Raw genomic sequence first — 144,179 nt, forward strand, 5'->3', positions numbered from 1 at the left:
TGAAGTAGAAATGGGGCACAATCATGGTCCAGGTGGAGACCCACATTGGGGGCAGGTTGATTCCTCCTGTCCTGTTGCTGCACCACTACAAATGCAAAATATCTCATTTGGAAAGATTAGTCAGTTAGGATTATCATGCCTCCCTTCTGCCTGTCTCTCTCTCTCTCTCTCTCTCTCTCTCTCTCTCTCTCTCTCTCTCTCTTCCCTCTTTCAGTGCTCTGGATAGAACCCAGTTCACAAGAAGTTGGTGTCAGATACAGCCTGATACAACAGATTAATTATATTTATGTTAGGGGCTTACTTTTCCATGGTTCCTCACAGGCTAGTTTGGTGCTCGGGTTAAAAGTGCTTTCTTAAGTTGGCTGCAGTGGGTGCTGGCAGTTCAGCTCTCTGTCCTTATCCTTTCAACCAGAAAAACTGGTGTGAGTAGCTCAGTCCAGCCAGTTACCTGAGGGTCAGCCCGATTGGATGAGCAGAGACCTCTTGCTTATTTAAACCAATCATGATGTCAAAGCATTTTCCCTTGATGAATGGCTTAAACCAGTCAGGGATCCTCCCCGCAGCAGAGTTAAGGTCCATCTCATACAGTATGCTTGGAGTAAAGATATTTTCTCAAACAATATTTAGGTGTGCTTTATCAAGAAGGCAACATACCATAATATAGTAGTATTAGTAGTAAAACCACTTGTAATAGGAAGAACTAATGTCTACCTAAGAGTCTCCTTTGGGTGCTATCTGAAAATGGGTTTTCATTGCTAAAGACAAGGTTGGCAATGCTAGAGAAGACTGCTCTTAAGACCTTTCCTGTTCCACATTTCTTTTTCTGATTCTCCTTTTTTTCTTAAATAAAAAATAACTTCATTGAACTGATTTGCATACCACACACTTTACAACTTTAAAATATAGGATTCAATAGCTTTTAGCACACTGGCACAGTTGTAAACAATAACCACAACTATAACCACAATCAAACTTCAGTCATTTTTATTATCCCAGATCAAAATACTCTACTTATGAACTCCCAACCTCTGCCCTCTAAATCTAGGTAACCACTAAACTACTCTCCATAGATTTTCCTACTCTGGGAATTAATTAATTCAAAATAGACCAAGCTCATAAGAACAATAAAGACCTTAACATAGCCAAAGAAATGTAAACCCTCCAAAGTGAGCTGGGTCACATGGAGTTTCTATTTTTAGCTTTTGGAGGACTGTCCATAGTGAGAGTGGTTGTGTGAGTTCACATTTTCACCAGCAGTGGAGACAGGCTCCCTTTTCCCCACAGCCTTACCAGCATAATTGTTGGTTGATTTCATCATGGTAGTATTCTTTCTGGAGTAGGATGTAATCTTAATATCACAGTGTACTCACTGGCCAATTGTATTTCTTTATCTGAAATGTGTGTATTCATTTTAGAGGCTCATTTTTTGCCTGGGTCTTTAAATTTGGGGATTCTAATGTTTTCTTTTTATTTTTTGGTTCTGTATATATTCTAGATGGTAGGCTTTGTCTGAGGAGTAACTGCCAACATTTTTTCCTATACTTTGTTGATGGTTTCCTTTGATGTGCAAAAGCTTTTTAATTAATGAGATTCCATTTGTTATCCTGTAAATAATGTTGATAACAAGAAGACCCATTTTAAACGAGTTAAGCAAAAGGGGAAATGGCACATTGGTGCATGTGACAGAAAATTCCCAGGAAAAACCTGACTTTCATGTTACCAGCATCTGAGTCACTTTCTCATTGCTGGGACAGAATACCCAACACAAAGGATTAAAGGAGAAGAGCTATATTTTGGCTCCTATTTTTAGTCCATAGTCTGTTAGCTTCAAAGCAGAAGGGCATCACAGAGAAAAAAGAGCTTTATGTCATGGCAGACAGGAAGCATAGGGAGAAGAGAGCAGCTGAGGCAGGGAGACAGGCCTCCAGGTCAACCTCAGCGACCTGCCTGTTTATTTAGACCATCTCCTCTCCTTCCATGTATTTCGTTATAGGCTCCTCTGACTCAAGACTTTCAAAAGCCTCACCTATGAGTGCCCAAGGCTTTGAAAGGCTGTTATGGCTTGGGATTTTCGAACATGGCGGACAGACAACAGCAGCTACTGAAGGCTCTCTAAAGGCTCGGCTCAGAGGCCAGGAATGATGCGGACTAAGGAGATACGAACCAGTAGAGATATGCTCTGCTGACTCAGGAACGAACTGGGCTGAGAGAATCCAACTTAGAATACAGTCCTGGCGCTAAAATAGGAACAGAAAAATCTCAGTGTGGAGGCTCGACCCCGCGCCATTGGAAACCGCGGTTTGGATTTCCCGCCGCCCGGCGGCTGGCTGCCTCCACAGCGGCTCGGCAAGGAGAGACGCGCAGAAGCTCGGGAACGGGAGTCTGTGAACAGAGTCGGAAACAGGACGGACAAGGAGGAAAACTGACTGGTGGCGAGGTGAGCGAGAAACTGACTCCCTACCACAGTTTGACTCCAGCGGAGGTTTTTCTGGGCTCGGGCAGTCCTGTAAGAGCAGGGCGCGGTGGCAACTGCAGCTGCACATTCCCCTCTCGGACGGGATTGGTGAAAGGTGCCTGGCCTGAGTGACGCTGCTGGCGGACTCCCTAGGCTGGCCTAACCCAGATCCCAGAGACTGACGGTGGCCTGGAGGAGCGACCGCCTCCCGCATAGGCTGCCTCCTCCGCAACTCCCTGGGGCGCAGCGGTGGGCGGGAACAACTAGCCAGCGCAATTTGATCAGGCTGTGGCTGACAGACAGGGAAGCCGGGCCTCCTGTGTAAGATTGCATTTTATAAGGAACAGAAAATTTGGGGAAGGGAAGCAACAAAAAAGGCTCCTCGGCCCCCAATCCTGAGAATCAGGCAATAGTGGACACTGCACCAATATACATTAAGCGCCATTTAGAGAGCCTCATAGACCAATTCAGGAATGAAGTTATCAATGACCTGAAGCTAGAAGTATGCAGAATAGTTAGAGAAATGCTAAGCACCACCCCAGGAAAAAGCAGATGGTGGAATGGAAGAACAGAAAAAGAGGGGAGAATTGCTTGATGGAGAAAACAGAGAAAGCATTGAGTATGTGAAGCAGGTGCAAAGGGACTATCAAGAAATTAAGAAGTCTACCCAAGACTGGCATAACAGCTTGAAAGAAACTAAGGACAGACTATCTGAATTGGAGGGCAGACTTGAAACATGGGAGAATGAAATGAAAAACTTCTTAAAAATAACAAAGAAACACACAGCAATAATACAAAGACAAGAAGATGATAAGAGGAGCCATAACTTAAGGATTAAGAACATAAAAGAAGAAGTAGGGACACAAACAAGTGAACTACAAAAGCTACTCACAGAAATAATCCAGGAGAATTTTCCTAATTTAGCAAAAGGTAAAGATACTCAAAGGTATGAGGCATACAGGACCCCAGCTACCTACAACCCTAACAGAGAAACACCCAGGCATATAATAATAAAAATTCCAGAAATTCAATACAAGAACAGAATATTAAAAGCTGTAAGAGACAAGAAACAGATCACTTACAAGGGAATACCCATCAGAATTACAGCAGATTTCTCTTCACAAACCATCAAATCACGAAGAGCATGGGGAGAAATAATTCAAGCTTTGAAAGATAATAATCTCTAGCCAAGATTGAGATATCCTGCACAACTGTCCCTGGAAATTGATGGAAAAACGAGGTGCTTCCAGGATAAAGAGGAACTGGGGGAATTTGCAACCACCAATTCAACCCTACAGAAAGTATTGCAGGATATTCTAAAAAAAGAAAAATACAAAGAACCCAGAAATAGTGGCGGGGAGGCCACAACGAATGGAGCAGAGAACAAAATGAAGAAGACAAACTGACAGCTACTGACAGAAAAAGAGCTCAACAGAAATGAGACAGAGAAGATTGGATGATAGGAACAGCTTTTTTTGGAGAAAATGACATCTTAATAGGTAATGCTGATTTAGTACCATCTTGTTTTGAAGTCTCATCTAGCTTTTGTTCTTCTGTCTCCAATGGTCTAAACAGGTTGTATCTTATTGGATTTTGTTATGTACGATAGTATAAGCAAAAACCTTTTAAAGACAAGGAGATTATACAGAGACCATTGTTCATTTTCTGTTAGTCGATTCTAAATACTCTATAATGCTGTCATTCTCTTAAATGGTTGTACATTGTTTTGATATACTTAATGCTACAGTATATGAAGTTGTACTCAAGGACTTCAGGGAGGGAGTCAATATGGTAACTATCTTTGGGTCAGGATTATTTGGTGGTGAAACACTATTCTGCTTAAATGGTTATGTTTTGATCTGCCCTGTTTCGCTGTTATGCCCTCTTTTTTTTCTCAATCTCCACTCCATTATTTACTTTTTTATTTTTATCCACTTAATTAAAGGGAAAAATATAGCAGGATATAATATAGTAACCCACTTTGACTTTCTATTATCTCGATTTGAAGCCCTGTATTACTCTCACCATCTTGTTTTTGACTGAGGTTCCTCTATTCTGTTTTGCTGGATAGTATCAGGTTCGAAAGTTTAGGCATCAGCTGGGACGATAATGAGATTCATTATAACGCCCATTCTCGTTGACTTTTATCTACTTTTGAAGACCTACAATATCTCCAATGTTTTGGTTTTGTCGGTTTTATTCTTTACGGTTTTGTTCAATTGTATTACAAATAATGATATAGGCAATTCTATTAGAAATAGTGGAGGCATTATGGTAACCATTGTTGATCACCTTGTATTATGTTTTTATATTATCTATTATGTCCACCCTTTTGACTTGACCGATTCTGTTCTGTTATGTCACATTTGGTTTTACTCTCTTCCAAAAAAGCAATAAGAACCGTGGGAGCAATGAAACCCAAAATGTGTAATAGTCACTGTACAAAAGAGAGGAAAAGAAAGTGCTCTAAACTATATAACTGCATGTATATTTAAATGTATAAGATAGAAAATGATATCACAGAGTTTTATTGGATCATTGAACAGAACTGTTTGCAGTATCATTGTTGGAATGTCCACTCTACAAGCTTTAATTTTTGTGACTTGAACAATTATTTCTAAGATGGCAATATGTAATCCATTAACTAGTGATTTCCTACTGCGCATTTTTTTATTCTGTAAATCTGTATAACTGGTACCCCTTCACTGTTTTTTTTTCTTTCTTTTCTTTTCTCCTTAAATAAAAAAAAAAAAAAAAAAAAAAAAGAAAGGCTGTTATGGCTTGTACCCAGATATCTCCCCAAAACCTCATGTACTCATAGGGATGCTTTTTGGAGGTAGTTTGATCTAGGGTATGTAAATATGGATTAAGAGTATGTGATAAATATTCTACTGATTGGTTTATTATAGTTCTGGGTGAGAATAAAGGGAAGCTCCAACCTGGGCAGCACCAGGAGGCACCAAAAAGTAGGTTTGTAGTTTGTATGAAAGGGAAAGGATAAGACAGCTGCTTCCTGCTTCCTGCTTCCTGCTTCCTGCCTGTGGGCTGCTTCTCCTCCGCCATGTTCCTCTGCCTTGGAGCCAGTCAGTTATGGACTGAAACCTCTACAAATTGTGAGCTAAAATAACCCTTTCCTGCTTTAACCTGTGGGTGTCAGATTTTTGTCCCAGCAACAAGAAAGTAACTAAAGCAGAGAGACATATAGATGTAAACCAGAACAACCAGAAATGAGTTTCTCTCCATTTCTGGTTTTATAATTAGCTAACTTCATCCTTGGACCTCATCAGGAGGTTTTTGCATGACCCAAGAGAATATCCTTAATGCAAGGTCAACAACAACAATAACAACAAAATAATAAATACTTCTGCCCTATAGTTTATACATAAATTTTGGGATAAACTCTGATTTGAACAATGTGGGTTACTGAAACAGTCATGGCTGTAACATCTCTTAGTCTGCTGACTGATCAGGGTAAACACATAAACTACTTCTGGTCAGTTGACAAACTGCATTCTTGGGCCACCAGGAATCGATGTTTTTTAATGTTTTATATATATTCATTTATATTTTATGTATAGTCATATATTTATAGATTCATATATTTTATCTATATTAATATATAAAATGTTACTGTATATTCATTTAAAATTGTTTATTAATTAATTTTTGCTATTATGTTGACTCCTTATGAGATATATGAGATTAAAATCTTTCTCTCATCCCATACTTGTGCATTCTCTGTTTCCTTTGCTGTGCAGAACCAGCCTCTCATTTGATGCAGTCATACTTGTTCTCGCTTTTGAAATACTTTTTTTTTGTACTGGGAATTGAACTCAGGACCTTGTGTTTGTCAGATAGATGTTGTGCTGCTAAGCTACATTCCCAGGCCCTTGCTTTCATTTTTGTTGTTTTATCTGGGAAATCATTGACAAGGCCTATATGAAGGGAAATTTTACCAACACCTATAACTTAAAGGAGGATTTACATTTAAGTTTTTTTTGCAGAATTTCTTTTCAAAAAATTTTATTTTAAAGAGGAAAAACAGATAATCAAACAATGAAAACAAGTTTCAAACTGGGCTATAGGACAGTTACAATACTTGATACATTGCGTATTGGTGTCTTGTAGTACTTATTGAGAGTACAGGACATAGGCGTGATATCTTGTCTGAGCAATGTTAGCATAAAACATTCTTTTAAGCAATAAATGGAAGCAGGTTGCGTAACTGCCTTAACCATCTTGTATGTACATATATTTTTTCCTTCTACCCATTCTTTCTTCTCCCTATCACAGTTTGCATTTTCTTTTGAAGTTTACAAATATCTATTGTACATTTTTATTTCAAAGAGAAACAGAAAAAAAACCCCAGAAAAATCAAGACGCAAACAAACCTTAAAAACAGCAAAAGCAAACAAAAAGTAAAAAACAATAGCTATGTAGATTTTCAAAACAGGATAATAGGAATTTAGCAAATGGTTGTTATTCTGCATATCGTTATCTTCAAAATAGTTGCTTAGGTTACAAGATACAGAAATAAAACAAAACAGTAAGACAGAACAAAACACTGGATTTTAAAAACAAGACAAAGAAATCCCCCACATTTGCCACAATGCACACTGCCATCCTCCAAATAGATCCCCTGACCACCAGTCCCAGGCCTGCAAAGTCAAACAACGTAGGCATCAACCTATCCCTTTCACCTCAGTTGCTATCATCTCACCCCAAGTCCTCCAAATCAGCCAGTTGCTAATGGGCTGGAAGGGTGGGGACAGGCTCTTGTGGTTTCCTAACCCATGCACTGGCTGGCTCCTTGGAAAATGTGTGCTTTTTCTCTTGCTGTGTCTCCTCCTGATCCTATGCTGGAACCTGATTCACAGGAAGGTGTGCTTTGTCCCACATTTAAGTGTTTAATCCATTTCAGTGATTGTTTTGGTTTGGGTATAAAATAAGGTTCAGGCTCACTGCTTTGCATGTGATATCTAGTTTTCCCAGCTAGTATTATTCAAAAAGACTATCTGGCCTCATTGTGTGCTTTGTCACCTTTTTTGAAGATCACCTGACTGTATCTTCGTGGATATATTTCTAGGATCTCTACTGTGCTCCATGGGTCTCAGTCTGTATGCTAGTACCTCCTGGTTTAAATTGCTGTATTTGGGAATCAGTATGTGTGATTGTGATGGCCAAGGTGGGGTGTTAACTTGACTGGGTTTGGGGTCTGCCTGGAGACTGGTGGAGAGTACTTCTGGATGTCTGGGTGGTCCCTGGAGGCATGGCTTAGTGTCTTGGCCTCTTTTTCTGGTACAGTTTCCTTGCTCTGTGAGCTAAGAAGCTTTGTTCCAGACACTTTTCTGCCATGGAGTTTCTGCCTTGGAGCCAGCTGACCATGGACGGAAACCCCTGAAGCTATGAGTTTAACTTAATCTTCTCCTTCTTTAAGTGGTGGTCATCAGGTATTGTGCTCCACAATAAGAACTCTGATTAATACAGAAAATCGTATTAGAAGAGATCTGTGCTTAGCCTTATGCATGTTAGGAAGGCACGGGGCACTGAGCTACTGCCTCAGCCTTTCTACTTCTCCTGGCCAGGATCTTTAGTAATATACTACATTAAAAGTAATGAGAGTGGGCATGTTTGCTTTCTTCCTGATCCGAGAGGAAGAACTTTGTTTTTCACTGTTAAGTATGACATTAGCTGTGGGCTTTTCAGGTATGGCCTTTCCTATGGTGATGTGGTTTTCCTTGATTGCTAACTTGTTGAGAGTTTTTATCATGACAAAGTGTTGAACACTGTGAAATCTCTGTTAAGATGTTCATATGCTTTTCATTCTATCTCCTGTTAATGCTTATACCATATCAATTGATTTTCCTATATTGACCCAACTGTCCTTGCATCCCGGGGAGAATCTCACTCAATTATGATACAAATTATACTTTTTTTTTGTCTTTTTCTTTTTTGTCGGTACCGGGGATCGAACTCACAACCACACACTTGCAAGGCAGGCGCATATGCCACTGAGCTAAATCCCCAGCTCCACAAACTATACTTTTAATGTACAGCTGAATTTAACCAGCCTTATATTGATTATTTTATGCATATATTCATCAGGCATTTTTTCTTGTGTCTTTGGCTGTAGTATTAGAGTAAACATAAAGTCAAAATAAATTTGAAGTTTTTCCCCCTCCTGCACAGTTTTTTGAGTCTGAGAATTGACATTAATTATTCTGAAAGTGTTTGATGGAATTTACCAATGAAGCCAGTTGGTCTTGGGCTTTTCTTTCTTGGGAGAATTTCTGATTCAACCTTAATACTAGTTATAGGCATGTTTAGACTTTTGTCTCTTCATGGTTCAGTCTTGGCTGAATCCTGTTTCTAAGAATTTATCCATTTCTTGTACTTTACCCCATTTGTTGATGTAAGTATTGGTCTTGGTAAATCACTTTGACTTTACTATTTGTCACTACTATTTGATCTCTTATAAAGGCTGATGTAGTCATATTCCCCTTTCTTTAAAACATTTATTTTTTGTTTTTTAAAACTTTATTTAAAGAAAGACTAAACAAAACAGAAAATGGGTAGAAATAATACATATATTCAAAGAAAAAATAAACAGTAAGAAATCACTAGTTGATGTTTACATACTGTCCTCTTACAAATAGTTGTTCAAGATACAAAAGTGGAACATATAAAGTGGGAATTCAAACAGCGAGACTGCAACCAGTTCTGTTCAACTATCCAACAAAAACTTAGAAATATGGTTATCAAATCTGTACACTTAAACATACATGCAGTTATCCATATCTTCAATTATGTTGAAATTGAACAAACCCTAGCAGGCTAATATCACTCTGAACAAAGAATAATACTATTGCTGGGTTTCACATTATGACACTCCAGGATCAGCACTGGGTACTTTACTGTCTCTTTTTCTTCAAAGTATTTGTTCATTTCATCATATGTCATAAGATCAGTTCTCATAAACTGTTTATAGATTCTACACATGTGTGAGTCTTAACATGTATTTCTATCCTTTCTATGTTAGAGGGAGAAACAAAACAAAGCAAGACAAAATAAAACATATTCCTATAAACACATGAAATGAAAAAGACATATAAGACCATTGTACAAGGAGTTCTACCATAGTTCCTGTGTTGTCTCCTGTGTTGTCTCCATCTTCAATGGAATTGGCTATATCATCAGACATAGTATAATTGAATATATCAGTACATAACAGTATTAATAAAAACACAACTTTGTACATAGTATAAAACTTCAAAAACAGGCAGTTATCAAACCAGAATTGTATCGTAGAATTTTTTCATCTTCAGTGTAGTTGCCTGTATTCTCAGACTTAATACTATCAATCACATCAGTTTTGAATAAAATCTGTCGATACCAAACAGCAATCAAACAAACCAGATTGAACTAAGATCAGTCATGATAAAACAGTGTAAGTCATATAGGGCTCCAGATTAAGTTAATAGGAATTTAAAGATGATTACTGTGCTATATCCTGATGTTTTGAGGATAGCTGTCTGTGCCCTCAAATCTAATGCAAGTAGACAAACTGGGACAGAATAAAATCTATCTAAGCAGAGTGGTGTGAGTAATGTGGGTTTTAAATCCTGATACACTATTAACAATATCTTCTGCCATCTTTTTTAAGACTCTCCCTCCCCTTTCACTTCCCCAGGGTACACTGTGCATTTTTGGGTCTGACCAAGACCTTTGGTTTTAAATTGGGGGGAGGGGCAACCTGCTATTTACCTAAGTGGTTCCAAACCTTCTCTTTCCTGGACTTGATCTCTAATTGTATTCCAATAGCCTGTCTTTCCAGCCTATCCAAAAATATTGGTCTAGTTGCCCCTATTACTCTCTGGTTCTCTATCACATAGAGCATTGTTTTCTCATATTTGATTTTCATTCCATGTACTCTTTTTCATGTTAATTATATTTCCTTTAAATAGCATCTCAGTGGACGTTACTTCCTGATCTACTCCACATGTGGTTCTTTTTTTTTTTAATTTAGTGTATCAAGACCATCTATATTAGAGATTATAACCAACCTTCTCTGCCTCATTTCTGTTATGCTCTTTTTTTGCCATCAGTTGTTTGCTTATCTTCTTCATTCTTCATTCTGTTTCCTGCCCCATTCATTGAGGCTTCTCTGCCACTGTTTCTGGAATCCTAGTACTTTTCTCTCTCTCTAGAATGCTCTGCAGTATTCTCTGTAGAGTTGGATTGGTGGATGCAAATTTCACAAGTTCTTCTTTGGTCTTGGAAGCATCTTGTTTCTCCATTAATTTATAGAGACAATTTAGCAGGGTATATCAATTTGGGATGGAGGCTATTTTCTTTCAGGGCTTGGAATATTTTGCTCCAGGTTCTTCTTGACTTGATGGTTTGTGTCGAGAAGTCTGCCATTATTCTGATGGGCCTTATTTTATAGATTATCTATTTCTTGTCTCTAACAGCTTTTAATATTCTGTTCTTATATTGAATTTCTGGGATCATGATTATTATATGTTTGGGTGTAGCTCTGTTTTGGTTGTAGGTGGCTGGAGTTCTGTATGCCTCATACATTTGACTATCATTTCCTTTTCCTATATTTGGAAAGTTTCCCTTAATTATTTTTGTGAATAACCTTTGTAGTTCCTTTGTTTGCACTCCTGCTTCTTCATTCACATTCTTTATTCTCAGGTTATAGATCCTTTTGTCGTCTTCTAGCCTTTGTATTGTTACTGCTTGTTTCCTTGTTATTTTTAAAAAGTTTTTCCTTTCATAATCCCACATTGCAAAACTGTCCCTCAGTTTGGATAATGTATCCTTAGTTTCTTTCAAGCTGATTTGCCATCTTTCCATAGAGTTTTTAATTTCCTGGTAATCTCTTTGAATCTGCTTCGTGTATTCTATATTTTGTTTATATTCTTTATCAAATGGTTCCCTCCTTTGTTTGAGTTCCTCCCTTCTTCTGTCTGTGTCTGCTTGAGGGGTGCTTAGCATCTCTTTTATTAATCTTCTTATATCTTGCTTTACTTGGCTAAATATTTTCCTTTTGAACTCATCCCAAATGAGAGAGATCCCAAAGATATCTCTTTATGTCTACTGCTGCCATGTCTGATATTGCATGTTTGCTGTTCTCATTCTCCTTTGAATTTACCTGTCCTGGTTCAATGTCCTCAGGGTTGGGACCTGCGGACTTTATGTTGTTGCTTCCTCTTCCCATCTTTTTTGTTTCTTCCAGGAGGCCCCAGTTTCTTTCTTTGTTGATCACAATTCTCTGAAGCACGCTCTGAAGCTTCCCATTGCAGTGTTCTAGTGAGTTGCAAACAGCCTCCCCTCCAGATCAATGAAGTTGCTGAAGCCTTCACTGTATTACTGTGCACCACCTCCCCTCCGAGTCAGCCAAACTTCTGAGGTCTTCACTGCAATAGTGTGGGCTACTGCCGTAGGGAACTGATTTCGGATAACCTATTGGGCCTCAGCCAGGTCCTGTGACCTAGGCCTAGCTCACTCCACCAATCGCATTCAGGAAGGGAACAATTGACTGAAGTCACTGCTGCCCCTTGTACTTTTTATTTTTATTTTTTACCGGTACCAGGGATTGAACTCACGACCGCCTACTCACAAGGCAGGTGCTTATGCCACTGAGCTAAATCCCTAGCCCCTGCCCCTTGTACTTGCCAGTCCTTCCCAGTCCCAGAATGTCATCCACCAGAGCCCCCATTTTTGGGGAAGGGCACCACTCCTGTCACCCACTCCAGGTCGATGCAGGCTCCCTGCCAGCTCAGCTCTCTGTTTGGCTGGCTGACCCCAGACCTCAGTGTGACTGTGCCTCCAGTGAGTCAAAGTGGCAGGACCTCGGGTGGCTTGGCAAGTTGCCCGCTGTGGCAGGAGCACTGAACCTTTAGCCATTCCAATAATAGCACTGGGACTGTATATTTGATTGGTTCTTCTCACTTTAGTTTCTTCTTGGGATGAAAGAATTCATCTCCCTCTGTTTGGGACTCCCCACACTGTATTATGTTGAATTCTAAGTTGACTATCCCAGAGAGCCTCTGTAGCCTGTTATTTGTGCACCATCTTTGCTCGATCCTCCAACATTTGTTTTTTTGACTCATTAATTGGAATAAAATAATCTGTATTACTTTTAGCACCATAAGCGAAAGTATATTTTGAATAAAGACCCAGCCATGAAAGTAAAATTATGTGTTAGTAGAAGATATATGACAGCATATTTTGTGGTTATTGAGTGAGAAAGATATTTAAACAAATTGAGGATTCATTTTTAATAAAGTATATCATGTGCAAAGTTTGCAGACAGAAGAAAGATTGGGAGAAGGTATTTGCAATGTCTAAAATTGACAGTGGGGTATTTTCTAGAATATACAATGAATTCCTACAATTTTCAAGAACACTTTAGAAACACTGGAAAGAGAAACAGTCAAAAAATACAAAAAAGAAGTTTATAGGAAAGGAAACATGAAAGCTCAACAAGTATAGGAAAATACATTACTGATCAGAGACGTGCAATTAAAATAATGCTTTACCAATTTCGTATCATGAGAGAAGAAGAAGCCTGAAGGCTGGGAGTCCAGTTTTGATGGTCATTAGGAATCAAATACAGTATACCTAATGAGCAGAGCTATATTGATAGATGCCTTTCAGCAGAGAAGGCAGGAAGTACTGGTTAAGTTGAGTATTTACCTTGTGATTTATGAAGTCTGACTTGTGGTATATTTCTATACGCCCAGAATGAAATTTAAAATCCTGAAGAGGACATATCTGATCTTTCTTTGCCCTATTGCTTGGGATATAGTCTATTTCTAATCAAGGTTCAGTCAGAACAGAAAAACCACATGCAAATTCAAGTGGAGAAGTGGGCTATAATGAACTATCAGTGGTAACAGGGGATTAGGGTACCGTACTATTTATTGTGAATGAGAAGTAGAGAATTCCAATGAATATGGAGTGGCAGATGGAAGGAGTAGTCATTCTCTAACCACTGAGGCCCACTCCTTGCTGGAGAAGAGGTGGCAGGAAGTCACTGTGGTGTTATGCCAGTGGAACTTGCTGGAGATTTAGCCTTCAACGCTTGCAGAAATTTCACCCTCTTAAGTGCTGAGAAAATCTGCTCTTGAGGAGGTATCTTACTGGAAATACTCTGATGCAAATCTGCAGGAAGGGAGGATGCTAGGGAATGGTGCTGGGTGGTCCTGAGTGCTGTGGACAGCAGACCCTGGGTGCAGCAACAGCTACAAGCTCTGCAAAATCCAGAGAAATGTGACTGTGAAACTCCCTGACCGGAGCAGTGGGCCAGTGTGTGTGTGTGTGTGTGTGTGTGTGTGTGTGTGTGCGCGCGTGAGTGGTGGCTCAGGCTGGTGGCTGCTGTGGGTTCCAGGATGCAGACACGGGAGAAGATGTTTGTGTTCAGTAGCTGAAGAGATATCACACCAGAGCCAGGAAAGAAAACTCTTCTCAAGATGTTTTCTGCTCCATCTTCTGCTATTGGCAAAGCCTAACGCTGCTGGCTGGCAGAAGGAAAGTGTTGAAAGCGCTCAGGTGTGTTTTTGCAGATCAGGCAATATGGATGCACGTGGAGCCGAGAGGTAATGTGTGGATGTCTGGAACAGCAAAGAGGGGAGGCAGTCTGAGTTTTATTATAGTGGAAGAGGGCTGGTAAAAAATTGAGGATTTTCTGGAGCAACAGACTACACACACATCTGTCATCCATCTAACTACCTATTATCTATCATCCATCTGTCTGTCTGTCCATCCATCCATTGAATAGAACTTAAAATCATGTGTTGAGTGAAAAAAGCAAGAGGCACAATGAGACCTAGACTGTGATACTGTGTCGTAAACACGCACAGCAGCGTGACAAGGTTATTTTTTCTTTTCTTTTTGAGAGAGGGTCTGGCTTGGTAGTTCACGTTGGCCTCAAACTCACTCCATAGTCCAGGCTTGCCTCAGACTCACAGTAATCTGCCTACCTCAACCTCCTGAGTGTTTGGATTACAAGTATGATAGTATGTTTCTGAATATGTTCCAACAGAAGAAGCTCCATTATATCAATGTTTAAAATGTTTGCTACTTGAAGTAGATGAATGGGAGTGTAGAACAGAAACAAAAGTAGAGATAAACTCAAAGAAGAGAGAGTTTTATAGACAATACGATAGTATGACAAGAAATAAAAATTTGCTCTTGTGTGTAGAATCTAAAATTTAAAAACTGTTCTAAATGTTCAAGGCATATTCTTGTTGCTCAACAAGTAATGCTCAATTTACCTTGACTTTTTGTTTGAGGAAAAAAAGAAAACATTACCAAAGTAGTGGTGTAGATCATCATAAAAATGAAAATAACAAAAATGGCATTAAAATGGAAATTAAATTCTGTTTTAGTAATAAAACTTTTAGAATGCAAAGGTTTGTTAAAAAGGGACTGTAGGGGAAAAAGTCTAATAAAGGAGTGACAATTTCTTGAATGCTGACCCACAAGTACACAAATGAAGTAACTAATAGTCATACAATGTGAATTACTTGTCACAAAGTAAGTAGTCCAAGTAAGACTTCTGTGACAAAAATAACGTGTCAGTAGACTGACAGGTTACGATAGCACACACTTAATACACATAGTTTCCTAGAAAAAAATTCATAGTATTGGAATTAGAGGTCAAGCAATCCTTGGTACTGTTAAATCAAATCTTTCAATATTTTGGGAAAACTCCTTGCCATTCTTAGTAAATATTCCTGGATTGAAATTCAACTTTAAACTGTCAAGATACAGAAAGAGTCTATATTTAACTTAAACTTGATGGTAAGCCAGATGTAAATGTTCACCAAGCTTTCCTTCAACTCTAACATGCAAAGTCTAGTTGAATTCTTCATCTTTTCTACAGGGTCAACAACAGCCTTCTGATTGTTTTTGGGGGTCCTCATACAACTGTGAATTAGGTTTTGTCAGTGTTGGCCTCAGTTATATTTTCCAGTCAAGGCTGAATGGGATTGCACTGGAGAAGTGTTACTAGCAAGCTACAACTTCTCTACTGGGCTTGTGATTCAGACATTTAATACCACTGCAGCCCATGAGGCTGGAACTTTACATTTAAGTCCAGAGGGGCCTGGGGAAGTAGGTTATCAGGTCTAAATGGCTTGAGGTCAAAGATTGTCTTCCTTTTTTATCTGTGCTTACTAAATCGAATACAGCTGTGTATAAGTGCTCTATGCATATGGAAATCAATTCTGTTCTCATGGAATCCACTAGAAATATATATATATATATATATATATATATATATATATATATATATATGAATATAATAACAGTAAACAATGTTACAGATTATTGCCCAGAACCATACGTTGGATCTGTCATATTTCTTGTATATATTGCTAGTGTTAGGTATTCTACAGTCAAGGTGATGTTTTCTGTTGGACTCCATGGTCTAAGCTCAGAGCACACAATTTTATTTTCACTATGTAACCAAACTTTTATGAATCCTATTTGTGTCCATACCAAGTTGGTGATCAAATAGATATTCACTAGGTGACCCATTTTGGTAAGGAATAGGTACTCATCAAGGGAAGATATGAGATGCTAAATGCCCAGGATATCACTCTCTGAGTTTAGGAGAATTACTGAATTACTGAATTTACAGAATTACTGAAATTACTCACCATTGTATAATTCTGAAGGGACAACATCTTATGGACCTCTACTAGAGTTGCAAAGAAGTATCACTGGATATAGGGACTTATTATATAGTTTTAAATTGTTTCAGGTGGATGGGATAAATCCTTAAATGGCAGTTTGGGGATGTACAGTGACCCTTCCTGTCTTCAACATGGAGCCTCTGAGGAAGACATTACAGAACATTAACCAAGATGATGAAAGCACTCACCTGGTTTCTGATTCCGTGAATGATTTCTGTTTCCCCTGGAGTCTGCTCATCAAGATGCCTGAATCGTGCAAACATCTGTGAACTCTAGGCCCAGCACGGGCTCCCCTCTGCTTGTGTGTGGTGTTTACATCCTCTTTTGGGGGAGGCTTTGCCTGTGTGTGTGTAAGTCCTCTTCCTTTATTTGACTATGTGAAGCTTCTCTTCCTGCCTCTGTCAGTATTCATGGTGCCTACAGTTCTGCCAATTACAAATGCTTTTAATTAAGTCACATGCAGATAGAGGCTCAGTCAACATGCAAATATTTGACGGTAGTTAATACAGTAAATAATTAGCCATGTAACGTGGTCCTCAGCTCTCGTGATTTTCCAGAAACAATGAAGTGATCACTTGAGAGGGAGAACTAGAGTAGCAAACTGTCGGGAGCCAGTGGAGGGGGATTTAGGCAGGAAGAATGATGAAGTTTCCTGTCTGGGAGTCTTGGGTTGTGCTGGGTGCTTTGCCGAGTGTCACAGAAGGGGAACTTGGACAGTGAAGGCTCATCCAAAGGCTCCGTTGGGCATAGAAAGCGGGAGAGAAGGGAAAGTCCACCACCCAAAGGTGAACCAAGTGCTAAAAGTCAACTTTATGTGATGACTTTTCTTAAGTTTGGTTCCTTCTCTGTTTCACAGGTTGGTGTGTATACATTTTGCCTGCAACATAGAAACATATGTGTATTGAACTAAGCACTTTTTGTGTGGACACATTCATTTTCTTCCAAAGACAGCCTCCTGGTTGGTATGCCTAGGTATGTGCCTCTGTGTAAGACTTGAGATGTGGGAACACTGCTCCTTTGTGTTGTGGAAGAAAAAGGGATTTCTGTGTGCTTGTTACCTGTGTCCTTGTACAAGGCTGCCCTAAGAAAGGAAGCCTCAGGGCTCATCCTTATAAAATGCGGTGTGGCAAGAAGTGTTGCAACATTAAGTAATGCATCTTGAATAAATGAAATCAAAGAAAACAGAGAGCCAAGCTACAGTACCATGGGGCAAGCTGGTGAAACAATGTAAATAAAGGGGTAAGTTTAAGCAAAAACCACCAGGGTTGCTCAGCTAGGTGCAAGGATAGGCTACTGCAACAATATACCGAGCTACTAGGATAATAGATCTATTTACCTAAACAGGGCAGCGCCAATTTGTCAAGGCATTGATTTTAAAAATGCGTTCCCTCCAAAGAAAGCAATTCTACTTCTGCACAGCAGGTGGCAGCATTGGTGGCCGCAATCCCTTGGCAGCAGGCATGGCTGGCTGCGTTTTTGTGATGAATGTGCCCAGGCAGAACGCTTGTTTGCATTACAGGGACTGTAGCTTTTTAGAATTTCATTAAGAAGAGAAAGCCCTCTCTTATTGCTAATACAATCACTTTACATTTCCCGTATGTCTCGGGAGCAGGAAAGTACTGTAGCGGTGTTAAAAGTGCCTGGGTGGTTATTTTAAACACAGAAGCTGGAGTTTGTTAAATTTTTGCCCACAGTGAAAACAGATCTAGTGCTTTTAATTATGTTTACAGAAAACTAGTGGCAAATCTCGAGGAGGTTATTCTCTGGGTTTATGCGTTGGGTTAGGTGTAGCCGTAACTTAGTTTTCAGCAGAATAAATGTTATTTTGTATATTTTATTTTCTTGGCTTTGCATGTTTGTTGAGTAATGTCTTCTCAAATAACTAATAATAGTTGATAAGTTCCTACCATGTTGAGCTTTGCATAAAACATGTAAGTTCTTAGATTATGAACTTGAAAGCAGCAGTTATGCGTAAATTATGATATTGTCCTGTTACTGATAGAAAACATCTATAAATAATGACATACATTGAGTGCTTACCATGTGCTGGCTACTTTTCCAGATATTTTTTCTTTGGTATCAGGAATTAAGCTCAGAGCCAGACACTGTGCCATTGAGCTATATCCCCGGCCTCAAACTCTTCCAAATACTTTATGTGCATTTTACACATGCAGTTCTCATCACAACATTCTTAGCAATGTAAGGCACAGAGCTATGAAATGATTTCTATAAAATTTTCAGCCTTGGTGAGATGGCATTCCAGCCTCCCTGCACTAGTAAGACTGAGGCAGGAGGGTGGCAAGTTGGAGGCCAGCATGGGCTGGTCTGGATTACCTGATGAGATCCTAACTGGACACACCGAACCAAAAAGCGGAAGTAAAAGCAGCCTCCCCCTGCACTCTGAGGGCTCACCCAGCTGTAGCAGTGCAAGGTCTGGGGCTGGAGCTAACCCAGCCTCAGTTGGACTGAATCGTCTTTTGCTGCAGCACAAGGCCCACGCCATGGTTTGGGGTCTGTCTGCCTGGCTTGCGCTGAGTTCTCATGGGGAAGCCACGTGTCCATGGGCCGTGTATTGCAGGACGTCCAGGTTGCTCCTACTTGGGAGGCCGAGGCCCTCTTCAGACACTTCTGGACTTCTGGGCTCAGCCTCTGCACCCTGAGATGCTGAAATGCTGTGTCTATGTTTGTGGGCCTGGGAGTCCTGCTGCATGTCCTGCGACACCTGGGCAGAAACAGTGCCCACTGAGCTCTGGCAGGAGCACAGCTCTGTGCATGAGGAACCTGCTTCAGGGTGCAGCAGTTGGCTGACTGGCTGGGTGTGCTGTGGTGGTGAGCGATTCAGGCAGGTGCCACCCATCTGGCCCTTCTCCTCAGGGACCACCTGTTTCTGCTTGGAGAGGGACACATCCAGTGAGCTCTGTCCTGACGGCAGCTGCAGCCTGTCCAGACCTCTCTACCAGTCCCTGCTCCCAGCCCTAGAGAACCGGTCTCTGACTCTGTCTGCACCTGACCTTCAGACCCTCTCCCCTGTGGTAAGCGCTGCGCACCAGCCTGTTCCCAGCCCCAGCCTTTGCCCACATGCTCCTCCCCAGCTCAGAAGCCCCTCTGGCTACCCAGGCCCACTGTTGGAGGTGGTGATGCTTGTCACCTCTCTCCCTGTCTTAGTCACTTTTCCCGTGACTGGGGCAAATGCCAGACACTGGCACTTAAGGAGGAGAGGTTTATTTCGGCTCTCATTGTTAATTCATAATCGGTCAGCTCCCTGGCAGGAAGGCATGCTGGATGGGCTCTTGTGACAGCCAGGAAACGGGGACTGAAGGAGGTAGTCTGAGAGGGACATCCATGGTCCAGGTTGAGCTCCAGTGACCAGCCTCACATGTGACCAGGCCCCACCTCCCAGCAACAAGTCAGCAGCAGTGTACCCTGAATCACTCACCATCCAAGCCCTGAGGCTCACGGGGATATCTCCATCCAGCCATGCTGCCCGACTCAGCATGTGCTGTATCTGTTTACCCCCTGCCCAATGAATTCTGCCCCTTCCAACTGCTCTGCACCATCTGCCTTGGCCACGTCAAGGGAGGTCTGCAAATGTGTGCCTGGACCCTGTGTGGCTGTGAGACTGATCTTTGGAGTCACAGCTGTGGTCATTCCCACCAGTGGCTCTGCTCTGCCTTCAGGCTAAGACCAAAATGTGGCAAAACAAAGGTCCTCTGGCTTCTTGCCTTCCCCTCTCTTTTCTGAGGTTCCTGTAATCCAGCCTTAGGAAACTAGTTACCAGTTGCTGGGCGGGAGGGGGGGGGGAGAAATTTGTGCAAGAAAACAAGCAAATAACAGTTTGCCACTATGTAATAAATTTAGTTTAGAAATTTTATTTGAGACTGTTAGCACATTAGGATCATGTTTGTGGAACCAGCAATCAAAGCATCATATTTGCTTATATTTTCTATGTTCCTAACAAAGTAACTCATGCAGATATATATATATCCTTCATTTGAAATGCCAAAGCTTCTAAGGAGAGTTACTGATAAGCAATTTTCAAATGGAGCAGAAAAATATCAATATAGGCAAAATGTGCTGATTTGTTAATGCCCTCTAGTTGGTAAAATTTTGCCATAAACATGGCACCTTAGGGAGAAAGAGTCTTAGATTTTGAAACCCAGAGTCTGGGTTGAAATAGTAACCCTGATCTGTGATCTCGTGTTAGTCACTCCACATACTCGAGCCACCGTGTGCTTATCTTCAGTGAGAGTGACCATCCCAGTATCTCCTAAACCTTTTGAATGACTGAATGCAACAGGTCACTTAGGGATATTAATGACTTTAATTACAAAACTGTGATCAGTATTCTTAATGTTTTACAATGGTATAGGAAATTATATAAAAATGTGTGCTTCATTTCAGTGTAGAGCAGACTATTTTCACTTGTGAAATTCCATGAAGCGAGAAGGCATTTTTATTTAGTATTTTGATTGAAACTGGGGGTCGAAGCCAGGACTTAAACATGCTAGGCAAGTGCTCTCGGTCTCAGTCTATGAGCTATGATTCTGAGAATTTTTAGTCAGCACGGATGGACCACCGAGGAGAAAGGGGGTTTTGCTGAGATTTTTATGAGGTCTTCACAGACTCTGAAATATCTGTAACTGTGCCAGTCCCCCTAATTTCTTTGTGAAGATGGGAGCCGCATGTGGTATTTCCATTTCCTCTGTTTAAAGCCATCGCCGGACTGTCATTTCAGCAACATCTTAACAAATGAAAATCCTCCTCTGAGTCAATAGTAATTATAGGAATTTATCACAATTGCCAATCAAGGTGTTCTGAAGAGACTCATCTTTCTTGTTAAATTAGCTTTCACCGCACGCAAACACTGAGTTATCTTTAGGAAATCAATTGCAGGGAAATTACAGCTTTCATCGAGTGATATAACCTTGCCAACCATCTTGTTATACATAATTCCTCTTCCAAGAAACTCAGCTGGGCTCACATGACTTACTTTTCAAGACTGTATTTCAGTGAAGTAAACAGGGAAGAGTCAACTTCGGAAAGCCAAGAAGGAAGCGGGGGTGAGGGGGGGGACGGGGACCTTGGACAAGTCTTAAGACACCTGCAGCCAATTAGACGGTCACCTCTGGAAGAGGTCAGCAGGCCGGGGTTTGTTGTTTCAGAGACTTTGATCCCGTGGATTTGAGGGTAAAGTCACTGGCAGAGGATGCTTCTAGCTATTATTTCCATACTGACACTAGGAGAAACTTGATTTGTGGGATACTTTGAGTAATCCCAAGGTCTTTAATGGAGCAATATATATATATATATAATTTTTTTTTTGAGAATTCTTGGTGGTTCAGACTGAGCAGGGGTCACTCGTGGAGCAGCGGGAGAAAGGCTATTTTAGCATGTCATCTGTGCTGCGGGTTCCTGCATCAGGTGACGGCTCACAGATGCTATCACACGATGGTAATTAATATGCAGTTAACCCAGAATCACTGAAGAACTGCCATGTAGTTTTTAAATAAACTAGACTTAGCAATTTTTATATTTATCAGCTGTGCTCATTGTGTGCTTTCCTCCTAGAATATTTGCGAATGTGGTAGGTGAAACCAGCTGTTACGAAAACTGAACAGAGCCCCAAATTTTGCTTTTTCATGGTCTGCTGGAGCGGACTCTGTGTGTGAAGAGGATTCGCCTCAGGAGGCTGTTAGCAGGATTGGCAGCAGGGTCTCTTTCAAGTTTATATTTCAAGTATGGTGTTAAGCACTTCTGCCTTAAGTTATCTTGTTGGGTCCTCGCCTGACCCTTCTAGAATCAGACTATTATTTATTTTTATTTTCCAGATCAGGAAACTGAGGCCATTGCTTGAGGTCATAAAGCTTGGCCTTGGCCAAGGAGGATTTGACCCCAGACAGTGGACTCCCGAGCCAGTATCTGGTGCTCCTTTCCCCACTGTGCTCTCTAAGAAAAGCTTGAGGGCTCTGCAGGGAGCCAGTGCACCATATGCCACGGAATGCTTGTTATAACTGTCTGTTGAGCATCAGGAACAGCATCTCTTGGGCTTCTATTTAGTAGGAGGCTGAATGCAGGTTCTGGGTATGGACAAATTATAAAGGGTGCACTCCTTTCGACTTTTGCAAGCAGCGATTCATGTGATTGTGTCACTCTCATAGACGGTTCAAGCTGCTTTGGTGAGGGTACCTAGGCTAACTGGCTTCTAAATAGCAGAAACTTACTTGTCACAGTTCTTGGGAGCTGACGAGACAGGTGCTGATATTCGTGGGTTTGAAGGGCTCTCTTCCCACTGTGTTTTCGTGTGCCAGAAGGGCACAACTCTGGTCTCTCCCACCCCCTTCTGAGCGGTACCCTTCCAACCTAGTCTGTCATATGGGCATGAAGTTCCAACATCTGGATTCGGGGAATGGACACAAATATTCAGACTACAGCAGCCACTTAACATCTCTAGCCTCCACTGCTTCATTTTCTTTTTAAACAGATAAAACTGTATCAGAGGAAGGCTATCATCTCTTCCCGAGACCAGATTTATAATTCTATGGAATTAATCATTTGAGACACATCCTGGAGTTATCTCTTCCATAGTGTCAGGACCCTAAAGCATAGTGGTAAAGCTGTGAGTTCTGGCTGTAAGCTGGGCTGGACCCCTGCTGATATTATTAAAAGAGTCTCTCAGGGCAGAAAAAGGTGCTAGGGGAGGAAGCTGGGGCTCCTAAAAATAAACAAAAAAGAAACACGCAGCAGTAGCATCTGGAAGGGGAAGTCAGGACGCAGGGGAGGCCAGCTCTGGTCAACGGTCAGAAACAGTGGAAATCATAAGAGAGAGCTGCTGAATAGCTCGCCAAAGGAAAAAACCACTGATTGAAACCTAAAAGGAGATCTAGTCTGAAAGTTAGATGAAGCCCAGTGAAGTTTGTTAGTATCTACAGAGGTTTTGTAAGAAAATACCATAAAATACCCTGCCTCCATACCTGGACATTTGATGTGCAGTTCCGAGGCAGGTTTCTGTGATGTTCAGATGCAGGACAGGCAGGTAGGCACAGGATGGCTTCCTGTGCTCAGGTAAAGCCACTCCTAGCTCTGCAGCGTTTGATTGGAATTGGAACAAAGGGCTGCTAGGAGCCGGCTCAGCTCCTTGGCAATGCTTCCGTGGAGAAGTCTCAGCGGTTGGACCTGGTGCTGAACTTCAGCTCCCTGCCCCAGCCGGGCACCCTGGTGCACACACAGGCTGCACGAGCACACATAGTACCTCCTCTTTGGGAACAGGGCAATGCCATGATGCTGCAGAACCAAAGGCTTCAGCTGAAGGGAACGGGCCATGGAGCTACAGGGTTAAGTGTCTCATCTGTGGCCTGCTGAGTGCACAGCGAAACTGAGATGTCTTTCTGCTTCTGTTTCCCGTTATAGGCTGAGGCTTCTGATGTATGTCAGGGGCGCTAATGTGTGTTGCTTCTTTGGGTTGATAGACTGGAGAGACAGGGAGAGGGCATAAAATCAACCTGCCATTCCTACTTTCTCTCCTTGATCTAGTTATGAGCTTAGCTGCTGAAATGGTTTATGGCCCAGCCTGTCTAGGAGGCTGATGGGAAAGGCTGGCACTGAGAAATAATGCCCTTGCGCTAATTCAGTGCGTTCAAGGAAATCAAAACAAAGGTTGCCAGTGTCTGGGAGTCAGAATGGAAGAGCAGAGCCTTGGAAGCATCAGCCTTTGAATTAGAGCCCAAGGCCAGACACGATTTCCTGATTCTTCTCATGCCTTCAGTGTCTATAGAAGGCAGCATCTCTTTACCCTGAAGGGGCCTTGGAGCACCCTCCAGTTGTTCTATGCAAACCTCTGTCATTGCTGGAAGCAAATGCTGCCCTGTGAACCCCCAGAGCCTCAAGGTACGGTCTCAAAGCGCCTTAGAAACTGGTGGGAAACAGGGGTGTGGGTAAGTGTTTAGACAAGAAGCTGTGAGATAAACATGGAAGAAGGACTCAGAACACTTTTCATCTTGTTCTCATTTGTTATCTTAAAAATAATAGAACAACACACAATGAAATAAAAAAGAAAAATGTGACCCGGAGCCACCCATCTGTGTGCGGCAGCTATTTTCACTTTGGCATATTGACTTTCCATCTTTGTTCTTGTATCTGTGTGTTTACACAGCTATAAATCACAGGTGCGACTTACAGTGTATTAAGTGAAGGAAGCAGAATGCTAAATTCCTCCCCATCTTTCTTCTTTCACATTTTCTTGCCTCTCAATTTTAATGGCTAGATAATACTCATCTACTACAATAATTCAAAACCTTACCCTTTCACCTTGTCTGCCCTTATATTTTTCATAACTTCACTGTGAGTGGAATGGGAGGGAGAGAAGCTTAGAGTGTGGAGACTTCATGAGAGGAGATTTCCTGGGGTGATATGAATACAAGGGTCTTGCCTACCACAATTTCACTTTGTATCCTTGTTGGGAGTAATTTTATTTATTTGTTGATTGATTGTGGTGCTGCAGATCACACCCAGGGCCTCACACCCATGAGCAATCATCCTGGCCTACACTCCAGGCCCATAATAAGTAAATTTCAGCAATGAACACTCCTGTAGAGGATATAGAAAGCCTCTTCAGGATTTCCTGAGATCTGCACCACAGCTGCATGGTAGACCAAACTCTTATCTTTCTTATAGATGAGGAAACACAGCCACACAAAAGTAAGTGGCAACTCCAGAACTTAAAGTCAGTTTTTACTTTTTACTCCTCTTCTAGGAAACTCTTACTCTTCAGAGGCCAGTTCAAAAGTCCTGGCTTCTTGGAAATGTTTATTATCAGTTTCCTTCTAAATCCCATCTTTATAGAATGAAAACTTTCCTTTGTTGCTTTTTGAAAAATGTAGTAAGAGATGCATAACATGCCATTGACCATCTTGATGGTTTTAAGTGTACAGTTCAGTGGTTCTAAGCACATCCTCTTGTTGTATAACTGTTCTTTTTTAGAACACTTTTATCATCACAATACTGTCTCTATTTTCTCCTCCTTTCAGCCCCTAGTAACCTCTGTTCAACTCTCTGTTTTTATGAATTTGGCTGAATATGTAAAATCATGCAATATTTGTCCTTATGTAGCTGTGTACTGCCTTCAAGTTCATCCTTGTAGTATAGTTCAGATGTTTTTCCATCTAGCACTGAAATAATATTCCAGTGTGCATCAGATTTAGTTTATTCACTTACCTGTTGATGGACACCTGGGTTGTTTCCACTCTTGGCTGTGAGTCATAATAATTCTTCCTGAACACAGTGATACTTCAGTTATTGAATGACTTCAAGGTTGAACTTTCTACTACTCAAACAGCAAGGTTTGAAAAAGTATCTGTTTAGGTCTTCTATCTTTGCTTCATAGCTGAATCAAAAATCCAACTTGAAAAAACCTGTCATGAGCTGAGAGTAAGTCACGTAGCATGTCTTGCTGTGGGCACAAAGAGGAGATGCTTTAGGCTAAGCACAGCTTACCCAGACAACACACAGCGCTTGTGTTTGTGATTAAAACATTCACCACAGTATTTTTTGTGCTTTACTTGCATGAGATTTCATCACGGCTCCAAAAATTGTTAGTGATAACAGCTGTAAAACTGAGAGAAAAGTTATGAGAACCATGATAGAGTTAAAGGAAGAACTCATTGTGAAATTTGTTAAAGTCCTGGAAAAATGAATTTATAAGTGTAATATTTGGACCCCAAAATCAATTATTTGGTTTTCTGTTATCTCTTTGGGACAAATATGTTTAGCTATCAAACTTTCAGTGTTCAAATATGAATTTGGAACAAACTGAGTTCACAACCAAAGTATTGCTGTATTAGCATAGAAATATTTGAGTTACTGTTGTCATTGTCTTGGGTCTGTACCAGCAAGTGGAATTTCTGGATGATATGGTAAATTTATGTTTAACTTTATGAAGTTTTCGAACTGTTTCCCACAGTGAATGTATCATTTTATATGCCAATCAGCATTATATCAAGGTTTCAACCTCTCCACATCCTTGCTAACGTTCGTTTTTGTGTTATCTGTCCTAATGAGTATCATGTGGCACCTTCATTGTCTTCTAAATACCAATTAAACATGATTCCATTGCCTGGTTCATGTCTAAGACCATGCTATGGGGTCTTTTAGTCAGCTTTCTTCATTATAACAAAATATTCAGAGCAATTAACTCACAAAACAAAAGGTTTCTTAGTTCCCTGTTTTGGAAATTCCAGGCTATCAGGGATCTGGCCACGATCCCCAATCTGTCAAACAAGTGTGCAGTGAAGGCTTAAATAAATGAGACAAGTAGTATGATTTTAGGGCTCCAGGAGGATCAAAACACTCTAGCAGAGTTCGAGACTCTGGGGGCTGAGACAGAGAGCTCCTCCGGGCAGCCCATATTTATTAGATTTTCAAACAAAGAGTGGGGTTACTGAGGAAAGCCAGGAGCTGATCAAGACCTTGGGAGTCACTTCAGAGTTTTCCAAGTAGTAAATTATGACAATTTAGGAGAGCTGTCATATCTCCATAATGATATTTATGGTAGGAGTGAGAAGCCTGCAGCTTCAGTCTCTATCTACTTAATTGGGTTTGGAGCCAGGTATCCTCAGCTGTGGCCTTATCCTGCCCTTTGAGGTGTTTCTGGCATTACAGGCCACTACAGGTCTCAGCCAGGACCAGTGATTCATAGACGTTTATTTACTATGAACCCATAGCCCATCTCCCCACAAGGGACCTAGCCTAGGACAGACTCACAGATAAACACAGAAAGTGAGTTAGTTAATTTTAAATCCTGCTCAGAGCCGCTTCCTAGTGATCTCCAACACGAAGCTGTGACGGAATGGCTCCATTCCTTTGGGGTTCTGATGAGGCAGCACTTAGGACAGGGCAAACTGCTCAGCCAATGATCCAGGAAACAAAACAAAAGAAAACAAAACAGAACAGAAGAAAAGATAGAGTCCCACATTCCCATTCAGGGAACAGCACCTGGGGCAGGAGATTAGGGCATGGCAAAATGACTGACCAAGACCTTGTGACCTGTCCACTGCAGAGATTCAGGACAGCCCTGCAACTCAATGCCAGTCAGAGAGTGCTGTCTTCAATTCTTCTGGCACAAGAGCAAATAGCTCTTCACTTGTTGTATATTGCTCATCACCCTCCTTTTCTAGAACACTTTCCTTCTAGAATGAAATAGGATGGCTTAAATCGGATGTCAAAATGGGGACATAAAAGATGATGGGCACTGACTTCTCTCTTTCCTTCATTCCTTCCTTCTTCCTTCCTTCCTTCCTTCCTTCCTTCCTTCCTTCCTTCCTTCCTTCCCTCCTTCCTTTCCTTTCTTCCTTTCTTTCCCAGTAGCTGCTTCATGTACAGAGCACATTTCTTTTCCACTTTAATTGGCTCACAATCACTCTGCAGCACAATTCTTTTTTCTTCATTTCTTACCCTTAATAAATGTAGGGCCAGGGATTTAGCTCAGCGGTGTAAGTGCCTGCCTGGCAAGCATGAGATCATGAGTTCATTCCCTGGTACCAAAACAAAAAGAAAAGAAAAGAAAACCTAAATGTAAAACCCCAGCACTTCATTTCCTAGGCTCTTTCCACAGGAGCCTAGAAAGGACCCTTAGGAAGACTCCACTGTACCTTGGTACTCTGCCAACATACCCAGTGACTGAGGGATCTCTTACAATATCCAACTTCCCAAATGTTCCACTATCTCTGAGGAGCACTGTTCTGAGGGCCAAGCCTTCTTTAGCACAGGTGTTTTTGAAGGATATTTAACATCTGAACCATACTATGTGATATTTTGTCACAGCAGCAATAGACAGCTAACACAGATACAAAAATAAAAATTGCCAAAATGGTACCGCTAAAACTCATGTTCTTTCCATGATATTGTTTCATCATTTTAACGTATTCCCAGGTCCAGCACTATCCTATACAAAGTTAAATGAGAAAAAGAAATATATGCACTTTTTCATTTGGAAATAACCTTGTTTACAAAAATAGATCTTATTCAAAAAGAATCAAAAAGCACATAAAAACACACAGAAAGTAAAAGCCCCTAGAAATTCCTTAATCTGAAATTCAGCACAAATACAGTTTTACAAATAATCCATCAAGAGAATTTGCTTTGCATGTGTGTATGATAAATATTTATACTTTTGTATGTATTCCTGCAATTGCTCTTTGGACTAGACAATTTTTCATAGATATCAGTTTGTAAGTACAGATCAACACCATTATTTTAGATGATGGAGTAATATTCTATCATATGGATGTTTCATAATTTATTTAGGTGATACTTATGAATGGACACCAATGCTGTTTCCAATACTAAACTCTTATAAACAAAACTGTGATTAATATCATTCTATCCTGCCTTTCTTGTTTGAAAATTCCATTAAATTAATTCCTGGGAATGGAGATTTTCAAAGCGCATGAATAAATTATATTTTTATATATTTTGAAGGAGCTGCCTTCCTGAATGGGTTCATAACATTCAGTCTCAACAATACTGTATAAATGCGTAAGTGTTCCCATCAACTGCTGAACATTAGGTTTAGTTTGTCGTCTTGATCTTTGTCTACCTGATAAACACAAATACATAATAACTTAGTGTGCTTTTGTTTTGATTTTTAGTTACTGTTGCAACTGAGTACTTAAACATGTTGGGGACTGTGTGTTGTTGGGAGACTGACAAGGAGTGGTGTGAGAGAATAGGCTGTGTTAGATTAACCGTTTCATTTGCCAGGTGTGGTGTTGCATAAGTTATTCAAGTAATAAACCTCATGTTTTCCATTTATCAAGTGGGTATAACACTATTTACTTCTTCAAGCTTTGAGTTCGATGAGAAATTTTTGCTAAAGCTTTTAGCCCAAGGCTGGCATACAGTAGTGTTATATAAATATTAGTGACTAGTGAGATCTTTATTTTTCTTTTTGATTTCTAAAAGCTTGTCTTTTTAATTAACGCTATTTATTCTTTAATCTTTACATTGAGAAATAAACATGTGAGCATAATTGAAACTGATGGAAATGGAGAGAGAAGACGTGAACGACCACCTAAAATACAGCGACTTAAAAAAATTCTTTATAAACCGACTATGTGTGTTAAGCTCCGACCTCCTTCTAAATCCGGCAGGTTTGTCTGGAGAAGCTGTGGAGAACGTCCCAGAGGCCCAGCTGAACTCGGCTGCTCTGATCTCTGCACTGTCATTTGCACCTTGGCTGAGGTTGTCCTGAGTTCTCGAGGACTGGATTCCGCTTGGGAGTGTTTAGCTTATTACACAGACAGAAGGGTAGACCTGTCGACAATTTCGGCCCCGGAGAATTGCAGCCAGCGCTGCCTTTGCTAGGAAGGCCCTTCCTAATGTCCCTACTCAATGATGCAGAGCATCGGCAGGCCTTGCTGGTTGTGGCCCTCGCGGACTCCAGGAGGCAGGCGGCTGCAAACGGCAGGGGTTGGGGGAGGAGCCTCGCCCGCAGGCCCCGCCCCTGGCCGCTGGGGGGCGGAGCCTGAGGTGGGCCTGGGCCTCCTGCGACCCCGGGAGGGGGCTGCGGCCCTGCAGAGCTCGCAGCTTCTGCAGACGGACAGGGGCACGGCTCTGTTTCCGTCCTCTCCCTGGCTGGCTGCGGCCTCGCCCGTCTGCTGCTGGCCACGGAGTGATTCTTGATTCATTTAACAGCTACTAATAAGGCTTATTGTTTCCCGGGAAACCGCTCCTTCCGGTCCCCTCGGCGCACAGTGGGTCCTTCTTCACCGCATTCGGCGGGTCGATGCCCACGTGCGCGGAGGGCCTCCGAGGTCTCGCGTGTGCACATGTTAAACGCGGACTCAGGGCTCCGAGCTTGCCAAGCTGCGCTTCGGTTTTTGGACAGGGGAGGAGCTCGGTGCGGAGGAGGGAGGCGCCCTGTGTTCAAGCTTTGCAGCACGGACCTAAGCTCTGGGCTTGTTTGTGTACTGGGCCTGACTTCTGTCTGGGTCTGCAGTGTTAAAAACCACTGACCAGAAGTCTGAGTTTCTCTCTTCTAACAGATCCGTTATTTTTTGTTTAAAAAGCCCCAGTGCCTCGATGGCGTTGAGCGGTTTTACAAGGTGGTCTGGCCGTCTCTAGACTCTTCTGCAAGGGGGCTGGATTCTGTTTTAAGTGCATGTGGGTTGGGTGGGGAAGGTGCATGGTCAGGAAAAGGAGAAGAGGAAGCCCAAGTGGGCTCTGGAGGAGACCACAAGATTCACGGCCAGTTAGCCCTAGGGCTGGGGATGCAGCTGGGGTGGGGGGAGGCGGTTCTTAGCATGCTCTAAGCCCTGGATTTGATCCCCAGAACTGCAGAGAGATAGCTTGGGGTGGGGAAGAAAACAAGACTCATTTTCTAGAGATGAGATGGCTTTAGAATGAGAGCCTGCAGGGCAGTGTGCAATGCTGTAGGACATTGGACTATGGTGCTTTGTTTGTTCTCTTTTTTTCATTAAAAATAAAACAAAACCAAACTCACTATCTTTTTCATGCACGGGGCCCTATAGGTTTGTAAAAGGGGATGTCGTGATCTACCATTTTTTCTCTTTGAAAATGCTGACTTCTTTCCACTGGGTCCTAAGCCACCTGACCGGTCAGGATGGCCACTGAGGATGTGGTGGCCTTGTGTGCATGTCTGATATGGGATGTCCACTTCCTGCATAGGCCTGTGTATTGCAGTGTGAAAGTGTTTTAGAGTACTTGTGGTTTGTCTGTGAGTTACTGATTTGCCAAATACAACGCTAAACCACGCAGGGAGAGAAAACTTTCCTAAGGATGGATGTGTTATAGCTTTGAAAAGCAGACTGGAGCTGAATAAAACAGCAAGAAGGAGCTAAAATGGTGATTACTTCCCTCACACCCAGTAAGTGAGTTGGCAGCATGAGCCTCTGCCGTTGGCACACCTGATTGATTGATTTAACATTACAGCTTCCCCCAAACGTGGAGGAGCTATAATTGTTGCTGGAGGTGGCTGTCAGCTTCACGCTGAGTGAGTGACTGGTGTCTGAGAGACCCCTGGGGGGCTCCTGCTGGCACAGTGGGAGAGGGCTCCCTTCCGCTGCACTGTGCTGTGTTGCCTGGGTGACCCCTGGGTGGGCAGATAGCTTAAGGGATTTGGGGGTTATTATTGTGTGAGCAACACACACACACACACACACACCCATTGGTTGGGATTTTTGTTCTATATTTACCTTTATTATCAAGCACCTGGGCTTAGGGACATGCTGACAGGGAAGCTTGGCTGAGCCTCTGACCATGGCAAGGTGCCTTCTTGGCTGTCTCTATTGTGTGACATGTCCTTTTCCTTTGTTTTCAGTGAACCCAGGGCCTGGTGCATGCTGCACTCCTGTTCTAATACTAGCTACAGGCCAGCATCTACAGTTTGGCACTTTTCAAATTGGCTTACTGTATGGGGATTAAGGGTAAAGAGAACATTTGTTTCACTATCTATGTACTTGGGCAGAGTCCCAGGGAGCAAAGTGTGTCCCACACAAAGCACACGTCTTTCAGGGCACCTTCAGAGCATCTCTTAGGATAGGCAGGGACAGAAGAATCAAGGAATCTTCTTCGCTTGTGGCCCACAAGGCAAATAATGAGCATCCGAGGCCAGTGACCTCTCCATCCCTTTAAACTGCTGCCTGGTATTTCATTACTTTGGCCTTGGTTTAGGGTTTTGGCTCTCATATACCCCTGGGAAATGAAGTGTTTTTCCACTTCCCTTCACTTCCTTACACCCCTCTGCGAGTTGGTTACCATGATCTGGGAGGGAGAGTGCTTGACAGGAGAGGGTTAAATGGGAGGAAACAAGCATTGCTTTCCACATTCTGATGAGGTCATTCACAACTGGATTGGATGCACCTTCTGGGAATTAAACGGTTGTCCTTTTTGGGCAGTGGCAAAGGAGGCTGGGAGGGAATGGACCAGGGGACTCTCATATGGGCAGTGGGTCACTAAAGATACATGCTTCCTTTAATCTGTATTTCCTTGGATTTGTCTGTTCATTGCATTGGGGAAACTGAGGGCTTAGGAAATGCTTCTGATCTGCTGGGTGCTGGTCTCCGTTAGTCCAACCCTGACCGTCCTATTTGAAATAAAATTTCCTACTGTACACTCTCTACTATGCTACTTCTTTGTATTCTGTGTGTGGAGTGTGTTACCTTTTGCTATGCTGTGTAACTTACCTAGTTGGAGTGCTGATTTTTGACTCTGTGTTCCTCCACCACGCGTCCCTGTTTTGCTCAATGAGATCCCAAACCCCCAAGGAGGTGGAGGTGGCCACAGAACAGGCTCTCAGCATGGGTTCCGAACTGGCTTTTTGATAGATTTGCCCTCTTACTTAGCCTTGCCTTAAAAAACTCCTCTGACTGTGCATGTAGCCTTCTAAACTCAATCTGTGTTCTCAGATGATTCCTGAATCTTCAAGATACATGCAGATTTTCCACTAACTCTTTCAGAAAAACATACCTGTTCTGCATTCTCTTTTCTTAGGACTCTGCTTTTAAGTAGATAATATAATTTATTTATCTATGCTAAGATGGGTTACTCATATTTTTTCCAACGTACTCAGTGGCAGTGGGGGTCAGTGGCAGAGAGCTTAGAGGGAAGAACTTGTATCTTCCGGATTAGTAGAGGAAAGAACTTCTATTTCTCCGATCAGTACCATAGGTAGAGTAGCCCTGCCTGTCTCAGAATAGCAGTCAAGAATCCTGGTTTTACCTTATTATGTTATTTCAAGCTGTATTTTCTGTTATTTTGTTATGTATGTTATGTATGTATGTTATGGTAAACAGGTATAATGTTATTTTCTGTGACATATGATAGTATATTAGTATTGCATGTGATGTGTTCATATAATGTTATTTTTTCTATTCTTGACTTAGCCAAATGTTAGTTATGCTTCTGTATACACTGCTTCATTTTAACCATTGTGACATTTTGGTTGAGAAGACACTATTTTTGTCTCATAGTAGTATCACGAAACCTAGAAAAGCCATTCCACCCATGCAAATTTGCACAGCTAGCCTGTGACCACAAGCACATTAAGGATTAGCGTTCATACCTTTTGAGTCAGAATGTAACACTTTAAAAATACACAGATAGAATAAAAACTTCATTTATAAAGCAATTGTAGGCTCACAAAAAAAAAAAAAAAAAATGGAGAGCAAAGCACCAAGCATTTCCATAGTCCCTGGGCATGCACAGTTCCCCCATGGTGGCCGGCCCCCACCGGGTGGTAGTTAGTTACAGCTGATAAACCGATGGTGACACATCACATCGTTATCGCCCCAAGTCCACCGTTTATACTCGGGCTCCAGGTGGCACACGCTGGATGGGTTTTGACAAATGTGTAGTGACGTGGATCCATCATCACAGTGCTGCACTAAGCGCTTTCGCCAAACTGAAAACTCTCTGCTTGGAGCATTCATCCTCTCCTCTCCTCAACCCCAAGCGACTGATGAGTTTTTAAAAAGTCTCCGTAGTTTTGGCTTTGCCCGCGTGTCACATAGTCAGAATGAAAAAGTAGGCAGTCTTTTTCAGATTGACTATTTTCACTTAGTAATGTATATTTAATGTTCTTTTAAATACAGTAGATTCCTCATGGGTTCAAAAAAAAAAAAAATGACCCTCTGTTGCCCAGAGTCTGACTGCGTGATTCACACGTGCCTGACTTTGTCATTCTAATGCATTCATATAATAGATATTTATAAGAAGCCTAATTACAGCTGATGCTGCACAGGCACTCTTTCCCTCTGTTGTGACTTCCCAGTCCTCAACCTATTGCAAAGGCAGGACCCTGCCCACAGCAACAGGAGTCTGAGCTGGTGGCTTCTTTCAAACTAATGAGGGGTAAGTGGTGAGATAAACAAGATAGGGAAGGAGAAGCCAGGATGAAGGAAGGAGGAGAAGGAGACAGAGGCATGGTGACCTCTGATTACCAAAGCTGTTTCTTAAACGCCTTTTTGTGAGAGTGCCTGCTATCTCTGGTCTGCATGCCACCTTCTCTCCTCCTAATTAAAGTCAGCAGGGTAGGACAGAGGAAAACAGTTTTAAAGCCAGGGTAGGACAGGGAGAAAGCAACAGCCTTCTCTCTTTTCAGGGAAACTCTGAGCTTGCTCTAGGTGAAGCTGGTCTGAAGAATGTGCTTGGGAAATTAAAATTTGGGGTGGTCAAAGACATCATTAGGACTGACTGCTTTCCATTTTCTGGGGTCCTTGGGACCACAGCACAGGGCACTGCAAGAAAGAAGCCATAAAGAGGGGAACTGAGATTTGTCAGGTTGCCATTCTGAATCTGCATGATATTTGATTATTTTTTATTGCTGTTGTTATTATTTGGGTTTGAGATAGGGTCTTCCTATGCAGTTCAAGCTGGCTTTGAACTCACTATGCAGCCCAGGCTGGCTTTGAATTCACAGCAATCCTCCTGCCTCTGCTGGGATTATGGGCATGTGCCACCACGCCCTGCTTCTTGCCTTCATTATTACTGGAGTCTCAATGAGAGTAAAGAGCTATTCATAAATGACAGCATTTGTCATTATTCTCCTTCCTGTAATCTGCTAGAAAAGTGGTTCTCAGATTTTGATAAGCGTCAAGATCACCTACAGATTGATTAAAAAAACACACACATTGATGGGTACAATCTCAGTTTCTGATTCAGTAAAACTAGGGGAAAGTGCTCAAGAATATTCACTGATGACAGGTTCTCAGGTGGTGCTGAGCCTGCTAATCTGCAGCCACGCTTTAATAACTGTTGCTCTAAACATCAGTCACGGTCACATTTCCTCATGTATACATCTTTAGAATCATCCATCACTGGGTTTTCCTGACTGGGATTATCCCACAGCATATAGAGCCAAAGGTACTCAGGCTGCACAGGACAGTTGCAGCTCAGGATATTATGATCCCTGGTCCTACATTTCCCAGGCAGTGATGCTTCTACCCAGAGGATCCTGGGGGAAGGGGCTGAGCTCCTGTTGACCATTGCTGGATTGGGCAAGGAGGTTGGGGCTTAAGCCATTTCCCCCATTGTAGAGAGGAAAGATGCTGCATGGTTTTAGTATCAGTTAAGCCTGATTTATTTATAAATAGCTGCACTCCATGTATTATAATGACTCTGAACGTTTTATTTAATTATTTAAATCATTTGCACTTTGGTTTACTATTTACAAAGTTTATTTGCTTCACAAATATTTATTCACCCCACAGCATCTTTCTAGCTTCAAGGAATGCAGTGGGAAAGAGGACCCCTTTCTGCTTCACAGAATTTATATTTTGTTGACCTGGGATTAAAATCAACTTCTTCTAGAACAAAGAAAATTACAGTAATTTAGGATTAATTGGGATTGTAATCCGAGAAAAGACAGATAATCTTGAAAATGTGTCCTGTGGTTTTTAAAAACATGGCAGGTATATTTATGGCTGCAAACTGCAAGAGGATGGCAATTATATTGCTTGTTTAAAGGGAATTATGATGGTTGTGGGAAAAATTTAAGGCAACTTGTGAAGAAGGGCTTGGTGTGGTCTCCGAGGCCTCTGGGTGGCTTGAAGGATGGAATTGGTTGTATAGAAGGCCAGGAGAGGTTAATAGTATTTTAAAGTTAACTCCCCCGGATGGGTATATCAGGTCACAGGTCCAGCGATGGACAGACTGAGCCCTAGCTTCACCTGAGCCCTTTGTATTCCATTCCATTTTATTTTATCACATATTTCACTTTAGACGGATCTCACTGAGTTACCCAGGCAGAGCTGATGCTTGAAAGCCTTAGCGTCTGTGACCACAGTCCAGCCTGACTTTTTCCTTGACAATTCCACTGTAGCCGTAAGAGAGAGAATGGTTAGGCAGACTATGCCTGAGTAACCTGGTAGTTAGCATTCTAATTTCAGCTAGAAATAAGAGCAGTAGAAAAAACAGATGAGGAGAAACACAGCTTTTCTGTAGATCTGTTTGATAGGTGAAATAATGAAAGTATAGGATCTCTCCCAATGAGGAGCCTGTTCAGCATCTCTAGCTTGTTGCTTTTCTTCTGAGACATGAGTGGCCAGTTCTCTGGGCAGGTTTTGCTGTATGTCTGAGTCTTGGGGTAGATCAGCTTGTGGGAGGAGCTTTCCCATGAGAGCTCAGAACACACCTAGGGAAAGCAAGCTCCGAAGCTTGCAGCACACCTGGACTTGGGTTCTTCTCACCTGCTTTAAGCGCTAGAAGGCAATTCCTTCATAGAACAGGAACCCAGCTGGAGCACCTGGGGCCTCAGCCTCTGTCTTGCTTAGCTGGCTAGTTTTGAGTATCCACTTGGTTGGTTGAGAGATGCAGGGCCCACTGTGGGTGTGTCTAGGAGGGTCCCTCGGGCATGACCTCAGGGACTGTTATACCATCTCTGTCCCTTTCCCTCTGACTGTTCCCCTGCTCTCTGCTTCTGGATGCTCCTTGAGTTGAGCACCTTTCTTCCTCCATGTCTTTCTGCCATGATGTTCCTGGCTTGGAGTTGCAGCCATCCATGGATTGAAAGCTTTGAAACTGTGAGCCGGAATGAACTTGTTCTCCTTTAAATTGTGCATGTCAAGTATAATATAGGCAGCAAAATGTGAGCGAGAGGAAGAAGGCCACATCTTAAAACAAAAAGAGCGAACTGGACCTGGGAAGTGTCCAGAGCAGCATTTAGCAGTCTAGACCATGATGTCTATTAGAAGACATGTTGTCCAGGTTCCTCTAAAATTGCTTGGTTGATGGAAAGGCGTAACAGGGAGCTTCTGTGTTTTCTCTGCTTAGGTTTGTAAGAGGGCATGTTCACCAGGAGGGGTTTGTAATGGTTTAAATCTAAAATGTTTCCTCAAAGTTTCATGTGTTTGGAGCTGGGGTTTTGGAAGGGAGACTGGATCATAAAGATTATAACTGTACCGTGGATTAATCCACTGTGGATTCAATCTTGATGACATTGATGGGGTTGCTAGAAACTTAGGAGGTGAGGCCTGGTCATGGGTGTGACCTTGAGGAGTGCATTTTGTCCTTGAGTCCTTCTTGGGCTCTCTTTGTCTTCTGGTCAGCTATGATACCCCCCCTGCCCCCACTGAATCTCGACCACGACGCTCCGCCTCCCCACACACCCCGAAACAGCAGAGACAAGTGACCACGGATTGCCAAAATAAAGCTTTTCTCTTTCAGGTTTCTCTTCTAACTATTTAGTTACATTGCTGAGAAGGGCCCCTGGGTTAACAAAGTCAAGAAAGCTTATTGGATGCCTCTTAGTTATGTGCTCACCTTTCTTTTTGAGGATTGAAATCGTTTTGTTCTCAGTTTTTCACTGAGGCAGGGATGACTTTCAGTGTTCTAGAAGTTTTCTTACCTGCTACCTTTGCTTTCTCCAGGCCTCACCCTGCTCACAGATGCACAGAGAACCTTACACCACTTATGTCCCTTCGGCATCAGACACTCTTGAAAGGGACTTAAGACTATCTCACCACCATTCATGCGATTTTTAAGTTAATGGATTTGTCTTTTCTTTCTGAGCTGTCTATAGATCTCATCTCTCAGGTGTAAATGATGCATAATTAGACTCTTTACTTCTAGCAGGTTTTGATGGAGGGAATAAGGCAAAAGCATGAGACTGGGGAGGGGAGGAAAGCAATTTTGTACTTTGCATCCTTGTATAGGGAAAGGACATGGGGTTAGCTGCAGACAGGTCTCAGGTTGGATTCTAGCAACTTCACTTAGACTTGGGCAAATTATTTAACCTTTCTTTGTCATCCGTGAAATGAAAATACTACTATTGATAGCACTTGTTTTATGAGGGTGATGTGGAGGAACGAATGATTCCCACTTGGATGCATCTGCTGTATGAACACTTTTTTTTTTTTCAGTACCAGGGATTGAACTCACAACCTTGCACTCACCAGGCAAGCACTTGAACCTCTGAGGTAAATTCCCAGGCTAAACATTTCTTCCTTAGTGTCTCTCAGCATCTGCTTCTCACCTCTCAGACATCCCTCTCTGTGGATCTCTTGCTCCCTTTTCTCAGGTGAGAAATGTTTTCTGCTCTCTGGGCTTCCTATTTCAGGACAGAAAGGTTTAATATATGCTGACTTACACTGAGGTTTGTGACACAGTGAGTCGCCTGCTGCCTTTCCCAAGGGTGTTGTATTTTAAAGGGGAACTGTTTCACAGAGGAGGCAATCTTAATACATAAGTGGGACTTGGAGGCATCTATGGCTAAACTTGTAGGAAGTGACACGGAGGTGGTGGTGGTGGGGATTTCTGGTGTTGGTCAAAGCATCCCTGGAAATTCCCTACTGATTTTCACCCTTGGATCTTAGGAACTGGGTATTTGTTTATCTTCATAATTTGTACAACCCTGGAGAGGTAAGAACAGGACTCCTGTCTTTCTACAGAAGGAGATAAATAAGCAAAACCTTTCTGGGCCTTAACAGGATTATATGAGTTTCTGCCCTGGATCATCTGGTGGTGGCAGCAGTAGGTGTGTGTGTGTGTGTGTGTGTGTGTGTGTGTGTGTCTGTGTGTGTCTGTGTGCTTTTTGCTTGTTTTATTAGTGGTGGAAATGGGGGATTATGGGCCATAGGTGATGTGGTTGGGCTGTGGCAGGTGGGGAAGCCCCTGCAGAGACAGCACATGGGCCAGGCTTACAGGGAAGGCAGCAGTTCAGCAGGTTGGAAAGGTGTTTCAGGTGGAGTGGAGAGCGTGAACAAAGGTTCTTATCAAGGAAACACTCACCTGCGGGGTGGCGGGGAGCACCGAAGCATGCACAGGATAGCTGCTGGCCTCTGGCCTTGGGCTCTGCTTCCTACCCTGTCCCTTTAAATGACTCTTGAACAGCTGAAACCATACAATTCATTGCCTTAAAGGGCAAACTCAGTGCCCTCCCTTTACCAGACTGCTGCATTTTTCAAGTTCTGGGTCCCAAATAACCAAGGAATGGTGATGCTCGCTGTCCACACTTGACTTTTTGAGAGGCAAATGTACCTGTTTGGTCCTCTGCTGGTTTAACCTCTGTGATTGTTTTGCCCATTTGCTATAAATGACTATCTCTAGCACTTGATTAATTATGTGATTACAGCACCCTGTGACAAGGAGAAAATTAAAAATCTATGCTGCATTTTCTAGAACACTTTATTGCTCTATGCAAAAGAGGGCAAATGCAATTTAGCTGAGGGCAGTGAACACGAGCTGCTTCCTTCCCCTCATTACAGCCCCTCCCTCATCTTCCCCTGGAGAAAAGCTGTGATCACCGCCACCGTTCACTAAAGCAAGGAAGAGAGCAGGTGTGGAAGAAAAGTAAATTCCTGTTATCCCTGTTGATGCCGAACCACAACACCCACAGAGGAGGAGCTGCAGCCAGAAGTTTCCCCCCACTTTCATCAAGGACCAGTAAGTTGTGGGTTTCAGGTCAGTGCATTACACAGCCTCGGCTTTGGGTATAGCGCTTGGTCTTTGTTTCTTTATTTCAACCTGTTGTGGTTGTGCTTTGTCTTAGAAACCCAAGAAACAGATGGGGCAAAGTGCTGCTATTGTGGACTGAGTACCATTCTTGGAACCAACTGGCCCAAGTTCACCTCTCAGCTCTGCCCCTGGCTTCTGAGGAGGGGCGGTTGTCTAAGCTTTAGTTCCTTCAGTTATAATACAGGGATTTTGAAGCACCCTTTCTGCTCATGCTTAACACTTCTGAAATCAGGATGCCTTTATGCAGCACTGTGTTTTAGCACCTGTCAATGTTTAATTGACCTCACTTTTTCATTTTTAGTGTTCTGTAAAGAAATATTGGGTCTTAGAATTGGCATTTTTGGACTTGGGGAAACATGCCAGACTTCTTGTAGAGATTGGAGGAGGGCACATATGCAACTCATATGAGTCTCGATAATATTGTTAAACCTTCTAAGGTGTGAATTCTAACCTTGGTTCTCTTGTATCATTTGGACCAGTGATGCAAACTTGATCCTTTGCTAGGAAAGAGAACCATCTCTAGAATTGAATGATCAGAAGACAGCCCAGAACTGAGGACTAAACAAGCCTTTGATGTTAGCATTATCTGCAGCAGCCCTGTTCTCTCAGGCAAATATTTGCAGATGCAAAGATGCATGGGAGAATACAACCTGGTTACTCATGGAGTTTGTGTTGGTGGATGGCAGTGATGCCTGTGGTACTTTAAGTAATTTACAAATGGTAGAAATGTGTTTCGCCTAGTTGGAGAGGCTAGAAAGCCCAAGGCCATTGCAACACCAGCTTCTCTATCTGATGAGGGCCTGGCCCTTGCTTCCTTGATGGCACTTTGAGGTGTGCAGGATGGAAAAGAGCAAATCCACTCCCTCAAGTCTTTTGATGAAGACCCTAAACTTACCCACAAGGCCCTCACCCTCATGACTTCATCACCTCTTGAAGCCCCATTTGTTAATATTATAAATTTAGTATTAAAACACGAGCTTAAGGGGCACATTCAGATATTGCCACATGAACACAATAATATCACTATAATGCAGAGCAGGACACATGTGGTCAGTGAGGTGTAAACCCCCCCGCCCCCCCAGGAATAGAAGGGATTTCAGCAGTTTCAGGAAATAGCTTGAAGACCTAGAGACTTGAATTATGGCTGGAGTTTCACACAGGCAGAAATAAAGACACAGACAGTGGTGCACTGTAGAAAGCACGGGTCATTTTGCCCAGGTGACCCACGATCTCCATGGACTCCAGAGTGTTTGGGGGCTGGGAGCATGTGAAGGTGCGGGGGAACCTCGGGGCTGAAGAGGGGCACACGGGAACCACGTCGGGGGCCACACATTTGCCTGTCTGCTCAACCCTAGCGGGTAGCGAGGCTCCCCTAGGCCTTCTCGTCTCTTCTTTCTGGCTTCTAGGTGTGACTCATGTATGTGTTCTGTCTCTCCCACGTATGTCACAACTTAGTTCCTTCTAGTCTCTCTCTCTTTTTTTTTGTTGTCCTAAATTTTTTGAAAGAAATCCTAACTTTTATACTCATCTGAATGTTATTTTTTTGACTTTTCTTACCACATTTGAGTGCATCATGATTGCATTTAACTGGGGAATTGGTACACAACACATTTCAGTTCCCTTCTTTTTCCCCCTCCTCCCACTTGCTTTTACTTTCCAAGCATCAGATTCATTTATTCATCTCATAAGATGTTATCAGGCTAATTATCGTATATACAGATTGAAGACTAGACTAACAGGCCAAAGGATATATAAAACATGTAAGTCGCGTGTACCAAATCAAGGTACACTTTCCAATATATTGTCCCCAGTGGATTATACCTCTGCTTCTTCTCTTTTTTTCTATTATCTGTTTTATATATAAGGGAAACCATGTGATACCTAAGCTTGTGTGTCTGAGTTATTTAACATTATTCTCTCAAAGTGCATCAGTTTCCCTACAAATGACTCGTTTATCCTTGTCATGGCAGAGTAATAGTTCATTGTGTATAAATGCCACATTTTTATAAATCCATTTATCTGTTGATGGACCTATAGGCTGTTTCCAGGATTTAGCTATTAAGAATTGCACTGCTGTCAACATGGGAACACACATTTTATGCCATGATGTCTTTAACTCTTTGGGGAAGATATGTAGAATGGGAATAGCTGGATCAAACGGAATTTCTATGTGTAGTTTTTTGAAGAGTCTTCATATTGAGTTCCATAGTGATTATACCACTTCACAGTTCCATCAATAATTGAAAAGTGTTCCTTTTCCCCAACAGCTTCACCAGCATTTGTTATTGGTTGATTTCTTGATGGCAGCCATTCTTTGTTGAGTGAGATGGAATGTCAGTATTGCCTTAATTTGTATTCCTTGAATGGCCAACAATGTGGAACTTTTTTTCATATATTCACTGGGTATTTGTACTTAATCTGAGAAGTATCTATTCATTTCAGATGCCTGTTTTTGAACCGGGCCTTTAACTTTGAGGAGTTTAAGTTTTTGAGTTCTTAATATATTCTAGATATTATTCCTGTGTCTGAGGAGCAGCTGGCCAATGCTTTTCCCTTTCTGTAGGCTCTTCTCCACTCTGTTCATGGTTTCCTTTGCTGTGCAGAAGCTTTTTAATTCGACGTGATTCCCATTTGTTGGTTCTTGGTATTACCTCTTGTGCAACTGGGGTTTTGTTCAGAAAGCCTTTTCCTACATTCATGCCTTCAGGAGCCTTACCTAATTTGTGTGCTGGCAGATTTAGTGTTTTTGTTCCAATGTTACATCTTTGACTCACTTTTCTTCTGGAGCAGCCGGGGGAGGGTTAATTGTGGAGTGCTTGGGTGCCATCCCATGGAGTCTGGCTTCATCTGATAACCAAGGGTATGAGGCATTACAAATCTGTGAGGACGGGAATAACCCAGGATTAAACTGGGTACAATGGGAGATGAATTAGAAAGGGAAGAGACTTGATAGAAAAGGCCAGTTAAGAAATAAACTTTCATGTGCGAGGCCACCTGACTCTTCCTAAAATATCAGGTGCTTTCTGGCCTGTCCTTTGTTTCCTGGATAAGGAGGAGTATTTGGATGCCTCTTTACATAGCCTGGGCATAATACCACGAGGGCCATGCTCATGTCCACATGTCCTTATTCGCTTACTAACTTGCCCTTCCTTCTCTGCACTGTATCTCAGGACTGTGAGTGTGTTAAAGCAGAGCCTCTGTCTTGCTTAGCTTTTCATCTTAGAGCTCGGTAGGGTGGAAGGCACACAGCAAGCACTTCATCTGTTTGTGGCATGAATAAATATGGGCAGTAAATCCTTTTAAGTGTTTTTAGAAGACTGTTATCCTGAGTCATTTCAGGCCGGCTCCTGGGCAGAAACCTTTCTATCATGGAACCCAAGAAATGGAGCCTTTGGTGAGCTCTGAGGCTGAGGGAGAGAAAAACCAATGGTGAGGCGAAAGATGGCGGTTCTTTATTTTGATTTGTTCTCCAGACTTCTCACCTATTATTATAGAATATTTTAAGGTCATAAATGTAAAAACGATGTTTAGATCATTTCTAGGAATACCAAACAGGTATCTGCAGCTATAATTCAGTGTGTTTTATTTTGGGGAATGAGAAATTCTGTTTTCATTTCATCTGTTGTTAAACTCTGAAGATTGCCAATTAGCCCTTGACCTCACTGGAAGCCTTAGTAAATCCTTAAACTTTGTGGTTCTTGAAAAAACAAAACAAAAAGCCCTATTATTTTTCTGCGATTTCGTATCTCTATTATAGTCTGCTTTATATTGTGGTTATTTGGTGGTGCGGGTGTTTTTTTTCAGCTAGTTGGGAACTCTTTGAGCAGGGACTGTGTTTATTTCTCAGCATGGTGTCGGGTACAGAGAAGGGGCTTAATGAACGTTAGTGGTATAGAATTTGTTATAATTGTAAATTACAACATAGAGAAGGAGATGTTTAACTTTTTCTTAGTCCTCCTGGGCACCACTGTTAATATCATATTTTCCTTCCTTCTTTCTGAGCTGAAGGTATTTGCACATTGCCTTTAGAATTTAATTTTGCTGTGTGTCTGCGTGACTATGTTGTCTGTCTCTCCAAAGGTATAGCTGTATCTTCTGTAAAATCCTGCTCTTCAGGAGCTGGACAGTATGCATGGGATGACAATGGGCCTTTTAAAGACCTCCATTGGTATCTACCATGGTGCGAATGTAGTTCGGCTCCTCTGAAGCTCATGTTGGAGTTTGTCAACATTGTGGCAATGCTGGGGGGTGGGATCTTATGAGGACATTAAGTGAGTGCTGTTGAGGGCTGAATGCGTTCTATAGTAGATTAGTGAGGCCACCTTCTTTTGCCCTTTTCTTTTCATGGATACCCTTCATAAGTTGAAGCAGCATGAGGCTTAGCAGGAACATGTTGGACTTCTCAACCTTCAGGATCACAGTCAAATAAAACTTCTTTCCTTTGTAAACTACCTGCTCTTATACATTTTGTTATAGCAACAAGTGGTGTCTTTGTGAGACTTCTGCATCATGTTCTAGCTTCAGGGATATGGAACGAGAAGGTTTTCCTGTGTCACTACCAGCAAGGTTTTCTATGGAGATTTCCTACGACAGAACTATGTTTGGAACAACTGGAACAGTGAGAAATTTTCTTGAAGAGAGAATATTGCATTGACTATGTCTGGCCTTGGACGGATCTCGACTTGCGCAGATATATTTAACCCTCGCATGGGGGTTAAATGTGTCAGGACCCAGCAGGAATGCTGGCTGTGACAGTTGTAAGTGCTCTGCAGGGACCAGGAGGAGTCCTTGGAGCCACATCACTGGCACACCTCTCCTCCAAGGTCTGGTTCTCTGGACTCAGGCTCTGTCCCACGGTCACATGTCCCTCCCTGCTGCTGTGAAATCAGGAGGAAGGTAGCAAGCTGCAAATGGCAAAGTCACTTTCTGAACAGCAGCTCAGACACACAGGCAGGTGCTGTCGTTAAAAGGTTCTTTTCGGCTGTCAGACTATGATCAGGAAAGCAAGACTGAGGTGTCCAGACAGACGTTCAAGTTATTTTATTTCAGAAATCTTTAGTTCGTTTTTGAGATTTGATTAAAATTGCATACTTCATAGAGCTAATTAACAAAATCATAGTGTCGATGTTATGGGTGGAGCCCAGCAGAGGAGACAGCGGGATTCCAGGGGCGGCTTCAGAGTGAGGCCGGGGGACAGACGGTGCAGTCACCAGAGTCACAGAGGTGCCCCTACTGTGAGCAGCAAGCCCTGTGAGCCAGCCCGAAGCCAGAATCTTCAAATGGTGGCTCAGGAAAGGGACTTCAAACAGCAGTCTGCAGGGTGGCAGAGAGTGAATTCGAATTCGGAGAAAGTGATGCTGGGTATAATTGCCACAGAACAAAGCTATTCTAAAGAATGGCACCTTTAAAGTGTTAACACATTCCTGAGCCTGTCAAGATGAGTCACTGTAAACATTTTAAAGTAAATGGGTCTTGTTAATGATGGAGAAAGTGAGTACTGTTGGATAAACTACATCAGTGACAGAGATGGAAGAGAGACTTTTCCAGGCTGGGCTGGGTAGGCACAAGGGGTACCAGCCTTGCCAAGTGAAAGTTTTATGCTTTCTTGGGTGTTCTCTAACCTGGGCCACAGAAAGGGAGGACATTAGGCATGAAGTTTCCAACATAGAGGTAAAAACTCAATTTTTTTTCTTATTGTTAACGGGACTTCTAGGGCAGTGTAAGTTGGCTGGGTACATTTCTGTGTGGGACAGTAGAATGGTGGCTGCATCTTCTTGGAGGAGGGCAGAGAGCCCCTTCGGCAGAGTGTTAGTCAGCTCTGACCCTGTTCAGCAAGGTGGCTGTGGTACCCAGTTGTGAGTTTAGGTGGTGGGTAGACTTGAGTGGGTCTCAGCCTAGAGTTCACTGCCTGTGGACCTGGGCAAGTATTTAATATCTTTATGCCTTTTGGAGCATCACATCTTTATATGAAGTGGAGAAAATTGAAGTACAGAAAATTGACTTTTTCTGTAGAGAAAAATAGTGCGATGTTTGATACAGCAACTGTCTATAGGCTACCGAGGGAGGGACATCTGTTCTAGTTAGTAAAGTTTATTGGAACACGGCCACATCTGATCATTTCACACGGCCTTTGTCGGCTTTCACACTACCTGGGAAGAGCCACTGAGTAGTGTGATGGGCACTGTGCTCCCCATAGAGCCTGAAGCATTGACTCTCTGGCCTTTTACAGAAGAGTTGCCCAGCTCTTCTTAGAGGCATACACATAAGTCCAGGAGGAACAAGACCACAAAAACAGTGAGAAAGAGAATTTGCAGTGGCTTCTAAAGCCATCATGTGTGAAGATGGCACTAAGTAAAGGATGGTGGCTCACAATCTGAATTTGTCCTGAACTTGTTATGTTAGGAAAGCAGTGTGGTTGTAGTTTTTGCACTGTGACACCTGTCTTGTCCACGGAGTTATGTGCCTGGCTGCCAGACAGCAGTCTTCAGTGCTCCAGGTCTGATCCCTTTCCACCAAAGATGTTGACTGCTCAAAGCCCTCCTTTTTGTCCTTGGGCTTTCCACCCAGGCCTCCCTGATGATGGAGCAGTCGTGTTCTGGGCTTTTCCTAATCAGGAGGGTGCGGAAGGGGTCCCCAGAGCAGGGGACTGAAGACTGTGGTATTGTGTAGGTCCTTTTGATTAGGATGTTCCTGTGATCCCTCCTCCTGAGGGTGTTCTGCAGTTTCTTAGGAAGTCAGTGTGCTTCCTGACTGATCATGGGTCTGAGCTCAGTCAGGGGAGTTATCAGAAGATGCCTTGAGTCTGAAGCCTCCAGAGGCAGGACAGGTTTTTGTGGTATAATTGGAAGGATTCACACACACCTGCCTACTGAAACAACCTGTTCTCTGTGTGGGGACCAAAGCCTGGGGGTGATGCTTGACACATGTCACCATAAAGAGTCCTGAGGAAGGAGCTTGTGTTTTAATGGTAGCCTGTACCTGGGAGGGCAAGCACATTTAAAGGACTGGAGTGTTAGGATCACAAAGTGACAGGTCATGTAGGGCCATAGAAATCATCCAACCTCCTCTTCATGATGGAGCACAGAAGTCAGACTCATCCAGAGTCGTGCAGCAAGTCACAGTCCACTGTTCTGCCTTGAGGGAGATGAGGTAGAGGCTCTGCTTCAATGGGGCCCTAGACCCCTGGGGTGCCTTAAAGTTTTGTTAGGCAATTTTGATTGGTTTTCCACATTTTGAGAAGCCAAATACTTATATTTATGTGTGTTCAGGCCAAATAGATTAACTAAAATGTCCAGTCTTGTTTTGGCTGGAACTGTGTTAACCTAACGTGTTACCAGGTGCTATTTCACAAAAATCTGTTAACCAGAGATTTCAAGTTGCATATGTGTATGAATATGTGTTGCATATGTGTATGAGTTTGTTGTATAAACATGTATGATATAGTATGTTTATACTTTAAATGGAGGACTAATTCAATTTATATTTAATTGAATTCAGTTTGATAAAAAATCTTCAAAGTATGGCATCCATAAGAGGTTGCCTAAAAAGAAGGATTGCTGGCATAGAAATAATTGGAAAGCACTGATTCAGTTCAAGCAGGCCAGGTTTGGCTTGCTGCTTGTTTTTTAAATAAAATCTTATGTGAACACAGATTCTCTATGTTGTCTATACTGCTTTTTCGCTGTGATGGTAGAGTTGGGGAGCTGTGACACCACCCGCAGAGTCTGGTGTTTACTCTGGCTCAATGCTCAACAGGTCCATTTCTTCTGATTTGGTCTCTCAGTCTTGCTTCACTATCCCGACAGGCAGGACGCCCTGCCAGGGTCACTGGGAGTCTGAGCTGAAGCCTCCCCTCTGATTCCTTGCATACTTCCCTACCCTGGGCCATGTGACCCTCCCTGCACACACCGTGCAGCATTCTGCTTCCTTCACCATCATGCCTTGTGTCAAGAGGAAATGGGTCTGACAAAGAGTAAGTGAGAGAGCAAAAGGTCTGGAACAGGGAAGACTTTGGGGTAAAAAAGGGTCGTTCATGGTGGTCAACTTGGGTGGGGCTCAGAAAGAGAGGGAGTTGAGCATTAGGAGTGGCCAGCTTTTTCCACTTGGCCTTTTTATTTTTGGCAGCAGTTGGCTAGGGCACCTGTCATGGCACTGGCTTTCCTGGAGCATCCTGATGTGCCAGGTGCCTGCTGCATCCTCATGGGTGTATGTCATCAGTCCTTACAACAAACATGTAGGGTGTGGGTGTTTTTATTCCTAAGGATGATGGGACTGAGGCACAGAGACATTAGGACACGTAGCCACTGCCACAAAACTGGAGTTTGTACCATGAAGAGAAACTCTAGAGATAGCCTCATTATATAGATATAGATATATAGATATAGATATAGATATTTAGATATATAGATATATATGGCTTCAATTCTGATGCTGGGACTGCTCTTGTGGGGAAAAGCACCTTTTTCCTTCTTGAGAGAGCAGAATTTATGCTCATGTAGCCCCTAATTCCATTCCCATGACTCAGTACAGAGACCTTTCCATGCCTTGTTACGGGGCTAGGATGTTCACCCTGGATACCCAGAGAAAGAAGTGCAATTGACAGATCAGTGGTACTGACCTCCTGGTCCAAAGCCCTTCTCTACAGCAGGACCAACTGCTTAAAGGTGTAGAGAGACTAAGGTTAAGTTTTACAGAAGGAACTTCTATAACTGAGTATGAGTTATAGCTTGTTAAGAAGTAAATGTAATTAGAAATTAAATTATTTTCTTAGAATAAGAATTTAGGACTAAAAACATCTTTTGGGGGCCACATTATGGTAGACATATAGGAAGTTGTAAAAAAGGAAAAGAAAAAAAGAAAAGAATGCACAGAGAAGATCTATTTCCTCATAAGGGTTATAGCATGCATTACTATGGCACAATGTCAAAGGAAGCTGACCTTAGTACGATCCACAGAGCTTGTTCAATTCACACTACAGTGACACGCACCCATTTCTGTGCATATGCCACTGTATAGTTCTACACAGTCCATCTCATGTGTCCCTCTGTGTAACCACAAGCACGACGAAAAGGTGGGGCTGTTCCATCATTGGGAGGCTGCCTTGGGTTGTCCTTAATAGCCATCACCAATCTCTCCCCAAGCCCTCATTGTAACTTCTGACATCTGTTTTCGAGCTCTGTGATAGTGTCATTTTAAGAACGCTATGCAAATACAATTATATAGTATTTAACCTTTTGAAATTGACTTTTTTTTCCACTTGGCATAATGCCCTTGAGATGCATCCAAGCTGTTTTATGTATCAACAGTTCATTCTCTTTTATTGCTAGTAGTATTCTATGGTGTGGATCATTGTTTAATTATGCACCTGTTTTAGGACATTTTCCAGTTTTTAGCATCACTAAAGCTTTTGGAGACATTAATGTGCAGAGAGCTGTGTGCATGCAAGTTTTCATCTCTGTGGGGTAAATGTGCAGGAGTGCAACAGTATGTCACTAGGAAGAACACGCTCAGTTTTATATGAAACTGTTGCACTATTTTCCAGAGTGGCTGCACCAGGTTACCCTCAATGTATAAGTTTGTGAGTGAGACCCACATGTTCTACCTCCATTCGCATCTAGTGTTATCACTATTTTTCACGTTAGCATTTTAGATAGATGTACAGCTATACATAATTTGCTTTTTTCTACTGGGCAATAATTTTGGATGTGGTTTCATGTGCTTATTTGTTTCAGTGAAATGTCTATTCATGCACTTTCTTATTTTGTAATTAGATTTTGTTTGTATAAATTGTTGAACTTTGAGAATTTTTTTACAGATTTATGTGTGAGATCTTCACTGAATATGTCATTCTCAATATTTTCTCCCATTCCATAGATTTTGTCATCCTCTTCTCAGTTTCTCTTGAGAGTACAGATTTTTTTTTAATTTTAACGAGACTTCATTGATTACTTTCTCATTTTATGAATTGTGCCTTTCGTATCTCAAGTGGACTGTTCTTTTAAAAGAGGGTAGGAGTTGGCTTGAACTAGTGTTATGGGATAACTTCTGAGTTAACGCAGATCACTAAGAGGTGAAGTGGCCCTGTCATTCTCCTTACATAAAGGGAGGCCTGCTGCCTTGTTTTAGCATCAAGTCACCAGGGGACTTCCAGGTCAAGCCCTTGACATGCCATTAGCGCCCCAGGAAAGGAGGCAGAGACAGGGCGTCAGTTATGTGAGTACAGAATAAGAGGCAAGAGCTAGCTCTGGGAATTAATGAGCTGCTTTCCTCCAGCCTATTCAAATAATGCAGCTCATTTCATGTGAGATAAATTGCAGGACCTTGTCACCCTGGCTCCCAGAGGAGGACACTTCTGTGATTCATAGTGCTTGCCCCCCAAGCCTCACATGGGTGAGGGTCCCTGCCTGAGTGATGGATGACATGTGGCCCTGTTGGCTGACCTCGCTGCAGGCTGCTTCTTGGGAGCAGGGAAGAGGAGAGACTCAAATGAAGCCGCTGCCCCCAGGCCAGGTCTGAAACAGGCCACTGCAGAGCAGGCTTCTTGGCAACCACTATGAGGGTGAATCAACACCTCTATTCAGTGTTGTGTGGGGCTGCGCGTTGGTGTTCAGCCTCCCTGCACTTAGCATTGGTCATTGCCGGGGTGGCTGTGTTGGCTGACTCTGTGGTGTTGAGAGGGAGTATATGTGGGGGACTGTGTTGCAAGTGAGAAGAGAATTTCCAGTAAGAGAAATAGTGGGGTTTGCCAGAAACAGTCTGTTGCACAATCTTCTGGGGACAGAGGGTAACCAGGTCATGCATCTGGTGCTCTGAACTATGGAGGTCAGTAGGAAGGAACAAGAAAGCAACTTTTTAAATGTTTATTTTCTACCTCTTTTAACCTATTCACCGCAGTTTTCTTGTCACTAGATAAAAACCTAGGCATTCCCCTTGAATTTTCTGGTCATTCTTAGACATATAAAATTAAACAACTAAATTACAAACACAGCTTACATTACATGCATAAAATATCTACTTTTAAAAATAACCGTAAGCCAATTCTAATTCACAGTTAAAACTTCTCCTTGTTGATGTCCAGTTGTTTTGTTGAGCAGTGCTGTGTTGTTTGCATTTTCCTGTTCTGATTTGCTTTGCTTCATTCTGTTTTCTTTTTAAAATAAAAAAATTCAAAAAAAAGAAACAAACAAATAAACAAACAAACAAAAAACTTCTCCTCCCCTTTCCAGACCTGGCCAAGAGCAGAGGAAAAACAGTTGCTCAGCTTCTTCTGTGTTTGCCCTCTTACCAGCCATTATTTCTGACCCTCCACATTGGACACAAAAAGGCAGATAGAGAGGAGCAGCAAGCAGATGTTACTTAGGGACACCAGGGGAAGCTGGGTTCAAGGTCTCCCAACTTGGCAGATATTAAAAATGAATATCTCTCTCTCTCTCTTTCTCTCTCTCTCTCTCTCCTTCCCTAGCTAGTGAGATCTCTCACTAGCTGCTCCCTTCCTACAGCCAAAGGCAACACTGTACCTGACTTGTGTTTTCCCCAAAGCCCTCGGGAGCTTCACAGCAGCCTCAGCTACCGTCTTTCTAGAACAGTGACTCACAATGAGGGTGATTGTGTTTTCCAGGAGACATTTGGCAATATCTAGGGATATTTTCGTTGTCATAACTGGGAAATTCTATTGGCATCTAGTAGATGGAGTCCGCAGATGCTACCCAGAGTCCTGTAATGCATTGCACAGGGCAGAGCCTTACAACCAAAAGGTCTCTATTTTAAATTGCCAATAATTCTAAAGCTGAACAACTCAACTTTAGAGACTGAAAAAGTCCCATGTATCTTTGGCCCTATGGAATTTCAGGTGGGATCACTTCCCCATATCCTTCAGCTCATTTATTAACACCTTGCCAGGACATCTTTTGTCCCTGTCCCTCAAACTGCACATTCCCCAGTAGTCCCGCTGTAAGCTTGTTTTGGTTTTGGGGTACAACTCTCTCCAGAGAAATGATGCATAATTTTTTTTCCTCCTCTACTTTCATTCCCTTGGTATGAGTGATGAGTTTAGGAATAACCTGTTTATTAGAGAATTTATCACTTATTTTTTGCCACAATAATTCTGTGTAACACAAACACAAAATCTCCACTGTATCTGGTCCACGTGTTTATTGCTTGTGTTCATGGGATTGACTGGTTTGGGTGCTATGGGTCTGAGACTGGTCACATGTTTGGGAGTCAACTGGCCATTCTTGTTCTAGGATGGGCTTGGCTGGAGTGATTGGTCCATGTGTCTTTCATTTTCTATGAGGCTTGTTTGGGAAGTGATGGAGGAGCAGGAGGATGAGCAAGTTTATTTATGCAAGTGATCTGTAAGTCTCTACATTTGCTAATATCCCATTCACCAAAGCAAGACCCAAGGCTGAGTCCAGAATTAGGATGGGAGGGGATTATCTGCCAGAAAAGGGGTGAAAACTTGGGGTCACTGATGCAAGAAATCTGTCCCACTTTCTCTGAAATTTGTATAAGATGCTGCTTAAGAATGTGGTGTCTCTTCAATTCAAGGCTCAGCTGAAGCATAAACAGGAAGATGCTCACATTCACATATGATAAGCAGGTAGATGTTTATTTGCTACATCGTTGGCAGGGCACGTATGTGTTATCTTCATTGTAAGAATATAAAGAACGTACATAAACAACTGAGTGGATGGATGGATCAATGGGATGGAGCACAGCAGGAAGAACAGGAAATCGCTGGACCAGGGTCTGTTTTCACAACCTCAGGAAGCATAATTTGTATCTCCATAGCCAACCTCACACCTCAAAGTCATGAGCTGTCAGGAAATCTTTCTGGAAAACAAAAGAAACTTCTGAGATATAGTATCGTACAAGAAGTGTTAGGAGGGTTATTCTCTTTAATTAATACAGGCACTAGGGCTGAAAATTTATCAAGACACTACAGAATTTTCTCACCCCAATCTGTCTTTTTGTTTTTCTTTTTTTGTTATGAACAAAGGCAAAGGTTAGATATTTATTGAGAGTTAATTGTGTAAAAGGTACTGATATAAGTGTCTTACAAGTTTTATTTATTTTTTATAAATCAGAGAGGCACGCACAATTATTTTGCTGTTTAGGAAACTGAGGCTCAGAGAAAGGTTAAATAATTTGTCTAAAGTGACAGAGCTGGTAACTAGCAAAAATTAAAGAAAAGAATTTCTTGTTTTTATTACTACATTATTCTGCCACATATCCGAACTTTGAGTTTGGAAGAAAATAATGTCGGGCCAGTTTGTTTTTACCTCTCTCCCTGCATTTTCTTAGAGGAACTGGTTGATTCTCTTAAAGCACTATGAAAGTTAGATCCCATTAAATATCAGCCCTTCACCCCATACCTGTATTGCTCAGAGATGTGCTTTCTTTGCCCCCCTTGGGCCACTTAATTACATTCTCTCTTCTTTAGGAGGAAAGCTGACATGTAATTATTTTCATGATTAACACTCCTGTGCAGCTAATTGTAATTATGCCTTATAATCACAGTTATGATCGTCAATTACTCATTTCAGCCTCATTTGAATGTTTTTCTTTATCCCAGCTTTGCAAAGTTGATGGAGCTAATGTGCTGCTTCTGCACACACACACACACACACACGCACACACACACACACACACACACACACACACACACACACACACACACCAGGTTCTAAATCAGGCAGGGTATTAGTTTGGTCTTTGTTCTTGTCCCAGTTCCTGTGGTATCTCACTGGCCATGGTCCATTTTGTTACTACTTGTGATTTCTGGATGGCTTAGTTAATGTCTCCTCATCACCTGGGTAGTGAAAAGCACAGGATTCCTGTGCTAAAGGTTGAGGGTTTTTGAATACATGACACTTGAGGCTGGACAGATGGATTGACAGCAGTTTCCTAGGCACATGTAATCACAGACTTGGGGAGAGGGATGTTGCATTCTGTATGGCCACACAATGATGACACTTGGGACAGCCACAGACTGTGGGAGATGGACTTTGCAGCATCAAAGAGGGGGAGGAGCACTGGTTCCTATGGAAGGAGATGCCTGGTTGTTTAAATTATTCAGAGAACTAGACCTTACACTCCGGGATGAGCAAGCATTGTGCTGGTTCCTGGGATTAAGAGAATTGTTCGGTGAAGAAGCCTTAGCCACAGGAGCACAGTAGAGAGAGGACTGGCCATTAGACCACTGGAGGATCTCAGCAGATGTCAAGGCAGTGCGCAGCACAGGGCCTGATCTCAGGCGTGACACTGCGCTGCTCTTACCTGGGAGTTGGGACAAGAATGCTATAAAATCAGGAGGTGATCAACACAGGCCTTGAGGTCAGATTGTGTAGGCTGGAGGTCTGGCCCTAATACTTACCAACTCTTCCATCTTGGGAAGCTTACTTTACAGTCCTGTGCCTTTATTTTCCCGTATGTGAATGAAAAAGTTCAGCAACTATTTTCAAAAGCCACTGTGAACATCCATCTTGTTCTAAAGCACTTAGCTCAGTGCCTGGTCCCCTGCGTTGCTTGAAACGTTTGTCATTTTAAGTCTTTTCTGATTCTGATCTTTGCATTCTCCAGTGCCTCCTGGACAATGACATCCACTCCATTTCCTTCCTTTCTAAAATGCTGGAAGAAAATGGCTTGATCTAATATAGATCTATGTTGAAAACTCTAGTCTAGGTACCAGCCTATCTGACTCTCCATGAGGAAGATCCCAGTGTGGTAGATGGACCTACGGCAGCCTCCCTGCCAGGCTGAGGACCCTGTACTTAGACAGTAAGTGCTTCAGTCCACCCACGGTGCCTCGAGTGTGCTCTGTCCTGGGCTGCAGCCTCACCATTTCTAGTCCGTATGTCCTCCAGGAGTTCTCTGCACACTGATCCACAGAGACCCTGATGTTGCCCTTTCCTGTGGGTATAACTACTTAGCTCAGAGAGGCCTCTTTACTTTCCCTGGCTACCAAAAGCTCTGGATTCATTAACTTGTACTGTCATTCAGGTTCTAGGTAGTAACTTCCCATGAAATATTCCTTTCTCAGTAAGACATGATGTCACCTTTCCTAAACACCTTTATTGATGGTTTGTTCCAGTTTTAAACACTTGCCTGTCATTGCAGCATCTCATCTGGCTGATTATATTTGCATAACTACAAAACTCATCTACCCATTAGAGGTGGGAGTCTGATTTGCAGCGGGCACCTGCTGCACATTGCTGAATCCCCTGCCTGTGATGCCACGTCCGCACTCCAGAACTTGTGGGACAGTGTACATGGTGTCAAGAAGGAGCCGTGCCCACTGCTGCAGACAGGCAAAGACTCCTGGTCCCTTTTGGCTCAGGTGCTGATGCTCTCTGTGGCTCTTTCTCTGGTAGAAAGAAGCTGGCTCTGGGCTTCATTGTAATTTCCAGTTTCAAATCAGAGAGTCACGCGAAAAAAGCGTTGATCCTCAAGAGTGACATGGCAAAGAAAATTGTCCTCTGGGAAAGCTGAGAGGAGGCAGAGAACCTGGCACTCATGGGATAGCTTTGAACTAGATGCATCCTGTGATTGTAGTCATTACCACCCCGACGTTGTATGTCTGGGTCCCACACACAGTCTTGTAGATTGTAGGAGGCATTGTCCAGGATGCAGGCGTGAGATGAGGCGGGCATGTGGAAAGGTTCCTAGGGACTGTTTGAGGGTTTTGTACCTGTGGGCAAGAGAAGGCAGCATGTATGGGAAGGTCTGCAGCAGGGATGGCCCTGAAGACATGTTCCAGGTTGGCAGAGGGGCCGTGGCTTCCAGAATCAGCATTTGGCAGTCACAGGATGAGCTGTTTGAAGGAAGTGCCATAGAAACTGAGGCAATGAGTGCCTTCCTGGGGGTGGGAGTTGAATGGTGCAGCCCAGCATCCCCCATGGACACCTTTCTGTTCTTCATTCAACACCCGCCTCTTCTCTGAAAATCTCTCCTTTCAGTGGCAGGCTTCACTGGCCTCCTTTCCCTGGATGAATGGGCCAGGAGTAGATCCTGCGTCCAAGTCAGGTCATTCAGCTGCTTTCTCCCAGGACCTTTTGCACCACAGCCAGTTGGCTGTTGGAGTGATGACCATCATTTTATGCCATGTGCATGGAGATGTTAACAGATTCAGTCCAGAGAGAGGCATTGTTACGATAGCTCATGGGATCTCAAGGAGGTGAAGTGACAAGCTGTCTGAATTCCTGAGAGTTTAGTATTTCCTGATCTTCTTTGTGAGGTCAAACTGCACTTTGTGAGGTAAGATGATGCTTGGATCATGGAAATGAAGCCTGAGGATCTATTTGTGGTTCCTGGCTCCTTTCTGTCTAGCATGGTTCTACTTCTCTGCTTCTTAGCCACCATAGCATTTTTGGTCCCCTGGGCCCTCCTGTCATGACGTTTCAGCACTGTTCAGTGTCCTTGAGTTTTGTAAAATAGCTTGGTGTCTTCTTCTTCATGTTAGAAGGGCTTCTGTTACTTTTAAATAAAAAGCAATGACTAAGGCCATTGTTGGTAAAGCTGAGGTTTAGAGAGGGTGTGGAACTTACTCAGAACCACATGACAAACTGATGGCAGTACAATATTTTTTTCCTCGGATGAAATTTTTTTCTGTAAAAATTGCTATAAATTAAAAGTTAACTAAAATATAGTCCAAGTTTTAAAATCATTATATTCATTCATATTTGTGCTTTCTTTGAAGGGTTGAAAGTACATCTGCATTTCATCACTCCATTGTATCTGATCAGTAGAACAATCTCATGTATGCAGGGAGAACAGAGATCATCCTTTCCGTTTTTCAAACAAGAAAACTAAAGTTTGTGCCATGGTCAAAATCCAAAAGAGAGGGAAAGGCTATATTTTGCAGGTGGGTTTTTGATGTTTAAACACCCAGGTTGGGCCTCAGTATTCTCTTTTTTTGGGACAGTGGAGCTGGCTGCAAAGGGTCAAAAGCTGAAAGGCTCTGTTAGGGATTGGGCTGTGTGGAGTCAGAGGAGGAAGAACTTTCCAGCAGAAGAACCATGCGATGCTGAGGACTTGAAGGACGAAGAATTTAGGAGGAATGCAAGTTTAAACTTTGTAAAAATGAGGGACAAACACTACATCCTGGACTAGAGAGTCCCCTGGCTCTTGTAGGTACACAAATGTAAAAGACATGGATGTAAAAGAAGGGAGACTCCCAGGTTAGTGCCATTCTCTGTCCTTTGGGTCAGCAGGGTACTTCGGAGTCAGATTAAAGCACCAGAGGCAGAGGTTACTCAGAGGTATCTTGAGACACGCAATTATTGCCTGGTTCTGTATCAATTTTCCAGCTGCACAGCAAATTCCTTTTCAAAATAAGGTCAGGTATAAATAAGTCATAAACAAATAAGGGAAGGAGGAATGCCTCAGGCTACTGTAAAGTTTAATGTACTCACTCGCACTTCCCTGACTCTGAGCAATTTCATCTTGGGAATCTTGAAAGCAGATCTAATGTGAACTGTGGACACTTTGAATCCGGTAAGTTGTAAGTTTAAGACAGATGTAGAACTGCATTTTTCCTCTCTGAAAGATGTCTACCAGTTTAGTCCATCATTGCTTATTCTTGTCAATATTTGAGAGTTTAGTGCTGGAGTTCTGTTAATTGTGTTAAAAATTACTGTGTGTGGACATTCTTTGTCCTTGGTTAAGAAACCTTTACTTGTATCTCCTTGTTGGAGATTTTGGTGGGCAGAGGCTTTGTTGTTAACTGGCAAGACTGAGGCCATTTTAATCTAGTATTGCCACATCTACTTTATTCTCAGTTGGTCACAGTGGTGGATGAGAAAGCCATGGTTATTCAGAAAGGCAAATGAATTTTTTCCTTCTAGGAAATGCTGCAGAATCTGATACATATATTTTTGAGCAGGTAATAGATATGCATCTTGAAGAGGGATAACACTGAGGTGGTACCATGCCTGTGAATGTGTGTTCATATGTGTGTATGTGTGTGCTTGAGTTTATGGATAGAGGCGTATATATGGTGGCTATAGTTCAATTCCCAACACTTAATCTTGATAGTATTAACTTGATTGGTTTTGGGATCCACCAAGGGGATTGGTGGAGCACACTTCTAGATGTGTCTGCTTGGATGATGGAAATGTAGCCTGGGGTTTCATTTGTGATCCCTTGCTCCTTTCTGTCTACTATGGTTCCCCTTCTCTGCTTCCTGGCCACCATGAACCAAGCATTTTTGGTCTCCTGGACCCTCCTGCCACAATATTCTGCTTGGAACCTGCTGACAGTGAACCGAGTCCTCTGAGACTGCAGCAGCAAATAGCAACACAGAGATGTCACCCAGGATTTGGAGACAGACTTATTAACATTGACAGACCTGACCAGGAATCATTCCCAAGTGTTAGGTCTGATCTCTAGGGTTTATATGGGATTTGCAAGCGAGAAGTACAGATGCAGAGTATTTGGTGGTTATTGGTTGGTTACATTTTATCTTCTAATTAGTGATTGGCCTAAGGGAAAATTGTATCATATAGGCAAGTTCAAATTCCAGGCAAGGTTGGAGATATGGGAAACACTTAGTTGAGGTCTTATATTGGCTCAGGGTGATGTGGGTTAGATAAAGGAAGGATGCATTTGGCACTGGAAAGCAAAGCTCTTTAGGAAAGCAGCTAGTTGCAGGCATAGGACCTCAGAAGTAAAAAATTTAACTCTCTATTCTCTTCAAGACCACAAGCCAAATTAATTTATTTCCCTTTAAGTTGTGGGTGTTGGTTATTTTGTGTCAGGATTGGGAAAGCTGACTGATGCAAATACCTACTTAGGAAAATTATTCTTTTTACATGAAGTAAAGACAATATAAAAATTTTGTGGTCCTAGAGTTTACTCTAACTTGGATTTAGCTCATGTTTCTCATCATCTCATGTTCAATAGTGGACACTGGAGACAGAGCTAGGGCTGCAAAAAGTATTCTTTTACCTATTCTTAAGAAGTTAGTGTTCTTTCAAGTGAATAAATAAAGAGCAAATTTCCAACCAGTGGTTATTTATTAATAAAGCTTACAGTACAATATTTGTCTTGAGCACTAATGTGAACTAGATGTCCTTAACTTAGGCTCTTCATTTCTTTGAAATGTTTCATGTTCTTACTAATCTTGCTGAATCAAGAGGATTCTGAATAACCTAATACCAGTTAATGAAATTGAAAACATAAAAAATTTACCAACAAAGAAAAGCCCAGGTTCTGCTGGATTCACTGCTAACTTCTTCAAGAAATTTAGACAAGATTTAATGCTAGTACTCCTCAGACTCTAATGAAATTGAAAGGGAAGCCATTCTCTCTAACTCATTCCTGGAGACAAGTGTTACGCTGATATCAAAACCAGAAAAAGACCCAACTGAAAAAAGAGACTTATAATCTCCCTAATGAACATAGATGCAAAAATCCTCAATAAAATACAAGCAAACAGAATGCAACAGATCATAAAGAAGATTTCATATCATGGCCAAGTGGGATTTATTAAAGAAATTCAAGGATGCTTTAACATATGCAATAAATGTAGTGGACCATATCAACAGAACCAAAAATCACAGGACCATCTCAATAGGTCAGAAAAAGCTTTTGATGAAGTTCAATAATCATTCATGATTAAAACCCTACAGAAAATTGAAATAGATTGTCTCTACTTCAATTTGATGAAAGCTATCTATGATAAATCAACAGCTTATATCATACTAAATGGACAAAAACTGAACCCTTTCATTCTAAAATCAGAAACAAGACAAGAGTGTCCATTATCACCACTCCTGTTCAATATAATTCTGGGAATCTTAGCCACTGCAATTAGACAAGAGAGAAATAAAAAGAATAGGGATAGGAAAGTAAGAAGTCAAATCATCATTGCTTGCAGATGACATGATGCTCTACATAGAGGATCTTAAATATTCTGCCAAAAGACTTCTATAATTAATAACCAAAGTCAGTAGTGTGGCTGGATACAAAGTCAGTATTCAAAAATCAATAGCCTTCCTACACAAACAACAAACTCATGGAGAGAGAAATTAGGGACACTACACCCTTCACAGTAACCCCCATCTCCAAAATGAATTACTTAGGAATCAACCTAACAAAGGAAATAAAAGATCTATACGATGAAAATTACAGCACTCTGAAAGAATAAATTGAAGAGAGTATCAGAAAAATGGAAAGCTATCACTTTCTCTTGGATAGGAAGAACCAACATTGTGAAAATGGCCATACTGCCAAAACTATTACACAGATTTAATGCAATTCAGAACAAAATACCATTAGCTTACCTCACAGAACTGTAAAAAGCATTCCCAAAATTCATTTGGAAACAGATGAGACCTAGAATAGCAAAGGCAACCCTGGGTAAGAAAGGCAAGACAGGCGGCATCACAATTCCTAACTTGAAACTATGCTACAAAGCTACTGTGATAAAATCAGCATGGTACTGACAGTAAAACAAAACTGAGGATCAATGGAAAAGACTAGAAGATGCAGATACAGCTGCAAACACAATCAGCCAATGTGTCTTTGACAAAAAGGCCAAACTTGTCCATGGAAAGAAAGATAGCCTATTTAATAAATGGTGCTAGAAAAACTGCATTTCGCATGCCAAAGACTTAATCTAGACCCACATATGTCACCATGCACTAAACTAAAGATGAAGTGGATCAAAGATCTAAATATTAAAAGAGGAACACTAAGTCTTCTGGAGTAAAAAGTAGGTAGAAATCTTGAAGACATAGGGATAGGCAGAAAGTTCATAAACAAAAACCAAGCTGCATAGAAGTACTTCACAGAATCAACAACTGGAATCTCATCTTATTAAAAAGTTTTTGCACATCAAAGGAAACCATCAACAGAGTGAAAAGAAAACCCAGAGTGGGAAAAGAATTTAGCCAGCTGTCCCTCGTAGTACTTCTATTAATGGTAGCCCTTGCTGATTCACTATCATTTTGTTTTGAAGTCCTACCATGCTTTTGTTCTTCTGTTTGATTGATTCTATCCTGCTGTGTTTTATTTGACTCTATTACGTGTGATGATACAGACCAATTTTTTGAGGAAAATGAGATAGTACAGCAGCCATTGTTCATTTCCTGTTATTTTGTTTTGAAGTCCTGTAATGATTTCATTCTTTTGAATGGTTTTATCCTATTTTGTTATGTTTGATATTACTGTGTGTGAAGATATGCTCAACTATTTTGAAGAAAAGAGACATTATGGTAGCTATTGTTGACATCAGGTTGTCTTGTTGTGAAGTGCTGTGTTGCTTGCATTGTCCTGTTCAAATGTGCTTTGTTCTGTTTTCTTTTATTTTATTCTCTTTAAAATAAAATAAAAAAGTATTTCTATCCAGAACATATAAAGAATTGAAAAAATTAGGCTCCCCAAATTCAAAGACCCAATCCAAAAATGATCATCTGAGATGAATGTACACTTCTGAGGTGAAGAAATACAAATGGAAAATAAATGTATGTTCAACATCATTGGTCATCTGAGAAATTCAAATTAAAAAACATCACTGAGATTCCATCTCATGCCAGAAAGAATGGCTACCATCAAGAAATCAACCAGATTTAGGGAATGGTGATGCTGACTTGCTTTCTTTCAGGACCAGTGTTTGCACTAGGTTTGGCTGCCTCTTTGCCAAGTATTTTCTTAAGCTCTACCATCCTGGTATAGTTGGATCTGAAACTGTAAGTTAGAGTTGGAAGGCACAATAAAGGATTGTTTTGACAAATATGAAAACCCAGGCTCAGTACCTGAAGTGATCTGGTTAATAGATACTGACTGTGTTGAAATTAGAACCTAGAGCTGTAACAATCTCCGTAAAGGACTTTTCCATCCTGGTGATTCTGTGGCTTTCAATGCTTAACTGTTCAACCCGTTATACTCACCAAACAACAATAAGCCATTCACAGAATCTTTAAAGTCCTGTTTAATATTCTTCCCTAAATTATTCCCAAACACTGGGGAAGGAGGTTGGTTCCTTGATTTCACATGTAGTATTAAAATTTAACTAATTGCTCAGGCAATGCTTAGGGAAATGATTTGATTGGTGGTTTTTAAATGCTTTAGGAAAATGCCCTGATTTTGGAATTCAACCATCTAATATTTATTAGTGTAGATTTGGGGACAGCAGACACATAGTGAACTTACCCTTGAGACCCCTATTCATTTCTACTCAGGTGATAAATTAGAAAGTGTGCTTACTGAATGATCATTTATTGGCTTCTGCCACCTCAGTGTGCTGAGTGTTTGGACAATAGAAAATAAGGCTTTTGCAAAATGATTGAAGGGAATTGTGAGCATAAAGGAGAAAGTTTGAGAATTAATTTCATAATATTCTGAGTGTGTGAAAGAAGATAGAAATGGATTCCTTGAAATTGAATACCTAGATTTTGATTGCCTTTGCTGTCTTTCAGAATTTGGAAACGTGGACATAGTTTTTCAAGGGGTTTATGGAAAGATTCCCTCTTCTGGAGATTTTTAAAAAGAAGAAGAATTGTTGTTAGCTTAGGAACTCAACTTCCTGTGGATACCAGGATGACATAATTGTTGTCATAGTGGGCTTCAGTAAGTAATAGATTTTCTTCCCATTATGTTAATCTAGTGATAAACTCATTGACACTGACCTTTTAAGATATTCTCATGTCCTGTTTCCCTAATAAATTTATTTATTGCCTCTTTGTAACTATTAATTTTTCTTTTTTCTCATTGTTCACCCTTTAAGCCAATTTTCAATTTGTAATATAACCAGTTACCAAATTCTGTGAGGTTGTAAATATCAAGCAGCTATTATAAACATTAGCAGGACTAGGGAACCTCTCCTGGTCTACAGATTCTTTATGAGGCTAATCACTCTTTATTAATCAACAAATAGGCAACATGATAGAAAGAAGGTCCTGTATCTCAAATTCATTTCAATAAAAAGAATGATTCTCCTATGAGGAAGGTGGATTACTCAGAATTTAATTCTGTTGCTCTACCTCAGTCGACACTATTCATTAATAATTCTTGAATTACATCAACCCTCAATGTGCCAGTTAAATTGCAATCTGGTTGCAAGCTCTAAAAGGCATGGGTGATTCTACCCCCATGGCACTTCTGGCGATTTCAACTCCTGCAGCTTTTCTCTTGAATCCTCTTTGCTCGCTTTTTGCAGCTTCCCTTGGATCATCCACATTTCTGCCTTTTCCAAACTTCTGGGGTCTCCATTGCACCTTTGTCTTCATCTTTACATCTTCACAAATTGCCCTCTCAGGGGTACACTGCTTGGCCAGCCAGGCCCTTTGCAATCGAGGTGGAAGCCGTCTTATGCTCAGAATTTGTGCATTTTCCTTGCACCTAAAATCAGCACCTTGTGGATGCCACCAAGGTTTGCTGCTAGCTGGAGCAGTAGCCAGGCTTTTCTCTCTCTTGGCTGTAGGGGTCAGTTGCCTGGATCGCAGGGCTGTTTACCTGATTGTGAGGAAAAGCTTCTCTACATTGCCATCATTCTGGAACTTCATGTGGCCTCTGTCACCATTCTGGAACCTCATGTGGCCTCAGTCACCATTCTGGAGCATGGTGCTCTGTGGCTTTTCCCTCTGAGCAAATTCTTTCACCTTTGCAGTGAGGCTGCAAAGGGTGAGGACTGCTTCCTGGGATGCCCTGAGGTCATCTTTCTTATTGCTCTGTTTCTCCTCATCAATCAAAATCTCAACTCTGCCATTACAATCCACAGCCTTCCTGGCATTTTCCTTCTGGTCAAACTCACAGTATTGCAAATTATCCTGCTGGGCTCTTTGCTCTTAATTTTCAAAGTAGATCTGGTCAGAAGTTCTCTAAAGTAACTATGCTATCATCCCAAAAAATAGACTGCACTAAAATTCTTCTGCCATCCAGGTAATATCTCTAAATACAAACAAGAAGACCAAATTTCAGCCAAAACACAATATACTACCTGGACTCCAGCAGACATTGCAGTGTTTCCCAACAGTAGCCTCCCAAGCTTCATCTTAATTGGCAGCATTTCCATCAGTACTCCGATCTTCCAGGTTCCAACCAGGGTCTCCAAAATAGTACAGCATACAGGGGCTGTCTCTTTGGCCAGTCTTTCAAAAACTTTTCAAATTAATTTCAAGAGCCTTAAGTCACATGGTCAGGCAACGTAACAGCAATGACCCCACTCCTCTGGTACCAATTTCTGTCTTCGTTACTTTTTACTCATTGCTGAGACAAAATACCTGAAATACCAAGTTGGGAAAGGAAAGATTTATTTCTTACAGTTTTTTGGAGGTTTCAGTCCACACTCAGTTGGCTCCAAAGCAGAGGGGCATGGCTGGGCTGGAGTTCATGGCGGCCACCAACAGCAAGCAGGAACCAGCAAAGAGCAAGACACACCTTCTTCTTGCCCTTACATCACATCCTGGCTCCACCCCTATGTGGGTGGAGCACTGACACCATCAATCCAAGCACTAGACAATGAGCCATCACAAATGCACAATGCAAACTCATGAGGCCTGGGGGCCACAGACATAAACCATGACAAGTATTTTGCTCAGCAAAAGGAAAACTGACTAATACACACTATGAAAAATTAAAAAGTGATGGAGTGTATCTGTCCTTCATTTGAAGATAGTTTGTAAACTTATAAAAGCATAGAAGAGAAAAAAATTATTATAACAATAATTCCACCATCCAACAATATCCAACAGTAAAGGTAGGTATAAATCTATCTTCATTATATTCTCATTTCTGGGACAAAACACTTGACACCTGACATGAAAGGAGGAAAGGTTTGTCTTAGCTCATAGTTTGTAGAAGTTTCAGTCCATAATTGGCTGGCTCCAAGGCAAAGCGGCATAGCAGAGGGACGTCACAAAAGAGAGAGTCCATAGCATGGCAGACAGAAAACAACAAAGCAGTGAAGCGTCAGCAGCTAAGCAAGCCTCCCTTCCCCTTCTATCCCACCCAGCCTACAAGCCTCTTGTGTGGTGCCACCCATACTCAGGTTGGGGCTTCCGTGTGGGGTAAATCCATTCAACCTGGCCCAGAAATATGCTAATTCCAGTCAGTGGACTAACTAGTACCAAAACCTTTAATCCCAGTGTCACACTCTCTAGATCCAACCAGCTCAGGAAAGGTCCACCTCTGAGCTCATCAGTCTTCAGGAGAACATCTAGGTACAAGCCAGCACATCCTCACTGTATTCTCATACACTATAGATATAGATAGAAGGGAATAATTTTATCAAATAAGAATGATCGATATGTTGCTTTCAGCACAAAGTATAAATTTTAGTTTTATATAAAATTAAGTGAAAATGAAACATGAAATTTATAAGGCTTCTTAAACTTATAAATATTTATTACTTCAAGAGTTGCAGTGGTACCTCAGTTCATGAATGCTTTCACTTGCAAACAGTTTGGTTCACTAACAAGCATTTAGCAAAGTTTTGTTTTTGTTTGCAAACTGCATCAGGTGACAAACATGACTGCACCCATCTTTGTCACACGAAAACAAAGTGGCTCTCTTTTCTAAAATCATAAAACAAATTAAGTTCCTGAGCCACTGTATTTGTTTTTAAAGAATCATTCACGGTCATGAGAAAAAAAAAAAAAAACTATGGACAATTTAAGAAATTGAAATCCTGTGTGTTGTATAAATCCATGTTTCGATTTTTTTGACAGAAAAGTGACTCTGACATGGAAATGAAAAAATTAGCAGTCTGATCATTTCTTTCACCTCCTCTCCTCTCCACTTTTAACTACCACGTTTACCATGTCAATATTTATACCATTTACATTCTGCTCTGTAAACATGATTTTCACAATTGTTTAGTTCAAGTCCATATTTAACAACTTTCATATTCTAAAGATTGCAACACATTTCTCAAGGACATCCCTTCCATTACCCTGCTTCAGAGTTTGTCTTTCTGTAGCTGACCCCTCCCCAGGTCCTACACACACCCCCAGCTTCTTTTTACTCTTGTGGGCTGGACTTAATGTTGCTCATCCCAAAAGGCATCTCCTGTCTTGCATTATTCCATGTTCTACCTTTATTGAAATATTTACTGAATTAACTTTCTGAGAAATATCCTATTTTATGAAAATAGTTTCTTTAAAGAGTACTTGTGGGGCTGGGAATGAGGCTCAGTGATAGAATACTTGTCTAGCACACATGAGACCCTGGGTTCCCTTCCCAGTGTCTGTATGTGCGCGTGCGCCCACACACACACACACACACACACACACACACACACACACACACACACACACAGACAGTTGTGCACTGTTCCATTTGATAAAATCTGATGATTAATGACAAATACAGGTTTAGATATGAAAACCTTGGCACAATTGTTTGAGGAGATATTTTATAGTTTAAGGACAACTATTGTTTTCTTTAAAACACATTACTTATATATAGTTTGAAAATACAAACAAAAAGGAAATAATGTTTCTTAGAATTCAATCCCCCTAGGATAAAAATGGTTAAAGTCTTAACAATTAGGTTATTTTATATTCTTAAAATCTCTATTTTGTTTACAAAAAATAGAAATGTGATTAAAGCACAATATTGTTTAAAAACCTGGTTTTTAAAAACAGTCTGTTGGAAGATATTTTCATTTATTATTTTAAATAAGCATAGCTTTCAAACCTAATTTGGAAAGTGCCAGAATTGGGAATGATCTGAAATAACATTACCATCAAAGAGTACAATATTTTTTTAAGGTGGGTCCACAAACTTTAAGTTGTTAAGTTTATTAAACACACGCATGTGCACACGCACATGCACACACACACACACACACACACTTAAATCATAGAACACATAGATGCGTCAGTATCTTGTTTAATTTTCTTTTTCAGAACAAGAATTTTGAAAGCTAATGATGGGCATAGGGATAGTGATAGGTTTTCTGACTCAAAGTATTTTTTTTTATTAGAATGCAAGCAACTCTTCCCATGCCATGAATAGTGATTTTATATTATGGCAAAACAGTCCTGATATTTCCCAAAGCTTCCAGACATCTTAAATGCAAAGTGATAGCTAGGAAAGCTATCTGTATTCCATCTGTATCAGTTCCCTCATTGTGTAGTGAAAGTCTAAATTAGTGGCATAAAGATAGATTTTCATGTAAATTAATTTCACTGACCATTTGTAATCTTTCATTGGGCTACAGACAATGGTGGATGAGGACCTCTGGAGTTGTTCTAAGGTCTGCTGCTAGAGGAGCTTTTGCCAAATGACCAGAGCCACATCAGAGGTACAGCCACTGCAGCTCAGATTAACTCCCTGGGGGAAGTGAAGAGTTGGGAAGGAAATGAGCGAAAGCCTAAACCGGTTTCCTAGGGCTGCCATAGCAACGTGCTCCAAAATGGGTGGTGAAAAGGAACTAAAATTGATGTTTTCACAGTCCTGCAGGCTGGGAGGCTCAGACCAAAGTGTCAGGAAGGCCACAGTGTGATTCCTTGTTTCTTCCTAAGTTCGGATGGTGACGGTCAGTGGCACAGCTCAAATCTCTGCCTGTGTCTTTGCTCGTTGTTTCTCCTTTGTATTCTCACGGTGCCTTTTTATTTGTTTACTTTTCTTTTTGCTATGCTGAGGATTGAACCCAGGGCCTCATACATACCAGGCAAGGGTTCTGTCACTGAGCTGCAGCCCCAGCTCCACACAGTTTATCTGCAGTGCCCCTATTTCCAATTAGATCACATTCGAAGATACTGGAGGTAAACAGGTGAACATATCTTGTTGGGTGACACAACTTAACCTATAACAAGTAGCTCTTAGTTACTAGCTGTTATGTAAGGATTCATAAACTAACAGCAAATGTCACAGAAACCAACAGTAGACACTTCTTTTCTTTCCAAATCTACACTTTCTTGTTGACAGTGGCAAAAAGGGCAAAGGAAATGATATTGTTTTTGGTTTTTGAGAGATAATGACTCCCTGTAAGGTCTAGTTGTCAGAGGCAGTTTAAAAGCAATAGCTGCAATGCCTATCATTAGTATATCATTTACAGCTCACAAAATGTACCGCTTTGATTTTGACAGCATTCCTGCAAAATGGATAATGCAGGATTACCACATCCCCAGTTTAGAAAAGTGGAATCTGATGAAAGCATGTTACACAGGCCTCCTGACATCAGAATACTGCTATACCATCCATAGTTCTTCAGGGATATGAAAGTGCCTTCTGCAGCTCCCTGTTTTCTACCAAGCAAGTATTTAAGCAGCATCATGGTGGGGGGGGGGTGCGCATGGGAAAGCAATGGAATCAGAAGGCCATCAGTTCTTAGGAATGACGGGCACATTCTCCTCAGCTTTGCATGTGCATAGGTGCTTGCAGATGGCTTGGTGTTTTCTATTCTGTCAGTAGACTTAAGAGGAAGCCTATACTTCTTTTCAAGGCTTTCTCTTCATGTGTGAGGAATTATATACAAAACACAGTCTATACAGGCTATCTTAGCCCATTTGCATTGCTCTAACAAATTCCTTATACTGATAAATGTTTAAACAACATGAATCTATTGCTTGTAGTTCTGGAGGCTGGCGAATCCAAGATCAAGGCCCTGGATTCAGAGTTGTAGGAGTGCTTCGTTGTTTAAGGATGATACCTTCTTGTGGTGGCCTCACATGGCAGAACAGGAGGATTAATGAATTCCCTCAGGCCTCTATAACAAGGCACTAATCGCACTCACAAGGACAGACTATTTTTGATTTGATCATCTCCTAAGGGACTCATCCCTTATCATATTGAAACTTTGACTTCTGCATATGAATTTTTTGGGGGACGCCAACACAGGCAAAAGAGAATATTATGAAGACAGAGTATCATTAAAAGGCAGAGACAATTTGGGTCTTTTTTAAAATCCAAAGATGGCTTCTGATTCTCACTCCTGTTTTTTTTTTTTTAATTTTGAAAGTAGTAAAAATGCAACAGCACAAGACAGAACAAAGTGAATCGAGACAATGCAGTGAAATTGGTACAGGATTTCACAGTAGGATACTGGGGGGTCAGTAGTAACATGTACTATGGTATACCTCTTTAACTTCACAATAGTTGTCCAGTCAGTTAGGTACAGTAAAATCAAACCAAAAATAGAACATTATAAAACCAATTAAGAATACTGAATAGAGCAAAAGGAACATAACAAAACAGTGAAAACAACCTATGCCTTCGAACAGAAGACAGAAGGAAATCCCCCATATCTGCTAAACTGCATATGGTCATCCTCCCTAGAAATGCTGAAATATCTATCCCCAGTAGCTATGGGGGAGGAGGCAGGTGGGGGAAGGGTGCTTGATTTTCAGCCCACGTGGCAGTTGGCTCACAGGTAATGGTTCTTCTCCAGGTCCACGCTGCAGATGCTTAGCAAGAGGGCGGGTGAATAAGCTGCCTGAGTCTCTCCATGGTCGGATCCCGGGAGCTCCGTTCTCCTCCTGGCCCTCACCGTGGTGCTTACCAAGTTTCCTGTTTTTTAATAGATTTATTTTAATACCAATAGAGCTGAAGTATGAATCCAGATGGCCCAAAGACGTGTCTGCTGGACACACTTCAACCCTTCCCATGCCCCATTGCTCACTTTCTATCCCCGTAAGTATGCTTTTCCTGCAAATACACATTTCTATTCCTTCTTAACCTGCCGTAGCCAATCTAGGTGGCTGTAACAGAATGCCACAGACCATGTGGGCCATGAACAGCAGAAGTTTGTTTCTCACAGTTTGAGAGATTCCTAAGTCCACATCCAAGGAGGGAATTCCAGGTCTGGTGAGGGATTTCTTCTTGTTTCCTAGATGGCTGTCTTCACCTTGCACCCCTGTGCAGAGGTGAAGATGAGGGATCTTCCTGGAGCCTCCTTTTTAAGGGTACTAATTTCATCTAAGAAGTGAAACTCTCAGGACATCATCACCTTCTAAAGCCCTGCTTTCTAATACTGTTATTGTGGAGGCTATGGCTTTGTTTTAGTTCCCTTGTGCTGTTATAACAAAATACCATACACCAGACAACTTGTGCTCAGATACGTTGGTTGTTCACAATTGTAGACGTTGGGAAGTCCAAGATCAAGGCACTGAAAGTTTTGATATTTTGTGAGGACCAGTTTGTGTTTTCAAGATGACATCTTGAGTTACAGAAGGAAAGTGCAGGGTGGTAACTCCCTTCAGCTCTTTTTCAAGGTCATTATTTGCACAATTAAAGGCTCCATCCACTTGACTTCAGCACTGACTTAGTTACTTTCAAGGTCATTATTTGCACTATTAAAGGCTCCATCCACTTGACTTCATCACTGACTTAGTTACTTTTTACTTGTTGCTGAGACAAAATACCTGATGCACCAAGTTGGGAAGGAAAAGCTTTATTTCTTACAGTGTTTAGAGGTTTTAGTCCATACTCAGTTGGCTCCAAGGCAGGGTGGTATGGTGGGCCGTAGTTCATGGCAGCTGCAAACAGCAAGGCAGAAACCAGCAAGAGAGCAAGACACACCTTCTTCCTGCCATTACATCACATCCTGGCTCCTCCTGTAGGCCAGTGTAGCACTCACATCCCCAATCCAAGCCCTAGACAATGAACCAATCACAAATACATAATGCAAATGCATGAAGCTTGGGGGCCACCCACATAAACCATAACAATCACCAACCCTAACCCTAACCTTCCTAAATATTCTCCCCTTTTTGAGGGGTACTTGTGGATGAAAAGGTCACACTTCTCAATATTATGACATTGGTAATTAAATTTTTACATGAACTTTGGGAGTCATATTCAGAGCATAGCAGAGTTAAATGCATGAATTTTGGGGAGAGATAACTATTTCGAACATAGCACCCCACCATGTCTTACACAAAAGACACTACATTTTACAATTCTCTGGGCCTTGCAGTTTTTATTCAATAATGCACCTTGAAAGGATAAAGAGCTTCTTTATCCGATATTCCTGTGCATAATATTATTTTAGGACAGAACCATCAATTATTTAATTAGCTGCTCATTGAAAGGCATTTGAGATTTTTCAAGTTGTTATCATTTAAAATGCTAAGAAACAACTATACCCACACCATTTAGTTCATGCACAAGTATATTTAAAAGAAATTCCTAAGAAGGAGACTGTCAGGTCAAAAGATAGATGCTTTTGCTATTTTGATAATTGTGTTAGTCAGCTTTCTGCTACAGTATGAACATGTATGTGTATGTGTTTTAATTTTTTATTTTTAAGAGAATAAAACCAAACAGAACACAATAAAGCCAATAAAAAACAGTGAAAGTGATACAGGACTTCAAAAGAAGACAATGGGAAATCAACAATGGCTACCATAATATGTCTTGTTATCTTCAAAATAGCTGCTCAATCCATCAGTTGTAATGAAATCAAACCAAACAAAACAGAATCAAGCCAATCAAAACAAAACAATGAAAATGACATGGTACTTTAAAACAAAATAATAGGAAATTAACAATGGCTACCACCTTCCTTTTTAGATGTTTCTTCCCCTTTCACTTTCACAATATCTTTTGTACATTTTGGATCCCACTAACTCCTTCAGTTTTTTTTTTTTTTTTTTTTTTTTTTTTTTTTTTTTGTGTGTGTGTGTTTTTGAGACAGGGTCTTTTTATGCCATTCAGGCTGGCCTAAAGCTCATTTTGTAGCCTAAGCTGGTCTCAAACTCTCAGTGATCCTTTTGCCTCAGCCTCCTGAGTGCTGGGAGTACAGATATGCACTATCATACCTGGATTTATGCTATTACCTCTGTAAATAGTCTCTTAATGTTATTTGTGTTGACTCTTGATTTTTTGCTGATACCTATCATTCTTAGATTATTTTTTTTGGTATCATCTTACAGCCATTGAATTGCTAATTCCTGGTGGCTTGTTATTTTTAAGAGATCTTCATTTTCACAATTGCTAGCTGTCATTCTGTCCTCAAGGTCTGAAAGTCTGTCTTCCATTTCTTTTAAGTGGTTTTGCCAGCTCTCAATGGAGTTTTTAATTTACTGGATCTTTCTTTTGATTTTGTATTTCATGTATTTCAATTCTTCTCTATATTATTCATTCAAGGTTTCTCTCATTCCCTTGTGATCCTATTTTTTTGCCTTTTTCAGATACAATCAGCAATGCTTTTATTATGTTTGTCATTTCTTCTTTTACTTGAGATATTTTTTCTGATCTGATTTCTTTCACAGTTTCATGAAGTAGTTTCTTTACTTCAGTGCCCTCAACCCTGAAATTTCAGGTATGCAACTTCTGCTTTCTTCCATTTTCATGTCTCCTGGGCTTGTTCTGATGGGCTAGAGGCCAGAGATTGCCTTTTGCTCCTTTGTCTTGATATTTTCCTGAGTTCTTCTGGACAAGTGGGTTGCAGTGCCCCAGGCATTTCCCAGGCTGACTACCTATCCACCGTGTACGGGCTGGCTCAGGCACCTTGGTTTCTCTTAACCTGCATTCCCTAGGAGGTGGTGGGGTACAAGGTGGGCTTCTCCAGACACTAATGGTTTTTGCAGGGTGTGGCTCGCTGGTTCTCCTAGCTTACACTAGCTACCCATGTATAAGGGTCCTGGCCAAGATCCCCAATCTCCCAAATGAGTGTTTGGAAAAGGCTTAAATAAATGAGACAAATGGTCTGATTTTAGGGCTCCAGGAGGATCAAAAACCTCTATCAGAGTTGAGAATCTAGGGACTAAGACAAGAAATGTCTCTGGACAGTCTGTATTTACTTAGCTTTCAATCAATGAAGGGGTTAGAGTGGAAAATACAGGAAACTGAGCAGGATCTTGGGAGGGGTTCAAGGACTTTCCCAAGTAATAGACTATGTTAATTTAGGAGAAGTATGTTAGTTAATTTAGGAGAAAGTCTCCAGGTTGACTTTCACTACAGACATGAAATGCCTGCAGCTACAGACTCTAACTTATTAATTGGGGTTGGAACCAAGTGTCCTCCGCTGTGGCCTTATCTTGCCTTTTGAGTCGTCTCTTTGTTATTATGTTGGCCGTGCCCTGGCCATGCCACAGTCCTGCACATGTGTTCAATTTCCAGCTTCAACAGCTCCCAGCACCCATGGGAGAGTCCTGATGGCAGCCTGTGTGCATGCAGCAGCAGGTTGGCTGCTTCTCCCCACCTGGGCTGGCTCCCTGTGGGAGAGTCCCCATGTGTTTTATATATTGGAGAAAAGGAAAAGGATTTATGTATTAATCATCAAGGTCATGACTCCTCCTCATATTATATACAAAAAATTAGCTGAAAATGAATCTAAAATTATAAAACATTTAACAGAAAATATAGGAGTTTTGTAAATTTAGATTAGGCTGTGGTTTCTTGGATATGATACTCAAATTACAAGCAACAAAAGAAATAAACTGGATGTTACCAAAATTTAAAACATTTGTGTGGCATATGACAGCATCAAAATAGTGAAAAGTCAGACCACAGGATGGGAAATTACTTGCAAATTACATATCTGATGTGGAATTGTATTGAGAATATATAAAAATTCTTACTACTCAATAGTACAAAACAAACAGTAAAAATAACCCAGTAAAAAATGTGTTGAGGATTTGAATAAACATTCTCCTAAAGAAGACAAATGAATAACCAATAAACACTTTAAAATGATGCTCAACACTATTAATTATTAGGGAAATGTAAATCAAGTTTGAAATATGATATCACTTCACACCTAGTAGGAAGGTAAAAATAAAAATGACAGGTAAGAATTGTTGGTAAGGATGTATAGAAACTGGGACCCTTCTAACATTATTAATGGGAATATAAAGTGGTACAGTCATTTTGTAAAACAGATTGGCGGTTCTTTAAAACGTTAAACATACAAGCACCATATGATCTAGTAATTCCACTCCTGGGCGTGTATTCCCAGAGAAATGAAAACATGTAGATGTAAAAACTCATACATGTCTATAGCATCATTATTCATCATTGCCAAAAATGTAAGCCACCTGAATGTCTGTTAACTGAAGGATGGAAAGGGAAAAGACAAAAAAAAAAAAAAAAAAAAAAGTGAATATCTATAAAATAGTATGTTATTTGTTAGTAAAAACAATGAAATATTGATATATACTATAAGGTGGATGAACCTTGAAAACATACGCTGAGTGAAATGAACACAAAAAACTACATATTTTCTGACTCTACTTACATAAAAAGTCCACAGAAGTAAATCTAAGGAGGCAGAAACTATTGGTGGTAGCCAGGGCTGGAGGGAGGGGAGAGAAAAGGAGTAACAGGTTATGGGGCTTCTTTTTGGGGAGATAAAAATATTCTAAGCTAGATTGTGACGATGTTTGTACAACTCTGTAAGTGATACCAAAAGTCATGGAATGGTACACTTTTTTGGTTCTAGGGGTCAAACCCAGGGATTTTCATATTCTAAGCGTGCACTGTACAACTGAGTTATACCCCAGCCTAACTGTATAGTCTTACAGGGTAAATTTTATGGTAAATGAAATATATCTTATTAAGCGCTAGTAAAATTAATGGTTAAGGTCCTGGGACCTAAGTAGGCTAGGTGGGGTGCTAATCCTCTCAGTGAAGTCCCCCCAAACCACAGGGAAGCAGTGTTAACTTAGCCTTTGAGATATATTATAAGATCTCATTATGTTGCTTACAGACTCATGCCCCAAATTATCCTGAAGACTTTGCAGTACTAAATTTAGAAAAATGAATTCAAAACCTGAATTGGGAAAAATCCTCAGCAAGGAAGGTGTTCTGGTGATTGAGCCCCTCCGACGTGATAGGTGGAATGTAGAGCCGGTGCAGATGGAGTGATTAGGAAGAGAAGCCATCACAACAGAACTGCAGAGTTCATTACTGTGGGTGTCTTTGCTGATTATTCTGAGGAAAGGGGTGAGCATCTGTCTCTCAGTCCAAATGAAGATGGACACAGGGTAGCTGCCTAAAGGTGACAGCATTCCAGCTGGCTAGCCCAATTTAAAGAACCTGGAGTGTAGACTTAATCAGCAGCAAATACAGTCATCCATGCTCTCTGTTGCTCATCCAGGTCACCCTGAAGAGGCCACCAGCTGGTGTTTTGGGGACTGAGCTGATGAGATATTATTATCTGCCTGTCTTCATTTTTAAAAATAAAAAGAAATTTAAATGAATGCATGCAGCAATCCTTGTTTTTAGCTCTCAGATTGCATATGGAGATTGGCAACTTTTTCCAGGCTAGGGGGATGGAGAGCCATGCGTTCACAGGGCATCTGCTTGCTCTTTCGGGTAGGGGGACGGCGTCCAGTGCGAGCACCCCTCCTTTCTATTCCCAGCATCCTTCCCATCTCCTGTGCTGTCTTTGAAATTTTCTGTGATGCTTTTCTCTAGCTTTATGTTCTGTCAATGTTACTTTAATAAGTATGGTCCAATTTCTTCCTCAAATATGAATTTGAAGCTTGCTTCCTTGAAGAACAATCCACAGAGACTATTTTGAACCATAGGAGAAAGTACAAAATCTTTTCATTGGATTCAGATTTCTCATCAGGCAACAAAACTGACTACTTTCACTTCCTGCCATACATCTATCCTGAGCTTCTGACGTATTTAAAGATTGTTTGTATCTGACTTCCTTTACCTTCAGTACTTTTATTCATCCTTGAAGGCTCAGCTCAAATGTAACTCTTCTAGGAAGGCTTTGCTGATTCTTCCGTGCAGGATTAAATGCACCCTCTGTGGCAGTCTGACCACACTGTGCTGTCTTCTCTGCCTAAAATCCTTTGTATGCCAAGCTGTGGGCCCTAGGACAGGCTCTTAGTCCACTAGCTATTCTCAGTTCCTAGCACAGTGTTTGCCTATAGCAGATTCTCTTTCTCCATATACAATGTTTGTGTGCATTTATATACACATACATATATTTTTTTTTTAATGAAGAAGATAGGCTATAAATGTGGAAAAAATATATAGGCTAAAATGATGCAATTCAGATTGAGGAAGAGTACAAGTGGGAATTTGTGCTTTTTTTTTTCTTCACTTTGCACCCAAAATGACAGCACCATGAAGGAAGGCACTGAGAAATGCCAGAATTGCCCAGGGCCTTTGTGATTTGAAAACGGTGCCCTTACCAGGAAATTAAACCAAGCTCATTATCTCATTAACTTTTGACTGGAGAGGGAATATTATGCTGAAATTGTATTATCTTTCCAATATGATTGGGATTTTGAAAGATGCTTTGTTTTCTTTGCAAGAAATTCCGCCAATACAAATGAGTATCCATAGAGAGGAATTCCATTTAAAAAGATCCTTACAGGCAGGAACCATGTGTGTCTAAATTGCTTTGTGTGCAAGATAAATCCCAATGGTTGATAAAGGTATCCCTACACTAAGATTAAATCTCACCACAGACATATTGGAGTAGTTAAAAATTTTAACTGTTCTACACAATAATTGTGCTTGATCAACCTTTTTTCCTTCTCCCAAGAGATCCTTTGAAATGCAGATAACAGTCCCAGCAAGCTTATTAACAACCACCATTTTTAATGCCCTTCAACTTCTAAAGGGCTATTACAAATTCTGTGTTTGATCAGATTGTGTACATTGTTTTTCAAAGATAAGAGAAAATATATTAAGATTTTTAAGCTGCCTACTGATCAGACAAGGACTTGAGTTACAAACTAGAAGACATCTATATTCTTGAAAGAAATTATTTCATTTCTAAAGGTGGAAAGTGTCTAACATAGAGAGGGAAGGAAAGGTTTAAAGTCAGGGATATTGGTTACGGCAAAATCTTCTACCACTTTGCTTAAATTTGATCTCAATTCCAGTAAGTACAAAATCGGTAGAGAACATAGGCCATAAAAGGTTGATCCAACTGGTAGAAGACTTAGACCCTTGCTTGGCTCACAAAAGCCTTCCTGTTTTACCCTAGCATGTACCCACTGCAGGTCTTAGCATATAACAAGCAAATACAAGGTATGATTGCATTTGATCTCTTTCAAGCAAATCTCCCTATTTATCATGCTTTTCAAAACTTTTGACTGATATTGATACACAAAGAATTTAACGTTTTAAACCTCCTAGTGGCTATCATTATTACTGTGCAGGGGTGAGTACATGTAAACACTCTGGTTGGATTGACAGAAGGAAGCTGAAGAGATACCTTGTGAGGTCATTTTCTCAACTAGCAGAATTCTACAGTTATGTGACCGTGTGAGCAGGCTGGTCCTAAATTGGCTTGTGGGAGTTATTTTAACTCCTCTTTAACTCAATAAATGGTGAGAATTTACACTTGAGAAAGTAAAGAAAGCTTCAGATTCTCTAAAACATCCTCACACAGGTGAAATCCCATACTCAGAGATGGTGGAGGACAGGGCTAAAGAGCCGAAGAACAGTAAGTCTGAGCTTTTTGGAGCTGTGGAGGCTCAGCATCTGCAAATAACTTTGTATGAGATGAACAGTCAGCAACATCTGAAGGCATGTTACAGGTGGCTGAATTAATTAATTCCAAATCCCGACACCCCAGACCATCCGGTGTTGGGATTAAAGGATCGGAGCTAGTTTACTAGTGCATCCCAAATCTCAGACATAATTTGGATTCAAATTGGAACTGTTACAGATGGGAGCCGAGGGGAAGGGTAAGGGAAGTAAGGTGGTTGGGTATTTTCTTTCTCCTCTGGGAAAAATGACCAATCATTCTTCCTTTTTCCTTTATTCTCTGGTACCATTTGTTGTCTCTTCCAATAGCCATCTTCCTACTTTTTTCTTCCTTCTATGCATCTGTCTTCCCTCTCCTTTCATCCTTGAAGGCTCAGCTCAAATGTAACTCTTCTAGGAAGGCTTTGCTGATTCTTCCGTGCAGGATTAAATGCACCCTCTGTGGCAGTCTGACCACACTGTGCTGTCTTCTCTGCCTAAAATCCTTTGTATGCCAAGCTGTGGGCCCTAGGACAGGCTCTTAGTCCACTAGCTATTCTCAATTCCTAGCACAGTGTTTGCCTATAGCAGATTCTCTTTCTCCATATACAATGTTTGTGTGCATTTATATACACATACATATATATTTTTTTAATGAAGAAGATAGGCTATAAATGTGGAAAAAATATATAGGCTAAAATGATGCTTTTCTTTCTCCATCCAACAAAGAACCAACAATCACAGCAATTGATCAGCATGTGGAAAATAGATTTTAGTGTCACTTGCTTCTTGTTTCATAGATACTCAGAACAATATGAGAAAGAAAAGCAACACAAGGTTCCAGGAGGCTCTCACACAGTCTCGTATTTGAAGCTCAACAACTTTCTGCACAGTCTCCTCCAAACCTCCAGAGTCTCCTGCTGCGTCTTTTTCCAAGTGTAATAACCACACATGTAAGAGAGGACATAAGGCCCGGCCACTTCTATAGACTCCTTTCTCTCTCCTCAACTTTTTCTTTTGACTCTCCAGGTTTTTTCTTTTGTCTTTTTATCAGTACCGGGGATTGAACTCATGACCGCCTGCTTGCAAGGCAGGCGCTTATGCCTCTGAGCTAAATCCCCAGCCCCCAAGTTCTTTTCTTAATGGGTAATATTTTTCTTGAAGATACAAATACACTGCTTAGTGGGTTTCACTTCACTCTAAAACATTTGTTTTAACTTCACAAGTGAAAACATATTGCTAAGATGAAAACAGGAATAGGAAAAATGAAAACAAACAGCCATCACAAACAGCCGACATGAAGCAAAGCAGATGATCGTAAAGACCAGACAAGCCCCATCACTGTTTGAGTCCATCTCAGCAGATGACAAGGTTTTATTTTCCTGAGAACTAAACAGTCTGAAATCAAGTTGAGGAACACTAGTTATTTTTCAGCTTTCCTGGCAAAATTTCTGAAGGACAAACACGTGATGTAAGGGGAAATCACATGAGGTGAGTCTATACTATGTAAAGTTTTCAGAATTAGGTACAGGATGAGGCTTGTGAAGAAAAGAAAGTTTGGGTGCAATTTGGGGTGTTAGTCTCAATTTATCTTAGGTCACCCCCAACCCTGGAAGTGGGCCCTGGTTATAAAGAGTGCTTTTTAGGATGTACTGGGCTTTGGGGTTAGACAGTTGTAGATTTCAGTTTTCACTTGGCCATGTTCATGCTGCTTATTCAGCTTTGGAAATATTATTTTAATTTTCTAGAATTTGGTTTGCTTTCTTAGAAAATGATGAGGATGGTGAAGCCTACATCCAAAATTTGCAGGGAATTTTCATAAAATATGTTAAGTGCCTAGAATATAATTTTCATTTGGTGGACGGTAGTTCTTATTGTTACTTTCATGGGAAAAAAGTCTGTGTTGATGCTTTGGTTCTACTTAAACTACCGACTTCCTGAAATGATCCCCCAAAGCCTCTTGATGCTTTTAGAAGGAGTGTTGTGTATAAACACAAGTAAGGAATTCTCTGGCGGTGTTTTGGAAGTAGCCCAGAATATATTAGAGCAGGGATCAGTAAACTTGTGCTATAAGAGCCATGTATTTTATGCCTGTCGGTCATATAGTTGTTACTCAGTTCTCACATGCTCAACTACCCAACTCTAAAGTTGTGTAGCAAAAACAATCATAAACATTATGCTGGTTCTGTCCCAATAAAACTTTAGTTATGGCTGCTGAAATAAGAATTCCATTTACTTTACGTGCATTATAAAATATTATTTTCAGTTCGCTTTTTCCACCATTTAAAAATTAAAAATCGTTTTTTTAACTAATGAGCATGCAAAGACAGCTAGTTGGATAGCTCAGACCTGCAGGGTGCACTTAGGTCAGCAAGAATCCAAGATGCCAGCTCGCTTCCTTCAGAACAGATGAGGACTCCGAAGCCCGGGGAGTTTCTGTGACGTGGCTGGACTCCTTGCTGAGCAGCAGAGCTGGGATCAGAGCCTAGACCTTGTAGGTACTGTTCTAGTGGCTTTTTGTTCCTGCTGTCTTTTTCCTGGATTTAGCTTCTTCTTGCCCAAGTACTGGTTAATCTTGACACTCATCTTGTTTGGTTCTCTCAGAACAGTACATTTCCAATCTTCTTGTGTATTGATTATTACAGAGATCACCTTGCTTAGCAGGGAAGATAGACTCAGATACCTCAGGAATTGTGAAGTTAACAACTTTATACAAGGCCATACAAAAGGGGTGGAACACGTGGCAAAAAGCAGAGCATATCCCATATCTAACAGAAGAAGAGTCTGTCCAGTTTAGACCACTGAGATTGTCAGGAATGAGTTTGGGATCCATTTGTCCTGATAGTTTTAGGAGATGCTAGCAATCCAGAATTTAAAAATATTAGAACAATTTTTATTTTATTTTATTTTATTTTCCAGTACTGGGGATCAAACTCACGACCTCACGCTTGCCAGGAAGGTGCTTGTGCCACTGAGCTAAACCCCTGACCCTTAGAACATTTTTTAAAAAGTCAGTGATGAGCCAGGCATGATGGTGTATGACTGTAACCCCAGCACTGAGGAGGCTGAGGCAGGAGGATCATTGCAAGTTCGACGCAAAGTGAGTTCAAGGCCAGCCTGAACTGTGGAGAGAGAGAGAGAGAGAGAGAGAGAGAGAGAGAGAGAGAGACAGTCAGAGAGAAAGAGAGAGAGAGACAGAGAGAGACAGAGAGAGACAGAGAGAGAAAGAGAGAGAGAGAGAGAGAGAGAGAGAGAGAGAGAAAGCCTGTGATGACTAATTAAAATATATCTAAAGACTAGAGCCAATCTGCAGAAGTTAAATTTGTGATCTTTGTTTGAGATCATCATTTCTTCATGGCACAACATAAATGTGAACTATAAATGCCTTGGCTGATTTTTTGCTTTTTAAAGGAATATATTTATTGGAAAGATAGCACATAGAAATTTGTTCAAAAGGTGAAACTAGTGATTAGTAGTCTATAGAAGTGGCCAGGCCTTATGTCCTCTCTTACATGTGTGGTTATTACACTTGGAAAAAGACGCAGCGGGGGACTCTGGAGTTTTGGAGGAGACTGTGCAGAAAGTTGTTGAGTTTCAAATATGAGACTGTGTGAGAGCCTCCTGGAACCTTGTGTTGCTTATCTTTCTCCATCCAACAAAGAGCCAACACTCACAGCAATTGATCAGCACGTGGAAAATAGATTTTAGTGTCACTTGCTTCTTCTTGTTTCATAGATACTCAGAACAACATGATCTTCTCTTGGGGTGCTGCTGTCTATGACAATTTAGAGCCAAAGTTTAGATGATGATGTGTGATGGATGAAAGTGGTGAGGAACACAGGTCAAGGTGTTGCAGCGCTAGTGGTAATGACAAGGTGTTGGGGCAGAAATCAGCAAAGGTGGGAATTTCCAGGTTGGGGTGCTCAGAGTAGTCCACACTCATAGGCATCATCTGGTAACATGTAAATTTTTGAGCCTTATCCTCAGAGGCTCTGATTCAACAGATCTGGTGTTGCACATGGGAATATGCATTTTAAAAATCCACACAATGCTTCTGGACTTCAGAAAATGCTTCCTCGGGACATTAGTAGGTGGGGATGGAGGATGGGCAAGGGAAACCCATGAAACATGAAGCTCATGCTGACTCCTGGGCCTCCTGAGTTATACCTTCTCTACCTCTCACACAGGACTTCTACCAGCATCTAAGAAATGCTGATCGACTCATCTGTCACCTTGCAAGTGGGTGCAGTGTCAGATCACTCACAGTCTTGACAGATGGCCAGGCCCTAGCTTCCACCACCATGCTAACTGAGGTAGCAGATACACAAGTGATGAAGCCCTCCTGGGCATGTCAGTCCGGTGGAAGCCACAGGGGCAGACTAACTGGCCCACTGAGCCCAGCCTGATCTAGATTATCAGAAGTATTAAGTTTAAGTTAAGTTTAAGGACTGTTTGGTAAGTTGCAATAGATAACTGAAGTAACCAGTGTAGCTGTTATCTTATTTCAAAATAAGGCCAAATGGTTTCTATAATCCTTTTTGTTCATTAATTGTACTTGGCACTTATTCCCACCCCGTACTCAGCATCATACTTTACATCCCAAATCACTGTCTGCCACTTATACATTTGATCTTAGCCAAAGGCCTAGAAGCGATGTCTGCCACTTCTAAAGCATAGAATGTTTGTCACAAGTACAATCCACGCTTGGGAAGTTAGGCCGCCTTTGCCCTCAACATAGACAGTAATTAGATTGAAATTTCTAAATACGGCATCATTCTGCAGAACAGCAAGGCTCACTTCAAATACAGGACCCATGATGCAAGTTCTGATTCTTAAATCCTTGTGACTAATGTTTTTCCAATATTTCTTTTTTCCAAATATTTCTTATATTGAATGTTGCTGGTACTTTTGCATCATACCAGTCTTTCTTAGAAAATGGATAAACCACCTTATTTTTGGCTTCCTTTTTAAAGGTGTTTATTCTTGCCATCTGCTGTGGTACTGTTCAGAGAGCCAAGAGATGACTTATTTTATTTTTATGTGACATCATTGGAATGCAGACATCGCTGACAATTCTTAATAGTAGAATTAGTCCAACAAGTATTGAAGTGGGTGACATTGCTAAGTTCTAAGAGCAGCAAAAAACTTAAAGTAATTCTTATACATTTTTACTCTAACACTGAAAATTAAATAACAGCAACATGGTGGAATTTTGGGGTCAAGAGGTGTGCACGTTTTGAAGACTTTTGATATATATTGTTAAATTGCAAAAGTTAGACCTGTTTATTGTTGTTTCTGCTGTGCAAGAGGATGTATTTTCTTCCATCCTTCAAAGATCAGATGTTTTTAGTTTTTGGCAACGTTAATACTCCTTTATACCACTTCTTGGTGATTATGCTGGTGCTTCCTGGTATACAGAGAAGCTTCAAAATATCGTTATATCATCTCCTTTGATCTGTACAACAATGCCAAGAGTAAGAATGGCAGAATTAATTTTCTGCCTTACAAAAGAGGAAATCAAAACTCAGAGATGTCAAATAGCTCACACAGTTTTATAGTTAGGAGAAAGATCAGAAAAGAATGTGGGCTCTCTGGTCTTCTCCAGAACTCTTGAGGATCTCTCCGGTTCTTGCCCTTTGAGAGAGAAGTGTGTGGGCTCAGGGACCCCTGCATCCTTTACGGGAGCTTATCTGCTGGCACATTGATGGGCTTCCTGATGCACTGTGAACACTCTTTTCTGATCTGCCTTTGGGCACACTCACTTTTCACTGGCTTGGAAAATCAACAGATTTTGATTTTTTTCCTCCTAATGAAGAGGAATCTTAAGGTCACTTTGAGAAAAATGAGAAAGGCCACCACATTCTTCATTAATCACTGTGGAATTGTGACATCAAGATAGAGGAGTAGTTTAAGTGGGGAGGGGGAGAGCTGAGAGCAAATGAGACCTGCCATGTGCTTTTTAGCTACTGGCTGTGCCCCTTAAGCTGCCAGCCCACCCTGAGCAGAGTGATATTGAGTGCCCTACCCCCTGGCTTGGCAGCAAACTTTGCTAATGCAGTGGAAATGATAATTATTCCCAGTTTTGAATATTTCACTTCCTGTGGTCTACAGGGGTACTAAAGCTGATTAAACACATATGCTTCGGGTAGACGGCAGCTCCTGTCACATATGGAGCAATCAGTCCTTTTCTTGCTCAGTGAGACAGAGAGCTATCAAGACCACAAAGGATCAGCCAGGGCTGAGCTGCTGTTGGGAGACAGGGAGTGAGTCTGAATTCTGTCACAGATGACATGGGGGGCGGGGGGACCTCAGACTTTATTCCCCACATTTGCATGCATAGAAAAGCTCAAAAATGCAAATTTAATTTTGTTAATTTATAATTTCCCTCTTTCAAAAATACATATTTGATAGAGATGAACAACTTATGCCCATTAGCTTAAAATTTACCATTTGGGTACAAATGTATGTAGATGTGTTACGGATTCTAAACTGGAAGAGTGAGGATATTTTACAGAGTGAAAAATATGACTCAAATGTCCCCAAGATTCTATTCTGTAACACTTCTCAATGCCAAGAAGTGATGTTCGCCTTGTTTAGAATCATATGTTTAATTAATCACAGCTTGATTTTCCACACTGCTGGCAAAAGGAAATACTAAGAAGCTATTATAACCATTCTTTGCTATAGTGCTTCTGGAGAAAAAGCTTCTGAACAATTTTCTTCCTCTTTGTCAGTCTCAACCAGTCTCACCCAGCAGTGAAGGAGAGAGGATTACAAGCCACAGCTCTACCGGTATGGATGGAATGGTAGCTTCCAGCACAGGTGGGCAGGATGAGTATCACGGTGATAGTTAGCTCTGGCTATTCTCTGGAACTACACTGTTATTGTGTTTGGGCATATGTTCAGCATAGGGAAAATGTTTCCCCATTCCTGGTATCAAAATACATGCATTACATCTACAAGGGCAAATTCATATAACACAACACAAATTAAAACTATTTTTAATATTGGCCCATTATTGCTAATATGAAGACTCTTATTTTTCTACTCTTGAAAATTATGTTTTTATTGTTTTATTCTAATTAAGAAATATTTAAGGGACAAAGTTAAAATCATCTCAATCCTGTCATTCAGAAATAACCAGTGTTCATATTAGAAAGTTTTAAAATCTTTTTTAATCCATGACTTTTTAGACAGAGTTGAAATCCTGACTTTTTGTATAGGATTTTCCCATGGCACAGATTTTAAAATGTATTCTAAACCTTTTAAAATAACATTCACTTTTCTTGATGATAAAAATAGAAAATATTTTTGTTGGAAAATATAGACAAAAATAAAAGACATCAGAGCCCATCAAATGATTAGCAATTGCTACTAGTTTTTGTCTTATTTCTTTCTTACTGGTTTTCTCTCCTTTCAGTCTCTCTTTTAATCCTGCTCCATACCTCTACACACATGCCTGTATTTTACATGAACATGCACATGCATATGTACACACACATTATGATTACCTGTAGTTGTTCATGTACCAAATTTTGTACTGAATGCTATATAATCCTTTAAAACCACTCTAGCTTGAAATTCCTGTAATAGTGTTACAGGATCTTTAAAAAATCTTAATTTAATGACTATATAATTATAGAAGTATGCCATAATATATTTAATACATTTTACAATATTGATATTTAGGTTGGCTGCAACTTCTCACTGTTTAACTTATGGCATCCATCACACAGCTTTTGTAGGCAGAGATCTGTAAGCCCATCATTACTGCTTATTCTGAGGCTGCTTTTTGGTAGGACACTCACAGGGTCAAGGAACACTTTTCTGAGGCTGCTGGTGTGCACTGTAGACGGCTTGCAGCTGTTTGCTACATCCCTGTTAGAGCACTTATGAAGGCGGGTTGCATTGCCATCAGCCCGTGGTCTCATGCGTTCCTTAGCACTGCTTATTGACGTGGTGAGAAGATGGTCCATTACTCCCGTTTTTAACAGATGAGTAAGTGTCCTGCCTCTTAATTCAGTGCTGGCTCCTTAAAACAAGATCAACTTAAACAGTTTGTGATGCCCAGAGGCGATGGAACTATTTAGGAAAAAAAAAAAAAAAAAAAAAAAAACTACAAAAGAGAAACGTAGCAACAGGTTTTCTGGCATTTTTGCCAGTCAGTTGTGTTTACTCTAAAGGGGAAGACAGAAATAGCTATGGCTTTGCAATGCAATTGCCTCAGTCTGTCTAGGGAAAAATGTGTGAGAGCTCTAATTTGTGAAAATCACAAATTAAAATGCTTTGGAATGTACTTAAAACATTAAAATGCTGAGATAGCTTTGTTCCCTAATAACCACAATAAAAATTTGGGATAGTTACAGTTTTTCATAGCATGTTTAAGGAATTCCTATGGTTATTCCCTTGGTGGTGGTTTTTTTTTTTTTTTTTTTGAAAGGGCCAGACAAAATTTCCTCAGGATGAATGATTCTGACCCAAATTAAACTAACAAAAGGCAAAACTCAAGCTGTTAACTCTTTGATGGTGCCTTGTACTTAAGGAAATCTCCAAATCTTTGGAAGTCTTAGTGACAGTGATGACTGTCACTAAGCTTAGCACACTATTCTATCCTGCAGCTGCTCTCTGAGCCTGCTGTTCACATCTGGATTGATTTTCTGGGTCCTGGCAGCCTGAGGTGGTGTTGCACTGAGGGATGTTTACTCCTACACAGCTGTTTAGCAGTAGGAGCAGATAATCAGCCTGGATGCAATTAATAGCATTTTATAAAAGGAGAAGTCACCAAGAGAAACAGCGGCTAAATTGATGATGCTGATACCGAGGAGGATAATCATAATGATAATGGTGATTAATATTGGATATAGACTTACAGAAGAGGCATATTTTTATCCTGTCTTTGTTTATCCATTTTAATCTTTCATGCCCTAGTTACCCACATAAATCAGGTTTACACAGTTGCAGTTAAACTTGTTTTGTTCTAAATTTTCTATAGGGTTGATGAAAACACATTCAATATCCTTCAGGTGGAGGATGAGATGACACCCAGATGTCAGCCTGTTTTTTTCTCCCCTCAGATAGAGATAAGATTGTCTAACGTTGCCTTAAGTTTTTATTAACTTGATATCTTAGGAGGAATGATCAGGCTGATGGGATTGAGTGGGAAAGGAACCGATGGAGGCTCTGAATGCTCAGTGGCCCTTTCTGCCTTGGGACAGCACTGCTAGAGTACTAATTGCACACCCGACTCCATCACCTACCTTGAGAGCCTTTCAGTGGCCTTGGGATCTGCATGCCTCTGGTCCCCATCACTGTGACAACTGGAAATACTTATGTCTTTCCCAGATTGCCTTCCCCTCATGTAGATCCCCTAGTCTTGGGGTTGAAAGACATCTGGAAATTATTCATTTACTTTTTTTCCCGATTTTTTGAGACAGGGTCTTGCTATGCAGGTAAGGCTGGCCTTGACTTCACTTTGTAGTCCAGGCTGGTCTTGAACTTGCAACAATCCTCCTACTTCAGCCTCCTGAGTGCTGGGATTACAGGAGTGCGCCCCCATGCCACATGTCAGCTGACACCTGATATGTATTGCTCACTAATTTTTCTTGGTTTAATTGACTTTTTAAGGTTAGAAAGAATCATCAAGACCTTGATGGTATTCTCATAACACAGACGACTCCTGGGTATTTGTGACTCTTTAAAATGCTTCCTTCCCACCAAGGCCTTGAATCCCACCACTGGAAGTTACGTTAGTGATGGGAACAGGAGAGCACCATGCTGGCATTTTATCACCTGGGCTTGAATCCAGAGATTTTCCCTTACATAGCTGGGTGACTGTGGACAAATTACTGAATCATACTATGTGTGAGTGTTGTCATGGTGTAGTGGGGTCAAAGTAGTACCTACTTCACAGGACTGTTTTGATGATTAGTGAAGTAGAACTTGTGAGAGTCTAACATAAGGTGATGCCTCCATGTTCCCAGGCTGTGCATGCATGTGTGTGTGTACGCACAGTCTGTATTAGTATTGAACCTCTCTTGTGCAGTAATGGCGGCTGACAGAGCAGCTATGGCCCCAGGATGGCCCTGGCTAGAAGAAACCTGAGGGGGAATAGAACTAATGTTTGCAAAGGATGGTCAAGGTTTTAGTTAGTTTGTTATTGTGCTCACCACTACTGACTTGGGAGAGTGTTTCTGAGATTGCAAATGTCCCAAATGAGAAACAAATCTCATTAACGTTTTTCTCTGAATGAGTAGCATATCTAGTTACAGCCAATAGTTTGTATCTCAGGAATATCGTAGGCTAGTGTTTCTGAAACTTGTCTGCAAAGAGACTCTTATACATACAGATATTATACCTCGTGTCTCCCATTCTTTCAGACTTTAGGGGCCTCTAAGGATGCTACATTCAGCTCTGGGAAGCCACCCCAGTGGATGATTCTACAGTAGGTTGAATAAATCTAGCTTGAGAAGCATTGATCATGAAAATGTTTTCACTTTTATTTAACTTTTGCTGTGCTAGGGATTGAAACTCAAGCCTAGTTCATATAGCCAAGTCCTCCACCGCTACACTCCCAGCCTGATGTTTTCAATTTTAAAGATGAAAGAGCATGAAGCCCACAGCCACCCGGTAGGTGGGTCTGGGAGCCAGACATCCTCTTCTCTCTTTACAGAGTCCTAACCGCGCTAATTATGGCAAAGGAGGCCTCAGCAAGGCAAATATCCCTGAACTCAGCACTATGACTTCTTTATTTTTCTAGTTCTCTGCCCTACTGGCCTTTCAGCTTTTTCTTTTAAGCTTCAAACTGTCTAATTTGGTCAACAGAGGTAAATTCTGGAGGGTCAGTTTCTAAGCTGTTTCTTAAAAGGATTTCTTGGCATTTGTTTTAATGAGTTGTGGCATTTTGGGCCCACCTGGAGAGGTTCAGAGGAGGTTGAAGGGAAAAGTTAAGGCACTGGTTGCCACCATGCTTTGCTGTAGGAATTCCCTCTGCCCCTGTCCTTGCCCCCTGCTCTCCATTCCTTGTAAGTGGGTGTCTACAGAGCCACCAGAGAGAGGTTCTGGCCACTCGCATCACATTAGCAGGTGTGCTTTTACAGGATTATTTTTAAGTCAATTTAGCAAGAAGACCAACCTCACTCCCTAATCCCCTGCCAGCAAACTCATTCAGACATTGGCTTGTACCTGCCAGTCATGATTCTCAGGATGAGCAAATCCTCATTTTTTGGCATTTCATACAGAAGCAGCTGGCTTTCAAGCTCTCTCTCTAACAAAATACCATTCAGGATAGTAATATGATTCCCATTTCTCACAATACATCAAACAACATGCTGAAAGCTCTGGCTTTTCTGATTTAATTCACACAAACACTATATGAAGTAAGTATTATTATCATTTCAGGAATGTAATATGAAAGCGTGTGATACTACAAAATTCATCCCAATTTGCACTGTTGATAATCAGCACAGGTGAGGCTCAAATTAAGACTTCCTGATTCCCAGGCTCATATCCTTGGTCAGTATAGTTGGAAACTGTGATTTCTGCATCTGTGGATTCAACCAGTTGTGGAATGAAAATATTTATTAAAAATTATATCTACCCTTAGTATGTACATGTTTTTCTTATTATTTTATAAAAAATATAGTATAGCAAATGTTTACATAACATTTACATTGTGTTAGGTATTACAGGTAATCTAGACATGATTTAGAATATAATTGAGTGTGTGAAAGGTTATATGCAAATACTACCCTATTTTTCTTGGGCAAGGACTTGGACACTCAGGAAGTTTGGTATCCATGAGGGTCCTGGAACTACTCCCCAAGGATACCATGAGGTGACTGTATATTCTGTCACCTTTTATAAATATTTATTCTGCCTTTTAAGACCTGCCCTACCCACCACTGCCTAGGGCCAAGGACATGTGTGTTAGTCAGCTTTTAGTTACTCTAACAATTACCCAAAAGACATCAACTATAAAGAGACAAGGTTTATTTTAGCCATAGTTTCGGAGGTTTCCATTCATGTGTGGTTGACTCAGCTGCCTTGAACCTGCAGCTGCACTGCACATTATGGTGGAAATGTGTGATGGGGAAAGTTGCCCATCGCATGATGGCTGAGACAAAAAGAGAGAATGGCAGAGGCTTAGGTGGCACAGTCCCCTTTGAGGGCACACAATGAGTGGCCCCAAACCTTCTGCTACATCCCTCCCCTAAGGAGTCCAGCTCCTTCAGATGATACCAACACCTTGCCATCAAGCCTTCAACACACAGGTCTTTGGGGGACCCTTATCCGAAACACAGCAGTGGTGCAGGTCACATGTGGAGTAGACAATGGGAGAGGTGAGTTGGAGACTTCATTGTTCCTTTTATTAGTAACATTTCTCCCCCATTTGGAAATTTCAACTGGCTTCAAAGTCCCCTTTGTTAAAAATTTAGACAGCAGGCAAAGGAAAGGATCCCAATTGGGCTGGTGTAGCAAAAGCCGTTTGCGTGGACACAGTTGCCAAGAGATGGAAGTTCCTGTTTCTCATGAGGTTTCATTTGATTTTTGTTCCTCAAAAGATCAGGTCTGGCTCTACCCTGAGATAAATGTCAGCATTACTGATCCATCTGTCTGGCTTCTGATTGTGTGGGGAGACACTGCTTTGCAAGCCTACCCTTTTCTCGCTCCAGCACCCATTCCTCAATCAGCACACTTTAGAGAGGCCATTCAGTGAAGGAAGCTGACGCAGATGGACCTAAAGTGAATAGGTAGCAGCACTTCTAGACAGAGCTGTTTCTTCTTTCTCTTCCCCTTGCATGTCTGAGTGCGACAGGTGGGCATTAGGAAGTTCACATTTCCTTTAATGAGCAAAGCCATAAAGTATTGCTGTCTTCTGTCCATCCTCTTGACAAATTCAGCAATAATCCAACTCAGAGGATCAAAACCAGGACTGGCCAGTACATTCATAAGCTGACATGCACGAAGATGCAAAACCAGCATGAACAGGATGACGAGAGGCTCCCACCTAGTTTTCTGCTTATTTCCTTGTCTCCCGGCATGCGTTGTGTCCAAAGCAAGCAGAATGATGCTTTGTAGACTAATACCATGTCCTGCCTCATCTTTGTACTAAACCACCCAAGGAATGTCTCTCTCACTTGGAATAAAGTCTAAATTTCTTACTATTGGTTAATGATTCTCAATAAAATGACTCCATTTTGTTAGCCCTTTTCATTGTGATCAAATACTTGAGTAAAACAACTTAATGGAGGAAAGGTCTATTTTGGCTCATGGTTGCAGATCATTTTAGCTAGCTTGGTTGCTTTCAGACTTGTTGCAAGGCAGAGAACAGCATGGGAGAGAAAATATGCTTACATCATAGCAGCCAGGAAGCCTAGAGAAGGACCTGAGAACATGAAAGAGCCAGAGAGGAAGAGGCCAAAGAGCAGACATCATCCCTGGGTTAGTACCACTGGGCTTCTCTCAACTAGGTCTGTTGCTATCATCTCACCAAAATGCCAGCAGGTAAGGATCTCACTGATGAACTAACCCACCGAAAAAGTTAAAGCTCTCATGACCCTATCACCTCTCTAGGCTCCATTTCTGAACATTGCCACATGGGAGATCAAGCCAACGATGAATCTTTGTGGGACTCTTCATAATCAAGGTTAACACCCACAGTACTTCTCTCCCATCTCTCTCCTTCCTTCCCTCTCTGCCTGTCAGTGATATTTGCCTTTTTGCTGAAACTCAGAGCAACCAGGCTGATATGAAAGTGCCCAAGCCCCCACATCCACTCTTTCTCTGCCTGGACTGCTCCTCTTTCACCACCATCATGTCAATTGTTCCCTCCCTTTCTGCAAGTACTCCTCCAATGAAAGATCAGCAAGCACCCCCCCCATCCTACCTCAAATAACACCCTACTCCCATCGCTTACACACGAGTATTTTGGTTTTCTTCAGAGTACTTATCAGTCAGGTTTAGTACACATTTCTTTATTTGTTGCCCCCCAGAACCCCACTAGATTACAAGCTTAAGAGCAGAGACAGTATCTGTTTCTATTTTATCATCAGTGCTTAGAATAAAGCCAGACAGGTAGGTGCTCCATAAATGTTCTGGATAAGTAAATGGATGCAAGAGATGCCTTAAATCATTAGTCTTTTGAGGTCAGATGTGATTAGATGATGTTTTGGTGCTTACTAAACACCCATAGTCTTCTCTCTACATTAACACACCTCACAATTGCTTCCTGATAGAAACTTGCATGAAATGGTCTAAATTTTTCCTCTCTATATTCTCTTGAAATGAGATGTTGAAGCTTCTGCTTTTAAGAAAGTGAGTCTTTCTTAGGTCTGGAGCTGGACCGGTGACTTGCTTTGGCCAATGGGCACTACAGACAGAAGACACCCTGTCTTAAGAAATGCTTGCACAGTGAAGCACTGCTGTTCTTAAAGCTTTGGTCCTTGTGTGACTGAGCCATGACCATTCTGTAGTACAATAAGCCTCAGATGTCTGTCCTGTCCCAGCTGGCAGCCAACTATCACCCAGAAACTGACTTGACTCATAAGTGGGCCTGGCTGAGATCAGCTAAGCCTGCACCAGGATCGCCTTGTTGAACCAACCTGAGCTGTTATTCTGCAGGGTCCTGACCTAAACGGTTATTGCTTTAAGTCACCACATTTAGAGTGCTTTATTTTATGGCAAGAGCTAACTGAGGCATAGATGAAAAAAGAGCCGGCAGAAGTTAAATAATGAAAACAGAGATTTTAGTTGGTGTTGGTGTATGCTACTGGAAGAGCTTTATACTTCCAATAAATTTAGTTCAAGCCAGTGGGAATAATGTTACTGCTGCTGGGCCAGGGTGCAGGTACATTTGGCCCTTTTTATTTGGTACCAAGGGTTGAACCTAGGGCCTTGCAGATGCTAGGCAAGGGCTGAACAGCTAAGCCATACCCTCAATCTGTATTAAGGGAAAGGAGCAATCCCATATTAAGGCAAAGGTGGTGCCCTAGAGAATAGAATAACAGGACAAGAGAAGAAGCCAGGGCGTCAGTTCTGGAGAGTTGCTTGGGAATTATGCTGAAGCACAGGAAGTGGCCATATCAGTCGCCATTGGCCATTTTCGTCATCCTGAGTAAGATCTTACAAATGTGGGTACGCTGATTATTTATCAAAACCAAAGGAACCAAAAACACAAACAATGAAACAAAACGAAACAAAACAAAACACCCACGAACATCTGGCTACCTGCCCAATTCTGATTTTGTGTTCCTGAACTTGTCATCAGGGTAGGGTGTGTCAGAACAAAGAGCTGCTTGTGGGGAAAATGTTGGAGAGGAGCAATTTATTTGGAATTTGCACCAATCAGTGAGTGTGTTTGGGTGCTGTGCAATCTATTTCTTATTTAGAACTCAGTTGGGGCACCCGGGGGAAAGGCACATATTTATAGCACAGGGGCCCAGAATGGCAATCTGCTCTTCATTAAGCTGTGTGATGCACTGAAGGCTGTAGCATACCTTTGAATACACACTCATATATTGCAACAGAATTAATCAAATTTATATATTGTGTATCCTTGGGTAATTCCCATGCATTGTAGTGTACTTACACACAAAAAAGAAAAGATACTGCATCTGTTTCAATGATGAAACCCCAGAATTAAGCTGATGGATCACGCAATTGCACATTGATTGAGGAGTGACCTGTGAAAGAAAACCATGGGGAGAGAGTTTTGTGGAAATTCAGTCACACTGTGTGATCAATGAGCGGCAAACAGATATCCACACAACACCAACACACTTCCCAGGGCTTGCATGGCTTACTGCTTTCACCATGGAGAACATTTCAGCAGAGAGATGGTCTTTTCCCTTACAAATTCTCAATAATTCCAGCGGATTCTTTAGGGGAGAGTAAAGGATGTCTTCTGGTTCAGAGAGAGACTCATTCACCTTGTGGCTATTTCCTAAGTGTTTATGGTACATAAACATTGTTCTGGGTACCTTGAAATGCTTCAGGGGACTAAACTTACAGAGATCTCTGTTCCGGAGTTAGGAGTGAGTGTATAGACTGATGATAAGTAACAGCCATCAAGAGGTAAGGAAATGTAAAGTTTGCAGCATAATGTAAATATAGAGAAGATAGATACTATGGAAAAAGAGAAGTGTGGTTAGGGAGCACGAGGAGTCCCATGAGCAGCTGAAAAGACAATTAGGGAGGAGCAGCATGACGCCTGAGGGACCCAAGGAAGAAATGCCAGGTATGACTGTGGACCAATTGCTCATCTTTATGCCTTTGCCCCAAAATCTAGTCAAATAGATTTGGTTTAATAGGTCTTTCTTGATATAAATTAAATTGACAATGAGTCACATTTTTTCAGTACAGTGCCTTTTTTTTTCCCACCAACAAGGAGGTAGATGCTTTTTGTTCTTGGGCTGTGGTTTGAATGTAATTTGTCCCTCAGAGACTTATACTTTGGAGGGTTGGTCCCCCGTGTGGCAGGGGGAGAGGTGCTGGGACTTTAAGAGGTGAGGCCCACAGGGAGGACCTGAAATCCCTGGGAGGTCTCAGGGGGATGGGAGCCTTGGGCCCCACTGACTTCCTCTTTGGTGATGGGACGGTTCTGTTCTCAAATTGCTTCTGCCATTTGCCATGCTGTCCTCACCAGTTCAATGGGATGCTAGTGCCATGTCATTGAATCGAAAAACTTGCGAGTTAAATCTCTTTTCTTTATGAAGTTATCTTGCCTTTTGTCATACCATTTTGCTACGGCAATGAAAATAGACAACTAAACTTTTTCTGTGTCTCTAGTTTTCTCTTTTTCTGTCCTCACTTCAACCCCTTGCAATCTGGATTCTTCTTGATGACTCCAATGAAGTCTCACTCTGTTTATCTTGCCATTGTTGAGTCCTGGCTACCTCTTTTGAATTGCTGTGATTTTTTATCCTCATATCCACAGACTAGCTGGTGCGATGTGGAGAGTGCATGTGATGTCAGCGCCCCATAGGACCAGGTGACAGTGAACTTAGAGGGCACACTCTTCCCTCATTCCTCCCACTATAAAATCCCTGGCAAAAAGCAAGGAATTTACTTCCCTCAGCTGTCAGAGGGAATAAAATACTAACTTCCTTTATTCAAGGGGGAAATGGACTTGATTGGCAGACTAGAGAGTTCTGCTACTCATTTAACCCACCAAAAGATATTATATGGCTTTAAGCAGTGTTCAAGAGCACAAGAAGGTAATAAACTATGTGTATAAGCTCAGTTCTCAAGGGAGGGTGAGCGGCTGCAAAACTGACACTCAATCTGTTTCTTTCCTTTCTTTGTAGGGTCCTCTGTGCATGCCATGCTTGATAAAGGTAATAAGGAGGAAAGATTATGAAGAAGAAAGAAGCTGATCAAGGAATGAAAGCTCTATATTTACTGTCTTGTCCTGGTGCTCTTCCGATTCCACTGACATTTCAGCATGCAAGTGGTGAAGGGCAGGCTGCAGCCCAAGAGCGAAAGAGGGGCGGATGGACTCAGGAATGAGTTTGCTGCGTCCCCAGTGCTGTTGTGATTCTTTGATGGACACTTACTTCTTTGCCTGTCTCAGAATTTCCAGCCACTTCTTCAAAGGCGGAGCCACTTCATCAAAGGCGGAGCCACTTCATGGTCTTTGAGTGCTGTTGTGTTGTGGCAGCCACCTGGAGGGGGTACAGCTGGTTGCCACAGTGATCCACTGTGTGTGATTAGGCAGGTGGTCTACCATTGACTTCCACCCCCTCCTTGAGTACACTCCTGGGCACAGTGCGGGCACTGAGTAAAGATTCATTTATGGGTCACTCTCTCCTGTACCTCTGATGCCTCAATTTCCTCATCTGTAACATGGGAATACTCTAGGAATAGAGTCCTCTAAGATCCTCCCCAGTTCTTTCTCCAACTGCACGTGAAAATACTGCACCCGGATACCATGATGAGATTAAATCTGTGGAGTTTACATCTCTGGTTTTTAAAAATTGTTTTTTTATTACTAGGAATCAAACTCAAGACCTTCACACTGAGCTACATCCCCATCTTTTAAAATTTTTTTATTTTGAGATAGGGGCTCTCACTATTACTAAATTGCCCAGGCTGGGTTGAACTTGTGATCCTCTTGCCTCCGCCTGCCAAAGTGCTGGATTTATACATGTGCACTGATACACCTGGGTGAGCTTTCTGACACTTTAAGGTAGAATGTGAAGAAGCAAGCATCAGAGAGCAGTACGTGTGTTTTCTTGGAAACTTCTAAGTTAAAGTCCTGGGATGATCATTATGTGCCTATTGCTTAACTAAAACTTATTGTCACTATCTATCTATCACCTGTCTATCATCTCACTTCTATCTAACTGTTATGACTGCTTATGTATATTAATTAATTTCATTCACACAACATGAAGTGGGCAAGTACTATTACTGTCTTCATTTCACAGACAGGACAACTGAATCCCTTAGATGTTAAAATGCAGCCTCTTAAGACTTACAGCTGACAAGTAGCAGAATTCAGATTTTAACTCAAGCAATCTAGATCTAAAAAATTCTCTCAGAGCCACTGAGCTCTACTAGCACTTAACAACAACTAACACTAGAAGATTTTTACAGGAAGTTTTGGCAAGCTTTATTGTTAAAGGAAATGTTATCACTGTTTCCAGGTGACAGTTACTTGTTTAGAGTTTGTCAGCTTTCTCTTCTATTGCTCATTTAAAATAAATTTAAGAATGACTGAGATTACGGGACAATGACTCTTTCTTCAGACAGCATTGCTGTGGATATTCCCTTTCAAACATTTTTTAGCTGACTAATACAGGGCTGCATATTTCCTGAGGACCAAAGAGAATAGGAATTATATTGAGGTCACAATCATCACCCACCTGGAGGTTTTCCATCCACTGGAGAAACAAGGACATGCACATGACACTTAAAGGATCGGAATGGAACAGCATTTGGCACCGGTGCCACAGAGCCTGTGCCCCATGGCAGCTAAACTGAAAATGAGGCTGGAAGGGTCAGGAAAATGTCCTGAGGTGTGGCAGCTTGACCATGAGTGCATGGGATGGGTAAGGTTTTCATGGTGGCTGAGCGGTGAAACATAATTCTAGCCTAGAATGCTAGTGAGGTAGGGCAAGCCCAGTGGCTACAAGAGAATGTTCCGCCGTGAGACTGTTGGGTTCAGATCCCGGTTCTGTTACTTCTCAGTTTTGAATCCTGAGGAAATTAGCAAATGAACCTCTCTGAAGTTTGGTTTTCTTATCTATAATGAAGTAAAAAGGAAAGTTTCAGGCATGGTGCCAATAGGAAAAAGATGGATTACTCTAAATGGATAAGAAGAGGAGGATTTATTTACAAGTCACAGGGCAGTAACCTGGATCAGAGGTGCTGAGGGAAGAGGAGAGGAAATTATCCTCAGACGGATCCCTAGAGTTGAGAAGGGACCTTCAGTTGAGCCAATAAGCACCACATAGAGAAAGCCATCTCTCCGAGAGCAGTGCCTCTTAGGTGGGGTACACTTAGCCTGAAGAAGCTCAGAGGGAAGAGGATCGTCCCTCCACTGAACGAGTCTGGCTCCACCTCTGTCTCCTATTGGCCAAATCCAACAAGGAAGCAATCACCCTTGGGAAATCGGTGCAGCTGTGAGTTAAGCACTCAGGACTGGAGAGTAGAGCAAAGAGTGTGGATCCAGAGTGGTGGGAGCTGTTGAAGCTGGATATTGAACACATGTAGGCTGTGGCATGGCTGGAGCATGGCCAACCTGAGAACAAAGAGACACTTCAAAAGGATAAGATAAAGTCACAACTGAGAACACCTGACTCCAACCCCAATTAAGTAAATAAAGACTGTAGAGGCAGGCATTTCACTCCTGTAATGAAATGCAACATGGAGATCTTCTCAGTTCTCCTAAATTAAACATAATCTGTTACTTGGAAAAGCCCTTGAACCACTCCTAAGGTCTGTTCAGTTTCCTGTACTTTCCACTGTAACCTCTTCCTTGTTTGGAAAGTAAGTAAATACAGGCCACCCAGAGACATTCCTTGTCTTAGCCCCCAGAGTCTTGAACTCTGCAGAGGGTTTTGATTCTCCTGGCACCCTAAAATCATATCACTTTTCTCATTTATTTAAGCCTTTGCCATACACTTATTTGGGAGATTGGGGATCTTGGCCACGTCCCTGATACCAGAGAGGCAGATAGAAGGATGTGGCTCAGCATGTGAATACTGAAATGTGAGCACTTTTATTTTGGGAGGCTTCTGGTACCAGGTCTTGGCAGGTCTTGAGAACTGGGCTGAGGCATTCAAGCTTAATTCTGACAGCAGTGGAAACCGTGGGGGAGCTTCTGAGCAGAAGAGTGACATAGGGAGAGAGTAAACTGTAGGGAGCCGAGCAGCAGCCCCATTGCTGTCTCCCTGCCTCTCTCTCTCCTATGGGCACTGCGTTTGCCTACATTAACCATAATCCTCTCCTGCTTACGTCACATACCTGGACGTGACTGTGACCCTGTTGTATTCATCCCCATAGCCTCTTCCTGTCCCACCTCCCACCCTTGGCCTATAAAAGATGTAATCACTTCCGGAATAAACAGATCGGATTCTCTCGACTTGCTCCCATCTCTGTCTCCCCTATGTCTTTATTTAATCCCCATTCCACCTCTAGGTACACCCCACGGATTGATCCTCAGGCCAGATCAGTAAACCAACGTCGAAGTGTGTAGTTAAGTCATCAGGAAGACAGGATGGAGATGTTCTGGTTGGACCTCAGCCTTTCCTGCTCTCTCCCCCTTCTGTAATGTCTTAGACTGTCTTTGTGGCAACCATCAAGTGACCCTCAGGCACTTCCCTCCATTGTTACAGACAACTACTCCTGACTGTGTCTTTCAGGGAGCACTTTCTCTTTCCTTGCACTCATAACTGTGGTCTGGACTTTCTACAAAGGAGAAAAGCTGGACTTGAAGCTCCTCCTTGAGCCACAATGTCTGCACTGTCATAGACAGGCTGTGGAATGTTCTACTTCAGAGCGAAAGTTCATGTGCCTTTTTGTAACCGGGAGCATAGATTCCCTCTGATGGACACATGGGGTAATGGCCTGAAATGACTAGACACCTAACAATGACCAGAAAAAGAATTTCTCAGTGTTCTTTGACATCATAATGGTTTTGCTGTGGAAATGACTGCGTGGCTATACTTAGACATTTCCACTCTGAACAATGCCTTTATTGGATCAGCTTAAAAATATGAGGAATGGAGTAAAAGAAGCGGGTATTAAGAAAAATCTTGAAAAACCAAGGTGTTGCTGAAGTCCAGATTGAGGGGCTCTTTCTCTGGTCCCTGATAGTTGTATTTACACGTGCATTGCCATAAAGAATTGATCCTGTGTTTCACTATGATGTTTAGGAGACAAACAGGGCCTTGAGGGTAATCAGAAAGTCACCAGCAGCCACCTCTGTAAGGGGATGGCTTAGCTCTGTTCTTGGAGAATGAATTTTGGAGGAAGGTATTCCTTTGGGTATGGCTGTATATTAGCTTGTTCTTGAAATTTCAGTTTTTTCCTTCCAGGTGCTGGTTCAGATGAAATGAAAACCAGCGGTGGCACTGGTTCCTCAGCAAAAAAGTGACATGGGAAGACATAATTCCTTCCAGAAAGCCATCCATTCATGTTCCTCTTGTCAAATTATAGGCCACTAAGAAAGCCAGCTGATTGCAAAGAGGCTGGATTTCAGGGTGGGAGCTGTTGAATGGGGCTTATCTCCTGATGAACACAGGATGAAGCTGTGCTTTGCCATGTCTAATCAGCTACACTGGGGGACTTCTGCCAAGGTTATCATTAACTGTGTTTTTATAGCAGAAATTTGAGATCCTTTTGTGTGACCACCCTCAAGATCAGCCTTTTGCTCTTCTGCAGGGCCCCTCACTTGTAGGATGATCTCAGAGGAACTGGGCCTGGTCTTCAGTTTTGCTGTTGGATGCACATAAAATAATTGCTTTTGAAACAATACCCTCATGATTAAAAAAAAAACCACTGCAGCTAAAAATATTTAAATCAGGAAGCATCCCAAATAAAAGACTTGGCAAAACACATCAGAAATGACAAAAATTTTGCTAGCAGAGTGTAAAATAGATATCAAGGAGACTAAACTACAGATAAGGTGCCATGAAGTGCTAGAGCTTTGCTTGGTATCACTGAGCCCCGGATGCTTATACATCTTCATATAATTGCAGCTAAGCATTTGCATTCTTTGTTTTAGTTTAATATCTGTTCAGGTTGACACCTCCAGCTTTTGTGCCCATTATTTTTCTTCCATTTGCTGATTGTCTTGACTAATAAAAATAATAAATTGTTGGCAGAGTATAGACTTGGAGACAGGGATTTGATTTATTTAATTCCCCACCCCTCTTTTCCCTCAATTTTCCTAGCTTTCCTCCAGCATCTCTTGATCTTAATCTTCAGATCCACCTCAAATGCTTGGAATCTTTATTCTCCTCCATCATTTCTTCCCTTTTTCTTTCTTTTTAAAAATTTTCCTCGTCCAGAAATTTTCTACTTTGTAGGGCAGTTATCACAGATATACAGCTGCCATGGTGCATTGTTCTGCTTGGTGGGGAAGGGATCACCACAGGATTCAGTTTTTCATTTTAGAAAGCAAAGGCTTACCCTAAAGTCAGGACTCTTCTTCTCCTGCCCTCCTCCTTCTTCTCCTCCTTCTCCACCAGCCTCATCCACCTCCTCTTCTTTTTGATACTGCTTTCCCGATCAGTTGACCAAATTCAAGTTGGGTCCTCAAAAGAGTGAAGAATGCACTTGGCTGTTACCTCCTCTTTACCCTAGCAGGAAAGCCTTAGCCTGCAAGGGCAAGTTTGTGAGTAGACTGAAGTGATCTGGAAGAGCACTGGGACTTTCTATATGGGAGGATGTTTGGGAGACAAGCAGGGCAGGTCTGCAGCGATGATGTGAAAATTCAGCATCGTTCTTCCCTTTCAGCATCTGTGCCCCTCACAGTGATGAATGACAAGAGCATAATCCAGGCACCAGTGAGGGCCCTCTGTCTCCTCAGGCTTTCTAACTATGAAGCATCCATGAAGTTCTACCTGGGTGGAATTCCAAGGTGGAGATCTAGGGATTTTAGATTCTTCGATCCCTAAAAGGGCACTGTAGTCTAGGAGGAGTGTCCTTTCAGTATATTTTCCCTTTAGCAAAATTTCAATGTATTTAATTTCATCTGTTTTTTTTCTTCATTTCCAAGAAAATCATCCTCATGTTAGCGCAGGAGGGTATTTGTTTCCCTTTGGAACTTACTATATTTCTGTGTCCTGACTTCTTAGCCCACAGTGATCTTTCTACTTCAAATCTGCATAGATGATACCGTTTCTATGAGGGTGGGCACTGTGTCTTATTCTGTTTGAATCCCTAGCACAGAGGAAAGGGCATGACAATTGGCCAGAACACAGTGATACTTTCTGTTGTTTACTGTGGATTGATGGTGCAACAATTTTGTTTTTCACATAAACACATTTTGCTTTCTAACTTGATCATAGCTCTTTGAGGGCATTGCACTGAGTAACTGCCATAGAGTATGCTGTTCTTTGCACGCTCAGGTGCTTATTGTAGAGCTGTTGTGATGATTACTACTAAGCTTTGCAAATGTTTAGTGAACTACTCTGTGTCAGAATGTGTCATGGGTACATAGAATAAAACATTAAAAAAAAACCACTGTGTTAGGAAGTCTACATATAGTATCATTAACTGTCTAGTTTTTTTTTTAACTGATTGTTAGATCTTTAGGACCTAAAAAGAGATTGTCATAAACACTTGTTGATTTAATCATCATTATGTAGACTCATATTTGGAATATCTGGATATCATTATCTGATCACCTGGTATGTTTAATGAAAAACCAAGGTTAAATTAATTATCCCAGAGGGTTCTTGAGTTTTTTTGGCTAATGAAGTTTATGTACTACATCCCATTTAGGAATTGTCCAATGTAAACTCAAACCACTTTACTCTGTGCTAGGTAAGGACAGGAAGACAGGATGCATTTGCTATCTGACCTGTTCTCTAGGTCTCACAACTGGGACCCACAGAAATGCTGCTTTTCTTCCTAGGAGGCTGACTCTGCCGAGTGCAAGAATAGAGACAAAAACCAAATGTTACTGGAGTGATCAATTTTGACTGCAGTTATTCTAGCAGATTTCACAAATAAATTGACATTTGACTTGGCCCTTGATATTGGATTTTGACAGGCAAGGATGGGAGGAAAGAGCAGCTCAGGCAGGTGAAAGAAGATAAAGGCAAGACAGTGTGAAGGTTTCTTCCTTAATTATGCAGTGGAAGCAGACTGTGTGGGTGTGGTTTGAATATAGATTTTCAAGGGCAGGGAATTACCTAAGGCTGGGGCTACACTGTTCTTTTCCAGGTCAAATCGGACTTTGGCCAAGTTTTGTTTGGCCCAGCACAAGACTTAAAAGTTTTTTTTTTGAGCTGCTGCCAATCTTTAAAAATCAGGAGACTTCCCACACCCATTTGGATCCCTGACTGTTCTCAGAGGAATCTAACAGTACAGAACTTGTATTTTCTCCAGGCAGCATGGGGCTGGAACTGACTACCACTGCTCTTCTGAGACAGGCAGGAGCTCTCTCCAGCTCCTGACCATTCTGTCTACCTGTGACCTCAGTCAGGTGGGGCAGGCAGGTATTTTAGTTTGCACTTTCTGACCTGAAAGCTTTCCTGACTGCTGCATGCTGGGAGAAGCCGTGTCTGTCTAGGGAACTCCACTCTGCGGCTGGTTTAAACACACATCTGGATGGCTCTTGGGAGCCAGCCAACTCTTCAAGGAAGGAAAAGTGTCAAGAAATCATCCCTGATGCTGCTCAGAGGATGTTTGTTAGAGTAATTAGATCTTAGGCTGATACACCTGGTGGATTTTTAGAGGCAAGGAATAATGACCCTTGCCGTTTAAAAGATCCCTTTCCATGGCAACCCACAATGATTTTGTCAGTTTGAGGGTTTGTTAGCATCACATCTCTGCCTTATCTTTTCTTTATTTAAATGTGTGTGTGTGTGTGTGTGTGTGTGTGTGTGTGTGTGTGTGTATGTTCCTGTGTTGTGTATGCATGTGTTTTTTTGGAATGTAGACTAGCAGCATGCCAACAAGAATCAAAATTCATTTTCAAGAAAAGAAAACCTGAAGAAATGTATATATATATAAATTTTTCTCTTCCATTTTCTTTGTTTCAGTCTTATGCCAATCAGATGGTCATCCTGCTGCTTGGACCTTTGTGAGCTAACCTTTCCTTGCCCTTTTTCTCATAGAAAAGCGCCCTTTGATTGCACTGCTGCCCTGCACCAGCTTTGGAGTTTGGAAGGGTACCAATGCCCCCCAATACAAACGCATGGGAATGTACACTACAAAACGCAGTCGCTCATGTGCTTTGCACGCACAGAGATTTGGCAGTACTTCATCATATAAGAACATGCTCTGCGCCTGATGCCTATTAAGGCTGGGAGGTTCCTAAGTGACATAACCTTTTTTTTTCATAAGAATAAAATAGAAGGTTACTGAGTCTACAAGCTAATCTGTCTAATTAGATGCCTCTGAGCACAATGCATAAGATTTGCATGAATTATCTTAACATGCGAAGAATAAGACACAGAAATAAAAATTCAAGGAAATTTGCATTGTGATGGAGAAGGGCGAGGTTTGGGGCTCTAATCCAGAGGTCTTTCTTTTAATGTTTTCGGAAGCTGCTCGGCTGACTACGGCACCAAGGCGCGCCCGTGTATCCTTGGGCTTCGCCACAGCTCCTCCAAGACTTGTCTGCCTTGCCAAGTGCAACAGCCCTGCTACCCACGACCACGGTAGGAGGCTGGGTTGTGTAAACCGGTTTCAGGCCTGGGCGCCAGCTGGCTTGAAGGACAGTCCCCGCTGGCCTCTAGGTGGCACTATTGCACCTATGTAAGAAGTGCCGCGCTCGGCCAGCTTCCTCGCGGCGCTTTAACACAGAGGACACCGAGTGACCCCGCCCCGCCCCCAACCTCCCCACATCCCTGCCCACTGCGGTCCACCGCGCGGTCTGCTCAAAATCGCGGCTGGCGGTGCCGCGTGCGCACGGATGCTCGGGGCGCTGCTGGCCAAGGCTAGTCTGACCTTTCGGCAAAGCCTCAGGGGGTTCCGGGTCTATTGGAGCTGATTTTCAGAGTGGCGCAGCGTCGGAGGAAGTCAGGGAAAGAGTCCAGGAGGACAGAAACCTTGGTCTGCGCTCCAAAGTCGGCGACCCCGTGCACGGTGCCTTTCCCAGCTCGCATCTGGGCCTCAGGAGGCTGAAGGTCTCAGGGTGAGGGGCAGAGCCAGTCCCTGCAGGCGATTGTTTTTATTATTTTTTTTCCCCTCTGAACAAACACTTAGGTTGAGAAGCAAATTCATCTAACAGATCAACATGTGCCACTCTTCCACCCAAGAATCAAATCTTGGTATTATGCTTAGGGCCAAGTAATAAAAAGAGGCTCTCTCTCTCTCTCTTTTAAATGAAAATTCTGGTTTTTCATTGACTTCTCAGCAATAACTTTAGGGCATAGTCTCTGTTTGTCAGTGCTGCTCCATTTTCTTTCATTTGGTCTGTTCGAGCCTCAATGGTACCTTCCATAAAAATAGGTTGAAGATACTTTTTCTAGGCCTTGGGCATCTAGGGAAAATAAATTAATGTTTTACGTGTTACTCAGGGGCCTTTGAATGAAAGATCACAGGCAAGCATTAGTTTTTATCATTGTTTTAATCGCAATTTATTAAGCCCAAACCTTGGGGAACCATGTAAGGATATACAATTTCCTCTGCCTGATTACATCTTTGCGTTTTGTAGAAGTTTATAATGGATGAAATAGTACTTAACAGCTTCATAAACCAAACCGTTTCGCGCATTTAAATGGTCTTCACTCTTATTATCTTAACTAATGAATTTCGCCAGGCATCTCTGTTATAGCTGTATGATTTATAAAGATTATATTTACTTTTTCTCCTTATAAGAACCTAATGAGACCAAATTGGTTGCATGTAATCTGACACTGGCCTTTTTCATCTCTTCGGGTTTATTTACGAAGGCTTATTAGAGCAATCGCACAGAGTAACACACAGTGATAGCTAGGTTTTGCCTAATGATCCCAAACAGCCAACACAGAATGAGATAATGAAATGACAGGCCGTTTACAAATGCAAGGAGAAAAGGAAATGCACTCAGGGCCCATTTTGAAAGTCCTTACCTAGGCAGGAACACCCATCAACAGGTTTTCAGCTAAGAATAACCACTCCTAAGGGGACCCAGGGTGAGTTCTGTCTGCCAGGAGTGCAGGGCTGGCTTAAATGATGATGCATACGTGTTGGGCAGGTTGATGACTGTACAGGTGCCCAGGATTTGAGAACCCCAATTCGCAATGGTAAACTGGAGGGGGCCGTTGCTAGACCTGCAGTTATCAGCCACTGCTGAAATTAGTAAGTGGGGCTAGCATGGTGATTTCCCCATAGAACCTCCTTTTGAGACATGCTCGTCCGCCTTCAAGATATAAGCAAAGCACTTTAGAACATCACTGGGCCTGGACCCACCTTCAGCACCGCATCATGCCTCTTGCTATTGTTGGTACTCCTTAATCCACTTTGCCTCCTTGCTCTGATCACCCTTCCCTTCCCTTCTCTTCCCTTCTCATTCCTTCCTTTCTTTCCCCTCCTCCTCCCTCCCTTCCCTTCCATCTTCTTCTTTCCTCCACTACAGATTGAACCCAGTGTTGCCCACACACCCAGTTAGGCGTGTGTTACGTGCTCAGCCCTTTTTGTGTTTGGTAACACTGGAGAATTTGGCACCTCTGTATTACCCATGCTTTCTATGTTCAAGACTGGCCTTGAACTTGTGATCCTCAGTCTCCCAAGTAGTCTCCTTTCTGTTTAATAAAGATTTGCTGTAACTCAGAAGAACATCGAATTGATTGTTTTTTGTGACATAACTTTGCCATTAGAAATGAGGGACAATTTGATTATTTCCCCAGATATTAGTCTAAAATATTTTCTGTCTTCTGTAATATTCTAGTACCTTGATGACTTGGACATTCATAAAACTTTGCCAAGCCATGTTTGAAAGCATTTATACATTTATTTCCTCCTTGCACCATCTGCTGGAGTGATGCATTTGGAGAGTTTATTGTGCTCTGGGTGAACAACTTCCTCCGCAAAACTGAAAGAGTATCACCTCCATCTAGTATTTTGAGATTTGGCAAACAAGTCTTTTTTCATCTTACTCATTTTACCGAAGAGTTTATAGTTTAAGACAATGCTCTCTCTCTAGTGTTCCCATTGCTAGACAGCTGTCACCTCAGGATCTCCAGGTTTCTGGGAAACATCCACCTCCAGGTATCCCACTGGGAGAGCAGTGTTTGAGTTATTATTTATTTAGGACTTTCCTCTTGGTTTCCTTCATTTAAATGAGACTAAGTTAGCTTAAAGTAATCCAACGTAGAGGAAGAAAGCAATGAATGAATCAGAGAATGTTAGGGGCAGTTATCATTGGAGAACAAAAGAAGTCAGGCTCAGAGAGGTAAGGTGAGCTTAGTAAGGGTCACACTACTAGTTAGTTAGAGTCACTGCACTGGTGAGAGACCTGGACTAGAGCTGTACTCTCACACTGATGCTCTTCTTACAGACTCGCTGAAGGTCAAAGTGACTGCTGGGGTTTTGCCTGATGGGACCCACCAATCCTGGTGAGAAACCCAGGATGCCAAATTCTCCAATGCTTTCCCCTTCTCCTTCTCTGAGTTTTGTGGAGTGCCAAAGTTCATAGCCAGCTGAGTGGGGACGGGAGGCTTCACCTGGGAAAAGAAGTCTTCTCCACTGTCTGTTTTAGGTGTTTGGCTGGTCCTTTGCATCTGATTCTGAACCTGCCTTGGCATGGAGGGTGCAACCCATTATATTGATGGCATCTTTTTCTCCCAGGGAATGCACAGGGCTTGGAAATGGTTACATGACTCCATGGAGGCTCAGCCAGGAACTATATGGGGGCATCACAGAGACCTATAAAATAATCTCTGATGGAACAGGGCCCCCAGGACAGAGAAGCAAATGGAAAGGGAGGCATTTGTGGTTACTGTGTTGTAACCTATTCTTTTGTTTTTTCTTTTTTCTTTTTTTTTTTTTTTTTTTTGTCTTTTGATTTTTAATTGGTACCGGGGATCGAACTCACGACTGCCTGCTTGCAAGGCAGGTGCTTATGCCACTGAGCTAAATCCCCAGCCCCTTTTGTTTTTTCTACCCAGTACTAAAGATGGAATCCAAGAATTTTTTTACAAAACTACCTACTCTTCATGTCTTTACTGATTTTGAGACAGGGTCTCACTAAGTCAGTAAGCTACCACAGCTGGGTTCAAACTTGGGACCTGCCTGTGTCAGCCTCCCAGCATGCTGGGGTTTACAGGCCTGTGCCAACATACCTGACTAGTGTTCATTTCTAAAAACTACATCTGTCCTCCTGCTGTTTGCTTCTTCATTTTGTTGTTTTACAGTTTTTAATCTCTTCTTTTGTTTCTCCCTTTCTGCTTCTGCAATGTTCATTTCTTCCTGAACCTAAGAACAATTACCCTGGGTTACATAATCCCAGAGAGATTCCCTCCAGTGCTCTGCCTAGTCTAGCTGGCTTTGTAGGTTCTTCCCATTTGCCTGTGCTGTTGAAGATTTTGAATTTGAAACACACATTTACTCTTTTTGCATGCAGAGCATCTAAAATGTTTCAAGCATTGAGGTCACTATTCTTTCCATATGAAGCATTTGAGCCTGAAAGGATTTGTTTCCTAACCTTCTCATGTCCACTTCTGAGTGTCTTATACTAACCATGGTAGATGTTATCCAGACTTTGCAGGTTGCTGGATGTATTTGTCTGTGTAGCTGTATTTGCCTGCTTGCGTACAGCTTCCAAGTACCTGGTATTTCTACTTCTCTTCTTCTGTAAACTCATGGTAGTTCTGTAAACTCGATTTTCTAAATGGGCTTGTACATTTTATTTCTTAACTCGAAGGTCCCCTGTGCAGTTTCACCATAGTTTAAGAAAAGCAGCACAAAATACTAGAATTTACAGAAGCCTGTATTATTTGTGTTACAAAAGGATTTATCATAGGACTTCACCTGATAGCAGAATCCTTTCTAATATTCAAATTATTTTTTATTTTGTAAGGCAATTTAGTTTATATAAAAAATACATAAATTTGACTCAGGGTCCTGTTGTTTGTGTATAATAAATTCTTATTCAGTGACAAATGTCTTGGTAGTATCTCTTTGGTCAGACAGCAATGTTATAGATAGAGGTGACTCTGTCATTGCAATCACATGCCACATATTGGCATTTCAGCCCCCGTGAGCAGCGTATGTGGCAGTGGTCCTGTGAGACTCTCTCACCTGGCGATGTCCTTAGCATTTCAGTTTGTGTACATACAACCCTGACGGTCATCGTGTGACGAACCCGCCTAATGACATGCTCCTCAGAGGGTGCCCGCCAAGTGGTTTATGGCCGTATTACCAATCACAAGTTCTCAGTCTCCAGAGATGGAGAGGAGTTAGGAGGAAACCATGGAGAAAGGAAGCAGCAATGCTTTCCTGAGATTCAGCCCAGAGCATAACATCTAGAATCTACCTTATGATTGGAAACTTGAAAGAAGTGTGCCGACAGACAGGCACACACAGGTGCGCTGGAACACACACTGTCAGGTCCGAGAAGTCAGCCCAGGATGACCTTGTGCCTGCGTGGAGATCTCCCTCAACCCCACCCTGACTACTGCGAGAAACTCTGTGAGCCTCCATTGTTGCCCCAGCAGATCACTTTCCCCGGGACCAAGCCATCCCTGCTCCTCGGGGCAGAGTGAGGAAGCTAAGCCAAGACCACACTGAGCTGGCCCAGCTCCCGGCCCAGCCCAGCCTGTGGGACCTCTGGGTGGCTGGCTTTCCTGCAGTGGAAACGGCTAACCTCTCAGCCTGCTCTGTCTCTCTCCTACTCTTGAAAGCCAATTTCCTGCTTCAGTCTTGTTCTTATGAATAGAAACAGAGAGCTTGCATGAAGAATGAGAAAGTACTGTATCATAGGAAGCAATCACACAGAACACAAAAAGCCATTCAAAGTAATTAAAGTGCTCCCGTCCCCTTTCTATATTTCTTTTCAGTTCTGCGCGGATGGCTGTTTATCTTTGCTACCACCACAGCAGTGATGGCGGGCGGGGGAAGCAGCAAGCCAATTTGCTGCAAGGGCTCATGCCAAGGGGGCAGAATTAAGACAAACACTTTCATTCTTGGCTGTCAAAGCATTTTAACTTCTGAACAGTGAGGGAGGCGATGCCATCACCCCGGAAAGAAAATAAAAAAAAAAAACCCGCTGGTGAGGGGAACTTGTGGGAGATTTCCCCACTTGCCAAAGCAAAGGGGTGGGGTGGAGCCCGTGGGGATGTGGGTGGGAGGGATGGGGAGCTCATTATCCTCCAGGCTCTGAAAGCTTTTGTTTTGTTCAGCTGTGCTAAGGAGGCGGCAGCTCTGCTAGCAGCTGGCCAGGAACTCGAGAGCCATCTAAGAAGCCTGTCCTCAGCCTGGTCCATGGCTGCAGCAGGCACTGCCCCAGAAGGAGACAGCTGAATCCCAGGTTCTGAGCAAGCTGGGCTGAGTCACTCCTCCTCCTCCACAGCAATACCTGCACAGATGCTGGCTTCCAGGACAGCTGCAGAAGGCCAGCCCAGAGGTTTGCCTGAGGGCTATTTAAAAAAACGTTTCCCCTCTCCTTCTGGTCCCAGCGAGTCTATGGCAGCTGCTTCAGAGAGTGGGTACTTTGGATCCTGTCCTGGGAATGCAGAGCTGGAGAAGGGTGGAGCTCAGCAGCACCTCTGCTTCCCCGGCTCAGTGTTACATGGGCCCCTCTTCCTCCTGTTGTGAGGGTCAGAGCTTCCTCAGAACAGGTGCTGTTGGGACTTCGTTAAAGAGCTGGAGAGAATTTATCTACAAAAGGGCTTCTGAGTTATCAATAGGTCAGATACTCAGTCAATAGTACTTGGCAAAGTACACAGGTTGCAAGGGAGCCAGCTGAAGAAGCTCCCCACACAGGCTCTCCACGGAGCAGCTGGGTTGCTTTGGAACGCACATCCATTATGGGTGGACCTAGCCTGCCTGCACGCCTGACTGCCAGACTTCTTGGCTATCTTTTGGATTTCAGGGAACTTGCCATTTAACAGAAAGAGTCTGGTTCAGGCTGAAAATTTTGCAAAGGGCGGTGCACAAAATGATAAATGGATCTCCAGGGACCCTCCTAGGTTTCTGTTGGGCTGAGCAGTTTGCATGCCCACCCTGGAGCCTGCCTTGCTTTCCACTGAACTGGTAGGTTTATCACAGTAGATTTAATGTCCTAGTTCAGGAAAATGCTCATGTTGGATGACTTCAGTGGTCCTACCTCTCTCTCTTTCCCTCACTCTTGCTCTGTCTGTACCCTGCTGGCCCTCGAGCTACCTATTGGGTTTAATCTGTGAGCTGGCATCTTGCCCATTCTGTAAGACAAGCCTGCTTTGTTCAGCATTCTTCTTTTGCATCTGTCATTATATTTTGAATGCAAAGAGTTTTAATGTGCAATAAATGTAAATGGACAATGTACACTCTATGTTTTATTAACTCTCCTTTGAGCTTGTTTTTTTGCCAGTAACTGCTCTGCCTTGCCAAGATTCATTAGTGGGAACTCCAGGACTGGGTTTCCTTTGCCTGCCCCATCTCGCTCTGAAAGTGCCTTTCTGGGGCTGGGGATTTAGCTCAATGGCATAAGCGCCTGCCTAGCAAGTGTGAGGTTGTGAGTTCAATCCCTGGTACCAAAAAAAAAAAAAAAAAAAAAAAAAAGGCCTTTCCCCTGGTGCATTTCTGTGGCCTTTTCTAGCTTGCAGGATATGCACATGCCCATATTTTACATGGCAGCCCTGGGAATGGTGTACTTCAACCATGACCCAGATGCAAGGAGTGGGCAACGAAGACCTCTGTGCATCTGTCGCCAGCTACATGTGAGCGACTCAGAGGAGTACTCAAAGTATTTCCTGAATTTAGATAAAAAACCCTCGCTGCCTAGACAGGCAGGACCAGTAAATCCTTCCCCCCATTTAAACAATTTAAAAAGACTCAGTCTTGAAATAACTTCACTCACTTTGCAAAAGCATTCAGTATGCTAAATGAAAATGATAATTCAATTTATTTTCTCAGTAGGAATCCTTCTAAGGTAGAGCGAGGTGGGGCCATGTCTACTGGAAATGAAATTGAGTCTGTGGGGGGCATGGCAAAGGAGCTTGGAATTTTGGACTCTTGGGACAAGTGCATCAGCATTCAAAAGTGCCTGGTTTAATGTGTCTCCTATTAAATACTCAGGGGTTGTTTCTCGCAATGTGGAGAAATTGTAATTCTAATTTTTGGGTGAAAAGTAATAGTAAAAAAGTTAATGGAAAATGCATTTTCTAGGAGATTTAACCAGTCAACATTTCTGGTTGGAAGACCAGAGGGATCGACAATTGCACATTGCACAGGGTGGGGGGTGTTTGGGTTGGGGGTGGAGGTGAGTGCCTTGAGAGCGCATTTCTCAAAACCTCAGAGGGCTGGAGGCTAGTGGACACCAGGATGCGCTCCGGGAACTCGCAGCCACACGGTGCAAAGGTCTCTTCCTGGGCCTGGCAATATTTTAAGGGACTCCAGGCTTTGCTAGATAGATCTGTATTTACTATTGAATAGATGATCAGGCTTGACAGATCCGTCTATTTACTGGTGAGAAATGATCACGATCGTAAGCTTTTCTTAGTCAGTGATGAGGAAGCAGGATGGTTGAGAGACCCCAGAAGTGTTCCCAACACTTAAAAATGTGGAGCCCAAGCATTCTTGTTATTCCCTGTCATGTTTCTCCACCCCATAATTCAAATGAGTACATAGAAAGCAATATAATTTCTGCTGCAAACTTTAAAAAACACAAGTTTTATATACAAGTGAAAATTTGCACACTTCACCTTACAGGACAGATCAAAATAAAAATCCAGGAGCATTACAAATAATACACAGTTACCTTCAGGCTAAGTGACTCTTAATCATTATTTTACCATGACTGGATTAGGCGATACCAGGTTAGTAAAGCTCAGTGTTTCTGGCACTTGCTGTATCTTTGCTAAGATGCGTCTGAGTGGGTCGTGGGGGAGTGACATGGGGCTGCACTGGGCTCCTTCCCTGTCACTCTCCACACAGCCCTCTGTTCTTTCCTGCCGCCTGGCTGAGGAGCTCTGCTCCACCACAAGGTTCCTGCCTGGGATCCCAATGACTATGGGTGGAACCCTCTAAAACCTACAGCCTTGCAAGCTGTAGGTGTCAGGTGTTCTATCCCAGCCTCTGGAAAGCTGCTGAGTACCGGCAATGTTTACATGAAACATGAGTGACTTTCACTTTTACACGGGCCCCATCCTTAAAGTAGGTACACAAAGTGTTATAAAGTGTTCTAAAATCTGAAAATATTCAAAATGTGAGCAATTTCTTTTCCTGAGCATTTTGGATAAGGGACAGTCAAGCTGTATTGAGATATAATTTATGTGCCATGCAATTTCAGCACTTACAGTTTATTTATTTGCAGAACTGGGCTTCCATTATCACATCCATTTAGGACTTAGCATCACATCCATGTCCGTTATCAGTTACTCCTCAGCTACTGCTGTTTGCTAATCTACTGTGTATCTTCATGGATTTGCCTGTTCTGGACATTACGTATCAATGGAATCATACAACAGGCCCTTCTGACTGGTTAATTGAGCACAGAATTTTTAAGGCTCATCTAATACTTTATTTTTAAGGCTCTCTCTAATACTTCATTTTCTAGTGCCAGATAATATTCCATTTTATGGATAGATCATATTTATCTATTCAACAGAGGGGTTGGTTCACACTTTTTAGCTATTATCAGAATGCCACTATGAATATTTGTATACAAGATTTTGTGTAGATGCATTTCAGTTTCTTTTAGATATATACCAAGTTTATTTGATAATTCTATGTTTAACTTAATGAATTATTTATTAAAAATTTGATGAACACATATTAAATGTACATATTAGACTGGATTATATATAACTCATTGCATGAGCATATGCAAGACCAAAGAAAAAAGAAGAGAAAAGTATGTATTAATGGGGTTGAATGTGTTAGTTCAGTACATAGTATAACATTTACTGATCAAAATAAACTTTCTTATTTCATCCTCCACCCCATTTCCCAAACTTTAGTAATCACTGTTCTTTATTGGGAAAATGTTTATTTATTTATTTTTCACTTGGTTTTGTTTTTAAACTCTACATATGTGAGAGAACATTTCTTGTCTTTCTGTGTCTGGCCTATTTAATTCTTCTTTATAGCTGAATAATGCTCCATTGTTTATGTATGCAGCCTTTCCTTCATCCATTCATCCCCTCATGCCACAAAAAACAGGAGCGCACACTTACCTCTTTGGTATACCAGTTACATCTCTGTGGAATGCATACTCAGAAATACTACAGTGGAACTATACAGCACATCTATTTCTGATGAGTCCCTGTGCTGTTTTCTACCCTGACTACACTAGTTGACCTTTCCACCAGCGGTGAGTGAGAATTCCTTTCTCTCCCCAGTCGGAGGAATTCCCAAATCCTTTTCCAAAAAACATATCCTGCACCCCAGCAGCAGTTCACCTGAGGGCAGCAGTTTCTCTCTATGCCATAGACGCTACTTTCTATCTTTTACCTTTTGGTCATGTTAGTGGCAGCCAAGTGATACCTCTCCATGACTTTGATGTACATTTCTGTGGTGGTAGCGATGGTCTCTTCTCATGTGACTACTGACCATTTGTATATATCTTTCTGAAAAATGTCTTGGACATTTAAAAATCAAGTTATTTCCATTTTTACTGTTGAGACTTAAGAGTTCTTTTGGTGTTCTGGATATAATTTCCTTATATATAAGATTTGGAAATATTTTCTGTTATTTCAAAGTTGGAGTTTTTGGTTTCTTGAGGGCATCATTTGTAGTATAGAAGTTCTAAATTTTGATACACTCCAATTTAGCAATTTTTTCCTTCAGTGCTTATACTTTTGGTGATGATATTTGATTGTAAGAAACAAAGAACTCCCAGGTAAAATGGGGTAGATGTATTTCAGGAAAAAACTGGAGAAAGAATATATGGTGAATGATGCTTATCTACTTCATCCAGTAAACAAACTTTTATTTGCCTTATAATTTTATTTTTAAAATCTTCTGTGGTGAAACATATTTTAGATTAATACAAATATTTTGTTTGTATTTATATCTTTATATAAGGAGAGAGAGAAGTGTTACCAATATTATAATCATGTATTTAATTTTTAAACTTTTGATTATTATGTATTTGCCATATATACTGATCACATTCATTATATGGAATTCGTACCTGTACACAATGTATCGTAATTTCTTGTTTTTCGATCTCTTTCCCTACCTTCAACCTTTCTTTCCCTCACCATTTACAAAAGTTTTGTTTCTATTTTTTCCTTCTATTCTCTTTTCCTTTTCTCTTACCTCCTTCCCCACTCCTCCCTCCCTTGTTCTTCCCATTTGAACATCTTCTTACTTTCCAATATTTATCCTCCATTATGCTCCTTATTTACCCTTTGGATTTTTCATAAAGGAGAAACAATATGATATTTAAACTTGTGTGTTATAATAAGTTTCAAAGTGCATCCATTAACCTAGAAATGTCTCAAGGCTTATCCTACTTTATGGAAGAATAGTATTGCACTGCATAAAAAAATCACATCTTCTTTATCCATTCATTGGTTAATAGGCATTTGGGCAGTTTCCAAGACACAGCTATTACAAACTGTACCACTATAGACATGAGCATGCATATATGATCGTGTTGTGATGCTTTTAACTCATTTGGGGAAATACTTAGAAGGAAACATTTGGCTAGAATAGGACCCCTTGTTTTAAATTTTTGAGGAATCTCCATACTGATCTCCACAGTGGTTGTATCAGTTTACACTTTCACTAACAGTGGGAGAGGATTCCATTTCCCCTAAATCCCCACTAGCATTTATTATTAGTCGACTTCTGGGTGAAAACCATTCTTTCTGGAGTGAGATACAGTCTCAGCATCATTTCAATTTGCATCTCTCAAATGACCAGTGATACTGACCATTTTTTCATATATTTATTTGCTGTTTGTACTTTCTGATCTGAGAGGCATCTATTTACTTCAGATGCCCATCTTTGGTTTGGGTCTTTAAATTTTTTGAGAGGGGGGGATCTGACTTTTTTGTTGAGTCCTTTATATATTCTAGATATTAGTCTTTTTTTGTTTTTTTGTGGTGCTGGGGATTGAACCAAGGGCCTTGTGCATGCAAAGCAAGAACTCTACCATGAAGTCACATCTCCAGTCCTAGATACTAGTCTTTTGAAGAGTAGCTGGTAAAAATTTTTTCTCATTCTGTGAGTTGCCTCTTTATTTTTGGTGATTTCTTTTGCTGTGCAAAAGCTTTTCAGTATGATGAGACCCTAGTTTTTGATTCATAGTAATACTTCCTGTGTGTTCAGGGTTTAGTTCACAAGCCTTATGACTTTAAACGTTTTACCTCTTCTATTTGCCAGGAGTGCTTTGATATTTCAATCTTTGATATATTTCAATTTTAGTTCAGTGCATGGTGAGAGACATGGTTCTGGGTTTAGTCTTTGGAATTTGGAAAGTCAGTTCTCCCAACCCCATTTATTAAAGAGGTTATCTTTCTTCCAGGGAAGATGTTTTGCCTCTTTGTCAATGATAAGGTGACTGAGTGTGTTTGGAGTTGTCTCTGCATCTTCTGATACATTCTGTTGTTTCTCAGATTTTTTTTTTTTTTTTGCGAGTACTGTGCTTTTTTTTTTTTTTTTTTTTTTTTTTATCAGGTAGCTTTGTAGTATAATTTCACACCATTGACTGTGCTGTCCCCATCTGGCCAATTACACTGTATGGTTCTGCATATCCAACAACTGCAGACACATTTTTCACTTTTTGGTTTTCTCTTTGATCTCCTTTTTCAACTATTTTCCTTTATTCGATTGATCCTTCAGTATTTCATTTCTCTTGATGTTACTGTGAAAGGTGTTTCTTCGGTTTCTTTCTCATTGTAGTTGTTATTGATGTACAAGGAAAAGTTTGGTCTGTAGTTTTCTGTTTTGGGTCCTTCTCTGGTTTCGGTAGCAGAGTAATTCTTGCTTCCAGGAATAATTTTGGCAGTATTGCTTCCCTTTCAATTTCATTAAAGAGTTTCAGCATTAGTGGCATTAGGTCTTTTCTAAATTTCTTGTAGAATTCAACAGTGAATCCATCTGGGTCTGGGCTTTTCTTCATTAGTAGATTTTTAATCACATTTTCAATTTCATTTATGAGTATTGTATTATTTATAATTTCTATGTCTCCTTGATCCAGTTTTGGTAATTCATATTTATCAAGGAATCTGTCCATTTCTTGTGAGTTTTCAATATTATTAGAGTGCAACTTCTCAAAGTAGGTATTCATAATCTTTTGGATTTCTGCAGAACTCAGTGTGATTTTGCCTCATCATTCCTAATTGTAGGAATTTAAGTCTTTTTGTCTTCTGATAAGGGTTTGTCAATTTTTAACCTTTCAAACAACCAACTCTTCAATTCATTGATTCTTTGTATTGTTTTATTAGTCTACACTGCATTATTTTCTTCTGTTATCCTTATAATTCCCTCCCTCATTCATGCTTGCAGTTTAACTTACTTTCTTTTTCTAGAAGATTGAGGCTCAACATTAAGTTATTTGAGTGTGGTCTGTTTTTCTGATGTGAGAACTCACCACTATAATTTTCCCTTGAAGGACTGTTTCCTTTGTCCTATAAGTTCTGGAAGGATATACTGGCATTATCATTTAATCGTAGATACTGTCTAATTTCTTCTTTAATTTTATCTGTGATCCATTGCTTGTTCAGGAGAGTGTTGTTTAATATCCATGTATTTCTGGAATTTTTGTGGGTTATTTTTGCTAGTGATTTACAATTTTATTGTACTATGATGTGATAATATGCTTGGGATAATTTCAGTTCATTTACATTTATTTAAACTTGTTGTATAACTAGTCTATTATTTTGGAGAAAGTCCCATGTGCTGTTGAGAAACGTTCTGGGATAGAACAATCTGTAGGTATCTACTAAGTTCATTTGTTTAAATGTTTGTTTCACCTATGACATTTCTTTGTTGATTTTTTGTCTGGTTGACCTATCTGTCTGTGACATTGGGATACGGACGTCCTCCATACAACTGTATTAGTGATTATCTGATTTTTTATGTCTATTAGTGTTTTTTATGTAGTTGGGTGTGACAGTAGTTAGTACATATGTATTTATGATTGTTGTCTGTTCCTTTTGGGTTGTTCCCTTAATATACATGTAGTGATCTTCTTTGTCTCATCTGATGAGTCTTGGCTTGAGATTCACTTTATCTGCAGGCAGAATAGCTATCCCTGCTTTTTTTCCAGGTTCCTGTTCCATAAAATATTGTTTTCTATTCTTTGATTTTCAGTCTATGCATTTCTTTTTTGAGTTAAATGTGTTTCTTGTATGTAGGATATGTTGGATCTTGTTTTTTGATCCATTTTGTCTATTTGTTTCTTTTGATTGAATTGAGAACATTTACATTGATTATAGAAACTAATACATTTTGATTTGTCCTTATCATAGTATTTTCCTATTGATAGTTCCTTTTCTTTCCATTCTTTTTTATGCCCTTTGCACTATCGTCTGGTTCTTCATTGATTCCAATTGATTTTATATTGATCTTCTTTGTATCATCTAGTAGAGTTTGGATTGATTTTTCATGGACTCGTGCTATTTTTGAGAGGTCTTTCATTTGATGAGCACCAAAAACAAGCCCGTCTTCTGGATCAGATTATTATCTTCACATTATTTGACTCTGCTGCTTATACTTTCAGTAGAATTTTAATCTCCCAAATTTCTATTTGGGTCTGTTTTATGGAATTCAATTATTTTCTATGTAGGGCATTCATAGTTTCCACGTTTTTCTTATACTTTCTTTATTTAATTTTGTATCTATTTACTTTAGATTCACTGATCATTTCCTTCATTTTGGTCATCATCTCAATTATGTTTTCATTTCATCAAGAAACTTATTTATCCGTTTTATTACTTCCCCTTCCAACATTTCTTAGTTACTTTTCTATCATTCCTTAGACAAAACACTCAGTGTGGCAAATTAAAGGTGGAAAGGTTTATTTGGCTTATAGTATGTAAAAGTTTCAGAACAATAGTTGGCTGGCTCCAAGGTAGAGTGTCATGGCGGACAGGCATCACAGAGGAGAAACAATTCATGGTAGACAGAAGATAGCAAACAACAAAGGGTCTTGACAGCATCTTTCTGTGCCCCTTTATTTTATCTAGATTACCTAGGGTGGGTGGCATTCACACCCTTAATCCTAGTGCTCTGGGGCCTAGCATTGTACCATGAATTGATCCCACCATCACACACTTTAAATCCAGCTGCCTCTGAAAAAGCTCCACCTATGACTACATGAAGCTTTGGGGGCACATCTAAACACTAGCCATAACAATTTCACAAAATCCAGATAGGAAGTTTTTGATTTCTTCTACCTCAATGCCACCTTGATTTGTTGCATCTAGCTTCTGTGTTTTCTCATTTCCCATATTTTATTTTCCGTGTTGAAGCTGGCAAATTACTTATGGTAGGTAGCTATACTTCTAGTATGAAAACCTTTTTAGGAAATGACTACTTTTCAGATATGTCTTCTAGGCATAGCTGGATTTTGGTTTTCTGTTCCAAGATCTGGCCTTTTTTAATTAATTAGGAATGAAAAGTTTCTGCCTCTTTGACCCAGCACCTAATTCTTTGGTACGGCACTGTAATCTTATTAATATAATACTATAAATAATATAATATTGTTTATAAATCCTAGACAATCTAGGTGTTGGCATATAAGGAAGATCAATTGAGCAAAACTATGTTACATTGGCTAAGTCAGTCCAATTAGTAATAACAATAGCTTCAAACACAGACTAGGAAATGACAAACTGTGATACTCTTAATTTTTCACTTTAAACCATAGGTACAAGTTTATAGTTATAGAACAACATCTAAGACAACTCAGAAAATTATATGCAATAAATTCTACTCAATAGAGTAATTTTGCTGTAAAGGGAGAAAACTTAAAAGGGTAAGAAGAAAAAGAGGAATAAAAGAGAATATTAGAAGCAATGCTAAAGGACAAAAGAAGATTACTTAAGCTTGGTGACACTTGCTGAAGAAGACAGGAGAGGAAAAGGGGAGAAACAAGAACAAAAGAAAACAAAAGACTAAAACAATGCTCATACTCATTTAAAAACAAAAAGAAATGATTAAAGAATAAAGCCAAATGAATAGCAACAAAAACAAAAACCAAAAGCAAAGAAAAAAAAAAAAAAAAAAAAAAGGAAATGTCCCTGTGATTTCAGATCTGTGGTTACTTTCTGGGGTCTACAGTTCTGTGGTAGTGTCCCATTCAGGGCATGACTCTGCTTTTGGTGGTAGCCAAAGGAGGCAGTCAGAACCCAGATCCATGCTGGGTAATAGCTGCAAACCTGCAGTAGGATTGAAGTGGGGTGCTAGGTCATCCTAGCATGACTGCAGTAGGATTAGGCCAGGTGCCAGTTCTGATACTTTCAAATTCACAGAAGTTCAGCTTATCACGGCCTTTCATCATGGGGCTGAGACCTGGGTTGCTGGGCCAACATTCTGGGTGAGTCTTGTGGGCCCGACCACAGAGGATCCTGGAATGTTCTATGGTTTTCCCTCACACAGTCACTGTGGGATTTTAACACTGGGATCCCTGAGGTGAAGCCAACCCACAGTGTTCTGAGTCCTGGGTTTAGTTAGCCCCTCCCCAAAAGGGTGTCTGGCCGGCTTCCCTCTTTAGGGGACATGGAGGCCACTTCAACTGGAGTCACTCACTAGCTGTTGCAACACACAGCATCCACTGTACTGTTCCACTTGTGTTTTTCTTCCTGGTGTTCTCTGGAATCCCTCACCCTCACTGTGTCTCTGCAGTTTTGATTCTTCTTTCTCACAGCACAAGCCAGAATCTAGGGAGAAGGTGCAGATCACCCTCCTTTTTTTCTGCATTGAGATATGCATCTTTGCTTTTTCTGTGGGTTCCAGGTTTCCTTCCGATTTTTCCTGAGTCCCAGGATCCATCTTCCTCCTTTTTTGCTTCTGTCACTTGTTATTTTCCAGGGTTTGAATTTTGAATCCTAGAGGGGTTAATTTGTTGTCACTTACTGCTCTGCCATCTTCCTGGAAGTCTGAACACTCTAGATATGTTTAATTTTTATTCTAGCACGTATACTCTGATTAAAACAGGGCTTCATGGTATAGAATTTAAAAATTTTCCTTTTTAGTTCCATAATAATCTTATCTCTAAGGACACTGATCTACCACTGTCCAAACTATCTTTGGTGCAAAGCTCTCTGAGAAGTCTTAGCCTCTAAGTTTTGATTGATTGTAAGTGTTAAACTGCTTCATGATTTGTAGAAGTGGGTCAAGTCAGACCCAAGGTCAGGTCAAGGTTTGTGCAAATTAAATAGGAAAATTAAAATAAAAATATCAAACTCTTAAGCACATGAAAGATTTAATAAGTGTGAAGGCAATATATTTTGTGTCAGTGATACCAGGAGACAGGAAGTTAAATGAGGTTATTTCAGATCCTTTGTATTAGAATGACATATATGCTATCAAGTATCAGTTTTCAAAGCCAAAGTTATTTCCTCTGACAACAAAAGAAAACAGGGCTTGCTTAGAATTTGAAGGTTAAAACCTATTGCTGAACAGATATGGGAGTCTGTGCTATCGGAAATGGGCGTTCTCATTTAGCAGTTATGTGGATGAGGGATGCATTGGTCTGGATTCTCTAGAGAAACAAAGCTGGTAGATGATCTAAAAATGAGAATTGGATAACATCATTATGGAGGCATAAGAATCCCAAGTTTGTGATCAACAAGCTGCTGAACATGGAGATTTGGTTGGATATTTCCAGTCTGCACCCAAAGACTTGAGAATCAGGTATCTCAGATCATATTAAAGTCTGAAGTCACCCTGTTTTAATTCAGGTTGAAGACAGTGAGTCAGAGAGAAAATTCTGTCTTACCCTGAAAATTTTAAAACCCTCAGTGTGTTCCAGGTGCCCCACATAGGGAAGACAAGCTGCCCTTCTCACTGAACTGATTTGAATGTTGATCTCACTAAAAACACCTGCATAGAAACACCTAAAAAATGTGTAACCATATATCTGGGCTCCCATGGTCCAGCCAAGATGACACTTATAATTATCATCCTTTGGGTAATGAAAAGACTTGTCTCCATGTGTCTAAAATCCTGAGAAATATCTTTTTACAGTTATACTTCATACTCAGTGAGGTGATATAATCCCACAAATTGTGTTCCTGTAAATTTATATCTCAGCATATAAAAACATGCGAAAGAAAAAAAACTATTTCAAAGAGGCAAGATCAATTTCAATTAGCTCTGGCTTTTGTATCTTCTCTTCCAACATCTCACACAACTTCTTCTTATAAATTCACATAATTAGGGAGGGTTGAAACAGTGCCCAGGATTCAGGATAGTCTATGAATATCCTAATCCTTTGAGGGGGCAACTGGGTTCTCCTTCTGTACACATTTGGGAGACAAAGTTCTCTTGGCAGCAACTGCGAGTGGTCCTGAATTTAATTATTATGAACTCTTGCATTAATAAGTGGAAATGCAGCTTCGGCCGGCCAGGAATACAGCCTTCAATCTGTTTCCTGGATCAAAAATCATGGGCACCTTCAGACAAGGACTCTTCATCCCACTACCGCTGCCATTTTGGAAATGTCAATGACTGCTCAGTGTGTCCCGAGAAGGTTTTGGCTCTGGGATCTGAAGTGCGAAAAATGACATTATCTTTGTAGGCCCCTTTGTATACAGCACATATGTTCTCCCTGCCTTCGGTGTCCAGATCTCTTAGGAATACATTAAGCTGCTTTGGCAACAGAATGTACCTACTACTGTCTGCAGGATATTAAAGGGTTATATAAACAGCAAAGCAATGAGACTCATTTAAAATACAGAAGTTTAGTCAAACAACATTTAGAGTCCAGTGGCGGGGGCTGGAGAAACAGTGCACAGCGGGGAACATGCAATAGTATATGAGATAATAATTTTTTGTTTATTCCTCTTAGTGAATTTATTGAATAAGCAAGCACGTCTCCATGAAACCAAAGCAGTTCGCTAACATGGTCAATTCAGTCAATTAGCACTGGCTTCTTTTCAGGCTTGCTCTGTGAGGTGCATATAAATTATCCAGAGTCAAGTACCGCCTTTTGGAGAGGTAAAATCTTTGCAGAAAGTGGTCTCTTCACCCTCTCAAAATGTACTCTATCTGAAATTCCCAAGGCTGTATAGTTTCTCATATAGAGGGGTTGGAATAGAGATGAAATTCTTTCCAGTTTGAAAGCACAAACCAACGTGATTTGGAGCGAAAAGAGAATGGGCTCAGTGATGGTGAATACAGTTATTGTCTTCTTTCAACCAAACAAAAACCTGAGGATCCCCAGGGGGCTGGAAGATGAGCACTTTCTCTGGTGTGTTTCTAAACGAACAGGCATGATTGTGACTCTTCCTCCACCACCAGCCAATCCACTCTCGGAATGCCTTCATTAGTCATGATTATTGTCATCATTTCTTCTATGATGTGTCTTACTCCATTTATTCTTTTGTATTTGAGAATATTCATACTTACCTTCTCATATTTTCTAGCTATTTGTTACTATATACATCATACATATATTTTGTAAATGAAGGATAGAAGTATACTTAGGTCAGTGTGAACTGTAGTAGACTGCATGTAGAACAAGAGACTTAGCTAAAATTCACAAAGAATTTGAACATCAACTGCTGGAAGTTGAATCTGAACACTGAAAATAATTTTTTGTATTTGTTTCTCTTAGTGTATGTCTGTGACACATCACGAACACACTCATCATGGGGAGTTGGTCCGTGTACATCATGAGATTAATTCAAGTTACTTTGGCCTCTACAGTTACAAGAGGTGCTCATCTTTTTTCCACTCTCTCTTTCCTGTTTCTCTCTCTACTTTCCTATTACTCTTAGATCCCCTTTCCATCTCCAGCCTCCATGTTTTCTACTGTGTCTTTTATGTTGTTTAAATTATTTATTTCTCACTGTCTGACTTGTCTCATTTATTATTGCGGTCTCCAGGGGCATCCATTTTCCTACAAATGACTAAAATTTATCCTTCTTTATGGATGAGAAATATTCAATATATATATTTTTTTAAAAAAACAAAGATTTCTCCATGGTGTATAAAGTTGTTCTTGAGAATGTTGCACTAACCACTTGTTACTTGTAAGATTATATAATGTGAAGAAAAAAAAAAACCCTCAACATTTTAACACCTTTGCCCTTAACCAATTTGTGTGGCAAATATTTCCTTAAATATGTCCTAAAGTTTGTCTTGTGAAATGCAGTATGTAATGTGTACAAAAGACTCAATAAAATGTGTATGTCTAGTTTTTTTTTATTTAAGGAGAAAAGAAAAAAAAAGTGAAAGGGTACAAGTTATACAGATTTACAGAAGAAAAAATGAACAGTAGGAAATCACTAGTTAATGGATTACATATTGCCATCTTAAAAATAATTGTTCAAGTCACAAGATTAAAGCTTGTAGAGTGGACATTCCAACAATGATACTGCAAACAGTTCTGTTCAATGATCCAATAAAACTCTGTGATATCATTTTCTATCTTATACACTTAAATATACATGCAGTTATATAGTTTAGAGCACTTTCTTTTCCTCTCTTTTGTACAATGACTATTACACATTTTGGGTTTCATTGCTCCCACGGTTTTTATTGCTTTTTTGGAAGAGAGTAAAACCAAATGAGACATAACAGGACAGAATCGGTCAAGTCAAAAGGGTGGACATAATAGATAATATAAAAACATAATACAAGGTGATCATCAATGGTTACCATAATGCCTCCTGCTATCTCTAATAGAATTGCCTATATCATTAGTTATAATACAATTGAACAAAATAGTAAAGAACAAAACCGACAAAACCAAAACATTGGAGACATTGTAAGTCTTCAAAAGTAGATAAAAGTCAACGAGAATGGGCGTTATAATGAATCTCATTATCTTCTCAGCTGATGCCTAAACTTTCGAACCTGATACTATCCATCAAAACAGAATAGGGGAACATCAGTCAAAAACAAGATGGTGAGAGTAATACAGGGTTTCAAATCGAGATAATAGAAAGTCAAAATGGGTTACTATATTATATCCTGCTATTTTTTTCCCTTTAATTAAACGGATAAAAATAAAAGAGTAAATAATGGAGTGGAGATTGGGAAAAAAAGAGGGCATAACAGCAAAACAGCGCAGATCAAAACATAACCATTTAAGCAGAATAGTGTTTCACCACCAGATAATTCCGACCTAAAAGTAGTTACCATATTGACTCTTTCCTTGAAGTCCTTGAGTACAACTTCATATACTGTAGCATTAAGTATATCAAAACAATGTAAAACCATTTAAGAGAATGACAGCATTACAGAGTATTTAGAATCGACTAACAGAAAATGAACAATGGTTTCTGTATAATCTCCTTGTCTTTAAAAGGTTTTTGCTTATACTATCGTACATAATAAAATCCAATAAGATACAACCTGTTTAGACCATTGGAGACAGAAGAATAAAAGCTAGATGAGACTTCAAAACAAGATGATACTAAATCAGTATTACCTATTAAGATGTCATTTTCTCCAAAATAGCTGTTCCTATCATCCAATCTTCTCTGTCTCATTTCTGTTGAGCTCTTTTTCTGTCAGTAGCTATCAGTTTGTCTTCTTCATTTTGTTCTCTGCTCCATTCGTTGTGGCCTCCCCGCAACCATTTCTGGGTTCTTTGTATTTTTCTTTTTTTAGAATATCCTGCAATACTTTCTGTAGAGTTGAATTGGTGGTTGCAAATTCCCCCAGTTCCTCTTTATCCTGAAAGCACCTTGTTTTTCCATCAATTTCCAGGGACAGTTGTGCAGGATATCTCAATCTTGGCTGGAGATTATTATCTTTCAAAGCTTGAATTATTTCCCCCCATGCTCTTCGTGATTTGATGGTTTGTGCAGAGAAATCTGCTGTAATTCTGATGGGTGTTCCCTTGTAAGTGGTCTGTTTCTTGTCTCTGACAGCTTTTAATATTCTGTTCTTGTATTGAATTTCTGGAATTTTTATTATTATATGCCTGGGTGTTTCTCTGTTAGGGTTGTAGGTAGCTGGGGTCCTGTATTCCTCGTACATCTGAGTATCTTTATCTTTTGCTAAATTAGGAAAATTCTCCTGCATTATTTCTGTGAGTAGCTTTTGTAGTTCACTTGTTTGTGTCCCTACTTCTTCTTTTATGTTCTTAATCCTTAAGTTATGGCTCCTCTTATCATCTTCTTGTCTTTGTATTATTGCTGTTTGTTTCTTTGTTATTTTTAAGAAGTTTTTCATTTCATTCTCCCATATTACAAGTCTGCCCTCCAGCTCAGATAGTCTGTCCTTAGTTTCTTTCAAGCTGTTATGCCAGTCTTGGATAGACTTCTTAATTTCTTGATAGTCCCTTTGAACCTGCTTCATGTACTCTATGCTTTCTCTGTTTTCTCCATCAAACAATTCTCCCCTCTTTTTCTGTTCTTCCATTCCACCATCTGTTTTTTCCTGGGTGGTGCTTAACATTTCTCTAACTATTCTGCATACTTCTAGCTTCAGGTCGTTGATAACTTCATTCCTGAATTGGTCTATGAGGCTCTCTAGATGGCGCTTAATGTCTATTGGTGCGGTGTCCGCTATTGCCTGTTTTTCAGAATTGGGGGCCGAGGAGCCTTTCTTGTTGCTTCCCTTCCCCATTTTCTCCGTTCCTTATAAAATGCAAGCTTACATAGGAGGCCCAGCTTCCCTGCTTGTCAGCCACAGCCTGATCAAATTGCGCTGGCTAGGTGTTCCCGCCCACCGGCAGTGCACCAGGGAGTTGCGGACTAGGCAGCCTACGTGGGAGTCACCCCTCCGGGCCACCATCAGGCTCTGGGATCTGGGTTGGGCCAGCCTACTGAGTCCGCCAGCAGCGTCACGCAGGCCAGGCACTTTTCACCAATCCCGTCCGAGAGGGGAATGTGTGGCTGGAGTCGCCACTGCGCCCTGCTCTTACAGGACTGCCCGAGCCCAGAAAGTCCTCCGCTGGAGTCAAACTGTGGTAGAGTGTTAGTTTCTCTCACTTACCTCACCACAAGTCAGTGCATGCCTGCCTGTCCGTCCTGTTTTCGACTCCGTTCGCAGAATCCCGTTCCCAGAGCTTCTTCGCGTCTCTCCTTGCCGAGCCGCTGTGGAGGCAGCCAGCCGCTGAGCGGCGGGAAATCCAAACTGCGGTTTCCAATGGCGTGGGGTCCAGCCTCCACACCGAGACTTTTCTGTTCCTATTTTAGCGCCAGGACTGCATTCCAAGTTGGTTTCTCTCAGCCCAGTTCGTTCCTGAGTCAGCAGAGCATATCTCTACCGGTTCATGTCTCCTTAGTCCGCATCATTCCTGATTTCTGAGCCGAGCCTTTCAGAGAGCCTCCGGTAGTTGCTGTTAACTATCCGCCATGTTCTCCCAGAAGCTGAAATCTCGTGTATGTCTAGTTTAAAGAGTGAGATTTATAGAGTCTACCAACAAATGCATATACACTTCAGGAAAAGAAAAAATTGTGCAAATATTTTAATGTTAAATTTATTGAGGCGCCATGAGATTCATACAAGTTACTTTTGGCCTCTGCAGTTACAAGAGGTGCTCACAGGTGGTCTGAGCTTCCAGACTTTTATTAGGATGATGAGTTTCTGCTTGGGTAATTTCGGTCACTGAGATTGCCGCACCATTGAAATCTTTTCAATTTCTTCTCCAAGGCCAGCAGTGCAGAGGGTTTTCTGTGATCTATGACATCCTCCAGAGTCCCCCATAGAAGGGTAACAGCAACTGCTGAAAAAATATTATATTTTTCTTTTCCTTCTGTGCACATTTTTGGTGGACACAGTCAGTGTTCACTAAAGAAACACATTCAGTGAAAGACACATGAATAGGGTGTGGAAGTGTGCAAGAGGGTTGAGTGTGCACCGGAGATGCGACGGACCTGGGGAGGCCTGCAGCTCGCTACAGCGCCCCGCGTGAGCCTGGGTTGGGACGCTGCGGGGTCTGCGGGGCAAGGCTTCGGAGGACGGCCAAGCTGAACGTGGAGACCCCTGTTGCTCTGAGCCTTCCTTCTCTTTCCCTTTTATTCTATACAGGTAGCCAGGCTACCCGGGGGTGGGGGTGGGGGTCTTTGTCTTCAAGGAATCCCAAGAGCCACACCCAGAACTCAGCTGAGCCTATTTAGTTGGGTATTACTTACTCAAATCGACCCAGTCAGTTAAATATCACATCTGTATCTCCACATCTGTATCTCTTTGGCCAAGAAATAAATTTTTATTACGGAGGCCTCTTTGGGTTTTCCTTTTGGTTCCCTAACATACAACCTTCTTGCCCCCCACAAGTAACCTTAATAAATTATTAAGGCTGTAGTAATTAAAACAGTACAGCCATGGTGCAGAGATAGGCAAGGCCGCCCCATCGGGCAGAGTAAGAGACAAGACCCACAATTAGACGGTAGCTGATACATGATAGAAGCTGCCTAGCAAATACCATCCATAGGGACAAAAGTAAAGCTATATCCTGACTTCAAAGCATACCCAATAATACATTTTTCAGAAAGATGATTATAAAAGTAACAGTAAAAACCATAAACATTTGTTAAGAAAAAATGTCATGAATGATTTCTTTCACAAGATTAATTTAAAAAGCACAGGCATAAAGGAAAAGCTTGATAAATCCAGCTACACTAAACATAGGAATGTCTGTTTGTTGGAAGACATCATAAAGAGAGTAAAAGACAAATAATAAACTGAAGAAAATATATTTTCAACACACATAATCAATACAGATTTAATAGCCTGAACATGTAAACAACTCTGAATAATTAAGGAAAGGTTAGACCAGTACATTTAAAGATGTGCAGAAGCCATGAATATATATTTTACAGAGGAAATCTATACCTCGTCAAGAGAGATTAAAAATGATGCACAATCATGTTAGAATTCAGTGAAATGAGAATTGACATCACCACGAGACTTTATTGCATATCATCCAGATTGGCAAATTTAATAGAGTGACTCTCCAAAACCAAGGCCTGTGAGGATGTGAGCAAACAATAATCCACTCATCCGTCTTGGTGGATGGTAGCTAGACCAATGTGACACTCAGAAAGACACTCAGATGTGGAAGTTAAAGATTTCATTCCTATAGAAAAGAACAGAATAGAGGTTCCTAGGAGCTGGCAAGGGTGTTGGGAAGGGCATTGGAGACAAGATGTCAGTGGCGCAGGGGTACAGACAGGCAGAAGAAGCAACTTCCAATGCTCTTTAGCACAGGAGGATAAGCATGGTTGGTGACAATTCACTCCGTGTTTCCAAATGACTCACAGGGAAGACTTTGAATGTTTCTAACACAAAGAGATGCCAAACATCTGCAACGACATCCATTCCCCTGGTCTCATCACACTGTACATAAACATACATTGAAATGCCACCATGTATACCATCAATTCATACAGTTATGATGGGTCAACTATAAACAAAAGAAACTATTTAGAAACTCCATGTGACAAATTTGATACGTTTAAATACACCATATTTCTTTATTTGATTGATAAAAAGTAGACAGCAGGGAAGATGGCGAGTGCTTGGAACTAACCTCAGATATTCTTAGCACTCAGATTGAACTGACAGGAAAGAAAAGATCTGACTAGTTCTCTGCTGGGAAAAGTGTGCATGGCTTTTCTGAAACTTGATGTTTTGCATGAGTCAATTAATTTCTTAGAACAATGTGAAGATTTATGTCATAGAAATCTGTGGCACTAGTAAATGATTTTATACTTAAACCAACCAATTTCATTTCTTTAAAAGTACTTTTTTTTTTTTTTACACAATAAACTTACACATTTTTCGTGGCAGCTGTACTTGTGGCCCACAGGTTATCTGCAGTTAGGTCCTGTCTAGTAGGTGACAGACAGGCAGTGATTAACAGCCAATCATTCAGACACACATCTTCAACTGGAAATGTAGTTCACCCATGGGACCTAAAAACACAGTGCTTCCACGCTGCATTTCTATTGATTTGTACCCTAAGAATAAAAGAACTGAAAAAAAATCCTAAATGGAGTTTAAGACTTACTATTGGCAATAGTTTTGGTATTATTATTCTTGTGATTTATTCAAGTAAATAAAAATTGAATCCATGGTAACATAACTGTCTTTCCTAGTGTCATTTAGAACTCTTTGTAGAAGAAAGCAGATAGAATTGTAAGTTAGAATAGATCATAGCAAACCGTTTAGTATCAGTGTAAAGACTGGGGTTTTGAAATACCATTTTCCACTAAAAGGAGCCAGAGATCCTTACGAGATGATAAATTTTCAGTGCAGGAAGAAAATGTACAAAATTAACTTGGAAAATCTTGACTGGCAAAATAGCAAGGCAGCTTTCAAAACTCACTAAGGATTGTCAAAAAGTTTCAGAAGAAAAGTTGAGCCTGGCAAAACATAGCATAAATGAAACCAGTAAGGATAACTCTAATGAATTGAAATACGTAAATAATTAACCCACGAATTTACCATGAATTAAAAATGATCCCAAGAAAATAAATGTAATTTATCAGCACAGGAAGATTCCAGATGACCACTTTATCAGTTTCAAGGCTGATGAAGAAGGGGAAAGGACCAGATGTATATCTAGCTGGTCCTATGAGTTATATCATTGGATGATTGAAGAGCAGACATAAGGACATTTTCTCTAGGAAATCCTTTGTACTCATAAATGAAGAAGGGATGATGCAGCTACAGGAAGCCCACTTGGCCACCTCTGGGGACTATGCGATCCAAGCACCGAATATCACTAGTTGCTAACATTTTAATAAGAGAAATAATAGGAATTCCTTACCCACCACTGCTCATGAAGTAATCTCACTAAAAAAATCAAACCTGAAACTCATCAGTCCTCCACATCTATGGGAAACTCACAGAATAAAGGAACGTATTTAACAATGCCATAGAGACATATTGATGGAATCCAGGAATCCATATTATTGAAAATTATGCAAGACAAATGACTTTTTTAAACAATAAGTTACAAGAAAAAAAAAGGAATGAAAGAAAAATAGCACCTGTTTGGCATGCATGAAACTCATTTTGCTCATGATGCAAACAAGTGAATTTTACCAGTCAGGCACTTATGCCACTGAGCTAAACCCCTGGCCTTGTAAATTTTAAAAGCAAAGCAAAATAGTAGTTTTTCTGAGGGTAGTTAAAATTATTTTTTAAAAAATAATAACATTTTCTCAGCACCTATTTCCTAATCAATGCGCAAATAAGGAAGACTAAACACACTTTCCTCGTATGGCTTTAAGTGAAAAATGTTTGTAGAGTGTTTAACACAATGTGTAATGTATTATAAGGTATCAATAAATATTTACTGTCATTATATTTATTATCAGTAAATTATTAATTTAAAAAAACAAAAGAGCTAAGATCGAAAGCCAGATTGGCGGTGGGGTATGTTTGTGTGTGTGACTGGAATATGAGAGAGGAACAGTTAATTGCAAGAGTCATGAGTCCTATAATGTTTTTATCTGGAGTTTTCGCTATACAACTACAAAGGCGTGCACCCAATGTAAATGTTTTTGGTTAAAGCTGAGGTATGATCAAAGTCATGCTTCAGGACCGGCAGAGACTGGACTCAACTTCAGGTTTCACAGCTGCTGAGTTCAATCCTCTTTTTCCTCTTGCATCCTCCTCATTATACGTAGGTTTTACTAGAATCAAAGTGATGAAGTAGAGGCTGGGATGTCAAAAAAAAGGCCGAATTTTGATTTCTTTGTAATATTTCCAAAACTTCTCCTGGAGCAGGGAAACATACTAAAAGACATGCAAAGAGGGAAACAGACCATCTCGTATTTTCCCTCATCCTACCTTTCAGTGTTTCCTGAATATAAGATCAGATGAAAGTTGCTAGGTAAAACTCTGAAAATCTAGCTGAAACAACAGAAAAGAAAGAGTACTGTGCCAGTTAAGCCTAACTGTTAAGTGCCTGGATTACAAAACTGCTGATGCTGGGTGCTGATGCACCCTGACAGGCTGAGGCAGGAGGGTCCCACATTTGAGTCCAGCGTCAGCAATTGAATGCTTTAGTAAACACCACATCCAAATGAAAAAAAAAAAATACAAAGGGCAGGAAATGCAACTTAGGGAAACCCTGGGTCAAGGTCTAGTACCAGAGGAGAGACCCCTAGAGAGGTGATCAGATCTGGGGAAGTGGACCAACACAAGTACACATTATTTAATTTAAAAAATAACCTTGTTATTTTTCCTTAAACTATTGTAGACTCTAAGATGCTGGACCTGGCGCACTGGCGGTGATAAGCATGGTAGAGTGATGTGCAGAGAGTGAAGGGAAAGGTAGGACAGAAGACTTACAGGAGTCATACTTGGTTGCCATTAAGTGGGGAAAGTGAGTGCACCAGGGCAAGACAGAAGTCAGCCGTTAGCTTGCACAGTCAGCAAAGGCTGAGCAGCAGCGGGCAGTAGCGAGGAAGACTTGGTGAAGTCAAGCTGTAAGTGGTTGTGCTCCTGTCAGGGCGGCTCTAATTTAGGTCTTGATGTAAAGTACTCTCGGTCCAGGAGTATGGCCAGGTCTCTGTGTAGCAGTCAAGACAGCATGACAGGGTTCAGTCAGGTCATCACATGAGGTGTTAGAGTGTCACGGAGAAGCCCTCGTGGAAGGCAGTGAGCTTGGATTCAGGGCTGTTGCTGTGGGGATGGCCAAGCCCACAGTGCTCGTGTGCCATTGATTCTGCATAGTATTGGGCAGAGACTATACCATGTGGTTGTAAAACAAAATTCCACTATTTTATCTTTGGAAGAACATTCATACTTTAAGTCTTTCAACACTTACCTGTGTGTGGTTTAATAGAAATGCAACTTTTTACTGGACTCACCTTACACTAACATCATCTTATTTATGATGGCTTTGTCATATCTCAGTGTAACATTACTGATTTTTATTCCAAAGCAGTTACAGAAACTAATTAAAACCATAGCCATTTGCTTATAATCTAGTCATTTTCAGGTACACTATTTTACTTGATGTTTTGTTGTGGAAATATTTGATACTTCAATCTAGAAACAATTTTATATATTATTATACCATATTTTAAGAGTTGCCTACAGCAGCATCTTTTTCTATATGGAAATGAGTTTGTAGCCATTAATAATAATCAGTGTTTTTCTGGGAACTAAAATGTATAACTAGAAATTTTGAACAGAGAATTAAAAGTGAGTCATTGAAAAAAATAAAAATAACCTTGTGAATACAATAATATTACCATAGTTATCATTAAATTGAAGAAATTTAGTTTTAAAAAAGACTCAAGACCAACCACCTGCATATGTTACATTATTGCTGAAATTAAACAGAGCCTTAAAAAAAAGAAGAGTTATAGTTCTCACAATTCAAGAAATTACAAATCCTACTCAGTAGTTAAAAGAAAGTAGGCATTTCTCAATGTTTTATCTCTCTTTCCCCTGAAAGTATGGCTTTCACCCATCACATAGAACAATTATTGAGAGGGCTGGTGTGTAGCCTAGTGGTAGAGTCCTTTTTTGACACATATAAGACACTGGGACCAATCTTAAGGATAGGTGAATAGGGGAGAATAGTGAGTCAAAGATAAATAACAATTGCAATAAACTTTCAGCTATTCTTACTTGAAATATTTAGTGTACTTCTTATTTTTTACTTAAGAGTCAACCCATTACTTGCAGTTTCAGGTGGCCTGAGTTCTCTGGTGTTCTCACATGGTTCTCATTCAGTGTTTTAATGATCATCGTGTGTTAGCAGGAGGAAAATCTCACTGAAGACACTATCAGTATTGAAATGAGTTTTCCTCTTGTTCTTGTAATTTTCTGTTATTATCATTATGGAAATCATGTTATCTGAAGACTGGAGAAAATTTTCTTTTCTGATCGTTTTAATAAAATGGACTGTATTTAAGATGCTGATTTGAGTTTGAAACTTAAATTTGATTTGGGGCTTCCTTTGGGTTAGGAGGCTAGAAGTGATGCATTGAATATTGATCAAGGTCCAGAAGCACAGAGATAATCTTGGTGTCATCTGTAGTAAACGCAGCTCTATAGATAATAATGCAGGCTGACTGCAGGTATTACATCCTCTTTGTCTCTTCCTAGAAGACCGTCAGAACTCTTGTAATCCCAGCACCCAAGGAGACTGACAAGATCAGAAGTTCAAGACTAGCCTGTGCTATCTGGAGGCTTAGAGGAACCATGTCTAAAAATAAAATAAAAAGGCTGGGGATATAGCTCAATGCAAAGGCCGAGTTCAGATCTCAGTATCACATAAAAAGTTGCGATTATTCTGTTTTTTTTTTTTTTTTTTTTTTTTTTGTGGGAGGAGCTTTGTTTTGGGCTGCCATATCACTGAATTCAGTGTGTGTGAGAGAAAAATTTTAAGAGTCACAGGATGGAAGTTAGAAACTATTTAAATGGAATAAAGCTTCCCTAACATTCCTTTTTGAAAACCCATGGGTGACTTATTTTGTTTTTAGGGCACTTTTTGTGGTGCTTCCTTTTTTTATATCTTAGTGGTACTTAATGTGCAATCTTTCATACTTTGTGTACCTAGGAATTGACATAGGCTGTCCCCTCAACTTTTGGAATCTCTGCAGGTGAGATTTGTCATTGAGAGTTCTAAAATAATTTTAAAGTATTAAATTATGTCATCTTGTGATACAGTTTACAAAACTGCTGATGCAAATGAAGTGGACTTGGCATCTATCATAATTAAGTGTCTTTAACTCCTGGATAATTGTCATTCTGCTCATAAATCATTGCAGAGCCTTCCTCAAAGCAACATTATGCACAGAATTCCAACTTGTCATGGAAAAGAGCAGTAAAAAGCTCCATCCTTGGTAAAAGATTCAGAGCAACGCATCCAAATGCACCAAGTATCAGTTTCAAAATGGCCTGGCTCGAGTATTGGCTTGTTTTGTACCGAGTGGGCTGTCAGGTAGAGTTACCCATCTTTCACTTTAGAGGAGATATCTGTTGGACTTCCAGGAAGTTCACGGTATTGAATTTCACTGGAGTTTATCGCCCCCCTTCTGTCACACTATGTCTTGGGAAGGCAGTTACAATGCCTTTTACGTCTTGCTCATCAGGTTCTGTCCAGTGGTGTGATCCAGCATTATGTTCTACAAGTCAGGAAAGAGCCAGCATCTCTGTGAACAAAACTGCTCGGTGTGGGTTATTTAAAATGCCCCTGCAACAAGAGAGCAAAGTTGACCATAAAGTGAAAGTAAGTCACTGACATTGATATTTTTGGTTTCGCATTGAAGAAAATAAAGCATCTTCCGGATCACTCTCCTGTACCAGGTGTGCTTCAGTAAGTGTTGACTTGCTTCAGTAAAAAGAGCACATCTTGGACAGCATATTCTTCTAATTAAGTTTGTGATAATTTACTGTCCTTCATCAAGGCTCATCTGCTGTTTGAATAAGCCAAACTACAGAGTGGAATGAAATGCTAAGAATCACCATTCCTGCGCCTTTCGTGCTCCAGATGCTGGTTCTAGTCTCTGTAGGTCCCTGGGATGTGGTTTTGGTTCTGATTTACTGTTGTGGAAGGACAGGGAGCTCCTGGCCCTCTGCAGCTTCTTCTGCACACTCATCTTTATACCATAGGTTGGAGAGCTAAGGTAGGAGTTTTGCTTGTTACTGAACATGCTTGTTTTATTTCTATGTGTCTAACTGTTCTTGGGAATTAATCATGAGTTTGGAGATGAAATGGACATATTATGAAAAAGACTGGGGCAAAAATTTAGTACAAAAACCACATAAGCTCTAGCAAATCTTGGAGTCTTCTTGGGTGGCTAAAATGAGTCCTAAGCCAATGTTCAGTAATCCCAGAAAGGACTGGTTATCTCCTTTCTTTCTAGGTGAGGTCATTCTAGGAAGTGGCAGCACGTCTCACTAGAAGACACCAGGCATACTGTTGACAGACTGTAAACTTCACAGTAGTGCATGGACCTTCCACAATGGTACAGTCTTCTCTTTATTTATGGGGCTTATGAAATTAAATGAGGAACTCACACTGGCTCTCCATTTTTCTTGTTTAGAGATTTTCTTCACATAGAGAATTCATTTAGGACACTAGAGAGTGAGCCATTTGTTCAGCTATGAAGGCCTTATGGTTAGTTATCCATTGCCAGAAAAAAAAATGTTGATCTGTTCTACTGATCCCCAAGCCTGGCTCTCTGTCATTCTTGCTGTGCTTAGCTGACTTCTACCTGATTTCAGTAATGACATATGACTTCTTTCAGACCTCAGTTTCATCATCTTCAAACTAGTAGGAGAGGCAATTTCAAAGGAAGCATCTCTAAACGTTATCATTGGCCACCATTGCATTTAGGATTTCCAGATTATTACAATATATTTCTCAAATATTTTTATATTTATCACCTGTAATAATTTCATCCCCATACATTTAGTTCCCGTCTCTATAGCATATCCAGGAATTTCTAGCATCCCAATGTTTTATCATGTGGACCACACTGAGTCATCTGAAGTATACATATCATGGGAAGAGAGAGAAAAAAAAGACATTATTCATTTGTCAGGTAGCTGACACAGGTATTGCTATTGAGGTTATTTAAGGAAGGTTTGGCCAGCCCTTACCAGACTAAGAGAAATCACTACTTCTAGTGATAAGGGGATTCACCAAATTTTGGAATTTAGGAAAAACAGAGCTAGTAAACTGTGCCAATATATCTTCATTCAAATTTTCAGAATATTACTCTTTTGTAGTATTTTACATAACAGATGTGTTAGAGTTAGTATTTAATTCATGGGATATGTAGTATTCTGCAAGATCAGATCACAAGTTTGCTTTTAGCTGATTCTTGTCATGACAAGAAGACATGAGATACATTTAGAACTTAGAGACTATAGGTTTTTGAACTGAAAATTTAGTCTTATTTTTTCTTTTATTCTATCTTTTCTTCTTTTCTCCCTTCCTTCCTTCCTTCCTTCCTTCCTTCCTTCCTTCCTTCCTTCCTTCCTTCCTTCCTCCTTTCCTGCTCAATCTTTTTTATGCTATTCATCTGGACCTGTAGCAAAGGTTTTCCAGTCTTTGAAGTGTTGATTCAAGCAATCTTGAGCCACCATTATTACAGGTGGGCACAAGTAATACTTTAAATAATTGGTTTTGCTCAATGCATGTGATAGAAAGCCAATATGTGATAGAAAGCCAATAGAAAGTCACCCTCTATGACTAAGTAGGTATTCAATAGCTTCAAACCCCTAAGAAGTTCAAGAAATGAATTTCAGATGTTTATTTCCTTGAGATTTTGTTGTCAGAAGCCTTCTTCTATTATATTTACATGTAAAATGTAAATATAAATGTAAAAGTAGACTTTTACATATTAATGTAAAAGTAGACTTCACACTAGTTTAAACAGTGTGATTTAATAAATACATTAATTAGGAGATATTTGAGATGACTGCACAACTCTCATTGACCCAGCTCTCAACTTTCATGCCTATATTGCCTAGCCTTCTTTCTTCTTTTTTCTTTATATTGCCTTTTCACACTAAAATATTATTATACACACATATGACATGCATATTGCATTATTTTATTTACTGCCAGCTGTAAATAATGTGGGACTGGAAACTTTTATTTGTTTATTTTCATATACTCAGTTCCTGGAATACTATCTGGATCACAATACATACTCAATGAATGTTTTTTAAAATAATGAATACGTGATCCTTATTTTTTATGGAGTTTATATCAAATAAAGGGGAAGGATGTGAAGCATATACAGTCTTCTAACAAAAATATAAATTAGCATATATTATAAATTGTGTTGAATGTTCTGTTGTCAACTTGGTTAGTTTAGGAATTACCCTTTATTACTTCTATGATCCTGTTCTCTATGGGTTGTGGATCTACAGTGATTGTAGCTACACAGAGGAAACATCTACAGATCTTCCTGTTAATTCTCTTTTGCAGCTTAATTTACTTGGTGTTATAGCTTTTGTTTTGGAGCTCCCAAAAACTTCATGCACTCGTAGATGGGGCTTTTGGGAGGTGACTGGGCCATAGGTGTGTGATACTGGATTATGTGTGCAATAACTGGATTAGTCCACTGATTAGGTTAGCAGATTTCTGGGTGTGGATAATGGAAAAGCCAACCATGGGTATGGATGGCACCAACCAACAGGCTTGCAGCATGAATGGAATAAAAAGGGAAAGTGTGATTCACTGTTGGATGCTTCTTGTCTGTCATGCTGTGGACTGTTTCTCCTCTGTGTTGCTCCTTGGCCAAGTTGCTCTGCCTTGGAACCAGTCCTCTATGGACTGAAACCTCTACAAACTGTGATCTAAATTAAATCTTTCTCCCTTTAGTTGGGGATTTTTGTCACAGCAGTGTGAAGGTAACTAAGACACTTCGTTTCTTGAATTTCCTTGTAAGATCTGACTTTCTCAACATTTTAAAAGTACTTTTAGAGTACTAGTTAGTGCTTTCTAATCATCTGTTTATCCACTAGATCTTCACTTTCCCAACTTATGTAATACTTATTTTCATTTGAAATTCCTTTTACTCTATCACTTATATTTGCTCTGTTTCTCAAGGTAACCGTAACACTTTAAATGCTATTACTTTAATATTCATACATGTGACTTGATTATAAACAGATTGTCCAGGTTATGGATGTCTGGAAGAAATGATGATTAAGCTGAAAACTAAAGAAAGATAGGCAAGTAGGGAAGAAAAGGATAAAAGTATCAAATGCTGCCATTCTAGACTCTAATCTATAGATGAATGGGTAAAGAAAACATGGTGTATGTACACAGTGGAGTATTATTTAGCTATAGGAAGAACAAAACTCTGTTATTTTCAAGAAAATGAACAGGTTTGGAAAACACCAGGTTAAGTTACATAAGCCAGACTCAGAAAGACAAATATTTTGTGTTCCCCATAATATGTGAAATTTAGATAAATAATAAGACAGTAGAATGGAACAGTCAATAGGGAGAAAAGAATAAATAGGGAGTGAAGAGTGTAAGGGTGGATAATAAAAATGATGCCTATATGTAAAACATGTTATATGTATTATATTATATTATATTATATTATATTATATTATATTAATTGCCAACCTCCCTGCCTGCTAATGTGAAACCAAGTAGTAAGATGGGGAAAAAGGAGTGATGGAGAGTGAATATGATATTGTAATAGAAATTTGAATGTAATAGAAAATTAGCAGGAATTTAAAAATCAATTAATAGCCTCCTGTTACATTGAGGCAGTATATGCTCATCCTGCCTGTCATGTAGTTAGGCTGCTATATTGAGTCATCTTTGACTGTCTGTGTCTAGCTGCTCCTCACAGATGCCAGGTCAACATGACCCCATTCGGAGGCAGTGTCTGTATCTCTCCCTCCCCCTTAAAAATATATCCTGTTTTTCCAGCATGTTTCAGGGAATGCGCAGGACAGACTGGCCTAGTCAAGGACACATTTAACTCTACCCACTCTGTTCAACAACCCCTCCCAGAATTTCCTGTCTTCTGAAGAACAATTCCTTTTAAATACACCTGCCTAGAACAAGGCTGCCTGAAAACATATGACTTGATTCCTGTAATAAGTTATATAATAACCTGTTATCAGTTTATGTATTTCCTACTTGCAAATTCTATGTACTCTTAACCCAAAGCTGACTCAGGGCTGGTGATTTGGAACTGGATTTCCTGTCAGACCTCCAGCAAAATAAATAGTTTGCCTTCCAACTCCTTGGTGCAAGGTGGAATCCTTTCGGTTTGGTACTGGGTTTCCACACCAATATCAGTATGCTTTATGCATGTATGAATTTGCCAAAATGAAACCCATCAGAGCTAGGCATGGTGGAACATACCTGTAATCCCAGCACTAGGGGAAGATGAGGTATGAAGATTGTTGCACGTTAAAAGTTAATTTGGGTCATATAATGAGTTCAAATTCAGCTTGTACTTATACAGTAAGACTCTATCTCAAAAAGAAAAAAAACAAGCCAAAATGAAACTCATTAACCTGTAGCACATAAATGTATTTTCATCATTAAACAATTACCGAGTACAGAGGATAGAACATCAGCTATGGAGAATGGAGGAATAGTCAGTGTGAGAGACTGGAAGACGTCAGAGTAACTGAATATAAAGGTGGAATGAGCAAAAAAGAAAGGTGGATTGGGACCATGGTCTGGGAAGAGGCCAGAGAGACTAACAAGGGGTCAGACTGAGAAAAGCTTTGAAAATCATGAGCAGGGGACATTACGTGGCACATGGCCATATTTCAAAAATATTCCAGCTTCAGCATGGACAGCAACTGCAAAGGGAAAGAACAGATGCAGGTAAACCAGTTAGGTAGTTTCTATACTGTTCTTAGAAACTTGATTTGAAGTGACAGGGATGAAGAGAAATGGCCTGATCAGGATATTGATTTTGGATATGTGAAGTCCTGAGTACCTTTTTCTTTGTCTTTTGGAGACAGGGTCTCTCTGTGCAGTTCATGCTGGCCTCCAGCTCAGTTTGTAGCCCATGCTGGCCTCAAAATTGCAGCAATCCTCCTGTCTCAGCCTCCTCAATGCTGGGATTGTAGGAGTGTGCCATCATGCCTCTGTAGTCCAGAGTATTTTTGAGACATCCAGTAGTAGAGTCTAGTTAAGGAGCAGGGACCTAGAGCATAGTCTTCAAGTCCAGGCTGGAGATACAATTCTAGAACGTGTGTAAAAATCTGTAGACTATGTAGAGGTGATTTTTGGGGGCAAATCTGCGTGCACCTTGGGTATCTAGGACAAGGTCACTACATATCATGAGTTTGGCAAGGCCCTATGAGAAGTGTGCACAGCTCAGCGAGCTGACGCACCTGGGGACTTGACCTTCACTTGGGACAGTATAGACAGTTTCTTCTTGTTCCCCATGCAGCCACCAAAGCATGCTGTTCTGTTATAGATTAGATATTTTTCCTATTCCAGATTCTATCCTGCCCTTAAACTGTCCACGAACCTATTCAATATGCTGATTGTATCAATAAATGCACTGCAGATGCTGGACAGTTCCTTTCTCCCATCAGGAGAAAGGGCTCCACCTGACCTCAGCTTTTGTACATTGACTGCCGTCTTCTTCATGTCTCAACGTGTTTTCTCCATTTTCAAGTGCTGGGCTGGATGAGGCAGGTGATCACACTACACTTGCAAAATTCACCTACAGCCATTAAAGAAAAAACAAAACAAAACAAAACAATAAAAACTACCCAAAATAAGAAAGAAATCATAGTGATTTCAATAGCATTGCTCCATTCAGTGGTGCCATGCCCTGGATTCAGTGGAATTTCAGAGATGTGACTCAATTGTTTATTCATTTAATCCAAGTTCCAGGGTGTTATACTAAATTGAATGTGATTCAAATATGTGTAAGTACCAAAAGCACTTTCACACGAAATAACATTTAAATACAAGCCAGCTCCTTTTGGAGACCGCTATATTTCTAATTTTAGAAAAAAAATCATCTGTGCTAAATTTATCGAATGATTGAACATCAGTTTTACACATAGAAATTCCCGACATATTTCCTTGAGTAATTTAAACAATTTACCTTTTCTTTCTGACAGGCTGATACTAGATTCAAATCCTTGTTATTGCATGGTGGGACACAATTCAGTGTTTTACAGTATGTTCTCAATATTGTGTAACCATAAACGCTATGTAATTTTGAAACACTTTCACAATGTCTCATATATCCTTTGACAGTTACTCTTCACTTCCCCTGGCCAGTGTCTCTGCAAATCACTCCTCTGCTTTCTGGGTTTGCCTATTCTAGATGCTCATGTGGGTCAATTTATGCAATATATGGTCTAAAACTTTATTTTACCTAGAATTCTGTTTTCAAGGTTGCCAAGATTGTAATCCATGTCACTAGTTTAATCTTTTACTGTTAAATAATATTCCATTGTATCAGTATGTCACTGTTTTGGTTACTTTTCTCTCATTGCTGATGCCCAAAATTAGGGAAGGATAGGTTTATTTTGCTTACAGTTTGTGGAGTTTTCAGTCCATATTTAGCTGGCTCCAAGGCAGGGTGGTACGGCTGAGAGACAGCCATTCATGACAGCTGCAAGAGAAAAGAGCAAAAAGGATAAAAAGGGAAAAAGTGTGCCTCCCTTCTGCCCTTACATTGTATGTTGACTTCTCAACCACCAATCCCAGCCCTCTATAGGAAGCCAATCACAAATGCTAGATTCAGTGGCCTCTATGACTACAAGAGATTTGGGGGACACTTAAGCCATAACAGTCATATTTATTTTTTCATTCATTAGTCTATGTGCATTTGGGTTGTTTCCACTTTATAGCTATGTGGATGGTGCTACCATGAACATTTGTACATTTTAATATGCACATAGTTTTTCATGCCTTTTGTGTAAATTCCTGAGAGTGAAATTTTTGGATCATATAAATATTCTCTTTTTACTTTTTGGAAAAGCCAGTGAACTGTTTTGTCAAGTGACTCTACCATTTTATATTCTCAGCAGTAATGTGTGAAGCTTTAGTGCCTCGATATCTTTGCCAACGCTTTTTATTTTTTAAACAGAGACGCTAGTGAGCATGAAGTGATATTGGTATCTCATTATGATTTGGTTGCATTTTCCTGGTGACTAATGTTGCAAAGCATCTTTCCACATGTTTTGTGGCCATCAGGATATCTTCTTTGGAGAAACGTCTATTCAAGGCTTTCACTTGTCTTTAAATTGGATTATTTGTCTTTTTGTTGTTGAGTTTATAAAAATTCTTCATATATTGTGGATTTTTATTTTTAGATTTTAATTTCGTTAGTCCATATTCACAGTAAACAATAATTACATCCATTGTGGGGATTTGATACATGAGCATAACATGTTTTAATTCTATTTTTGTTCTCTTCCTTTATGTTATGGATATTAGACATTTATCAGATACATTATTTGTAAATATTTTCTCCTATCCTGTGGGTCACTTTTTCCCTTTTTTTTTGAGGTACTGGGGATCAAACCTAGAGATGCTCTACCACTGAACTGTAGCCTAATTTCTTTATTTTTTTAAAATTTTGAGACAGGGCCTCACTAAGTTACTCAGACAGGAACTCACAATTTTCTTGTCTCAGCCTCCCTAAGTGCTAGGATTACAGATGTGTACCATCATGCCTGGTTTATTCATTTTTAAAAGTGTTACTTGATGCATGAAAATGTTTAAATTGATGACATTCAATTTAGTTTTTCTTTTGTTGGTTGTACTTTGGGTGGTATATTTCAGAATCCACTGCCAAAAAATAAGATAATTAAGATTAACGTCTATATTTTATTCTAAGAGTCTTATAGTTCAGCTCTCAATGATTAGATCTTTTATCCAGTTTGAGTTAATGTTTTGTATATCACTATAAATGAACATCTACCTTCAGTCTTTTGCTTGTGGCTCTCCATCTATTTTGACATTATTTGTAAAAAGGACAGAATGCTTGATAAAAATGCAGATTATAAAGTCAAAAGGAAAAGGAGATAATGATGAACACACACATTGAATAGAATGAAGATCAAATATAACCTTTGAATTCTGCAGCATCTGGTATATTTGGGAAGAGCTGCTGAGACACTGCGGGGGACTGACCAGGGCAGAAGGCAGGTTGCAGAGTGTATACAAGTGAGAAAGGAAACCTTGGTCAGGGGCTCGTCTCAATATTTGGGTTCAAGTTTCAGTTCTTTAGGAGCGATATTTTCATGTGGCTGAGATAGGTGCTTGGGCTGCTGGCAAGAACCCAAAGATCTGTTATGCAGCTCAAGAGTGGATTAGATGTTAATTCAGAGCATTATCTGGAACTGGCTCCATGAACCACAAGTTGATATTTCAGGGCTAAAATATTTGTTGTACGGATCCAGCCCAGTTGTTGCAATGTCAGATTTCACAGTCCAACAAAGTTATCCTCAGTGATCCAGACCATCTGAGGACTTACTCTTCCAGTCTGGTTTTCTATTGATACAGAGATTTAGTCTTATACCGTAGCAGGTGTTTATGACTCTAAGGGGCTAACTTTGTTTTAATAATTAATAGTGAACAGGATCTGGCTATGAGATTAGATCGCTCAGTCCATGAAAGCAGATTTTAAATCCAAGCTTCTGGCTCCAGCTGCTTGTGCTTTCGATCTGAGATTTGGCAGGAAAGAAAGTTATGTCTCTGCAGGAGTTTCCAGGAAGCAAATTTCCTGTCAAATACATTCACTGTGGTTCCCATTGGTGTCACTTCCCTGGAGTCTGAAGACTTTCATTTTACAGAATAGTTATGGCAATGTTCTAGACAAATTTATAGAGTGCTATGGAAGGGAGTCTGCTAATGAGGTAACCTCAAAAATTTAGCCAGGCAAAATTTCCCCTTCCGAGATTATTAAAATTTGTATAAAACTGTCTACATGTGGTTAAAATGAAAGTGTTTGGCTCAGTTTGGTGAAGTTTACTTCTGTGGATGAAATTTCAAGTAGCTTATGAAACAATAGAAATTTCCTTGATCCTTAGGGACTAACCAAGAATGACAGAGAGGCACAAAGGAATTTTGCACATCACTTGAGAAATAATTCATGCATGCCTCATCCAATAAGACAGCTACCTGCTCCTTCACAAGCTCCTTCCCCAGGTATCACCTGATCACTTGATTCTCTTTCTTTCTTTCCTCTTCCCTAGAAAACTGAAACCTTTTGTTAGCCTGTTTTCCTTGTTCTCAGAATTTTTCTCTCCCAGTGAACACTTGCTCCATGCTCTTGCCTGAGGACAGTGGAAAAGGTGATGCAATACATCTACCAGCATAACACTAATCTCCACAGAGTCCACAGGGACACAGAAAAGAAATGCCAGATGCCAGATGCCAAGGAAAAGGGCCCCACCCTGAAGTGTCTTGCTCATATTTCCCTTCCCTTCCCTTCCTTTCCTTTCCCTTTCTCTCTCTCTTTCTTTCTTTCTTTCTTTCTTTCTTTCTTTCTTTCTTTCTTTCTCTCTCTCTCTCTCTCTCTTTCTTTCTTTCCTTCCTTCCTTCCTTCCTTCCTTCCTTCCTTCCTTCCTTCTTTCCTGTTTATAGCAGAAAGTCATATGTGTCTTGTGTTACAGAAGTCATCAATTATTTGAATAACCCATTAACTTCATTTAAAACTGTCTTCAAGGTAAAGCAGCTCCACAGAACACCAAAATAAAAGTGTTTTTAGATTGTCTATATTTGGGTAGCTCGAGCTTCACATGAAGAGCTAATATCCAATGTCATTGGATGACTGTGTGATATTGGGCCGTGTGGTAGATTGCTATCGAAATCCTCTCAGTAAATCACACCTTCCAGCATCTAAGCATGTGCATGTTCCTGTCCTACTGACTCTGTACTTGATCCTAACTTGTTTTAGCTAATGGGACATCATAAAGTTGACCCAAATAGGAACTTGCCAAGCACTCATCTATTGGGAGCTCTTTTATGGGACCTTGCTATGAGTTGTTGCTATGTTTAATCTCAGAATGAAAGATGGGGAGGGGGAGGGAGGGAGAGGAGAGAGACAGAGAAAGGGAGAGATAGGATAGGAAACCAGCCTACTCTGGTAAGGTCTCTGACTGGGATGGGGCACAAACAAGGACGAAAGACAAAGAGACAGAGATAGCTCAGAATGCAAATGCCTCTAGTGGGCAGAGAACCCTGAGCATCTGGCTCACCTTGCTTTATTCACTTAGACATGAGTAAAAGCAGAGTAGAAGAAGATTCATTTGCCTCCTATTTGTTAAAGTACACGCCCAGGTAAACAACGGAGTCTCATCTGTGTTGACTTTTCCCCAGAACCTGAAATGTGCCATCATATCTGCATGCCACTCAGGAGCAGAGCCTGCCGCCTTTCTCCTTTAGGCTCACA

General features: G+C 40.9%; 1 long non-coding RNA gene across 2 annotated transcripts; it reads left to right on the forward strand.

The window, feature by feature from the left end:
- Nucleotides 1-30,896: 30,896 nt before the first annotated feature.
- LOC134473941 (uncharacterized) lies at nt 30,897-97,550 on the forward strand. 2 transcript variants are annotated; one of them, XR_010044445.1, is made up of 3 exons: nt 30,897-31,042; nt 39,378-39,573; nt 94,260-97,550. It is a non-coding gene; the product is annotated as an uncharacterized LOC134473941 (long non-coding RNA). The 2 variants fall into 2 exon arrangements; XR_010044446.1 differs by having other exon boundaries at nt 39,378-39,555.
- The last annotated feature ends 46,629 nt before the right edge of the window (nt 97,551-144,179 follow it).

This window comes from Cavia porcellus, unplaced genomic scaffold (assembly GCF_034190915.1).
Source record: "Cavia porcellus strain 051 isolate PalLab524CR breed Dunkin Hartley unplaced genomic scaffold, mCavPor4.1 scaffold_29, whole genome shotgun sequence".
In the NCBI taxonomy this organism is placed as follows: Eukaryota; Metazoa; Chordata; class Mammalia; order Rodentia; family Caviidae; genus Cavia; species Cavia porcellus.